The sequence below is a fragment of the Oryx dammah genome, unplaced genomic scaffold, assembly GCF_014754425.2.
Source record: "Oryx dammah isolate SB20612 unplaced genomic scaffold, SCBI_Odam_1.1 HiC_scaffold_25, whole genome shotgun sequence".
In the NCBI taxonomy this organism is placed as follows: domain Eukaryota; kingdom Metazoa; phylum Chordata; class Mammalia; order Artiodactyla; family Bovidae; genus Oryx; species Oryx dammah.
In genome coordinates this window covers 15,799,037-15,921,145 of record NW_024070209.1, presented here as the reverse complement: position 1 = coordinate 15,921,145, position 122,109 = coordinate 15,799,037, and the positions used below count along the sequence as shown (strand labels likewise).

Genomic DNA, 122,109 nt, shown 5'->3' with positions numbered 1-122,109 from the left:
AAGTTTTATTTTCCTTTTGTATCCCTGTAATAAAATAAATTCTTTCAAAAGGTCAACCTCTTAAGCACCTTTATACTTTGATCTTTTTCTCTAAGCTTATTTACATTTTACCCATTTGGTTTCATAATCTCATCTATCTATTTTCAAACAGAGTGAGAATAACCAATGTTAGAAAACAGAACAGAGCTGACTCTATACACATACAGTGCCAGGAATAAAAAATAAAACACTGAATATTTGTTTAATTCTTTGACACAAAATTTAGTTAAAAGTTGAATTTAGAGCCTCCAAAGAACAGAGTCATGTAAGTATGTGGTCTGAAGACAAGTTTAGAAAAGAACCCTATTTGACTATAAAATAATATTCTTATAAGGTCTTTACAAAGTACTTTTACATGTATTATTAGACTTGATCTTTAACACTCTGTAAGGTAGAAGGCTTTCCCCATGGCTTAGGGGTAAAGAATCCACCTGCAATGCAGGAAACAAGGGTTTGATCCCTGGGTCAGGAAGATCCCCTGGAGGAGGAAATGGCAACCCACTCCAGTATTCTTGCCTGGAAAATCCCATGGACAGAGGAGCCTGGTAGGCTACAGTCCATGGGGTCGCTAAGAGTCGGGCACAACTGAGCGACTTCACTTTCACTTTTCACTTTCATGCGTTGGAGAAGGAAATGGCAACCCACTCCAGTGTTCTTGCCTAGAGAATCCCAGGGACAGGGGAGCCTGGCGGGCTGCCCTCTATGGAGTCGCACAGAGTCGGAGACGACTGAAGTGACTTAGCAGCAGCAGCATACACACAAATATGCTTGTTTATTTTGTTTTTGGTTTGTTTTCACTCCAGTTTCATTTAGTATTTTTGTCACAGGAAGGCTGATCATATAAAACTTTCTGTATATTTGAAATCTCAAAAATAACCCAAACTAAATGGCAAGTGAAATAACTGCTTTGAGATGAAAAATAAATTTTAATATTCCTTAACAACAACACAAGACATACACACAGGAAAGTTTTCTTGTACTTAAATTGCCATTTTCTGTTATTAATTTTGATAACATGTATTTCATTGCATTTATGAATAGGAATAGAGAGTGCATATACATAGAACCAATGCTGAGAATGGCTGAATGCTTTCTGAGGTGCTTGCAAATGGTGAGTTCTTCTATTTTCTAGCTTAATCACAACCCCTCACCTAATAACTTTATTTAATTTGCATTATTTTTGCGAATTGACCTCTGGATCTGTTTGGCCTAATTAAGTCAGTTCTAGCGAATTTGAAACAATATTTCAGAGCGTCAACTTGCCTTAACATGCACAGACCCTCATCTCCAAGGGGAGAGATGAAGGGGTGCTCCTCTTTGTGCATCTAACACAGGACGTGCCCAGAGCAGGTACTCAACAAGTGTTTGCTGAACAGGACTGTCCTCATTTACCAATGGAAAGTGAGAAGAAAGGCATTTCTTTATTGAAGCGACTGCCCCCAGAGAAACTCAGTCTCACATGGCCTGCTCCCAGATGCCGACCTGTGTGCCTCTGTGGACCCAGGTTCTGACTGGTCACTCTGTAGCAGGTCACCCTCCTCACCCCTAGGCTCAAACCCATCTCTCTTTTTCAATATCTTGAACCAAGGGCTTTCTCCTAATTCATCATGTAAGAAATAGACCCGTGTCTAGCAATGCTGAGTCAAAGGAAGATATTCAAAATACTGATACTTTAAAAGCTTAAATGAAATGTTAATCAGAGCCAGTTTGTGGTGATTTGCTTTCTATGTCTCTCTCTTTTTTTTTAACCATGGATGGCAATTTCTTAGGAAGAACATGCCAGCTCTCTTTCACAACCAAATTTTTTTTTCTTTATCAACAAACAAAATTCTTAAAACTATTCTGAGGTTTTAAAAATTGCTGGTTGAGTTTTAAAAATATTTCAGTACGTGGTTGGAGGGATGGTTTGTTTTCCTCCTTAATTTTATTCCTGAAAACTTGAATTGATTTTTTAAATTGCTATTGACACTTATTAATAGCAGTCTTAGGAAAGATGACTAAACCTAGTCAGATGGGACAAGTATTTAGTGAATTTTTCCCCATGGCAATTATAAATATTAGGAGAGTTTTCATGGATGTATCATGGCTACCTAGTGATGCTGAATTGGTAAGACATATGATTATAAAAATGTGGTTTGTTGCACATTGTATGGTAAGAACAATGTAAACAGCTTCTCCTTGCAACAGATCATTATTAGAAGAACCACTGCATTCCAAGCCTGGAAGAGCTTCCTTGTCTCTCAAGAAAATGTTAAGTCCTGGTCCTGTCCAAAAAGCACCCAAAAAGACCATTAAATCGACTCCTCATTAAACACCCACCTCAGAAGTTTATAAAAACATTGAAGTAACATTCTCACAGAAAAGTAGTCTGAGTTTAGAAAATGAATATCAAGTACATGCCCCAAAGCTTCCATTTCACCCGTATACAAATGGCTCTAGAGAAAGGAGAGGAAATCACCAATGATATAATACATCTCTCTGTGGCACCTCACTAGGAGCAGGGGAGGAGGAAATAAATAGTTCATAGGGTAAATCCTCTGGCCCATAGTTCAGTCATAGATCCCACAGAGTCACAAGCCAGTGAATGTCCAGGTATCTTTTCAGATAACTTCCTGAGCGTTGGAGTGTTCTTCAGAGTTTCTTGTCTTGCTCCTTCCAAATGCCAACACAATGCCTTCAGTGTCCTCAGCTGAAGTCAGCCATCCTGCAATATGAATCAGAACCTGTTGTACCATGGGATCTCTCTTGGTAAAATAAAACTATCCCCAGAAAGCAATTTATCAGATAATTTTGAGGGAACATCCCAAGTGACCAGTATTTTGTGCTCTCAAGATTTAGAGAGAATTAAAAGATCATGTAGTCCACCCAGCACATGGTGTAAATGTTCTTAAATTAGATTGTAGTGGTGGTTGTGCAACTCTGTGAATATACGAAAACCCACTGAATTGTATACTTTAGATGGGGAAATGTTATAGTATATAAATTATATCTCAATAAAGCCGTTTTAAAAGTTATTGTTATAAGAGGGAAACAATGGCTCAGCAGGAACTTACAATAAACTTCATATGACTGACGATCATGGGTGGCAAGCTTACTGTCTTCAGTGAGGAAGGAATTTTGGATAAAGGTCATTGACATTTTTCTCATCATAGATAACTATGGAGATGGTGCTGAGATCTGATGACAAGTGGAATGTGGAGGTCCAGTCATAAGAATAAAGAGCATCGGCTTGATCCAGTAGGATCTCTGCCTAACCTAATATTCTGTTTATGAATCAGTAGGGAGGCAATGGCTGCCTTCCATGACATTGCTTTAAAGGTTAGGAATATGACACCAATTTCCTCAAATCCTTTTCTTAATATACTAAAGACTGTTGACTAATAAATTTATCTAAGTCCATCTTGAATCAAATTATATTTTCAGCTTGTTGTAACACATTCCATATGCTTCCCAATTTGCTTTGGATGATTTGAGCATCATTTTTGTGTGGAGGCAAAGACTCATAGACTCCTGAAGCCCTCACACCTCTGATATTCACCACCCTCTCCCCCATGATGCTGTCAAAAGCCTTTTTATTTTTTTTTTAAAGTAGGGGCAAGAGTTTCCAATTCTCCTCTGTATACAAACTTTTTTGCTTCCACTGCCTTCTCTGAGTTTGTGCCCTGATTCTAGTTGGAAAACTAAGCTGGTAGGTATAGTATACTGATATACTGGATACACACAAGGGTCCCTGGACATCAAATCAGTACACAGACAAGAAAGTCTTCACTGAGTTTTAGAACCCATTCAGTTCAGGTGTGTTTTTTGTTTTTTGTTTTTTTGATGCAGACCATTTTCAAAGCCTATGTTGAATTTGTTACAATATTGTTTCCATTTTATGTTTTTCTTTTTTTGGCCAAGAGGCATGTGGGATCTTACCTCCCCCACCAGGAATCAAACCCACATTCCCTGCATTGGAAGGTGAAATTCTAACCACTGGACCACCAGGAAGTCCCTTGGTTCAGTTTTATACATGATGAAACTGAGGTCCAAGGAGAAGAGACCATTTGTCCAGAGTCACATAATTAGCCAACAGCAAGACTAAAAGTGATATGTCTTTAAAAAAACAAAAGTGATATATCTTCATTCCCAACCACTCTGCTTTCAAAACTACCAGGGTGCCTTGTGGATTTGCTATAATGCTCATCTCAGTCCCTTTCTGCTTCCCTCTTCTGATTTTCTTTGTGGTTTGACCAGCACTGACCTCACCATCCTGTTTGGTCTCATCCATGTCTGCTTCATCCTGGTCAGGTTCAAACGTGGTGCCTCGGTCAACAACATCCACACCAGCCTGCACCCTGGGCTTCTCATTTTCCCACTTGGCAAAGCCTTTGTCCTTTGCAGCTTTGTCGTGGAACTTGGACTTCATTTTCGGGAAGGTGTGGGACCCTGAGTCCCCCCAGCCAGCCTCTGACCACACAGGCTCGGTCTGGGTGGCCTGGCTGGTGGTGGCCCGCTGCAGCCGCACAGAGATCTTGCCGGAGGAGCCTGTGACCAGTGTGATGGCTCTGCTGTCCAGGTCTCGGTGTCCAGCAGTGACACCGGGGAACTCGAACACCTCATCCTGCACTGGAAGGGAAAAGCTTACTGTGATTATTGTGATTATTTGACATCCAACTGCTTCATAGCAAACGGTCAAAGTGGTTGCAGACAACAGGAGTCCGAAGGGCAAGGTCCTAGAGGAACAGATCAGAGGCAGAGTGAAACTGGCCTCAGGTTATTGAGACCTGAAAGCAGAGAGAGCGTGCAGGATTCAAGGGTTTTTAGCCACTGCTGCTCATCCTGAAGAAGACCTTTGTGTTTATAATAATGGCTCTGACCAGTTTCAGATCTAAAACCCAACCAAGGTGCAGGATTGGAAGGTGAGCAGAGAGAAAGCACAGTAGGAAAGAAAGTAGAGGACATTACCTGGGGGCAACGAGGGACTTCCAGGCAGTGACCCATGACTACTGCCCAAGGAGGGTGCCCGGGCAAACCTCCTGCAGGCCAGAACCAGGAGGTCTTTGCACTGTTTATGACAGTTGGCTCCACAATCTGAAACAACCCAAAGCATCACAGGTGATTAGTGTGAACCTTATGTGTTGGGTGCTGACCCGGTTTCCAGGGTGGTCTTTGGGCTGTCAGGACTCCCCTCCCCCACCCTTGTTTCTGTGTTTAATCTCAGATCCACAGGGTGTGTCTAGGGGCAGTAAAAGGGCCAACAGGACTCTCTTCCCTTCCTGGGGTTCCTAAAGTTCTCTCTTTTATTTTTTCTGTTGTTTCTTCTACACAGTTCATTAAGTGCTAGGGAGCAACAAGCAGGGGCAGCCTGAGGGGAGGAGTTGCCTTTGTCCTCAAACTAGTTGTAAATTACATGGGACTGGGGTTCTTCTCCAGACCAAGATCCGTCCACTCCCTGAGCCAGAACGAGGGTGAGAGGCCTCAGCGTCTACTCTCTCCCAGGACCTACTGCTGCCTCTCATTAATAGCAAGGCATCCCTCCATTCAGGATTTGTCTGCATTTTCTATTCTTCTTCATGTCCCCAAACCTTTTTCAGAGCAGGTGATTTCATCTTTCACTGCCTTTCTTGGCACAGAAACAGAAGACAAGGTGAGCTTATGCTCAATAAACATGTTTCATTGGCTGCGGCTTGGAAATGGCATGCAGCAGACCCTGTGACTGTCTCATGAGATGCTTTAGTTAAGAAAGTAGATGTTAATTGCTACTTGGGGTAGAAAATTTTGGCCACTTTGGAAGATAACAGCACAATTATTTCCTAGGATGAGAGTTCTACATTCCTCTTAGAATCACTGGACAGATACGATCATTTTAAAGGGTATATTTCTCTCTCACCACCAAAAAGGAACTTTCTCATTATTTTCAAAACCGTTTCCCTCTAAATCAGTGGTCCCCAAACTTTTCGGCACCAGGGACCAATTTCTTCATGGAAGACAATGTTTCCACAGGCCAGGGGTAAGAAAGATGGTCTGAGGATGATTCAAGCACATTACATTTACCGTGCATTTTATTTCTAACCTGATGCTGCCACTGATCTGACAGCAGGTAGTGGTCTGCAGCCTGGAGACTGGGGACTCCAGTCCTAAGTGGTCTAGTTTCAAATGGTTTTGTAATGATATCATGGAAAGACCAAATTGTAATGATGTTTGGTCTGTTTTAATTAGACTTTTCACTCTACGTATCTTTAAGAGAAAATACCATATGAACAGATATCTTAGGGTTTAATTGGCTTTCATCTTCATAAAATTCTATGTGTGTGTATGTGTGTGTGTGTCTGTCTGTCTAGGGCATAAGGGGGAGAAACCAGTATCTTTGCTGCTTGAAATCAAAGAACAATTCAAGTTAGACTAAGACAACTGATTCAGAAAACTAAAGGGATTTTTTTTTTTTCCTTGAGCACTAAAGGGTGACTCCCATAGAGGTTTAAGGAAGCCCAAAGAGGTTTACTCTTTGTAAAATGAGAGCCAAATACTGAAAGACAGCTAGAGAAAAAAAGGCATCACAGGGAACATTATTAATCTGAAGGCATTCTGTGATTACAATATTTCCTTTTGTGGTTTTACTATATTTTTCAAGAGCATTATCAGATTCTTAAAAGAACTAGTATGAACAGTCTGCATAATACATATTACATAATATTATGTAATCTTTTATCTACAAGCAGCAACAAAAGTATCTATAATTTGCATTTATTAAATATATATTTATGCAATTGCTATAACTTTCAATTAAATGGGGGGAGTATATGAACAAATTCATTGAAAAGGGCAAAAGTGTCTCCTCTTCTCTCATCGTCATCTGTGATTTAGTAGACTAGCTATGTGAGAGCCGAAAGAGATGTATATGTATTACAGAAATGAGCATGGGTTCTTTTTTTTTTTCCCCTTGAAGGACAAAGTTCTTATATACAGTATTTCCACTGGGCTTGCTCTCCTCGGAATTCCCACCTTGAATGTGTGCTAATGATGAGCAGGACATCTTAGAGATAGGGGTTAGATGTGTGTGGGATGATAAGTGTAGTTTGCTTGGGATAAAATTCCAGCCTGGGCTCTCGGAAATGAAATGTCAGGGAGTCCTTTTACTGGGCACATTAACTCTTCAGTTGCCAGTAGCCCCAGAGCCCCTGGTTCTCCAAGATGCTGAAAGCTTTAAAGTTTCCATCAGACAATTATGACTTCTGCCCCAAATGTCACATTTAAAAATTTTAACAAAATAATGTTTACGTACCTTTGCACTTGTATCCTTGCTTGATTATGCCCCAGAGCTATAACAAAAAGACAAAGGAATGTCAGGGGACCTGACAAGGCCACAGAGAAGGAAGTCCTGGGAAGCGTGGTGACTGGTGGAGCACAAACAGGATGTAGCTGCTCCTGACACCCTTCCTGTCAGATAGAAGGACCCTCTCCCAGCCCACTGCAGCTGGAGCAATAACAGGAGTTTGGCTTCCGGTTTTTTTTTTTTTTTCCTGGGAGCCAAACGGGAGCTGGGGTGGGAAGCTGATACTGGTGAATTTATTGGACTCTTTTGTAATGTGCTCTCAGCAAAATTCACAGAAAGATTTTGTCCCTCTGCCTTTGGAAGCCCTAGATCCCTCTGCTCTCCTTTCCTTTTCTTTTTAATTAGGGTATCATTACTTTACAACTATAGTTATGCTTGTTTCTGCTTTACAGCAAAGTGAATCAGCTATATATATACATATATCCCCTCCCTGTTGAGCCTTCCTCCTATCCCCACTCTCATGCCATCCAGCTAGGTCACCACAAAGCACCGAACTGAGGTCCCTGCGCTGTACAGTAGGTTCCCACTAGCTGAATGTCTCACAGATGGCAGTGCACACACATCTAGTCCCAAGTTTCCAATTCACACTGCTTTGGCGCCCCCTACAGGAAATTAGGGCTTCCCTGGTGGCTCAGACGGTAAAGCGCCTGCCTGCAATGCGGGAGACCCGGGTTCGATTCCTGGGTCGGGAAGATCCCCTGGAGAAGGAAATGGCAATCCACTTTAGCACTTTTGCCTGGAAAATCCCGTGGATGGAGGAGCCTGATAGGCTACAGTCCATGGGGTCGCAAGAGTCGGACACGACTGAGCGACTTCATTTTCACAGGAAATTAAGGGCTTCCGGGGTAACTCCGCTGGTAAAAAAATCCATTTGCAATTCGGGAGACCCCAGTTCAATTCCTGGGTGGGGAAGCTCCCCCGACAAAGGGATAGGCTACCCACTTCAGTATTCTTGGGATTCCCAGGTGGCTCAGGCGGTAAAGAATCCACCTGCAATGGGGAGGCCTGGGTTAATCCTTGGGATGGGAAGATCCCCCAGGGGAGAGCATGACAGCCCACTCTAGTATTGTTGCCTGGAGAATCCCCATAGACAGAGGAGCCTGGTGGGCTACATCCACAGGGTTACAAAGAGTGGGATGCGACTGAACGACTAGGCACAGCAAAGCACACAGCACAGGAAATTAAGCAACCCAAGCAAACCATCCTACTAAAGCATTTGAATTTTGCTTGGTTATTTTCTGGGAAGCATTTCTGCCTTGATGGAACACAAAAGAGGACAAGATCTTGCATCTGTTCATGTCATTATTCTCTCCATGTGCCCAGTGTTTGGTCTGTGCCAGGGCTGTGCCAGCCCAGGTAGAAGTAGGGTGTAGGAAGTGACAAGGGAGTGTCTGCCCAGGCAGTTGAGGATTATCATCGTGGTGACAGTGTCCTCACAAGCCTCTGCCTCGCTGTAACCTCCGTGAAGAAGGGCACTTCCCACATTCTCAGGCCTCCTGCAGCACTTGCATATGGGAACCAGCGACTTCAGGAGCAGGGAACATGGATGAATTAAATGGGCTTAGCCCTAAAGTTGGAGAAGCTCCATTCCTAACTTCGTGGTTAGGCTGAGTGACTGATATCTACCTAATAAAATCATTTTGATAGAAACAGGGCTGGTAGGGGCTATTGACACTGATGGGGGTGTCGTGCACAATGTGTTATAGAACAATGCCCTGAGTGTGGGTATCATGGCCCTAGGAGAAGAGTAAGTAGCTGCTGATTCAAGGTGGTAGGAAGGTTGTTCCTTACTCTCTTTCTGACAAGGAAATCCCACCAGTGGAGAGTGATTCCTTTGAGCCTTAAAAGTAATTTGTTCCTTCAGAAAACATCACAAATGTCTATTGGGACAAGGTAACATTTTGCCTCGGAGACAGGAAGGATTATTAAGACAACTAACTGGAAGCAAGGCCTCAGGTGTCTCGGATGACTGGAAGAGGGATGGGGAGGTGTCACTGCAGAAAAGGAAGTGAGTAGGTAGGCCAATCACATCTGTCAGAGCTGTAAGGATCTTTATGATAATCAAGGTTTCTTCCCTTTTATAAAAGGTGAGTGTCATGATGCAGGAAGTCAAATAATTTGCAAGGACCCACATCTGGGAAACTTTGTGGGTATGAGAAAATGTTTCCTCACAGAGCCCTTGGTCTTTGTAATAACAAAAATAACAGTGATAGCATTGAATGAACTCTTGCTATGTAAAAGGCAGTTTCACAAAGTGAGTGAGTAATGAGTAAGCTATGTGTAGCAATTCATTTTATGCTCACAATATCCCTGTGCTTAGTTGCTCGTCATGTCTGACTCTGCGACCCCATGGACTGTAGCCCGCCAGGCTCCTCTGTCCATGGGGATTCTCCAGGCAAGAATGGAGGAGTGGGTTGCCATGCCCTCCTCCAGATCCTTATGAGATAGGTAATGATAATTTTCTCATTTTTATAGACAAGGAGACTGAACTACAGAGAGGTGAAGTCACTTGACAAGATCTCATAGCTAATCAGTAGGGAAAGAAGGTGAAGAATGTGTCACTTGAGGAAAGACAGGATGCCATGGATCCTGGGTGTTTTGCATGAGATCAGAGCAAAAGCCACTGATCTAGAACAAGAGAGGATAAGGTTTAAGAAGCATTTGAGTATCTGGCTATAGCATGTTATTAGCACAGCTGCAGAAACTGCTAAACTGCTGAAACAGATAAAGTCAAGCATGAGACCCATGAGGAGGGTAAGTCAGAGCATTGCTTGCTAATGCTTACTTAAGAACCAGGAGACAACACGAGGCAGAAAGAGGCTCTGGGTCAGCATACAAGCCAAGGACAGGAGAGGATACTTCCCATAGCCCTTTGACTGTGAGATCTCAGGCTCCTGTAGGAGTGACTGTTTGTGGTGGAAGGAGCACTGGACTGAGCATCAGGAGACCTGAATATGAGTCATGATTCTGCTGCTCATGATCCATGTGACCTTAGGGAAGTCACTTAACTTCTCCAGAGTTCAAAGTAAGGGAATTAGCAAAACTCTTTCAGCTTTGGAATTCTAATTTTAAAATCAATGTATTTCAAGCAGTGTCTGTTTGCCTTCCTTACCCTCAAAATGGAATTTATTTCAAAAGTATGTGGTACAGGCACTAAAAAATATTTCCTTCTATTCCCCCATAATTCCCTTCAAAGCTCATCTAGAACATATTTTATAAATCCCTTTGAAAACCAATGAGGTTTTTTTCTTTGTTTGTTTGTTTGTTTAATATGCCTGTGTAAAGATCAACTCATTGTAGCAATGAAATTAACTGTATTTTGGAAAGTAAAAAGGGCTATTAAAACTATAAATGAGTTCATTTCAATTAAACTCCAAAAGTATCAAGGCACACTAAAAATCAAAGAGAGAAGGGTTCACTTTGAGCTCTGTGGCATGCAACGTCTGATATCATTTAATCATCACAGCAACATGACAGGTAAGTCTTAACCCTCTCTTACAAATAGGAAAATAGAGACTCCGAGATGATCAATAATTTGGTCAAGGACATAGAGTTGAGGGCAGAATTGAGATTCAGAGTTCTGGACTCCAAGTCCAGAGCATTCTACCTGATCACAGCTGCATCTAAAACCTAGTGCAGCAAATGCACTGGGATGAGTTGAGGAGGGGAATGTGGAAGCTCCAAGAATCCTACCTTGTTGCTTCTACAGAACCTGAGCCTCCATGGAAGGGAGAGACATCCAGAAGCACTTGGGAGCAGAGATAAGACCTTGAGATCTGATAAGGACCTACCAACTCTCACACCATGCCAGGGTCAGAAGCCTCAACTTGACTTTTGGCTCGGCCAGGCCCTGGCCAAAGAAATTCCCTGGGCCTCCCTCTGCAGTAGAGAGTTGCACACAGCTCCATCCCGCTTGAGCATTTTTCAGGTCTAGACACAGGCAAAAGTCCCCCTCAGAAGAGAGAAACATGAAAAAGGAGACGTATTTGTTTGATGATCAAGTGGTCAGGTGACACAATCCCAGTGGCGTAGCTGGTAGGAGAATCTCTCTTTCCCTGGGGTGGGCGGAGAGAGCTGTTAGGCTGGCCTTGCCCCTTGACCACAGCAGCTGCTATGATCACATGGGACCATCTTTGATGTAACCACTGCCTCTAATTTATCCATTCTCAGAGGGATGCTTGAATAGAAACTCCTGCCCTTCGGCTCCTCAAAGCCAGTTATTCAAGAATGAAAGGGAGGGACTCCCCTGGTGATCCAGTGCTAAAGACTCTGCCTTGCAATGCAGTGGATGAGGTTTCAATCCCTGATTAAGGAACTAAGATCCCACATGACTCAGGGCAACTTAGCCTGCTCACTGCAACTACTGAGCCCATGCGAACAACTAGAGAGAACTCCACGTGTGGCATGAAGTACTTGCCTGCTTCAACCAAGATCTGACACAGACAAAAAGCAAATAAATAAATATTAAACTATTTTTTAAAAAAAGAATGAAAGGGAAAAGTATAATTTAGAGGGAGCTTATATGATATCAGCTATGAATTTCATATGGGTCTACAGCGGGACATGACTGCTGAATGAAGCTAACAAAACTGAGTTGGCACCTGAACAAATGCCACTCACCTGGCTGCTGGGCTACCCTCATGTAGGTACCACATTTTCCATCTTTTATTACTATGATATCAACTAGAAGACGTTCAGAGCTCAAGGGTCTTTGTTTAATACCAAGGCCAAACCTGATCTTAATTGCCAAAGAATCATCAAATGTGGGAAATGATGTATACAACCTTCCTTCGTTGCAGTGGTGTAGGTAAGCCAGAATACCTGCATTTGAGTCCCAGATCTAGTCATTATTGGCTGTGAAATCTGGGGAGAATTGGGTTATCCACTATGGACCTCCCTCCCTTCACATACAAGTGGGGAGAGTAAAATGCCCACCTCGTGGGCTAGTTATGAGGATCAATTACACTAATGTCTCTAAATAGTTCATTCCTGTCAAAAGCCAAGTAAATATTATTTATTATTATAAACACCTTATCTTTGAAAAGATTTTTTTCCTTTCTGAGCTATGAATTATTGAGCCATGTCATGATAGATTTCTAGTGATTGACACCATATAAAACAAGAACTGGGAGGAGCTGGCTATGAGAAATACCCCACTTAGTTGTACCCACTTAGTGATGAATGCCAGGGCTCACTGGGCAGAATCTTTCCCTGGCAGGTAAGAACAGTCAAACTGCTCTCTTGAGTTAATAGGCCTCACCAACCTTCCCTGTCTTTGCCAGCCCTTCATTCCTAGAAAGAGTGTAGCTAAACCTGCAGATCTTACTTTTAATCAAATGTTTCATTTCAGGGAGCCATCGTGGTTTACATGCTTTAAGACAGACCATGGACTCTGTTAGTGGACCATTTTCCCACATTCTCAGAATACTGCACAAATCACTACATCCAAGTGAAAACACTGAAAACCAGACTTACAAATCCTGCGCAGTGTTCACAGAAGGTTGGCTTGAGATAGGTCATCTCCTGAAAATTATGGACAAATCCTGGTCCCATTTTACAGTGTAGTTGGGACTTAGCTCTCAGGAAGTAAGCCATCATTTCATCCTTACTGATTAGGCCATCCCTGTGAAGAGAACCAAGAACAGCATGTTTAAACACATGCTGCTAAGCAGTCACCACACTTAAATCACTCGCTTCCTAAACCTTTGTACCAAAGCAGGTGGGAATGTTCACTATCCTGTTCACATGTTCATATCGGAAAGGAAAGGACCTCAAAGGACAACTTTCAGTGCCAAAGGCTTTCTTAGTAAGCAGAACATGTGTGTGTGTGGGGGGGGGGGTGCGGGGCGGGGTGACGTGCGCTGTAGCACAGAAAGTCTTCTTCATTACCAATAGTAGCTTCCAGAAGGACATCTCCTTTCTAGCCTTTGTCTCATAATAGGGTTTGCAAGAATCGTGTTGCTGGAGAAAGGCAGAAAACCATGATAACTGAACCCACCATTCTCAGATTTTTCCACCTGATGTTGTCTAGATCACTACCATTGGTAACCTTTTCATTCATGTCTTACTGGCACACAGACCATTCACTAGAGTGATTCTCCCAGATCCTCTGGTTCCACCTACCACTGCACACCCTGACTCTTTGTTTACCAAAAGACCCCATCAAATTCATTGACATAGGTGAACGTCATGTTGCCTTCTCACTACATCAGCGTGTGTTGAAGATCACACCTTTCTGTGCCAATTCAGAATTCCTTTATCTCTCATCTGTCCTTTCTTGCGGTCATTCTCCCACCTCCATCTCCTTGCCGACCCCCACTCTCCAGGACACTACTCCTTTTAAGTTCTGCTCCTTCTTGTCAGCCACTCATTCTTCTGTTTACAAATACGCTCAGGACGTCTCCTCCTTAAAAAGGTCTTTCCTTACTCCTGCCTCCATTCCAACACTTGTCTTCTCTCTTACTCCTGAAGTTGTCTTCTCACTCCTGAAGTTTTTTGGAGGAGTATTCAGTAGATATTTTTTCCATTTCCTTCAATTACTCTTTTCCTCCAAATAATCAGGTTTCTAATTCACCATTCTACTGAAGCTGTCACAGTAACATCCTCAGTGGCCTTTTCTCATTCCTTGAACTTGCTGACCTCCTGGCAGCACATGTCATGGGGACAGGATTCCCCGTTTTTGACATCCCTTCTCCATGCTCTCCGGCTATTCCAGGTAGCCATGGCTCCCTTCTGCCTCTTCCGCTCCTCCTTCTCAGCTCTTCTGAAGGATCCATGTCTTTCAGCTTCTGCACATAGGGAGAGGAGTCCCTGAAGCCACATTCCCAGGCCCCATGCTCATGTTCCTCTAAGTTTTCCTATCAGAGGGACTTCCCTGATGGTCCAGTGGTTAAGACTTTGTGCTGGCTCTGCAGGGTGTGTGGATTCAATCTTTGGTCTGAGAACGAGATCCCACATGCTGTGCAGTGAGGCCAAAAGATAAGAATTTTTTTTTCATTAAAATAATAAACTTTCCCATCAGAATGTGCCCACACTCCTGGGACTCCAGCTTACACCACTGGACTGAAGACCTGACAATCTATGTCTCCTGCCCTGACTGTTCTCTTGAATCTTGGTGCCATATCTTCAACAACCTGCTAGAATCTTCTCCTGGATGGTCCACTTTCCTCTCAAAATCAACATATCTAAGCATGTCTGGCAAGAAATCATGTAGGGATACTTTAAACCTTCATTTTTAGGGAAGATTATTATATTTTTAGGAAAAACTATATGTATTTACTGGGACAGACTCAGTTCCATTTAAAGAATGGCAGAGCAAGAAAATGAAGACTGGAAAGTGATTTTAAGTTCATATTCTACATACATGTTACTGACAGAAACAGAGAGGAAGTAGGTAGTTAGCAGATAATTTAAATTTGATTTCATAAGAGAAGTTTATGTTTCTAATAATTTATTTTAAAAGTATATAAGTATTTTTAAAGTATTTTTCTGATTTAGTTATACAGTGAAGACAGATTAAGGTTTTAAGATGTTTATGATAAATTACCAAGGCTTTCCTTGTGCTGAATTATTTACAGTTTAACTTTTTAAAAATTTCTCACATCAACACAAATATTAGAGGATTTTAATATGATATAATTTGGATATTTAGACAATATAAAATCCAATATTTCATTACAGATGATTTTTAAACTAGGAACTAATCTCACATAATAGTTTCTTGCCATTTTTTTTTAAATTAATGATCCAGGTTTTAGCCGCTAAAGTTACTTAATCTCTCACAAATCATTTGAAGCTAAAGAGAAACATATTTTTCCTTTGTTTCTCAAGACAGCATTTGAGCTAGCAAAGAAATAAACAAAGCATGGACACTTTCTGACTATCTGTACCTGTCACCTGCAGCTGAACACCAGAAGTAACCTAAAAAAAAAATCTTACTTACTTGATGATTTTTAAGATTACTCCCTGGTCCAGTGATGATGAAGATTCTACTATCCTAGACCTAACTATAATTAGCCTCTATTCTTTTTTTGATGGAGGTTTTGGGGTTGATGATAGTTCATCTGCTAAGTAGTAGCAGTAATATGTGAAATGGAGAGCTCGGCTAATTTACAAGTGAACTTCTACTTAATACTAACTTGTGATTCCATCCAACCAGTCATGTTCATAGACACCAAGAAAAAATCAGCAAAAAGTTAGACACATCTCATCAAATCACTAGGATCAATGCTTTCAGGATATAAATTAGAAATAGAGTTCTCTGCTCTTCTTTGATAGTAATTTTCTGCTTCAGGACAGCTGCATTATAATATAACAAAATTAAACTTACTGGTCTTTGTCCAGCACACAAAAGGAATCCAAGAAGGGAAAATTGGCAGCTATACTTTCAAAGTCTTCTTGGGAGATATACCCATCATGGTCATGGTCGTAGTTCCTAAACACAGACTGCAAAGGAAAGACAAATGTTTATTGAATTACTACTTATGAGGCAGCCTCTGAACTTGTTATTGGGAAAGCATAATTAGCATATTACTTTTTCTATCAGTGAGCTTGAAATCTAGTGGGAGATAACAAATTTGAGAAGCCTTTATGGTATAATGAGATAAGTGCAGTGCTGAAGATAAAGGCAGAATGCTATGAAGGGAGGTGGGGAGGGAATTTTTAAAATATTTCCTGAAGAAAGCAAGGTCTAAACCGAGACCTCTGGGTTGAGTAAGAGTGAGGCTGGTGAATTTACAAATACCAACATCATGACAATAGAAAGTGAAACTTTAAATGTTAAATTATCTCAAAAATCAAAGTATACATGTAATGCAATTCCAATAAACATCTAAGTGGGAATTTGTTTTAAATGAACAAGTTAATTATAAAGATCTGATAGAAGTAACATGTTGAAAATAGCCTAAAATTGTTAAAGATGAGGAGTAATGACCTCAGGCAAGGGAAACAAAAGCAAAAACAAACAACTGGGACTATATCACACTAAAAAGCTTTTCACAGGGAAGAAAATGTCAACCAAATGAAAAGGCCACCTACTGACTAGGAGAAGGTATTTGCAAATGATACATCTTACAAGGGGATAATATTCAAAACATACAAAGAACTGACCAAAAAAAAATTTTTTTTAAGGCAGAGGACCTGAATAGACATTTTTCTAAAGAAGATTTACAGATGGTCAACAGACATATGAAAAAATGCTCAATATCACTCATGGCTCATCTCAGGGAAATGCAAATAAAAACCACAATGAGATACCACCTCACACCTGTCAGAATGGCTATTATCAAAAAGGCAACAAACAACAACTGTTGTTGAGGATGTGGAGAAAAGGGAACCCTCATGTGCTGTTTTGGTGGGATTATAAAATGGTGTAGCCACTATGAAAACAGTAAGGAGGTTCCTCAAAAAATTAAAAATAGAACTATCATACAATCCATCAATTCCTTTTTGTGTATTTTTTCCAAAGGAAACAAAAATATTTGTTTTTGAAAAGATGTATACATCCCTGTGTCCATTCCAGCATTATTTACAATAACCAATATATGGAAGCAATCTAAGTGTCTCTTGAGAGACGAATGAATAAGGAAGATGTGACATAAGAATAAACTGGAATAGATTCAGCCATAAAAAATGGATGCAACCTTGCCATTATTTGACAACATGGAAAGACGTTAGAATATTATGCTAAGTGGAATAAGTCAGGCAGAGAAAGTCAAATATCATATGATTCACTTATATGTAGGATTCAAAAAACAAATGAACAAAATAAAACAGAAACAGACTCATAGATACAGAGAATAAACAGGTGGTTGCCAGAGGTGAGGGGAGTGGGAGGATGAAAGAATAGGCAAGAGAAATTAAGAGGTGAAAACTTCCAGTTGCAAGTAACATGGGATGGAAAGCACAGCTTGGGGAGTACAGTCAATAATATTTTAATATCATTGTATTGTGACAGTTGGTAACCAGACTTATTATGGTGATCATTTTATATTGTGTAGAAATATCAAATACCTAGAACACCTAGAAGGTCAATTATACTTCAAATTAAAAAAAGGGGAGTAATGAAAGACAGTGTACCTTATCAGAAATCAAAGCTACATTAGCCAAAAAAAACATGGTATTATAACTTAGTAGAGACAATACAGTCTAGAAACAGATTTATATATATATATATATACGTAAGAATTCAGAATTCTGAAACAAGGTTGCTCAAAGCTATGTATATATGAGCGCATGTGTGTATGTATGGAGGGAGTGGAATAAAGTCATACAAGATCACCTACAAGTTATCAGTGATTATCCCTAGGCAGAAGAAATACCAAGACCTGAAAGTAAAACTTTCTACTTTCTGTGTTTTATGTAATGCATTAATATTCACAATGTTTCTGCCTTTTTTTTTTGGCCTCACCGCGTGGCTTATGAAATTTTAATTCCCCAACCAGGCACTGAAACTGGGGCCAGTGAGAGTGCTGAGTCCTAACCACTGGACTTCCAATGGAATTCCCCTGGCTTTCCTTATAACCAGAGAAAAATAAAAAAGAATTTTCTATTGCCCTCTTAAGATTTAAAAAAAATTTGTGAGTTCTCCCTGCAAACACATGTATGCACATACTTGACTTGGAGTTTAGCTGTAATGAATCTCTCTCTCTTTCCCCTGTGGTGTCTATTATATTTTATCTGTATTGCCTTAGGTTGCAGGCTGCTTCAGGAGTATTTTGGGAAGTAGGCAATGTATAAATGAACAAATTACTTCATTAAAATATGACAGTCATTATAAGTTTATCCATAGATAACTGAACTATTTTTGTAAGTTTTACTTTCAATACTTATCCAAATCAAAACTGCTTAAAATTTAACTATTATGGAGGACAGACAATTTATCATTTAATACCCATATTTATACTGAGAGTATACAATTTTTTGTGGAATAAAACTCATTATGGAAATTCAAGGAAAACCTAATCATTTATTTGATTAAATTAGTGGTACTTAACCTATCAAAACTGGGTCAACCTTCCCCCATGAAATTGGAATTAGAGAAAAGAGATAAAGTACTGAGGGGCAAAATAGACTCCTGCAGCAAAGAAGGCCTGTCTGCAGAGAATGCAGTGAACATTTAAGAGTAGGAGAGAGAATACCTCTTTTATCTCCTGATTCTAGACTTTCCTGAGCCACAGTTCCGTGTCCCTGGATCCTCTGCCGACTGTCCCTGGCTCCAAGTGGGGTCTGTCACTACCACATCATCATATGGTCCTCACTGGACCTTCTGGCTTTCCCATCATCTTCCCTCACCCTTTCCTCCCTTTCTGCCGCGCATGCTCCATGAAGCTTTTCTATCAGCACTTCACGGTTTTGTGGATGAGCCAAGATGTAGAACATTCTTTTTTTGTAAACATTCTTTCCCAGCAAAGAGTACATTATATACCAAAGACTTGTTTCTACTGCACCTGAGGAGATACTGATCCTCAAAGGTAAACGTGTAATCAATAATCACAGTTTCTAGCGCCTGGGAAAGGTGCTTGCCATCTTTCCCACAATGGTGCATCTACTCTTTTTTTACATGGAAAACTCTGACATCATCTTGCCCTTCATTAAGTGATGTTTCTGACCTAAAGTATTGTGCTGCTGTGTCACAGACCTCCAAACATACAATGCTGAAGAGACTATTTAACTTGCAGGATTTTCCTCCTAGCCTCAGGTAACCAATTTATCAAGCATTTTATTATGATCCACGTGGGTTGTTTCTTGTTTGTTTTTTGACTGCATTGGGTCTTCATTGTGGCACATGGACTTAGAAGTTACAGATCACATGGGCTTAACTGCCCTGCGGCCTGTGGGATATTAGTGCCCCCACCAGGGATCGAACCTGCATCCCCTGCATTGGAAGTGGATTCTTAACTGCTGGACCACCAGGAAAGTCCCCTCATGTGGATTCTTAATGAGTAGATTCTAACCTTAAAACAGTCCTTTGGGTTGCAGGGGCAATGACAAATGAATCAAATGCCTGGGGAAGACAGGAGCTCTAAGTAGCTGTGAGCATTTGGACGAGTGAGAACCCACGGAAAGAAAGGGGAAAGGGGTCCTTCCTGAGAGATTCTTCCCCCAGAAGCCATGGCCAGGCAGAGCTAAGTGTCTGTTGAATTTCTCCTACCTGCCAGAGGGCTGTCTTAATGGACTCCAGCTGATACCTAGGCTGGTACCAAAGAACATTCTGGAAAGAGAAAGGCGCCTCCTAGTGCTCACTTACCTCAACTAATTTCCTTATGTGCTTGTTGATGACTGTAGGATCTGGCTTTGGCATCACTCCTGAGGCCCACTCCAGGGGCACCACAGGCTTCGTGGGTGTCGTAGGGGAGGTAGGCTGCTGACAGAAGACGTACACATTAAAAAAAAATTTTTTTTGATTTATTTTTTAAATTGGAGTATGACTGCTTTACAGTGTTGTGTTAGCTTCTGCTGTACAACAACGTGAATCAGCTATATGTGTACATATATCCCCTCCTTCTTGTGGCTCCCTCCCACCTTCCACCTTCCACCTTCAGCCTACCCCTCTAGGTCATCACAGAGGATCAGGCTAAACTTCCTGTGCTAGACAGCAGCTTCCCACTAGCTATCTATTTTACACATGAAAACACACACATTTTTCAACTTTATCTGGGACTTTGAGCAATTTGGACCAGGGACACTGAGAAAGACATGTAAGTTTTGCATGCTCACATCAGTAGAAAGTTATATTTGTGTAGCACTTAAATGTTTTTAAAACAAACATCAATGAAAATGTTAATGGAATATTTTGTCGGTAGAATCTAATCTGTAACCAAATACATATTTGGATAGTGCGTTTTGTTTAGCAGGAGCCTAGACTGCATTATTTTAGGTTGGAAAAAACATTACTCATCCAGCTCATCCAAAAATCCTACCCAAGTTCCCTAAATAATACTAAAACACTGGTAAACATCTCTATAACACTCCATACAGTTTTTTTTTTTTTTGTATAATAGAAAGCCTATGAAACACCAGTTATCTAATTCTTTAATACTCAGTGCTAGTGATAAATTAGGTGTGTGCAGCAAGCAGGCAGCGGTGCACAGCCAAGTTTATGTCATCTTGCCAGCATCTCTCTCAATATGCTTAATCACTTCTTGATGGTTTGAATAATCGCTAGCTCCCTTGAGCCCTCTTCAGTGCAACTTGTTTTCTCCACAGGTGTTACTATGTTCTTGCGGGATATTTTCACTTAAGAATGTGAGAAGATGGTGGCGATGATGCATAACACGTCCATACAACACAAGGGCAAAACAGTCCTATCAGGAGAGCAGCCAAGAGTGCTGGGCACGTTGTATCCTCTCCCCTGGACTCTCACACAGTGAAATATTTTTTCTGGTGTCTACATACACATATGTATTAGCAGATTTTTTTTTTAATTGGACACTGAGTTCGGAATAAACATTCTTGCAAGGGGAGCTGAGGTGTAACTATATGGATTTACGCCTCTACTAATGTTGTGAGGTGGGTGTTTCTGATAACCCGTGGGCTACAAATAAAACAAAAAATATCTGCCATCTGAATATAGTCACCCTTTCACAGTCTCTCTCTCTGACACACATACACACACACACACACACACTCTCTCTCTCTCCCATCTCGGCTCTTTTGGTCAAGTCTTTCATCTTGTTGATATGACAAAGGTCTAAACCCTTGGTTCCCTCCGTACTTAGTAAAGCACCCCCATCTCCTCAAAGCACTATCACAAACTCAGAGGGATACCAAAAGATATTTCAAACTTCCAAGGGAAATATAGCTATACTCAATATTTGTCGGACTCCACACAAACTACAAAGTTCACCCATTAAATCATTCTATGTTTCTACCAATGATATCATATGTTTGTGAAGCAAAAAATCAATCTGGAACAAGTAATAAAGGTGACAGTATTCATATGATTCCAAGATTTAAGAAATTGTACAATGCCTAACACACATTAGTATTTGTGGTTATTTAAGAATGAAATAAAAATAATATCTTTTTCAGTGTGTATTTCTCAAGCGGGTACTAAGTCATTAGAATATCAATATTTATACATACTTAGTTGCTTGGACCTAACTATTCTATAAGTAGAAATGTTAGGTATTTCTTTTGAGCTAGAGGTAGCATGAAAAAACTGAGGCACGAAGTAAAACACAAAAAATAGGGAGGCATGAAGGATGTCACTGTGAACAGAAAAAGGTCGAGAAGCTCTGAGACTAAGTAGGCGAGGTCGGCCGGCTCTAGCTGCAAGCACGCTAAAGCCACAGGCTCTCAGTAATAATCCTGACTGGAAATTGTTCTCTAGTTCCCAACAGGCGTCAAACACTAAATACAAATAGGGTGACATTCCACTTAGAGAAGAGACAGAAAGGGATTGGGAAATGCGTTTATTCATAGAGTTTTCATTTTAGCGGGCTTCCCTGGTGGCTCAGTGGTAAAGAATACGCCTGCCAATGCAGGAGACACGGGTCCGATCCCTGGGTCGGGGAGATTCCCCTGGAGAAGGAAATGGCAACCCGCTCCAGTATACTTGCCTGGAGAATCCTAAGGACAGAAGAGCCTGGCGGGCTACAGCCCATGGGGTCACAAAAGAGTTGGACACGACTGAGCGACTAAACAACAGGGTTTTAGCACTTGGAAAAGTTTTCAAAAGCTTCTGCTCTGATAAGAGATAAAAAGACTCTTTCGGGACTTCCCTGGTGGTCCCGTGGCTAAGACTCCATGCTTTCAATGTGGGGGCCCAGGTTCGATTCCTGGTCAGGGAACTATATCACATGTGCTGCAACTAAAGATCCCATCTGCCACAACTAGGACCTGTTGCAATCAAATAAATAAATACTTTTTAAAGATTTTTTAAATATTGTATGGAAATATCTCCTAAAATTGGCAAAACTTGAGACTGAAAATAAAGTAAATCTAAAGGGCACAAATCAGGCATGTATGCCAACATGGTCATTCCTACCCTGTTTCTGAACAAGAGATGGTGCGGAAATGATGGGAAGCATCATAGGAAAAAGCACAGGTGATGAAGCCAGACAGTCCCGAGAGGAATCCAAATTCTCCCGCTTACTGGCTGTGTCAAAGATACCTATGCTCACTAGACTCTTTGCTTAACAGAGTCAATGAGATAACATGCATATTATGACCTGCCAGGCATTCAACAACCAACAGGCAGCAATTAAGATGCCTGGTTACAGCTAAAGGAAGGTGTCAGGAGGCAGCAATGCTGTGTGCCTGTACAGGACAGCTTCATCACACCAGAGCTATGGAATGAAAGAGAAGCGTACGAATTCCCTTTTCTCAATAACATTACTTTTCTTTCCTGCTTGTATTTGCACTCAGTTGCATCTGACTCTTTGTGACCCCATGGACTATAGCCTGCCAGTCTCCTCTGTCCATGGGATTTCCCAGGCAAGAACACTGGAGTGGGTTGTCATTTCTTATTCTAGGGGCTCTTCCCCACGTAGGGATCAAACCCTCGTCTTCTGCATTGGCAGGCAGATTCTTTACCACTGCACCACCTGGGAAGTTCACCTTTCTTTTGAGCTCTCTTTATCATGCTAATTTTGAAGTCTGGCCTTAACCCCTCCCTTTGTCTGTGCTGTATCTTCCCATAAGGCTGCATTCTGCAGTGTCCCCAGAAGATGAGCCTCTTGGGACTGGCAGGGAGGGGAACATAGTGATGGAAACACCACTCATTATTTTAAGAACAGATGCTACCAGGTCAACTGACTCAGACTCAAGTTTATGCTCTCCCACCTGGCCTTCACTGTGAACAGCATTCACAGTCATTCTGCCTCTTTCAATTCAATGGTTCAGAATTGTAGTGGGTATTAATAGATGGACAGACTTAGAGCCTAGAGTTGCTGGCAACACACCACAGAACTCAACTGGAGTGGAGGTAATAAATGAGACATTTGTAAGAAAACTGATCTCAGGATACATATATAAGAAACAGACAAATTTTTTCTTCATCATGCAAACCTCATCCTTATTGTAAATTTCATATTAATCCTGATATTTTTCTTCCTGCTGTAAAACATAGCTGAGCTACAGTCTTCTTGCTAAAAGTAATGAGCAGTGTACACTCAGTAATGCAATTTCTTCAACTCTTTGTATAATGTTTCTTTACTAAGAGTCAACTATCAATTAAGTGAGGTGTTATCCAAATAAGATATTGAAACTCTGAGTTGGGTCAATCATTAGTAGAGAAATTTGTGAATTATGATTAGGGTATTTAAAATTTATTAAATCTAATTTTATGTTGAATAGGCTTTTTAAAAAGCCTGGAAGGGTCAGAATGATCTTTAACATTAAGACGAGTTATTGTTACCATTTCTTTTTTTTCAGCCCTATATGTAGGTAATTCTCAGAGGGAACATGGAAGATCAAGAATAAAACAGAGTAATTGGAAATGATGTTCTTCTTTATTAGCCTGTGAAGTGAAGAGATAATTATCTGTCAGGGCTAAGCTGTTCCACTGGTAAAATGAGAATATAGATTTTTTAAATTCCTCAATCTTCAGACCACATAGAACATAGTAATGGGCAATTATTGTAAATGACAAATAATGGTGTTTGTCACTAATCCTCAGAGAGAAAGCAATACCTACCGATTTAGAATTTCTAGGCTCCAGAACCAGTGATAGTTTGTAAATATCATCTTCTGTGTGATAGAGGTCCAGAGAAAGCTACAACAAATTAAAAGGGATAAATCAGAATGCTGAGTTATTTATTTACTTATTTACATTGCTGAAATCTCTTCAAACCAAATGCTTGGGGTCCATGTAGAGAGCTGAATGTAGAACATTAAAAAGATAGCATGGCAGAGGTGGAAAATGAAATTTCAAAAAGAAAAAAGTTAAACCTAGTGTGGTCATCAGCATATAAGAACCATTGACTCAATTTCTCAATAATTATTGAGCAGCTCCTAAGACCCAAGCTCCTAAGAGCCAGAGATCAGGAATCCTTGATATCACAGAACAGGACAAGTACATAAAATAAGACTTGGAAATGGAGTCAGCGCTGTCTTACAGGTTTGATTAGAGAACTGTAGAAATAAAGGAGCAATTAAAAGTTTTCTATTATTTCCGAGCATTCTATTATTTCTATTATTTCCGAGCATTGTATCTACTTAGGTGATACAAAATGGTATAAAGTCATTTATGCCCTCAAGAGCCTGACACTTTATTTGAATAAATAGGACCTGAACACAAAAAGATATATTCATATCAACAAAAGGCAACACAAGCTAAATGCAAGGAAGCTGTCCCACACCAAGTGCTGTAGGAAGTTGTCATGGAGCAGTGTGTATAAGCCTGTCTCTGGTTAACTCTGTGACCTTGAGCCAGTTATTTTCTCTCTGACATTCATTTTCCACTTCTGTAAAATGGGAAAGATCACAAAAATCCCTTATCTAATTGGATTTTTATCAGGATCAAATGAAATACTGCATGTAAAGGCCTTCACACAGGGCCTGGTACGCAGTGAAATCTCAGGAAATGTAATCTGATGTTGTCCCTATCATTGTTATTGTTACAGCTACTAAAACTACTCTTATTACTGTGTGGAGGGACCACTGAAGGCTGAAAAGATCAGAATGGATTCACAGAGGAATTTGTAAACTAGGACTTTCCAGGGAAGACTTAGAAAAATACAGAGAGAAAAAACAGGGTAGGCAAGGATGACAACATACACCAAGACTGAAGAATATGGATAAAAATCTACAAAACCTTAAAATGCATGGCCTCATTCACCTAAAACAGAATTCATAAGACTTAAATACACCTGGATAATTCCCATACATGCCCTTCACTGGGAAGATGAATCCTACCATGGCATCATCAGGGAACAGAACATGTGCCCTGTCCTTTCTCTGACCATTTAAGCATGAAATTTTCCTTTAATATGTTTCATCTAAAAATAAAAGCTTAGGGACGTCCCTGGTAGTCCAGTGGTTAAGAATCCACATTCCAACGTAGGGGATGCAGGTTCGACCTTTGGTTGGGGAACTAAGCCCACAGGCCGCAACTAAAGCGTCCACCCGGGCTGAGAAGACGCACAACGCAAAGAAAGACCCCGCAGGTGCCACAACTAAGACCCGACGCAGCCAAAACAGTTAAATAGTTTTCTACTTAGGAAAAAATTCAAATGTTAAAAACTCAATTAAAAAAAAGGCTTAGATAAATTAGATAAAGGCTTAATGTGTATGGGTATGGAATGAGAGGGAAGAGAAAGAAGAAAGAAGCAAGAGAAAACTCAGAGGCAAAGGATATCTTTGAAGAATTTATCTTTCTGTTTTATCTCATTTAAAAAAAAGAAGAAGCTGGCATTATAAAACGGCATTCTTGCATCATTCATTGAGCAAATATTTATCGGCTGCCTAATATATGGTGAGGACCATTCTAGTCACTATTCTACCCACTAAACATGACGTTTAAGTTAAGAATTTCACACATCTGATCATGTATTGCTTTACCTAAACTTTGTCATCTAAAAGTTTTTTCCAAGCATAATAAAACTGACAATTGACTTTACTACAAAATTACCCTGGTATCATTTCAGATCCGGAAAATCCTGCTCACAAAGAATGCACACTGTATTCACCTTCCCCTGAAGAGCGGTCACTTCTGCCTTTAGGGGCCCTGACTTTTTGCTGGAGAGGAACTAGCCCCATGTTGCAAACAAATGCTATTAGGAGCCAGACTACTATATAACTGGGTGAAAGAAGATGTGCGAAAGGGAGATTGTGGTAGAGACACTGGTACAATGGAGTATTTGGCAACAGAGTTTTGCAATGTGATTAACTTGGGGATCTTTCCTCTTAGCCCAACAATAAGAAAAATTTGTGCTGATAAGTGGAATTTGACACTGGATCTCTGGGTTAGGGAAGCAAGGGGGCGGGTATGAACTCTGATGAATGGGAGAGAGCCACTATGCAGCTAAGGCAAATTGTCATCAGTCTGACAACAATTGCCACAGCTTCCAATTTATCAAAAGAAGTCACAAATCTGGACCATTATATGAAATACTCCCATTTTAAGCACTGGCATCTAATAACAAATTTTTATGATTCTTGTGGGTCAAATAAAGCACATCTGCCATGAAAAGTCACTGACCATTTTGTAAATTCCACAATAGAAGACTCTCCTGATTTCCAAGCCTCATGAAAGCAAAGAGCATACCTGTCTTTTCTACCCCCATAATCCCTGCCCTAGTGTGCTACCTTGCACTGTGAATGCTACCTAGAAAACTGAGTGACTTCTTCCTTCTGAATTACTGGACATCAGGAGTTAACCCAGGCTTTAATGAGTGTGTTCCTGTCTTCCTGACTCCTCCTCTAACGATGGCACTGGTATCTGCTGGAGAAGAGAAGACGGCAGTGCAAGAACATCCAACCAAAAACCTAAATACGCCACACACCAAGTAGGGGAGATGCTCTTTCAAAAGATACAGAACACTTTGGGGGATTTTTTTGTGTCAATGAACAGATACCTGACTCCATGATGGAAATGTTTTGGTCTTCTTCCAAGGTTTGCTTTCCATTTATTAGTGGCAGTATGAACCGAAGCGAGTCAATACCTTTTTTTTAGTTTTTTTTTTTTTTTTTTTTTACTGGAGTATAGTTGATTAACAATGTTGTGTTAGTTTTAGCCTTTAGAGTCTGTCTCAATCTGTAAAATGGGAATCAATAATAGTTCCCTCCCAGGTTTGCTGGGAAGATTAAACAAGATAGCATGTGTCCACTGCGGTTTGTTTTAGAGGGTCACACAGAAGGGAACTGCAGGGTTTGGCTTCCAATCAATATAGCAGCCAAATGCCACAGTGTTCAACCATGAATATAGAGCTGCCATCTGGGTCAGCCTTGCCATCTCTCTGCTTTCCCAGTCACAATCTTACTTGCTTTCTTGGATCTCCTCTGGGTGTTATGGCCCTGTTCTACTTTCTACACACCTTTTTAATAATAGAGGCAGCTTGTCAATGGGATTTCAAAAATCTTTATTTGCATCTAACATTTTAAGTTTGGTTGTTTCTGAAAAATGTTTTGAGTCACTGTTTCAGGTTGTTGCTTTTACATCCAAGCCTATCAGCAGAGATAGCTGTGGATTTAGTCTGCATCTTAGGACTGACGTTGCCTTGACTGGAGAATTGTAAAACAACACACACTTGATCATCAAATTATCTCCATTCACAATTTTTACAATTCTGCCTCTTCCTCTCCCTCCTCCTCCTCCTCTTCTTCTCTTCTTCTTCTTCGATTGTAAAAATACAGGGGCTTTCCAGTTATTTGCATATACTCAGAATGGTAAATGTAACTGATAGATCTAAAAATACTATGAAAAAAAAAATCAGACTATTTCATGTACCGTGAAACAAGAAGCCTCAGTCTGAAAGCTCCTGGTTACCTGAATTAGGATCACAATGGAAAGGGTCTTCTCCAGATCTTCCCTCAAACAGGGAACAAGCCAAATCACAGCAGTTTGGTGGTATGGTCGCCTTTCCTTCATGTGCCCAGTGCTGTTTGGGGGGCTAAAGTTACGATTAAAAAAATGGCAGAGTCCCTGCTCACATAGATTTTGTTTTGTGATTAACTTGTTCTTTATACACTTCCCCCATATCTCAGTTGGTAAAGAATCCACCTGCAATGCAGGAAACCCCGGTTCAATTCCTGAGTCAGGAAGATCCCCTGGAGAAGGGATAGGCTACCCACCCCAGTATTCTTGGGGTTCTGTTGTGGCTCAGCTGATAAAGAATCTGTCTACATTGGGAGAATGGCATTGAAACATGTATAATATCATATGTGAAATGAATCGCCAGTCCAGGTTCGATGCATGATACAGGATGCTCGGGGCTGGTGCACTGGGATGACCCAGAGGGACGGTGTGGGGAGGGAGGTGGGAGGGGGGTTCAGGATGGGGAACATGTGTACACTTGTGGCAGATTCATGTTGATGTATGGCAAAACCAATACAATATTGTAAAGTAATTAGCCTCCAATTAAAATAAATAAATTTATATTAAAAAAAGAAAAGAATCTGTCTGCAATGTGGGAGACCCAGGTTTGATCCCTGGGTTGGGAAGAACCCCTGGAGAAGGGAAAGGCTACCCACTCCAGTATTCTGGCCTGGAGAATTCCATGGACTGTATAGTCCATGGGGTCACAAAGAGTTGGATACGACTGAAGCCTATGAAAAGAGAGATTATTTAATTTTCAAAGATGCAAAATAAAATAAATATCAGCAATATTCCCACATTACTGAGTAAATGTCTATCAGAGTGTGAGACAGAGAAACATCCAAACTGGGGATTCAGAAGTTGGTTATTTGCAAGCTTTTTTGTCCTTTATGACTCTCAGCTTCTTCATTTCTAAAACAGGAAGGAGCAGGGGTGATGGTATGCCCTCTGACCTGCCCAGGCTACATCACAGGGTGTGTGTGAAAATCTATTGAGGCAATATATGTGAAAAGTGCTGCGAAAACTGGAATCCATTACTACAGAAAGTTCAAGCATTGCTGTACATAGAGCGGGCAGATACATAGGAATTGCTGACGAACTTTAAAGTTCTACTTTTCCTTTTTCTGGAGCTCTCCGTTGATATCAGCTTCCTCACCAGGGGCCATATTTAGAAGCAGTCACTTCAGGCAGAAACTTGAGCTAGGGTCTTGGAGCAGAAAGAATCACTCCTTCAATGCTGTGCCTATGAATGACCTCACATGCATTTGAGCAGCTGCCAGTCAGTCATACGATCAATCATATGGTTCACATCCCAACATGTATGTGGTTCATGAAATGTTCACTGGGCTCCAGTGAACACCTCCTGGGAGCCTCCTCCACCCTGATTCTGAGGAGGTTAATCTGCCTATGGCCAGGAAGAATGAACGCACTGAACTTTCTCCTCAGTTGTGGGGAGAGAGTAAGGCTCTTGGCTGTAAGTAGGAACTGACTTGATGATTGTGCTCATCTCTGGAAATCTTCTATACTGATGCATGCTGGGCTGGAACCATGGGATCAGGCTGACACTTGGTTCCTTAGTCCCAAGGCTCCACCATTCCTTACATCTAGAACCACAGAAGTTTAGAACTGGGTGAGACCTCACAAATGAGCACAAAATTCTTTAGGAAAAAAATCCAAAGTCAGTTAGGAGACAAAGCTAAAAAAACTGCAGAGGCAAGGTCAACAGCTGTTATCTCCCATCAGAGATTCTGGCCCGGATACTACACTCTACTACCACTGCTCTGACTAAATATGATGCCTGGTGGCTTCTAAATTTTCCTTCAATTTCTGAGAGAGAGAGCGCTAACTAGAGATTGAGGTTTTTTCTTTTTTCTTTCCTTCTCAGCAAAAATCCAATTATTTCTTAGCTTTTACTTCTGGAATTCAGATTTTCCATCAGCATCCCAAAATTTCATTCAAAATCCTTTAAGATTTCTCTGTCATGATGTTGCTTGCTGTATTTACAATTAAAAATTATTTCCCCTACTCTATCATTATCTTTTTTTCCAGATGAGAATCTGCCCAGGTATAGGCACCTGCTATGTGAAGCTGTCCTCCACCTCAGGGAGACAGTCTGAACACAGACACTTGAAACCTTGGCTACACCCTGAGACTGGTCTGCAGACATCACCTGTGTATGGGGGTTTACACAGCCTGATTGGGGCTGCAACTCTGGTCACTTATTCATAGAAACAGATTTACATGGCAAATGATTAATAAATGCAGGTGCCTGGATGATTGTGAGGTTCCCCCCACACCCAGTGAGAATGTCTGTGTGTTTATTATTTGTCACACAATCTGAACCCCAAGAGATTTGTGTTTCTATGTGTTGACCACTTCTGCTTTATACAAAGAAGGCAGCTGCCATTGTTGCCTACACCTAGGGGGTCAACTCTTTGGTAGACAATTATGTGTTCTAGGAACAGTGGGTGAGAAGGTCTAGGAACCATACTCTTATTCCAGTACAGCAGCCCTAGAGGATTTAGCCCTTCAGAGCTTCAGAGGGATTGTTGTTTTCATCTCCTATGGCCATTGGAAGGAAGTAGTTAATTCAATATTGCAGCCAAGTTTCAAATGTTACAGTGTCATAAACCCAAACAAGGAAGTTACTCCTCCACTTGTTTCAGCTAAGCTGAGAGAATTTGCTTATGCCTCTTTCCCCCCTGACAAAGAAGCAGCCAATGGGAAATATTCTCTTCTACACACCTGTGTATCTAAAAGTGCTAGGACCTAGAGACCAGCTAACTGTGTGTGCCACGAATGCCCAAAATGATGAGAAGTGGGTTAATTTCTTCCAACCGACATCATTCCTAATTATAGCATTCAGTTCATCTGTTGAGCCCCTACATATGCCCGGTACTATGAAAGGTGCTGGGGACAAGAGATGCATAAGGCAAGTAGACAGAAAAAAAAAAAAAATCTAATGTCAAGTGGTACCTCCTATAGATAAGAAAGTACAAAGTGCAAGGGCAACACAGGTGACAGGGGCATTACTGCTTTGGAGGGAAACAGAATGCTCCCTGAGAGCATCTAAAGAGAGAGGCATTTAACTTTAAGCTAGTCATGGGGTGCGGGGTAGGGGGTGGGATGGAGGGGTAAGGAAAGAATTTTCCAAGAAAATGCAATGGCCAGAAAGTAGAAGGCAGCAATTACTGGTGGAAAGTGTAAGCCCCGTACTCCTCAAAGGCAGGTGTGATGCAGGATCAGGTGATCAGAAACAGGAGAGACTAAGAGTCAGAAAGAAAGTCCGGAAGGGCCTCCAGGGCCAGACTGGGAAACGCCTCTGGTGGTTTGGGGAGGCTGGTGGGAGTGAGGGCAGGGAGATCTTGGAGGAGGTTCCTGCTTTACTCCAGGCTTCAGCTACAGCAATGCGGTGAGGACCCAGAGAAGCCAGTGAGCTGAGGGCATAGGGAAGGGGGTGATGAATTAGATTAGTGTGATGCAAGATTGTGAGGCCCTGAGGTCAGAGCTGGAGGGACTCTCTAAGAACTCCAGAAACCAGAGCTGTGGGGGCAGAGACTGGGACCTCCAAAGCAAACAGAATTTTGTGTGCTTGGAAATCATATTTAACAGTCTGAATTTACGCAGGTTACAGGTGTGGCTTTCCCACCCTTCCTCCTTTGAGATTTCTTCCCAACCCCTGACCCCGCATCCAACCCCTCCCCTGCCCTCATTGTGAACTGCTGGCGCGATCTTCCTGCATCCCCTGGGAGGTGAGGTTCAAGCTCCGGTCTATTGGAGCACAAGCTCCAGCCCGTTGAACTCACCGTGAGCAAGTTGATCAAATCCAGGTTGGGTTCCAAGTGGTGGGAGGCATTCTGCAGGGAGACCAGTTCACTCAGGGTAACAGAGAGCTGGTGCATTTTCACAATGTTCACTTTGTTCTCCTCTGTCCAGTCCGGGAAAATGACGTGGACTGCTATCAAGTCTTTCAAGTGGACGCCAAGGATTGGGATTTTGAAGCCGTCACAGTCGGCAAAAGCCTTGCGGTAATTACAGTAATTGCCGTTGGAGGAGACAAGCTCCGTCATTTCATTCCAGTTCTGGGGAACAGATGGAAAAATAGATTTTTCAAACGGCCTTCCCTTCTGCCCACCACCAGGCCCAACAGTGTGTGGCTAGGAAATTCCTCTGCTACCAAGAGAAGTATTGATTGCACCAACATTGATGCAGGGAGATACTAACCAGGAAAAAGAAAGTTAGAAAACCTGACTATGAATTGGACAGCCTGTTCCATTCTGCTACAAAACAGAAATAGCCCACACCTCTGCCTACCTTCTAGGGATGTTGAGATGTTAAATGGCATCATTATATAAGTATTTAATAATTCATGGCAATATTACAATCCAAAAAATAAGCATACATTATATTAACATATGCAGTATATTAAAATTTCCTAGTTCCAAGAAAGTTGCATTTGAGATATAACTTGAAGGGGACAGGACAGGGACAGGGGCAGGAACAGTCATATTGATGTGTGAGATAGCTGTGGTTTTAGACTCTGCCACTAAGTAAGAAGGTGACCTTAAGCAAGTCACTTCACTTTTAGGGACATTAGCTTTCTTTTTCTGCAAGAAAGAGGAGTTTGAATAAAAAAATTTTTCAATATACACTGGTGGTTCCAAGCCTCTATGAGCCTCCATTGAATTATCTTTTTTTTTTCAAATTTTTTTCCGTTGAGTTCTTATTTTCACATTTAAAACATGTTTTGCTCTCTATTGGAAATTCAGTACTAATCTAAAGGAAAATAAAACACATAATGAGCCCCATTATACTTGAAATGAGTACAGTGTTTGAGGTCAGTCAGCAGCGCTTCTGTGTCTTAAATTCTCCTGTTCATATGAACAAGCTATTGTTGGTTGTCTAACAGCAACCAGACCTTCCTAACAGACCCTAAGGTGACTAGTACACTCTTTCCCATGTGTCTCAGATGGAGCTGTTTCCATGCCCGAGTCCAAGCATAGGTTCTGATCTACCATCATCATAATTTCATGCCCCTGGTTTATGATTGGTTCAGGAATAAGAGTTAAGCCAATCAACATGTTGCATTCCTCCGGATACTGTTATTGGCCCGGGGTGGGCATGTGATTTGAGATGGTCCAATCTGCCTAAAAAAAGAAGGTCTTTATTCCATGGGGACAAAGCTAAAGAGGGGTTTTCCCTACCTCCAACTTTCATAAACAAAAGAGCAAAATGTTTCCATTGTTGCAAACAACCCAGTCAGGAGGGAAATCAGTCTGATAAAAACAAAAACAAAAACCTCACACTAAGTGGAATTCAGAGCAATTGAGCCAGAGTTCTGATCAGCCCATGCATGGACTTGGCCTTGCCTCTGGACTTTCCAGGTATGTGACACAATCCATTTCCTTATTATTTAGGCAATTCCAAGATTTTTTTTTAACTTATAGCTGAAAGGGTCCTTAATGATACAGCAAAGTACACTTTTACAGAGAAATCTTTTCATAAGGATGAAACGTTCTTTTTTGCTCAATAAGGAAATATTTCATTGTGGTCTGGAAAAAGTTCAGTTTGGGAAACAATCATTGCTTTAAATTATTTTTGTTCCTGGAAACTCAGCTATAAATCTGAAGGCTTTCTATACAAAAGATTTCTTTCTGTCCCCTCCCTCTTCTTTTGTATCTTCCTCCATGTTGAATCCAGTGCTAGGAAGAGAGCAAGTGTTCAATGACTTCATTTGAGGAGTGGATAATAGGAATGATATCTGTCTTATTTGCCTTGTAACCTTCATGTATTTCATAATACCGACCACATAGTAAGCACCAAATACATATTTTTTGAATATTTACAACTACAATATGTTAATGGGGTTTAAAAGCATTTGTATTGAACACTTGCTATCACTTCTATTCTGTTTTTCCAGGAGGTATGGCTATAACCTCCTATTGTCTAAGAAAAGAACTTTCCCCCTCTGAGTGACATTTGTTAGGATCATCCTACCTCTAAACAATTTCCAAGCAAATTTTTCACTTGGGATTATGATCTGGTTCACTGTACCTTTGTAACTTCTGAAGAAAGATGAGAATGGGTCTCTTTGAGCCGGGAAATGGAACTATGACTAAGGCCTCCCACCACTGCCATCAGGGTGTTAAAATTTTTGAGCTGAAGGAGCTTCTGCAATTAAAAAATGTTAATTTCAATACTGTGTAACAATTTTTGAATTATTCTCACCTTTTGGCAGTACAGATGAAGTCATGTACAATTTTAATAACAAGGATGTAGGAAAAACAATATCAATTCAAAATGAAATACAAACAAAACTCACTAGAAAAATATACCAATCCTTTCACAGAAAATAGCTACATTAAATACTTCCAAGTGTTACCCATTAAAAGCAATCCTCTTGCATGAGAGTATATTTGTTCATTAGACATTTATGGGTAGTTTAATTGCCTTCTACATTGTGAATTCCAAATTTCTTCAATGACTTTTCTCAACCAAGTGAATGAATATCTAGAATGCTTTAAGAATCCCAGTCTAATTAACAGACATACATACCTTGGCAACATTGATAAACTTGGTGATAACTTCTGCTCTTTGCTGAGGAGTTGGTTTGCTAAGAACCATCAACTGGACCCACTTAGAGATTCCATTAAATAAAGCAATAGATCTCTCCAAGGTTGGGTTATTCTCCAGGCAGCCATGGATGACATAACTTTGGTAATCAGTGAACTAGTAAAGGAAGATTTAGAGACTCTGAGTTATGATGGAGTCTTTGAAAAATCATAAATTAGAATGTTGCATGGAACATAGGTGAGACAATGTTTCACAACAACATCACTATTTCTTTCATTTCACACTTACAATGGCATCTTACACATATGAATATACTATGAATAATGACTATATCTGTACCTTTAACATGCTATTTCACTGCATTTCACTCTCCCATACACAGACACACAATTATTACACACCATAGTGTCGGTGGGGAGAGCAAGGGACAAGACTCAAAGTCACATTCCAGTGAGTCCAGAATTTGCTGGATCTTAAGATCCACATGGGGCATTTGCTAAAACACTGGTTTCAGGAAACTTGTTAGACCTAAAGGATCACTGTTCCAGAGGAATAATCTAAGAATCTCCATTTTTCACCACTACTGGTAATTTCAGTGGTTGGGCAAGTTCGAGATACAATGGCATGCATTAAAGAAGAGGAAATGAACATAACGATCATAATTTCAAGTCAGAATAAGCTTGCAAAATTGTTTTCAAGAAAAGAAGAGAAAAAAATAGTAATTGAAGTAAGGCCACTCTTTTGCAAAACAGACACATTTTCTCGAAGTCAGCATTGGAGTCATCAGATATTAATACACAAGAGCCTCCTATCATATAAACAGAGCACAAGGTTTCCGCTCAGGGCCTGCCTGTGGGGACCCAGAACGTCCTCTCCAAGCAGGATTACTCAGTGAAAAGAATCAGTCTTTCAGAAATCCATACTTCTGACCTCATGTTCTTCTTTGCAAGCAATAATGTAATTCATTCTTTGGCATCTTGGAAAAGGAGTGACATGCCCAAAGCTTGGTGAGACAAAGACAAAGGCTATTTGTGACTAATTATGGAAATAGTATAACAAATGGAAAGTGAGTAAGTGATTAGGTGGCTTGGAAGAGACCACAGTCGAAAGGAAGGGGTCGTAGAGAAGGAACTCTATCAAGACAAAGTAAGAAAGAAATATTTAATCCAGGATCTCCATCCCTGAGAAAGAAACAGCCTAATGTTAAGATTCTTCAGAAAGCTTATAGTTCCTAATTTCAACCTATACCCATAATTAGGCATTTATGCAAATCCCAACCTAAATAAATATTTCTTCCCCCCCAAATGAAGGGCCCAGCCAAATGCATTCACTTGGGAGACATCAATGGAGCTAAATAAACCTTGAATGGTTAAATCTCCATCAAATATTTAGAAAATCATGCTTTAATCCTATGAAAGGAGACATTGAAAATAGCGACAGAAATATAGCTCCTGAGCCATAAAAGAAAGACAGGATAATATTTATCTTTGGTTAAAAGGGATTGTTCCTGTGAATTAAGGGCACTTTTCCAGAGGAGCACAGTGACAGAGGCTGCCAACACTTCAGAGTATGAAAATGCAGCTCTTGGGAAAGTTGGCATGGAGGTTGTTATCCTTGGAAGAATAAATGTCCAGTTTCTTACTGAGATCCTTCTAAAAGATTTATGCTCCAGAAAAGTGAGGTGCTCCGCCAATTCAATGGGCTCCAGATGGTCGAACAGCAGACAGGCTTTTCCCTTCTTGGATACTTTTTTTCTCTGTGTGACTCTCCTCATCCAGTCATAGGAAGGACTATGAAAGAAAAGCAAGTCTGGTCAATGTGCTGAAAGCCCATTTCGCTCAATGGAAGTTATTAACCTACTAACTCTCTAACTCTTTGCCTGCTTCCAGGGGCTTATGCAAAATACATGCCCTATCCTTCGTGTTTGAAGAGAAACCCACTGACCCATTGCCAGTAGAACATAATCTTCAAGTTGTTTCTCCAGACAGGGTTGGTTTGCATGGATTCATCCAGAATCTCTTACTTGGTCTTTCTTGTGAGCAGTAAGGTCTGAATCATGAGAGATTTTGTCAATATATAGTTGGGATGGAAACCACCAAAATCCATATGGTCCCCAACACATGGATTATCTGAAAAGCTTATTATAAAAACAGAGGGCTGGAACCAGACATTCTGATTTACTAGGAATGAATAATCTGAATAATCTATTTTTTAACATCAATATTTACCAAACACTTGATGTTCCAGGCACCACTATGATCACAGGTATTAATTCATTAAATCTTCACAACTCTATCAGGTATTACTATTATTACTCCCATTTTATAGATGAGAAAATATAGGCACAAAGAAGTTAAAAATTTATCCAAGCTTACATAGCTGGTAAGTAGAGGAGTTGAGCTGAACAATCTATATTTTTAACAACACCCCTAATAATTCCAGGACCATTCACCATGGATCACTCTTGAAGAAGCATTTTAGGAAAAGAGACTAGAGTATGAATGCCTAGGACACAAAAGTATATATATATTTTCAATATGGATAATAATACTTACAACCCTAAAATAGCTTTATCTGTAGAATTAGCTAGTAATATGAAATGCTAGCCTAATTAGCACCAAGTTCCTAATTATTGAGCTAATCAGCTCATGGCACAGCTATGGTCCACATTTTCACAGCCTCAGGCTGACATGAGAAGCACTATGGTACAGAGCATCTCGAATTTGAATGAGCATATGAACTTGAGAATCTTACTAAAATGGAGCTTCCAATTCTGCAGCTTTAGGGTGGGGCATGAGATTCTATGTTTCTATGGAGCCCCCGCCCCCTGGTAATGCAGAGCTGCTGATCCACAGAAGACAGTGGCAAGGGCACAGGAGACGAGATTCAGTAACCAAGTACTGAGCATCTATTAGGTGTCAAATACTTTCTCATATTATCTCATGTACTTCTTGGATGCTCATTATAACCCCATGCAGCTGCTGCTGCTAAGTCACTTCAGTCGTGGCCGACAGTGCGACCCCATAGACGGCAGCCCACCAGGCTCCCCCGTCCCTGGGATTCTCCAGGCAAGAACACTGGAGTGGGTTATAACCCCATGAGAAAGGTACAATTTCTACTTCACAATCACAGAAATTGAAGCTTGGAGAGATAAACTATGTCCAGCGGGACTGTGCTCTTTGCAGCAAAGCTTTCCTCAAAGAAGCACACCTTGATTCCGAACAGGTATCGATGGAGGTCAAGCGGGATCATCACTGCTCCCTCCCCCCAAAAGCAGACTCATCATATTTGAAAGAAGCTTGCACCATTCTTACATGCTGGATATGTCGATGAGGCTGGTGTGTTTCTCGTATCCCAGTTGACTAGCTACTTCCCGGAATTCCTCAGTCATACGGATCAAACCAAGGTCCAAATTAAACTCTGCAGGAAATTTCACAATCCAGTACCTGAAAGACATCAAGTATTTTTGACAACCAGAAGATTTCAAGCTAGATCTCTGTGGAAACTATGGTGTCATTTTACAGATTACATTTAACAATGCTTCAAGACCATACCTCAAATTAGCAATCTCTTATCCCCCATCTATCCCGTTGAGTCTTGCTCTTCCCTGCTTCAATCAAGGACCCAAGTCCACCACTCCTACTTTGAGAGTCTTTTTCTTTCTAGAACCACAGTTGAGAAGAAACCCTTCTCCCAACTCATAGCAAGTATGTGGGAATGTGTACAGTGAGGGAGTAGAAAAAAATGAATGCACTCTTTCTCAGAGCTGCTTTCATCCCCTAAACACACTGACCACTGCTTGATAGTCCAAAAGAAAGATAAATTCTATGCCCCCAGCAACAGAAAGTGAAAGTGAAATCGTGTCCGACTCTTTGCAACCCCATGGACTGTAGCCTACCAGGCTTTTCCATCCATTGGATTTTCTAGGCAAGGGTACTGGAGTGGGTTGCCATTTCCTTCTCCAGGAGATCTTCCCGACCCAGGGATTGAACCCAGGTCTCCCGCATTGTAGGCAGACACTTTACTGTCTGAGCCATCAGGGAAGCCGCCAGCAACAGAGGAGAGCCATTTTTAATAAAATCAACAAAAGGGGGATTTGAGTCCATTTTCCTGTCAGATTAGGTCTGTAGTTCAGGGAAAAGAAAACTGTCAATAATTCCGGAACCAGAAACAAGACAATTAAATTTGTAAGTACCTCATAAAGTAGCAGATCTTTAATCGAAATTCATCACAGCTTTCTCCACTGGCATTTCGATAGGTACACTAGTTAAGGAAAAAAATCCTTGCACGTTGTTTCCTTTGCACAGATCTGTGGCTGTTTAATCAATTTAGATGAATTCTTAAGAAGAGTACTATACTATTAGGGTGACACGGATGTTCACGTGGGGAGAAAAGTGGGTTCTGATGACATCAGTGCTAAATAACTAGCACCACGTATTATTACTCTGAGATGTATTTTTTTGGTCTGGAAGAGAAGCCACTTATAAAGTGCTTCCTGAGCACTTGCCAAATGATGACTGTCAACTGTAATGACAAATATACTATTAACTATAGATAATTTAAAATGAATAGTACATAGAAACACCATTTTAGCCAAAAAGATTTTATACCTAGGATTAATGGCGTATGTAAGTACTCTAATTTCTTTAGTATTTGAAAATGTCATTTTGGGGTATATTAATATACACATCTTGCAGTTATTTAGTCTCAAGTCTATTTAGTCATACTTTTTAGCTAATATTTATTGAGTTCATGCCATATGCCAAGTACCATGGATATGCAGTGAGCAGGGAATCCAAAGAGAGGAAAATCTAGAGAAATGTAAATTCACAGGTGGTTTCAACTTTCATACAATCTGTGCTTTCATATATTAAGCTTTACTGTATCTAAATACCCCTTTCTATTTGTGTTTCATATAGCAGTGGACATATTGATGATGAGAATACTATCTGTGGGCACATTTTGTGGACAGTGTTTGGACCCTAAGGAGGGAATGGGGCAAGACTAGAATAGTTCCCTCCATCCTTCTCTACATACCACCTTTCAATAGCAGGACCCGTGGAATCCTTGGACCACAAGGTACTAAGATATTGCTCATTTCCAGGGACCTCTGTTCAGGGTGAATGTTCCCTTCTCGTCTCTAACACCTAGTCCCTGTCTGAGGTTGGGGGCATGGTTGATGATGGAGTGAAGAAGTAGAAAGTGGAGGAAACTTTAAGGAAGCAGATGGAAGCCCCGCTAGCCCTAGTAACACTCAGTGGCCCCACTCCCTCTCAGGCTCTCCCTGCCCTGCAAGGCTTCTCACTCATCTGCAGGACCTCTGGGCTTGCAGCAGGCAGAGACTATAGGAACCCATAATAAACATTAGATCTCAGGGACTAAAACCTCCTTATAAGTATGTGACTATACTGTAGCCATTTTTCAGTCATTTGGCTTTTAGCCACCTTTTAGGATTGTACCATGCACAAAAGTGGTGGATTGCTAAAAGTCCTTATTATAGAATGGGGTTTCTAACTATGGTTTTTTCCTTTGCCTTTGTATCAGAAGAAAATCTAAAATTAATGTCAATTAACAGATTATAATAAACCTGCTAGAATGTTCCTTGTGTCTCACCAGCAAGGGACGATGTGAAAATTTAGGTGGTGTTTATGCCTGAGCCAGATCATATTATTCTGGTTGGCATTTCCATATGTCTAAACTGTGTCATCTAGGTCTACCATTCTGCCTTCCTAAAAGGAATAAAGTAACTCTTGAATCAGTGTTAAATATTCTTTCATTACACTAACAGCAGAAATGTTTAAGACAAGTTAGAAACATTCAGGCTACAGCTCCTGTTTCATTTCATATCAAGTGGTTATTTTCCAGTAGAGCCAAAACATTCAGATGGATAATCAACTATTTGGTCAATCATCCAAATGTTTTGTCTAGACATCTATATATATTCACAAAACAGCTGGATAACTGACTGAAGACTGTTTATTCATCTTAATTTACTGGCTTTGGTTAGACACTTCATCTAAGTACAGAACTTGATTTATGATTGTAAAAATTACACAGTAGTTAAAAAGATATATGCAGAGAAGTTTTTCTGCCAATTCAGTGGAAGACAAATACCATCGGTGCATGAGTAGAACTATTCTTGGCAAATAACTATTATTCAGCTCTCCATTGTCATCTGTTAAAAAATAAAAGAAGATTAAGAGGTGAGGAGACAATAGCACATACTACTTTTCTCTTTTTCTAATATCAGTAGAGAAACATTAGTGTCAAAAAGTTCTTATAGACCCAATTATCATTTTCCTCCTACTTCTGGTATTTCCTTGCAAATTAAGTGGGTAGGTCTCATCCTTCCTCTGGTGTACAGTTGCCAAGTTTCACATATAAAAATATAGGAGATTTAGTTAAATTTGAATTAAGGCAAACCACAAAGAATTTTTTAGTACAAGTATGTCCCATGCCCTATTTACGACATAGTTATACCAAAAATGTGTCTCATCTGCAATTCAGATTTAACTGATCATCCTGTATTTTATCTGGCAACCCTACTCTGTCTGGTTTAACTCTTCCTAAAACAATCTATTCAACAAAAAACTTCTTTGTGATTCTATTTGTACAAGGAATAATCCAAAATGCTAAGGTAGTTAGACAACATGAAAAGCATATAGCTGTAAAGTCTACAACTATGGAGGAGATATAAGACTTATAGACAAACATAGAATGTCGGAGATTGTGCTATTCACACTGTCTAAGCCAAAGGACCAAGAAAGGATCACAGCTGCATATACCACGTCCATGAAAAAATCGCAAAGGGCTATGGTGAGTGGAGGAAGCAGTCAGCATTCCTGACTGGGGAGTACAGGAATGATACTATGAAGATTTGAGATGACACCTTAAATGAGGCCTGAAGCAGACTTTCAATGAAGGAGTATGATACAGGCATAAAGGCAGAAAGATGCAGGGAATGTTCCAGAAACATTAAGTGAACAGTATGTCTGGGTATTAGCTGTGGACAGTAAAAGGAAGAAAATGCATGGGGCAATGATACTGGGGAGACAGACTGGGGTTAATAAAAAGGCCTTAAATAACAAGGTGCGTGAGTGCGTGCTAAGTCGCTTCTGTCGTGTCCAACTCTGTGCGACCTCACAGACTGTAGCCTGCCAGGCTCCTCTGTCCATGGGATTCTCCAAGCAAGAATACTGGAGTGGGTTGCCATGCCCTCCTCCAGGGGATCTTCCCAACCCAGGGATCGAACCTGCGACTCTTACGTCTCTGCACTGGCAGGCGGGTTCTTTACAGTTAGCACCACCTGGGAAGTCCCAAATACCAATGTATGGAAATTGACTTCTGTTCCATAGCAACACTTGCAACTGAACTGGGGGAGGTAGAGTAGGAAGATGTACAGAAGGGAGAAAGGCTCGTACCAAACATCTCAATGCAAGTGCTCAGCAGCTCATCTAATGTTGCTGCTTTCCCAAGTCCACTTGACCCCATGGTTATGTGCCGCCGTCAAAAAACTAGGGGCATTTTCAACGCCATGCAGATCATCTCCATAATTATGCAAGCGGGTGATGTTTGTGCTTAGTGGTGGTCTCCGTCCTAAAGTCTCAGGGCTCTAAAAAACAAGAAGAAAAAATATCAGACTAGAGTTCTGCCAGACTAGTTAACATATCTTTAACTAGAGTTAAAGCGTAGCTTTCCTACTTGAAAAGATAATGACTTCCATTTACTCTGTATTTCTGCAAGAAAATTATCAAAGTGATGAGATTATGTGAATCACCATGATGGCAAAATGCCTGCTAAACTATTCCTTAGCATGTATGATGCTCTGAGACCATGGAAATATACGTGTGTGTTAGTCAATCAGTCGTGTCTGACTCTTTGCTACCCCATGGGCTGTAGCCTGCCAGGCTCCCTTGTCCATGAAATTCTCCAGGCAAGAATACTGGAGTGGGTTGCCATTTCCTTCTCCAGACCATGGGAATGTTCCCTATCAAATAACATCTTATTTTTCAGTTGAAAAGAATTTACAGTATTTTACAATTTCTTTATTTTCTTAAGTGATAAAGACATTCAGGGGCATATTATCATAAACATTCAGTTCAGTTCAATCACTCAGTCGTGTCCGACTCTTTGCAACCCCATGAACTGCAGCACGCCAGGCCTCCCTGTCCATCACCAACTGCTGGAGTCTACCTAAACCCATGTCCATTGAGTCCATGATGCCATCCAACCATCTCATCCTTATCCTCTTCCTTCTCCTCCTGCCTTCAATCTTTCCCAGCATCAGGGTCTTTTCAAATGAGTCAGCTCTTCACATCAGGTGGCCAAAGTATTGGAATTTCAGCTTCAATATCAGTCCTGTCAGTGAACACCCAGGACTGATGTCCTTTAGGATGGATTGGTTGGATCTCCTTGCAGTCCAAATGATTCTCAAGAGTCTTCTCCAACAACATAGTTCAAAAGCATCAATTCTTTGGCGTGCAGTCCAGGGGATGCTCAAGAGTCTTCTCCAAAACCACAGTTCCAAAGCATCAATTCTTTGGCGTGCAGTCCAGGGGACTCTCAAGAGTCTTCTCCAACACCACAGTTCAAAAGCATCAATTCTTTGGCACTCACCCTTCTTCACAGTCCAACTCTCACATCCATACATGACCACTGGAAAAACCATAGCCTTGACTAGATGGACCTTTGTTGACAAAGTAATGTCTCTGCTTTTGAATATGCTATCTAGGTTGGTCATAACTTTCCTTCCAAGGAGTAAGCGTCTTTTAATTTCATGGCTGTAGTCACCATCTGCAGTGATTTTGGAGCCCAGAAAAATAAAGTCTGACACTGTTTCCACTGTTTCCCCATCTATTTGCCATGAAGTGATGGGACCAGATAACATGATCTTTGTTTTCTGAATGTTGAACTTTAAGCCAACTTTTTCACTCTCCCCTTTCACTTTAGTTCTTCCTCACTTTCTGCCATAAGAGTGGTGTCATCTGCATTTCTGAGGTTATTGATATTTCTCCCGGCAATCTTGATTCCAGCTTGTGCTTCTTCCAGCCCAGCGTTTCTCATGATGTACTCTGCATAGAAGTTAAATAAGTAGGGTGACAGTATGCAGCCTTGATGTACTCCTTTTCCTATTTGGAACCAGTCTGTTGTTCCATGTCCAGTTCTAACTGTTGCGTCCTGACCTGCATACAAGTTTCTCAAGAAGCAGGTCAGGTGGTCTGGTATTCCCATCTCCTTCAGAATTTTCCACAGTTTATTGTGATCCACACAGTCAAAGGCTTTGGTATAGTCAATAAAGCAGAAATCAATGTTTTTCTGGAACTCTCTTGCTTCTTCGATGATCCAGTAGATGTTGGCAATTTGATCTCTGGTTTCTCTGCCTTTTCTAAAACCAGCTTGAACATCTGGAATTTCATGGTTCACATATTGCTGATTACTTGGATTAATTTTATTACAAGTATATGAAAGTGAAAGTGGCTCAGTCATGTCCAACTCTTTGCGACCCTATGGACTATAAAGTCCATGGAATTACCTAGGCCAGAATACTGGAGTGGGTTGTCTTTCCCTTCTCCAGGGAATCTTTCCAACACAGGGATCGAACCCAGGTCTCCTGCATTGCAGGTGGATTCTTTACCAGCTGAGCCACAAGGGAAGCCCAAGATTACTGGACTGGGTAGCCTATCCCTTCTCCAGAGGATATTCCCAACCCAGGAATCAAACCGGGATCTCCTGCATTGCAGGTGGATTCTTTACCAACTGAACTATCAGGGAAGCCCCTACAAGTATATATAGAGAGATAAACTTTAAAGCACAAATATATTAATGAGGATTATATAAATGTGATCATGTAAATGTTGAACAACTGGTAAAAAAATATTATTTGCATAACTTTTCTAATAGTGTTATTAAAAGTATTAAAAATACTGTAACAATAATAAAAAGATTAACAATAATCTCTTAAACATCTACATTATGGACCAGGTTTTATATCAGATGTTTTGCATATATTATCCAACTTGACCTTCACAGCAATACTATACGGTAGTAATTATGATTTCCAGTATAGACACAAGGTCATGGGATTCACAGAAATTTGGCAGCTGGTCTAGAGCCATACAATTATTAAAGCCTTGAATCAGAACTCCATTATAAAATAGTTTTTGGTTTCCCTTTTTCCCTTTTATTGCTCTCCCAAGTGCGAACATCACGAGCTGTCATAATTTTGCCCCCCCATCTAGTGTGAAAAATAGCACTCCACACCATCTCAAAAAGAGGATATAAACCAGGCTATCTGTCACACAGGTAGAAGGAAAACGTGGTCCTGAGAACTGTCCATTTTATAGCAACGGCATGGGGAAAGTGGGATTAGAAACAACCTCTCAGAGATGCTTATACCAAAAGTGTCCCTGTAGGAAACACACCATCATTTTATTTTACAGAGCAAGTCCTTGATGCCAGCTCCATACAAGGCTTAGAGAAATGGAGACGTCATCATGATGTAAGACAGTTATCCACTTTGGACAGTTTAGCAGGTAAATGTGGCCATTTGGGCCTCATCTCTTGAACTGTTTAAAGTCAATGTCTCTTTTACTCTCAAAGTTTATTTATTCTTTGGTAGTCATGGAGCACCTAACAATTGCTAGGCACTTGGCAAGGCATTGCGGCTGCCAAGATGAACTCATCATCACCTCATCCCTGCCTTTGGTGGGCCCACAGTCAACTTCAGAAGGCAAAGACATGAATGAAAAGAAAAGAAAAAAACAAGCCTAAGGTCCACATGTGCGGCTGCATTAGTTCAACGATGCCACTGAAGACTGGCATCTGAATGAGACTATTCACCAGCTAAATAAATCCAATGGAAACACAGTCTTGTGCTAAAGGTACCACTCTTAGAGCATCAAAAGAATCATTTCACATGTCATAAAAATAACCAAAACAGTGGTTCAATGCTGAGCCACTTTGATACTCAAAGGGTTTGTGAAATGGGATTGTTAAAGTAGTGCAGAACCAACTCTTATATCTCTTAACAAATTAACCTTTTCATTAACACCCTTCCCGAACACCATAATTTAACACAACACTCTCTCTCCATGCCCACCTCCCAACTGGCATGCCCTATCTCCCACTCCAGTGTTCTTGCCTGGAGAATCCCAGGGACAGAGGAGCCTGGTGGGCTTCTGTCTGTGGGGTCGCACAGAGTCGGACACGACTGACGCGACTTAGCAGCAGCAGCGGCAGCAGCATCTCTCTTCCTGGATTTATTTTTCCTCATAACATGTAACCCCATTTGAGATACTATACATTTGTTCATCTGCATTTAAATCTTTCTAGCACTATATACATAAGCTCCATGAGTACAGGAATTTTTGTCTTAGTTCTCTGGTGTTTTCCCTGATTCCTAAGATTTTTGCCTCTCAAAAAAAGAATTTGCTGAATTAATGAATGAGTGAATGGATGGATAAAGAAAGAGTAAAATAAAAATGATAAAAAGCTGGTCCTTGAATACGTACATATTTGGAAGAGTGGATACCACAAAATTTTAAGAGGTTGTTTTTTAGTTTGTTTTAGTACTAAAAGCTACTAAACTGTAGCTAGTTTAGTAGCAGCTTTTAGTAAACATTACTGTAACAGAAGTTTTCTAGATTTTCTGCAGCTTTCTAGACATGATAGTATCTGCATATACTCCATTGATAATAAGAACTTGGTACCTCTTCCAGGACATTTTGCAGCAGAATTTTTCAGATTTTCTTAATGCAAGTTCTGTCAAACCCACAAAAAGTCAACACGGACAACTGAAAAGTTTGATTACCTTCCTGTATCAGTTCAGTTCAGTCGCTCAGTTGTGTCTGACTCTTTGAGACCCCATGAACTGCAGCACGCCAGGCCTCCCTGTCCATCACCAACTGCTGGAGTCTACCCAAACCCATGTCCATTGAGTAGGTGATGCCATCCAACCATCTCATCCTCTGTCGTCCCCTTCTCCTCCTGCCCTCAATAAACAGGCTTTTTTTCTTTTATCTTGTTAATGCTTGCTAATGAAGAGCAAATATTTTACTTAGAACCAAGCAACCTAGATTAATTAAACTAATTCTGAGGTCAAAACCAAAATTATTCAGCTACTCTGTCTGGGGAAGGTATTGACTTTCCCCAGAGGGTTAGAAGTAATCTGGCACCAAAAAAACCTGTCACCATATTTGGAGTTATATTTGTGATCTGCAAAGAATCAGTACATGAGAGCCAGATGGACGAGGCTCTCCAGTTACAATGTGTTTCTGCAATCAGTAGATGTATCTGTGTCCCTGTTTAGAATTCTATCACCTGCATATGTACCTGAGATCTCATTTCATTTGTGCGGATATTATTGTGTCTACAACTGTTTTTTCAAAAGTAAAGTTTCTTTATTACAAAGGCAATATACATTCATCATTTAAAATAGGACAGTAATGAAAAAGCAAAAAAAAAAAAATCACTCTCCACAATTTCATCATCCAAAGAACTGTTTCTTTCAGCTTTTCCTCTCATAATTATTTTGGCAAGTTTCTTACATAATCTACAATAGCTTAAAGAAATACTTACCTATTGGTCTTACACAGATAGATATCCAGACCTGAAAGAATATTAAGGGCAGTTTTCATCACTGGCAAATGCATTGAGGATGCAGTCTGCTGAACTGGTTTATCCAACACAAATAATAAGTACTTTGGAGAACCTGATAAAAGAACAGAAATAAATCCTCAGAGTTAAATAATAGGAGCCCCAAATAATCCATTGCATTAAAGCATTTCCAAAACCCTTCAGTTATAAGTGGGTTTGAGATTTTTGTCTAAACATCACCCACAAAATTAATTAAAAAGACAATACATTTGAAGTAGTTATTTGGTGCCATGATATTTTTAAGATCAAATTGTTTTTTAAAAATAAAATAAATTCCAGCCAATTAAAAGCTACAAGTATGGAGAACTTCCCTGGTGGTCCAATGGTTAAGAATCCACCTTCCAAGCACGGGATGTGGGTTCAACCCCTGGTCAAGGAACTAAGATTTCTCATGCCATGAGACAACTAAGCCCCTGAGGGAACTGGAAAGAAGCCCTCGCAGCAATGAAGATCCAGCGTGCTGCAACAACTAAGTCCTTATGCAGCCCAAAACACCTACAAGCGTGACAAAACCAAAATTTATACCCAACATAAAATATTATTTTATTTCAAGTATACATCTATGGGTAGATTACTCATTAAGAATTTCCAAACATTGACTTTTGAATGTTAGTAAATCTCTAAAACAATTTGTTATGGTGATCAGGAAATTGATTCTAAATCACTCTTGACAGTCTCAGTGAGAATGTCAATGTTATTTTATTCCATGTTGTTTAGTCTTCTGATGGCTTTGGACTTGCTTTCGTGTTGATAGGTACTCTCTGGCTTCAGTGAAAATTATTGCTCCCCAGCATAAACATTTTTCACAAGTTTGAAAAGGATACAAAAAGTCAAAATTTCCTCAGAGCTTGAATTCTTTCTAAGAGAGAAAGTCTCACTTCAAAAGAACAATAGACATCTGTTGGGTGTGATTTCCAAAGGCCATGATGTCTTCACGCAGCAAAAGATTTTCATTAATGTGACTTGTGAAGACCCAAAAAATCCTTGTGAGGTGGCTTAGGACAATAAGAATGATGTGCTCAATGTCAGGGACTGTGCAAAGGAGCCAACTCCATGCAGCTATACATGGACAGACCTTAAGAGTCCCAGACTCTTGACTCAGAGCATTTAGTTTTCCAAAATCGTGTTTCAATATCAGATAGATAAATGGGGAGAGTTCTACTACTTTGAGTAAAACGTCATTACCATTCTTAGTGAAATGCCATTAATGCTAATTACTAGACTGTTTGAGTTAGAAGGTAACATAAAAGGCACGCACCGTCAATCTTACAAAAAACTGGGTGCTTGGGAAGGTATCTCCCTTTGTACACAGTTCCTCTTCCCTTCCCATATTTAAAAGCATTTAAGTTGAGGACTTAACGTGAAGCATTATAGAAGATCAATGTTTAGAAGTATAGGAAGAAAGATGTTAACTTAGAGAAAGGAAAGGGAAATAGGAGAAAAAACATACTGTGACACTAGGGCATCCAGGGGCAGGTGGCCTCATCAGCAATCGAATTCCATTCCTGAAAGTGCTGAAGCTAAAGTAAGGTAATGACTGTCAAAGATGCTGTAGACTAAACTCCCAGACAGTGTCTAGGAAACATGCCAGAATAACAGCAAAGGTTGGTTGCCGGCAGCTCTAGGATTGCAGAATTCATAAGGTGAAATATTACATCTAGTAAGTATTCAAGGAATAGTGTTGAAATTATATTGGCCATATTAGAACTTCCTAAGATAGTTTTGTCTATAGCACTATCTGTTGCAAGAAAAGACAAATGAAATGTCTTGAAGATTCTTCCCTCCTAATGGCAGATATGGTCTTAATATATAAGTAACCATAAGTATGTTCCCACACTCATATGACCTTCATATGGAGACGAGGTTGCTCCAAAAGCCTAAATCCTTTGCTAAAATGAACAGTAGTTATTACAAACTTTTACACTTTAAGTTTTAACAACTAAGGTGTCACGGCATTTGTAATTCTGGCAACACTCAAGCTTAATCTTCCTTTCTCTACAGAGACATGAAATTTTTTAAGTACTGTAATTATATTCACTGAGACTCCACAGTAGAATCAAGATTATTGAGTTCAATAAGAGAAATGACAAAACTATGAAAGATAGTTAATTTATTTGACAAATATTGTAAAGGTTAAGTGTGAAAGTGTTAGTTGCTCAGTTGTGTCCAACTCTTTGCGACCCCATGGACTGTAAGCCCATCAGGTTTCTCTGTCCATGGAATTCTCCAGGCAAGAATACTGGAGTGGATGGGGATTCTCCCGGGGATCTTCCTGACCCAGGGATTGAACCTGGGGCTCTTGCATTACAGGCAGATTCTTTACCATCTGAGCCACCAGGGAAGTCATGACAAATATTGCATTGGCTCAAAAGTTCATTTAGGTTTTTTTGTAGGATTGTACAGAAAAACCCAAATGAATATTGTGGCTAACCCTATACTTATTGAGTATCTACTAGACACCAGATACCAAGCAAGGTACACTTGAGTGGCTGGTAGAAAAAGCTGGAGACAAGCAGAAAGAATGATAAATTGATGAACAAGACAAAAATAATTCTTGCTCTTCAGTTCAGTTGCTCAGTCATGTCCGACTCTTTGTGACCCTGTGAACCACAGCACGCCAGGCCTCCCTGTCCATCACCAGCTCCCAGAGTTCACCCAAACCCATGTCCTTTGAATCGGTGATGCCACCCAACCATCTCATCCTCTGTCGTCTCCTTCTCCTCCTGCCCTCAATCTTTCCCAGCATCAGGGTCTTTTCAAATTCTTGCTCTTATACTCCAGCAAAGAATTAAATAAGAAATTAAAGTATCCTGTGAAGGGCTGGAGCACTAAGACAGTCTAAGAGTCAGAGGAGTTTTAGCCAGGCCAAGTGTGGGTAGGATAACAATTAAGAAAAGTTAAAAGATAATTTAAATGACTGATGTATTGAAGATGGGGCAAGAGATGAGCCTAAAAAGGTCAGTAGGAATAACTCATGAACAGTATTGTTAGCTATATTAAGGAGTTTGGGCTTTATCTGAAAGGTAATGAGAATCCATCATTTTAAAAGTGAGTAGGAAAATGGTATGATCAAATTTGGATTTTTAAAAAGATTCTTCCAGCTGAAATATGGAGGAGAAATTAGTAAAGACCTACACTAATGACCAGTTCATAGTCAGTTATAACTATCCATGCAAGAGATAGAGGTTATCTAAACCAATGTGTGGCAGTGAAAATGGAGAGACGTGATTGGTCACAGAGCATATTTTGAAGATAGATCCAACAAGATTGGCTGATCTGTTGGCTATGGGGAATGAGTAGAAAGGAGGAATCAGGGATAATTTCCAGATTTCCAGCTGGACATCTGGTTGGGTTACAGGTCATTTCCCTGAGACTGAGAAACTAAGGAATGGGGGAGGGAGTAAGAAGTTCATGGAGAGGGCAGCAATCAATGAGTGCATTTTTGAATGTGTTGAGTTAGAGATGTCTGAGACATCCTAAGGGGAATGTTGAGTTAGCTTCTGGATATCTGTTACATGTTTAAGTGCTAAGCTTCAGTGGAAAGGGAAATTTAAGGGGCAGGAGAAAAAGAACTTATATAACACAGTCTCTGGGAAGACAACAGTGATGGACTGTGCCCAGGTGGAGGGATTTACCTTGGATAAAACAGAAGGTTGCCTCTTTCAATGTAAAGGCATGGAAGAGGAAAAAACATGCATAGATACAGGTATATTTGTCCTTTTGATAGCAGGAAGTCAAGTAAGTTTCTGTCTAGTGACTTCTATTTACTTTAAAAGAAGGAGAAAAGTCATCCACTGGAAGGTCTGATGGAAGCAAATTTGAGGTTTACCCAGAGGAGAAAATAAGCAAAAGATAACTGTATAAGATCAGAAGAAAGAAACCAGAAGTATTGGGATTATTTTCATCAAGAATAAAAGGCTGATTTTCTCTTCTGGAGTTTGTTTTGAGAGGAAGTTTAGTGTTCCTTGTTCCTTGGGTGACATTACTTACTCATGTCAATACAAGAAGATCAAGTATTGATCATCTTCTGTATGTAGCAGGCAATTCTGGGTTTCTACTGCTATCTAGTCACATAAGTTTCTGTAAGTAAGAACCTCAGAGACTTCCCTGGTGGTGCAGACAGTAAAGCATCTGTCTACAATGCGGGAGACCCGGGTTCCATCCCTGGGTTGGGAAGATCCCCTGGAGAAGGAAATGGCAATCCACTCCAGGACTATTGCCTGGAAAATCTCATGGACAGAGGAGCCTGGTAAGCTACAGTCCACGGGGTCGCAAAGAGTCGGACACGACTGAGCGACTTCACTATATTCACTATATATATACTATATATGAACCTCAGAGCTAAAGCATGGTTGGCATTTTCTGGATGGTTTCCATATGAGGACATGGGGCTCTCATCTCACCTAGCTTTGCTTACAACAGGGAAGATGGAGACAGATACTATTGGAAAGGAAACTATAATAAAGAAATAATTTACCTACCACACTTTGACTTGCTCCAGGAAATTTCATTCTGGCAACTTCAACCTCAGCCACTCATTCCCATGTTCTCTACCTTTCTAGTCAAGATTTGTGTGTCTCAGACCCACCATGCACAATCTCCAGTGGTTTCATTATCTGTTATTTTTAAAAGGTAATATTGTCACAAGACACATTACTGTTGCTCACTATTCAGATTTAGCATTCTTTGGTTATTTCTGTGTTGGTCTTGTTTTAATTTTCTTTTTCATTTCTTTCAACGTCAACTCTGAGTTCTTAGAACTTTTCTTTCTACTTTATTTCCTCCAATCAGTTACTTTTCCTCGAGTGCTTTGTTAAAGTCTCATTGTCAGCACGGTCAGGGTTGATTCTATCATAAAGTATGATAGTATGAACTTAGAAAATGAGCCTAGTGCTAATAGCAAAGTTTAAGCATTTCAAATGGGCTGTAATGATGACCCATAGAAGAAAGTATCCCACATTTACAGACAGTGGATCAATATTCCCTTAAATTCTATTTAAGACTGACCAGAAGCAATAGTCATGGATAATATTGAATCTCTCAGATATAAAAGTGATTTTTTTCATTTTTGACTTAGATAGGTTTACTTAATGTCACAATGATATTTTCCTGGGTTTTAAATTTTTATTTGTTTTGCTTGTTTATTTTTTTCCTACAAAGAGCTTTTAGTAAATTAATGGAGCATTAATAATCAGTGTTGTCCTGGATTTTAGAAAGCAAAATAATATTAACTTATACAAATACTACTTGTTGGAGCGTATAATGTGATAGACATAATGATGGGGAAATCACCTATATTAGGTTTAAATCTTATAACACCCTGAAAGCCAGGTATTATTATAATCATTTCATGGAGGAGGAAATTGAGGCCTGGAGAGGTGAAATTATTTGTCCATATCATATTACTAGTTAAGTTGCAGAGCTAAGTCCATCTGACTCCAAAAATTTATATTCTTTTCACTATCCAGACAAATGTTAGCTGTTGCTAATGCTTGCCTATTAGATCCATTTTTAGGCACTATCTAGAACAAACGTTTATTTTTCTCTTTGTTTAGCTTCTAAGCATTCTGTCGCTAGCGCTATTGTCTGAAAATGAATAACAATCATTATTACAGCAAGCTCGGCAATTTAGGGACTCACTGGTACCAGACACTGAACAGAAGTCAGTGACCATCTCAGAGCTCATCTCACAAGACCTCATAGCATTTTTTCTGTGACAATTAAGTATTGGCAAAAAGGTTAAACTGTATTTTATTTATTTTTTCTTGGTTAACAGTATTTAGTACTGACAACCAAACTAACGTATCTGCAGTCACCTGACATGAGTTGAATGAGAAATTAAAGTCTTGAAGAAGTTCTAGCAATAAATGCAATGGAAGAGAACTCAAACCAGGGCTCTGGGACAGCCTAGAGGGGTGGGATAGGGTGGTAAGTGGGAGGGGATATATGTATACCTGTGGCTAATTCATGTTGATGTCTGTCAGAAATCAGCATAATATTGTAAAGCAATTATCCTTCAATTAAAAAAATAAAAATTTTAAAAATGCAGTAAACTCTAAAGTCCAAACCAAGGGGGTATTTTCCTTGCATTTGGCTGTAGACGAACACGGAAGAGTATTAATATATATACATATTAGGCATTTTCAGTCAGATAGTTTCTAGATGGAGATGTTCACCCTCACAGAAGGGTTATGGCAACTCTAGTATTCAGATTGTAAATATCCCCAAATAAGACCCAGAAATAGGAGATGGTTAGCTCAGAAGTTAACACTTTAAACTTTGGGAAAATAGGGTTTTTTCTTTAAAGATCAATACTTTCTTCTCCTAAAGATGCCAATAATTCATACCAACCCTGTCTGTGGCACTAGTACTTTGGAAAGACCTGGTTCCAAATGCCTTGAAATAAAGTCATATTCCCTTACCCTTTAATTGCTTATTTGCCTTAGAGTGAGTGTATGATGATAATGATGGAGGAGGAGGAGGAAGAGGAAGTCTTCTTTTGGGGTACTACAATCCAGTCACTGTGCTGAGCCTTACCCAATGAATTCTCGAAGGCCAGGCCCCACCACAGAAATCCAGCAATAAATAAAATGCAGCCAAAAAAAAAAAAAGTTGACTCTGAGAAAACACCCTGATGCTGGGAAAGATTGAAGGCAAAAGGAGAAGGGGGCAAGAGGATGAGATGGCTAGATGGCATCACTGACTCAGTGGACATGAATTTGATTGAGCACACTCCAGGAGATAGTGGAGGACAGAGGAGCCTGGCGTGCTGCAGTCCATGGGGTGGCAAAGAGTCGGACATGACTTACTGGCTGAACAACAACAACAAAACTTTGTTATTTGTTACCAAAAGAAAATGCAAGGAGGCCTTGTGGGGTGAGCTCTGAGCTAGTTATTAACTTCCGTTTAGTACTCGGTGCCAACACTAACATCCTCATACCTGTGAACCCACCAGGAGCAGGAGGACATTCTCAGTAACTGGCATGGGTTAAGGAAAACTCAGGTATCTTCCCACTGGGACTCAAGTGAAAATCTCAGGGAACAGAATCTATACAAAAGAGGCTCCAAAGGAATGAAGACATCGCACAGACCACCACTGAGAAGCAAGAGAATGTGAACAGAAGACACGGCCTGGAGGACAAAATCTCTCTCTTACCTCTAAGGTGGGAGTGGAAGCTGCCTGTCTCTGAAGGGACTGGGAGAGGATTTCAAAACCTGAGTCCTAAGTTGTTACGAAGGAATGCAGCAAGAAGATAACACAATGAAATATTGCCTTCAAATTGTCTCCATGCTTTCACAGAAAGGCATGTGTTTGATTGAGCAAAAAGGCCAGTGATTACTGCTACTGCTGCTCAGTCGCTTCAGTCGTGTCCAACTCTGTGAGACCCCATAGACGGCAGCCCATCAGGCTCCGCCATCCCTGGGATTCTCCAGGCAAGAACACTGGAGTGGGTTGCCACTTCCTTCTCCAATGCATGAAAGTGAAAAGTGAAAGTGAAGTCGCTCAGTCACGTCCGACTCTTAGCGACCCCACAGACTGCAGCCTACCCGGCTCCTCCATCCATGGGATTTTCCAGGCAAGAGCACTGGAGTGGGGTTACCTATTAAATGTTCAGCACTGTGCTATGGGCTGAAGGTATAAAGAGCTGTTCATAAAGACCCACATCCCTGTAAGGGAGACCCATTATAAACTGGTTATTATAAAACAGTGTTAAGCCCAGTATCAGAAACATATGCCCAAGACATTATAGGAGCCTAGGAATTGGGCCAAATTTAACCAAAGAGATTCAGGAAGGCTTCCTCAAAGAGGGGACACCAGAGAGTACTAAGTTTATGGATCACAAAAGGAAAACAGAAAACACCAGCAAAATTCACTGGTGTCAGATAGCAAAGTGGCTAGGATTACGAGCATGATTTTAGAACTGGGCAGGAGATGGATATTACCAATCTGCTATCAAAACTTAGCATCATGTGAAAAAAGAATAAGAACACACAGAAGACAGTATTTGGAATAAGAGCTGTTAAGAGTAAAATGATTGGGGCTGGGCAGGTATGAGTTGAATTTTGAAGATTTAAAAAACATATAAGTAATGACTATACCACAAAAAGAGAGGGACTGTACAACATTTGATCATTATCATTATTATTTATTTAATTTTATTACTTACACTGATAAGCTTTAAAAACTAGATTTCTTATACCATTTTGATGCTAATTTTGTTTACAGAGATACAGACCTACTTGAAGATGGAGTGTTAATTTCTCCTTTTCAAGTGAACTGTACAATGTTCTCATACAAGTGAAATTTTCTTCTAAAACATTGGTGGTGGTGGTTTAGTCGCTAAGTCGTGTCCGACTCTTGCAACCCCATGGACTGTAGCCTGCCAGGCTCCTCTGTCCATGGCATTCTACAGGCAAGAATACTGGAGTCGGTTGCCATTTAGTTTATATTTATTTTTTAATTAATTTTTATCAGAGTATGGTTGCTCTACAATGTTGTGTTAGTTTCCACTGTACAGCAAAGTGAATCAGCTATACGTATATAAGTGAAAACATTTTGCACTTGCTCAGAAACTCATATGCTTATAGCATTCTTTTTTTTAGTGTTATGAAAACTTTACTTCTATTTTTTATTTTTTTAGTTATCAAAGATTATAATTGTACAATATTAAGAAGTATAGAACAAAATACAATTATTAGAGGACAATTGTTTTAGTGTTGGCCTCTGCTGCACATCAAGATGAATCAGCCTCAGGTATACACATACCCCCTCCTTCCTGAACCCCTCTCCCATCTCCTTCCCATCCCATCCCTCTAGGTTGTCACTGGGTTGAGCTCCTTGTTTTACACAGCAAATTCTCACTTGCTATCTATTTTATGTATGGTAATGTATATGTTTCTATGCTCTTCTCTTAATTTGTCCCACTCTCTCCAAGTCTCAGTTTGAAATTATTCCTGAGTCAAGGATTTGGAGGTACACTTTTTATTGGAACTAATTAAAAGTAAACTATTGTAACCTCCCCAAAATGCTTTTAAAAAAATTATTTCTGTATTCTCAATCAAATATACACAGCTTGAAGCCCATAATTAGAAGGCACCACTTAATGATTCTGTTTCAGATTTTTCTCCTACAGCAAATGTTTCTTTCTTTCTGTCAAAGAAAAACAAATCTCAAGAGGTGGTGATATCTCTTCCTCCCATCTAAGACATTAACTAATTTCAGTACATACCAACAAAGGAGAAAACATAAGTGAATAGTAAATTTCAGTCCTATCTTCGGCCCCACTTAATTTCTCTAAGGTTCACTTTCATCATCCCTAACATAAGAGAAATAACATTACTCTGCCTTCCCCATCAGACCAAAAATTACCTTCATTTGAAAAGATTTTAAGGGCATTAAACACAACAGGAAAAATAAGAAGTCCTAAAATTATGAAATGTTCTAAGCTATATTTGAAAAGTTGTTATTCAGAATTTAGAATATATTTCCACATTAGAACAATACTATAAATGGATTACTAGTAGATTTACACATGGGGGACAAGGAGATTGGTGGGGATCTGTCAAAAATACTAAAAAGCTCTTTTGGAATTCTCAAGAAGTTTAGAGGTCGACAGCACTGGTTCCCTATTGTAATTGAACCCGGGTCTCTTGCATTGCAGGCAGGTTCTTTACTGACTGAGCTACAAGAGGAGCTCCATATGCCAAATCAACCTTCAGTAATTGTGTAACTTCTGTAAACATGAAAATGATAAATATATTTAGTTAGACAAAGGAGGGGAAAGAAAGAGAGAGGGAGAGGAAGATAGCTTTTTACAAAGTCACTGTTAAAGAGTTAGAAGAGGCAAAGAAATGGGAGTAAGGATTTTGTTGGCACAGTTATAAAACAAGGGAGGAACTGATGAACTGGAACTAAATCGTTAGCAGTTTAAGTAAACATGAAATGTCTTTCCCAGCCTCAAACAAAGAACACAAGCTTTCCACTGGCCATCTCTCCTCTTTCCCCATCCTCCACGGCAAAGTAGAATTTGCTGGCTTGATTTTATCCCCTCTTCAGCCAGTCAAAATCAATTCTCTCTCCACTCTCCACCCCCACACCTCTCCAAAAACACTCTGGTAGAGAAGTCAGTGCGTTCTGTGTCAGTGCATCCTGTCACAAGTTATAGCAAGGCTCAGCTACCATGTGTTACCTCTTTTTTTTTTAATTTTTTATGCCTTATTTTTTTAATTTTATTATTATTATTTTTACTTTACAATATTGTATTGGTTTTGCCATATGTCAACATGAATCTGCCACGAGTGTACACGTGTTCCTAATCCTGCACCCCCCTCTCACCTCCCTCCCCATACCATCCCTCTGGGTCACCCCAGTGCACCAGCCCCAAGCATCCTGTATCCTGCATCAAACCTAGACTGGCGATCCGTTTCTTACATGATAGTATACATGTTTCAATGCCATTCTCCCAAATCATCCCATCCTCTCCCTCTCCCGCAGAGTCCAAAAGACTATTCTATACATCTGTGTCTCTTTTGCTGTCTTACCTCTTGACCATGCTCACCCTGAAATTCTCCCCTTGGATGATTTTCCTGCCATCTCCTCTTCCCTGATTTGCCTCCTATGCCTCTGGTCACACCTCCCCAGTCTGATGTGCACGATCTTCTACTGCTGGGGGTTTGCAGTCTCCATGACTTTCCATTTTGCCTGAAACTCTCCATGTAAACTCATCCACAGCCACAAGGCTCAGCCAGCACCTCTGCGTCAGTGACTCCAGCTATGTGGTGTACTGTACAGCAGCAGTCCCCATCTTTTTCGCAGCAGGGACCAGATTCATGGAAGACAATTTTTCCACAGATGGGGTGGTGGGAGGGGTGGTTTGGGGATTATTCAAGCACATTACATGTATTGTGCACATTACTTCTATTATTATTACATCCACTCCACCTCGGGCCAAGAGGTATCGGGTCCCAGAGGTTGGGGACACCTCCTATAGAGGACAGAGTGGACTCTGGAGAGAGGCACTCTTGAGATAACATCTAGGCTTTGCTCCTTATTAATGAGTGACTCCGGGAGAGTTCTACTTAACTTCAGGGTAAGTTTGCATTTCTTGCCATCATACGTTGCTAGTGGAAATGTAAAATGAAGCAGCCACTTTGGAAAACAGTTTTGCAGTTCCACAAAAACGTAAACATAGAGTTACCACATGGTCGAGAAAATTCACTCCTAGCTATATACCCAAGAGAATTGAAAATGTATGTCTACAAAGAACTTGTATACAAATATTCATAGAAGTAATAATCACAATAGCCCCAAAGTAAAAACAACCCAAATGTCCATGAACTGACGAATGGAAAAACAAAAGGAGGTATATCTATACAATGGAACATTATTTAGCCATAGCAAGAAATGAAGTACCGATACAAGTTATAAGGATAAACCACCTAAATAAAATGCTAAGTAAAAGAAGCCAGACACTAAAGGCCATATATTGTAAATTCCACTTGTATGAAATGTCCAGAATAGGCAAATCTAGCAGGTAGAGACAGAAAGTAAACCATTAATAGCAGTTGCCAGGGGCTGGGAAAGGAAGGAGGAGGGAGTGACAGAGAAGACTTCAGGGTTCCATTTTAGGGGTGATGAAAATGTTCTAGAATATTCTAAATTCCTTGCAAATATACTAAAAATGCACTTTAAAAAGGTAGATTCTAGAAAATAGATTCAGCTAGTGGGAAGCTGCTGTCTAGTACAGGTAGCTCAGCTCGGTGCTCTATGATGACCTAGAGAGGTGGGGTCGGGGGCTGGCAGAGAGTCTCAAGAGGGAGGGGATGTATATATACACATAGCTGATTTACTTCCTTATACACCAGAAACAAACACAACATCATAAAACAATTATACTTCAATAAAAAAACAAAAGGTAGATTCTAATGGTATGTGAAATATACCAATTTTTAATTACTTAAAAATATGTCCTCTTCACTTTCCTAAACTGCTATATTTCCTGTATTTCCTTCCTTGATTTATAGCTCAACCTGCTTCCAGTATTCCATGCCAGAAACTTGGGATTCACCCTAGATTGCCTAGTGCCGTCTTTCATCATCCCTCCATATCCAAGACTGATCATGTACCTCCAGACACTTTCTCATATACCTCCACTTGTTTTCCTCTCCACTGCCACTCCTGGGTTCAAGCTGTCATTACCTTTCCCTTGGTCCACGGAATGCTTACTCATTAGGCTTCTAGATCAATTCTTATCTCCTGTTCCTCTCTTCTTTCTACTGGTGCCAAATCAATCTTTCCGAATTATCAGATTGATGACATAACTCTCCTATTCAAAATTCTTCCACCATTCCCTATCTGCTCAATAAAAAGTCTTTGCCTGGTATAGTGAATAGTGAAGTTGCTCAGTCGCGTCCAACTCTTTGTGACCCCGTGGACTGTATGTAGCCTACCAGGTTTCTCCGTCCATGGAGAAGCCAGGGGTTCTCCAGGAAAGAATACTGGAGTGGGTTACCATTTCCTTCTCCAGGGGATCTTCCCGACCCAGGGATCAAACCCAGGTCTCCCGCATTGGAGGCAGACGGTTTAACCTCTGAGCCACCAGGAAAGCCCTGGTATACAAAGCCTTTAATGAATGGCCCTCACTCTTCTTTCCTCACCTCCACTTTACCTTTTGTTGTAAAATGAACTTCTTTTTCCTAATGCCCATGTGATAGGGACTGAATGTTTGAATCCCCCAGCAAATTCATATATTGAAACCCTAATCCTCAAAGTGATGGTATTTGGAGATGGGGTTGTTGGGAGGTAATTAACTCATGAGTGTGGTTTGTTATTTAAGCCTCACAGTCCAAGATACGGTTTAACAGCAGCTTGAACTAAAACATCATGCTTTGCACATACTGTTTTTTCTTAGAATGGCTCTCCTCCTCCAAGTATATCTGCATGGCAATCACAAACTCACTTTTCAAATGCCTATTTGAATTCTCCTCCTCCCTCCCAACTCTTCCAAGCAGACTATGGCATCCAACATACTGACTTCCTTTAGGCTTTGTATGATTTATGCTACTCAGTAGTTCTGTCTCCCCAGTAATTTCTTAAGAAGTAGGCCCTGTCTTCTTGTCTTTCTAGCCCCCAACACAGAAGTATGTCTGATAACATATACGGTTATCTTTCTCTGCTATCATAGTCTTCCAACATGGTCTCTAAACTTCAAATTTGTTTCTTCTCCAGTTTTCTTCTCTAATCTTACTTTTGTCTCAAGCTTTTTCTTTGGACTATTGAATGAATTTACTTCTTTTATATTAGCATGCCCATAATGAAATTTCAAGACATGCTTCCAGATTTGTAGTAGCACAGATTTATGTTAGAGAGAATAAAAATACACCAAATATTTCTTCCAGTCACTTTCTCATCTATTTCATAAATACTTACTTCTGTGCCAGACAGTGTGATTAACACCATGGCAGAGGTACAAGTATATATCAGGTACAGAGACCATAGGGTTTGAAGAGGGGATACACATGAACAGAAATTATGACACAGGGCACTGTGAAAGAATCATGAGAGAAGTAAAAACAAGTTCTGACTCACAGAATTAAATTGTGCCTTAAAGCATAAGTGAGGTTTCACTGATCAGAGAAAACAGCACTATTTGCAAAGAAAAGGACATTGAAAAAAGCAGATAGGCATGGAAAGAGCAGGAATGCCAACAGAATGGTGAGGTCTTAAAAGTGGAGTTAAAGTCCCTATGTGTTTATTTACTCACTCAACAAACATGGAGAGAGGGAGAGAGAATACCATGTTCTCAGGATCAGAACTAAAAGCCTCTGTGATGGTCCACGTGAAATAATCTAATGTAGCCTTTTTCTGTATGTCTGTGTAGGCTTCACATGTGTCCACGCATGCTCAGTCATGTCTGACTCTTTGTGACATCATGGACCGTAGCCCGCCAGGCTCCTCTGTCCAAGGGGATTCTCCAGACAAAAATATTGGAGTGGATTGCCATACCCTCCTCCAGGGGATCTTCCCAACCCAGGGATCAAATCCATGACTCCTACATCTCCTGAATCGGTTGGTGGGTTTTTCACCACTATCACCACCTGGGAATCCCCACAAAGACATATACATGCCCCCAGAGAGTCCAGGAGAGTTTAGTAGACACACATAGAAATGCCAGCAATATCTTGCGTGTACCAAAGAGTCATGAATGGGACCCAGGTCTTCACATTGCATTCATTCTTCTGCAGAATGGAAATAAATGTTGGATTACTAATGTCCTTAAAAACAATTCTTGAGAGTGGCTATTACACAAAAACATTTCCACCCAAAGTTTTGCTGATGGATCTACTTATCACAAGAAGGGTGTTGAAGAGCTGAAATAGTAAGTGAAACCAAGCAGGGAGCTAAAATTAGAATGAGAACCTCATCGGCTTCTGCGGTAATTTGTGGGGATTTCACAAGTCTGCGTGTTCACATAGTTTTATGCACTTGTTAATCTTTATCTCACCACAATATCTCATACTCAGTGACTTTTTTCAACACTTGCTTCTTATTACTAGTCCAGGAAACTGGACATGTATTTATTTATTTATCTTAGACACTCTTTAACTATTAATCACATAAAACCTGAAGGTATTTACCAAGAACTTAGGCAAAAAGATACTTTCTCCCTACTAAATCCAACATAAATTATTTATGGAATTTTTAAAACAGAAAAATACAGAAGAAAATGGTTAAATCTCTCATTAACTTACTACTTCATGATAATGTAGTAACGCTTAGTTTGGGAAATAAAGGCAAAAACCCATCATTGACTGGGGGACAGTACTGGAATGTCTGAAGCAGTATCTCACTGAAAAATCAAAGAATGCTCAAGACCCAAAATGTATTACTTTCATGCATCTAAAACAATGTGGAGGAAGCCCAGATTTTATAAAAAGTGTCTTTGTTTTTAGGTATTACAGTTTCTTTCCAAATATCTAATTTTGATTTTGGATAAGAACAAGAATTTTTAAAATCAATAATGTGTTGTCTACAGAGTGCCAAACATCTACTATTCCTTTTGTCATCTATATGTATCTAAATCTCCATGTTTTGTGGAAGAAACTGAGTCTTTCCAATAAGTTTTTTAGTTTAGTTTTTTTTTTTTTAACTGAGAATCATACTAGCATCAAAGTGACTGATCAAGTGCCATGTGTGACATCAGCAATATCTCGTATAGATGTGCCTGCAGGTCCTAACAGAAAATGATCCTTTCTGTAATAACTCTGGTTTTGATGCTACGACAATTAAATATGATAGTATAGTGGCCATATACACATTACAAATATTGTTCTCAAATGCCCCCCCCTTTTTTTTTACATTTACTTATTTGGCTGCACCAGATCTTAGTTTAGCACATGGGATCTTCCATCTTCATTGTGGCCTGTGGGATCTAATTCCCTGACCAGGGATCAAACCAGGCCCCCTGCATTGGGAGTGTAGAGTCTTAGCCACTGGACCAGCAGAGAAGTCCCTCAAATGCCCTTCTCTTTTGCATTCTTCTCATTACCTGTAAAAAACCTACTTAAAGACATGTAAATAATAAACCACAGTGTTAGGCTTTCTTCCTCCAAAGTGAAGATGGCGTGCATTAACAAGTTCTTAATCACTCAGCATCAGCAGGTTGTAAAACAGTGACCTCCTACAGAGATCTACTTGAAGGTGTAGTTTTGTTAGGCTTCCGCACACAGGATTGGCTCTCACAAAGTTGTAAATATGTTGAATTAGTTGCAAAAATGTACAAGTCCAGACTTTCACTTTAAAAAATCCAGTTTTCTCAATTCTTATGGAAAAATCAGATCTGTTGGTTTTAGGGCTGCATTCCCACCAGGCAACATGTAGCTGGAGCTGAGGAGTAAAGTTCCCTAAAGATCCCACTACCCTCTACCATCTCCCCAAACTGAGGCCAAGGGTCACGGCCATTTATCTTCCCACTATATTAAGACATTTAAGAGGAAAGTGAAATACCATTTGTCTTAGACAGAAATAATTCTTTTTATCCCTCATCCACTTCACTCATTCTGGTCCCTTCTTGGCCCTGCACACTTTTGCCTTTGCAAGTCCCCATCTCAGGCTCACCAGGCTACTCACTGACATCACAGATGCTAAGAAGGACTCTTTAGAATGTTCCTATTCGTGGACTGGACAAGGAAGAATCACAAGACACCTCCTATGCCTTCTGGCCTATTTCCATTCGAAAAGTAAGTTCAGATTGCAACAATCCTTGCCCAAACAAAAGTTTAGGGATTTCTACAGCATTTGTCAAGGGTGGTCAGGCTAATAAAATCTTCTTTATTTTCACTTATAATGTGCTTAAAATATCTAGATTACCTCCAACTTTTGCAATTTCCTCAGATTTCTGTGTTTTTCTTTCTTTCGTTTATGGCCATGCCAAGAGGCATGCGGGATCTTTGCTCTCTGACCAGGGACCAAACTCATGTCCCCTGCATTGGAAACGTAGGGTCTTCACCACTGGAATGCCAGGGAAGTCCTGTCAGACTTCTGTGATTTTCTTTTACCAAAAAGTTCTCATAATCAACAAAATAGATGTACACTATTGATTCCCAAAGAGCATGGGAACTTGGTGCCAAGGCCTGTCAACACTTTACTTTGTAGATTCTGGAACGATTACAGGAAAATAGAATGTATACAGGGCTATCTATACAAAAATTATGTATCTACTCATGCTTAGAGGCAAATGCATTTTCAGATTCCATACACTATAGCAAGTATCCAGTTTCACTCTTTCCCACTTCCTCTCTCTGTTCCTTTGGATTTGTTGACTACAACCAGTAACAGCTTATTCCTCCCTGTCAGATCTGAGTAACTCACAGGTCACTGTAGACTTTTCAGATAATTTCCTGTGGATAATTTCCAAGATCATTTGCAGTCCTTAGATAATGAATCACCTGGATAACTAGTGATGATACAAGCTGAGCTGGTATTCTTCCTTTGTTGTTGTTTATGATTCTAAACAGAGAAACCAGCAACCAGGCGAGGGTTGTTTACTAGTCAGTGCAGCTGCAAGGATTGACCTCTAAACACCTGATTTCCTCATCTTGCTCATTCAAGTCTTCTGAGAGAGTTTTTTTTTGTCTATTCAGAGAAACTCTCTAGTTCTAATAGAGAAATAGACTGTGGTGCAGGAAAGACAGAGGCATGTTTTTCCACTTTTCAAGGGAACCTCTTATTTATCAGGTTAATGACCGTGCTTTATAAAGGAGAAGCCCAGGGTCAAAAAGATAGCATAATTCACCCAAGTTTTAACAGTGAGATAATGAGAGAAAGGAAAAGACACCATCATAGCAGAGCTTCCATAGAATCCAGATTCATAGTGAGTCGGGTTCTCTGGGACATAAAAAGTACATGCGTCAGAGGCTGTTTTAAACTAATGTATCTGCTTAAGAAAGTGTGAGTTTTCTGATAAGAAGCAGCTCTTTGCCACGTCGATATGAAGAAATGAATCAGCATGGATGTTGCTGTGAGTTGTGGAATTTCTGCTCACCATTCTGATTTCACAGTAATTTGACACTCGAACTTTGCAAAAAACTATTCCAATGTAATCATCTCCCTTTGTGAAATTAGTTTTTGTATTCAGGGATCTAAAATGATGTGGGGGTTTTGGTAGAAAGCTAAAATCCCCAGTTGGTGGCTACTGGACATCAGAAGCAGTTCTGGGTACCTTTGAGATCAGGTGTAAAGATGTGTAATGAAAGTGAAATTGAGAAGGTGGAGTCTTGGAACTCAAAATTCATCTAGGTACAAACAGCTGGCTCTCTGGCTCTGATGCCTTGATCCTGAACACTGTCCAGCCATTTACTCTTATCACATGGAACCCCACGTATTTTCTTGGTTACCTTTGGTCACTCAAACTTTGGCTTCTCTCTCATTTTAATTGTTATTTATCTATTTTAGTTTTGCTGGGTCTTCGTTGCTGTATGCAGGCTTTCTCTAGTTGCAGAGAGCGGGGATTACTCTTCACTGCCATGCGGGGGCTTCTTACTTCATTGGCTTCAGTAGTAGCAGCTTGTAACTCTAGAGAGCAGGCTCAGTAGTTGTGGCACACAGGCTTAGCCGCTCGGCAGCATGTGGGATCTTCCCAGACCAGGTAACTGAACCCATGTCCCCTGCTTTAGCAGGTGGATTCTGAACCACGGGACTACCACGGAAGTCCCTGGCTTTTCAAGTTCTTCCAGAAAAGATCTCTGCATGCTCTCCTCCTCTAGTCTAAACTCACTCCTTCAACGCCACAACAGGCGTTGAGACTCTGTCTCTGCTCTCCCAGGTTTGGGACCAAACAGTCTACAAGATGCGGCTCTCATTGTCCTTGTCCTCTAATTCCACTCACAGCAGACAGCAGCAGATTTTTTTGAGAGGGATGATGACAAGGCAAGTGGATTTTAAAGAAGCAAATGCTTCCCACACTCCCATCAGTTTGTTCCTGGCTCAGGAGATCCCAAATTTAACTCTGGGGAAAAAGATTTCTCTACTTTACAAAATGGGATTGTTGTATTCAGGAGGATACCTGCCTCATGAAATGTTTGAAAGAAATCCAAGGAGACTGCTGGGCTAAGATGGACAACATGCCCAGTGAAATGAAGGAGCGCCTACAGAAAAGGCCCACGCCCAGCATGAACTTGTCATTTTTCTGCATGGCCTTCGGACTTTGTTCTGTAGTGTGGACTCATGAAGCCCAGAGCACAAAGAGAGCCAGGCATGGTGTTGCCAGCTGATCTTGTCCCTGTGCATCCAGGCTTCTTCCATACACCCCAAAGTGTGGTTCTTCCACACACAGAAAGTGAGCTCCCTAGGGAGTCCCCCTCCCCCAGCCCACTCCTTCATGGACCAGTGACTATAGACATTTTGAGGGGAAAACCAGTTTTTACCACAGAGATTTGTCTTAGTTTGTTTGTACTGCTATGACAGATATCACAGACTAGGTGGCTTAAACAGAAAGGTCTCATAGTTCTAGGAATTCCCTGGTAGTTCAGTGGTTAAGACTCCATGCTTCCTCTGCCAGAGGCACCGGTTCAATCTCTGGCTGGGGAAATAAGATTCTACAAGCTGTGTGGTATGACCAAAGGTGGGGGGGGGAGGAAATTTCTCATGGTTCTAGAAGCTAGGAAATCCAAGATCAAGATGCTACCAGTCCAATTCCTGGTGAGACTCCCTTTCTGACTTGCAATCTTCTGCTATGTCCTCACATGGTAGACAGAGGACCTTTTTCTTATAAGGGTAGAGCCCTATTGATTAGGCCCCCATGCTTATTACCTCATTCAACCTTAATTACCTTCTTCTAGGCTCTAGCACCAAATATACTTACAATGAGAGTTAGAGCTTTAACATATGAATTTGAGGTAGACACACATCCAGTCCATTCTTGGCTCTTAACCAAGAATCAGAGATCTATAAAAACTTCTGGCATTATATGTAGAATTTTGTGTTTGTGTCCATGAGCTTTTAAAGGGGCTTTTGATCAATAAAAGTTTAAGAACCACTGCTCAAACACACAGAGACTGATTGCCCAGAGGATTTCAGAAGACACAGGAAAATCAATATTCCCTGAGGATCCACCATCTGATGCTATTTTTTATATCTTAAAGCAGATTAAGTTGTCCAATGCAAAAGAAGAGAAAACACAAAATCATTCCCTGATTCTCACCACCAGCTTTTTAGAGTCACAAAACTTTGAGGTATATTAGTAGAAATTTTCACATTCTCCTAAGAGTCCACGAGCAACCTTAGGCTTAGAATCCAGTTTGAAAACATACAGTTTCCTTTCTGCAGAGGCGTCTATGCCCCATCAAGGTTTAGAAGTACTACCTCTACTCCTCTCTGTGAAGCTGCTTCCTTCACCACTTCGTTCACTTCTGTTACCCTTCAGTACCTTGGTCAGACGCCATCAGCCAGGGCAGTGGGGGTGGGCTCTGTGCTGGGGGTCCACCTGCTTCACAGGAAACTCCCCACAGGGCAGGGCAGCAGAGAAGAGGGCTCTAAGGCTGCATACACTATGATATAATTCCAGCCACTTCACAAAAACACTGTCAAATGGTGTCCTTTCAAATGGGGCATATAACAATTTAGACCAATGACATTTTGTTGGCTCACAAACCACAAGAGTTCAGACATTAGTGGAGTGCAGTTCTTAGGCTAAATAAATTGATAGTACATGTAACCTGTGCACCATCTTAAATGGGGCTTTGTACATATTTAATGTCTTTCTTCAAAGGAGATTAAAAGGCAATAATCTAACTTTGCCTTATAAAATAATTCTGTAAAAATAGAGTTAATAGTGCTATTTCTGTATAACTAAATAAATTAGAATACAAATAAGTAAATGTTCATCTATCCATTAATCAACACACATTTATTAAATATCATCAGGGTTTTTTTCTCCTCGCCTTCCCCCACTGATGTTTAAATGTTGTCTTTTAATCTAATTAAAAGTATGGTTCTAATTGCATAAGGACCTGATGCTTGTCAGGAAAAAAGAATGTTTGTTTAGGTTCAATATCCAAATTCTGAGTTATTTATTGCCTCAACAAATATCAACTGAATACACACCTCTACCTTCCAGACATTGTGCCAGGGTCTGGGTATCCAGCGATGAATGAAATGGACCAGATCTTTGACCAGTGGAGTGCACTGTTTACGGAGGGAAACCAACCACAAGTAGACAGACAAGTTGATACATCACTAATTGTCAGCTTGTGTTGTGAACCACTCAGTTTAGCTTTTCCTGAATCTTATTCTGAAGGGCTAGTCATTTTGTATCTCATTTTTGCCCTGGTGTTAATACAGTGGTATTTCATTAAGAGTATTCAGTTCAGTTCAGTTCAGTCGCTCAGTCGTGTCCAACTCTCTGCGACCCCATGAATCGCAGCACACCAGGCCTCCCTGTCCATCACCAACTCCCGGAGGTCACTCAGACTCATGTCCATCGAGTCTGTGATGCCATCCAGCCATCTCATCCTCTGTCGTCCCCTTCTCCTCCTGCCCTCAATCCCTCCCAGCATCAGAGTCTTTTCCAATGAGTCAGCTCTTAGCGTGAGGTGGCCAAAGTACTGGAGTTTCAGCTTCAGCATCATTCCCTCCAAAGAAATCCCAGGGCTGATCTCCTTCAGAATGGACTGGTTGGATCTCCTTGCAGTCCAAGGGACTCTCAAGAGTCTTCTCCAACACCACAGTTCAAAAGCATCAATTCTTCAGTGCTCAGCCTTCTTCACAGTCCGACTCTCACATCCATACATGACCACTGGAAAAACCATAGCCTTGACTAGATGGACCTTAGTTGGCAAAGTAATGTCTCTACTTTTCAATATGCTGTCTAGGCTGGTTTAGACTGGCATTATTTTGGCATTTGTTTTATTCCTATGTTAATCGTTTTCAGTTTCATTTTATTTTTGCTGCTTATCATAAGCTGTTTTAATTCTTTTTGGAGGATATCAGAGGATAAACATTTATGAACAAAGGCATTTTTTTCAATACGTGAATAAAGAATTCTATTTTATGAGATCAGTTGGCTTCCTTTCCCATTGTCCCAGTACTGATTCCCCTTGAATAATCTCAGAATGACTACATAGAATGCATTGCTTGTATTACAGTTTTTACTTATAAATCATCTACTCTGTTGCCTTGTTACTCTGCAGAGTTGTTTCAGGCAGAGAGAGAGTGATGCTCAATGCGAAACTATTAGAAGTGATTTTTTTTTTCTCCTACCAGCTCTGTCAGTAGTAGTATTTACAGGAAAATAGCTTATGCTTCTGGGGGTCATTTTTTTTTCATTCAAATCCAATTAACATTTACTAAGAGGCAGGTGTTCTTGCCAAGTCAATACTTGACTGCCTCAAAGGCTGTTTTGTGGGAGGGTGTGTCTGATCCATATGGCAACAACTTTTGAGGATCAAGAGGTTCTCAAAGAGTTTTCATTTTTATAAATAACCCAAGAACAACCAGCCATGAATTGTGTTAATCCTTCTTGAATCACAGCCTTTCCTTCTGGCAAAACAAGTGTATAAGCTTAATATCTCTTGTGTAAAATACAATTCTGCATATACAAACACTGAACTCCAGTTAGTGATATGTATGATAAAGCGTTGAGGAGTGGAGCGAACTGCTGCCTACAATTATACTGGAAAGGAAAGATGGACCAATGGATGAACAGAGGAATGAATATTTGGGTAGATATGTGAAAAAGCAAACCTAGGAAATTATTAATGGTAAAACTGAATTGGCAGGGGAAGATCCCCTGGAGAAGGGAATGGCAACCCACTCAAGTATTCTTGCCTTGAGAATTCCATGGACAGAGGAGCCTGGCGGGCTGTAGTTCATGGGGTTGCAAAGAGTTGGACATGACTGAGCGACTAACACACTCACACAGGTGTTCACTATACCATTCTTTCAACTTTTTTTGTTTGAACATTGTCATCATAAAGTGTGAAAAATTCTCTCCATTATTTTATACTTTATTTTGTGTCTTTTACAGTCAACTAATTTTTTAATTGAAGTAAAAAAGGGATACTATTATATTGATATATATTATATTAATGTATAATATTATGTTACAAGTGTACAATGTAGTAATTCATAATTTTAAAGGGTATACTCCACTGAGAGTTATTAAAAATATTGGCTATATTCCCCATGTTGTACAGTATATCCCTATAGCTTATTTTATACATGATTGTTTGTACTTCTTAATCCTGTATCCCTGTATTGTCCCTCCCCTCTTCCCTCTTCCCATTGGTAATGACTGGTTTGTTTTCTATATCTCTGAGTCTGCTCCTTTTTTTTTTTAATATTCATTAGTTCGTTGTATTTTTTAGATTCCACATATAAGTGGTATCACATAGTATTTGTCTTTATCTGTCTGACTTATTTCACTTAGCATAAGGCCCTCCAAGTCCATCTGTGTTGCTGCAAAAAGTTTTCCTCCTTAAGACTGAGTAATAGTCCATTTATATATATGCCTGGAGAATCCCATGGGCAGAGGAGCCTGGCAGGCTACCGTCCACGGGGTCACAGGAGTCGGACATGACTTAGTGACTAAACCACCACCACCATGTATAGATACGTGTACACACACACACACATACACCACATTTTCTCTACCCTTCATCTGTTGATGGACACTTAGGTTGCTTCCAAAGCTTCTTGGCAATTGTAAATAATGCTGCTATGAACATTAAGGTGCATTTATCTTTTTGACTTAGTGTCTTTGCTTTCTTTGGATGTATACCCAGGAGGAGAATTACTGGATCATATGGTAGTTCTATTTTTAATTTGTTAAGAAACACTTGCATACTGCTTTACACAGTGGCTGTACCAATTTACATTTCCACTAATCGTTTTTTGTGTTTCCATACAAATTTTTATTATTTGTTCTAGTTCTGTAAAAAATGCCATTGGTATTTTGATAGGGATTGAACTGAATCTGTATATTGCCATGAATGATATGGTCATTTTAACAATATTCATGATTCTAATCCAGGAACACTGTATATCTTCCCATCTGTTTGTGTCATCTTCAATATCCTTCATCAGAGTCTTAGAGTTTTCCAAACACAGGGCTTTTACCTCCTTAGGTAGGTTTATTCCTAGGTTTTTTTTTTTTTTTTTTGATGTGATGGTAAATGGAATTGTTTCTTTAATTTCACTTTCTTATTATATAGAAATGCAACAGATTTCTGTATATTAATTTTGTATTCTGCAACTTTACCAAATTCATTGATGAGCTCTAGTAGCTTTCTGGTGCCATCTTTAAATTTTCTATATATGATATCATGTCATCTGCAAACAGTGAAAGTTTTACTTCTTCCTTTCCAATTTGGATTCCTTTTATTTCTTTTTCTTGTCTGAATGCTATGGATGTCTAAGATTTCCAACACTATGTTGAATAAAAGTGGCTAGAGTGGACATCCTTGTCTTGTTCCTGACCTTAGAGGAGATGCTTTTAGCTTTTCAATGTTGAGTATGATGTTAGCTGTGGGTGTGTTACATATGTTTGTTTAGATGGCCCTCCTTGAGGTGTGTTTCTTCTATGTCCACTTTCCAGAGAGTTTCTATCACAAATGAATGTTGACTTTTGCCAAAAGCATTTTCTGCACCTTTTGAGATGATCATATGCTTTAAATTCTTCAGTTTGTTAATATGGTATATCATATTGATTGCCTTGCAGATACTGAAAAACCTTTGCATCCCTGTGATAATCCCACTTGTTTGTTGAATATTTTGTTAAGGATTTTTGCACCTGTGATCATCAGTTACATTGGCCTCTAATTTTCTCTTTTTGTGATAGTGTTGTCCGGTTTTTGTATCACAGTGATGTTGGCCTCATAGAATGAGTTTGAAACTCATAGAAATGAGTTGGAATGGTTTGAGAGGGATAGATGTTAACTCCTCTCTAAATGTTTGGGAGAACTCACCTGTGAAGTTGTCTGGTCCTAAACTTTTGTTTTTTAGGTACTTCCATTATTTTAAATTGACACCTTTCAAACTTTTAGTGTTTGGGGATTTGGTGAATAAGACACATACATTAGTCTTTATGATATTATAACTATTAATCATAGACAAACTGAAGAGGTGTCAGTATCAGTCTATCTAAGTGACTCCTTTCTCCCCTGGAGCATTATAGATGCTATTCTCTTGTTTCCTAATTTTTGCTAATGACTCTCTTAAGGTGAAGCAATCAAAATTATTCCAAATATTCCAAGTCTCAAAGCTTTGTTTCAGAGTAATAGGAAAACATTTTTGTATTTGTTTCCAATAGTCTCCGGTGAATGAAGAATCAGTCTAAATGGCTTTTCATGGAATGCCTAAACTGTATCAGTTATTGGCATATTCATATGCTGATCATTGTTATTTAGTCATTAAGTCATGTCCTACGCTTTGCAACCCCATGAACTGTAGCATGCCAGGTTTCTCTGTCCTCCACTATCTCCTGGAGTTTACTCAGACTCATGTCCATTGAGCTGGTGATGCAATCAAACCATCTCATCCTCTGCCACCCCCTTCTTTTGCTTTTAATCTATCCCAGCATCAAGGGCTTTTCCAAAGAGTTGGCTCTTTGCATCAGGTGGCTAAAGTATTGGAGCTTTAGCAACAGTCCTTCCAATGAACATTCAGGGTTGATTTCCTTTAGGAAATATATCTAGCACTACAATTTGAAGTTGTCAATTCCTTGGCACTCAGCCTTTTCTGTGGACCAACTCTCACATCTCTCATACACCGATTGTGTGTGTGTGTGTGCTCAGTCGTGTCTGACTCTTTGCAACCCCATGGACTGTAGCCTGCCATGGGATTTTCTCAGCAAGAGTACTGGAGTGGATTGCCATTTCTTCCTCCAGGGGATCTTCCTGACCTAGGGATCAATCCATTGTCTCCAGTGTCTCCTGCACTAAGTTTAAAATCTCCAGGTTCACACAAGAGTAACACAAGTTTAAATTTTCTCGGGGATTTTCCTGGCAGTCAGGTGGTTAAGATATGATTCCTACTCTGGGAACTAATATCCCAGATGCCATGTGGCCAAAAAAAATTTTTTTTCTCAATTCCCTCCCCTCCTTCACCCCCATATCCAATTGCTCTCAGGAACTATCAACTTTACTTTTTAAACATTTTTAAAATTCTTCCATCCTCACCATTAGTTTAATTCACACTTATCTCTGGAGCCTGTTATTGGTCTTTGGCATTTATTGACAAGCTTCAATTTTGTCAATTAGTTTAGATGTATTGATGATACTGTGGATTTTTCAAAAGAGAACTTATCTGTTATAAATATAAACTAAAATATTTACAGGTAGAATGATGAGATGTCTGGTATTTGCTTCAAAACTAAGAAGGAATGAACATGAGTAGGGATATATATCAAACAAGATTGGCCATTGAAAATTGTTAACGTGAAATAATGAACACATGGAGGTTCATCATATAATTTTGCCTACTTTTGTGTAATGTTGGAGATTTTCTATAATAAAAATACTTTTTAACTTTAAATTCTCCTCAAAACTATCTGAATGCTTCAGAAAGGCAAATATTACCCTTGACCATCTGGAACTAACTTATCTCTGAGCCTTGAATCCTGTTCCTCCTCCAACACATACCTTATGATTCAGCTCTACCAAGTTACATGTTATTCCTGGAAATATTGGAAATAGAACTAAAAATTGGAAATATAACTGAAAAATTGGAAATATAACTCCTGAAAGGAGTCTTTCAAAATATAGGTTTTTTTCTTTTTCCTTTTTGAACAATGACTACTTATCCTTTTATATCCTCTTCAAAAGTCACCAACCCTAAGGAACCTTCCCTGGCTTAATCTGATACAATCATCTCCTTTTCCCAGATTTCTATGGAACTCTATGAAAACCTCTTTTCTAGAACAAATATTTCTGTGTTGTAAGATGTTTGGTGTAATAATTTTTTTAAAATATCAGTCTGCTTTACTAGGTGGTAATATCCTGTAGGGTAAAGTCTATGCTGTTATTTATGTTTGTACAATATGCAGTGCAAAGCATATGTGTAAAAATAGTTGCCAAATGAATCACAGGAAAACATACTTTGATTTTTCTTTTACTTTTGTTATCCGAATGTGGATTCTGACTTTCACATAAGAGGTCCCATAAACTAGAATGTACTTAGTCATGTTTTGATAACTTCTAGTTGAGTGAAATTTCCAAATGTGAGGATTACAACTCTACACAATCTTTCAAATGTCTTAGCCTCTCTTCCACAAGCTTGATGTGCAAGAATATTCCAAATAGTTGCAGGATTTTATGTATGACACATTTCTTGGTCATCCTTGTAGCTAGAAAGATAGTGACTCAATTCTTACACAATAACTCCACCAGTGGCTTACGTCCATCAAAGTTCTTTCAGCCTCCAAAGAGAATTTGAAGGTTGTATTTCTGCTAAAGCTTAGAGAATTACAATAGAGTGAGATATTATGTGTTCCACAGGTCCTGCTTCAAGTTCTGCTTGGCCCTTCTCTCTATTTGTAATCACGGCCCCAAGAAACAATTTATAGAGTGAATATGAATGCCCCTCTTGGTGCCAATATTATGTCATTTCTTGTAAAAACCAAATACCATGTAAAGCAGACTGTCACTGCTGGTTAATTAGCTAGATCCTGTGGTCATGATCTATTTTATACCTGTCATCATCTGAGATTATACAATGATTTCTGAGTGTTACCAGAGGCTTAGCTCTGCAGGGGCACCCTGCCCAAGGTACAGAGCACCACAGCTGAGGGAACACCTCAACAACGGAAACAGGGTGAGACTGCAGAACGCAAGCTTGAATCCAGATTACTAGGATGTTTCTTTGTCCTGCAGCATGCTTCTAACGGAAATAGTTATGCACTGGGTACAACCAAAACTGCACAACCTGGAGCCTCCAGAATGGATGCCTTTTCCATAGTGAGCATCAGTTTTTAACATAAACATAGAGATATAGACAGTACGATAGATTAGAAAAAGGCATGCACTTTGCTTCTAGGAAGACTGGGGCCTCCAGCTTTACTGCTCACCGCCTTGTGACCTTGCACAAGGTCCTCGGCCTCCCTGAAATTTAGTTTTCTCTTCTGTAAGTCTCAGCAGTACTATCTACCTCTGGGTGTTGTGAAAATAAACACCAGGTTCTTTCTTCTGGCAGTAGCAGATTCAGTTTAAATACCTACTGCTGAGGAAAATAGGAAGGGACAGATTCATCTTGGAATCGGAGTGACATGATTGGAAAGAGACTACAGAGAAATGTCGAACAGCACCATTCAGATTGAGCCCTATCCTTGCCATAAGAAAATAATGATCTCTAAAATATTCTGTCAGCTCACAGGATTTTGAATGGCAGTGGTTCCATGCATAAATGAAATTCTTTCTACTTCTAAAAAGCAGAACTGTAAGTGGAGCAGAATCCAAAGTTTAGTCAAATTGAACTCATGGTATGAGTTTTCCAGAACCAAATAAGGAAATTATACTTAGTTCTTCTATTTTAAAGCTGCTTTAAACTGCTGTGTAGCCTGTGAGCTTCAGAAATCTACAGTAACTCGAGATTTGAGAACATTCATTCTTCCAAGTCACAGGCAAGTTTTTAGAATGTAGCTGGAAAATAACATTCATTTTTCCTAGCTCCTTGATCCTAGGTCTGCTGCTGCTTCTGCTGCTAAGTCATTTCAGTCGTGTCCAACTCTGCGTGACCCCGTAGACGGCAGCCCACCAGGCTCCCTGGTCCCTGGGATTCTCCAGGCAAGAACACTGGAGTGGGTTGCCATTTCCTTCTCCAATGCATGAAAGTGAAAAGTGAAAGTGAAGTCGCTCAGTCGTGTCCGACTCTTCACGACCCCATGGACTGCAGCCTACCAGGCTCCTCCGTCCATGGGATTTTCCAGGCAAGAGCACTGGAGTGGGGTGCCATCGCCTTCTCCAGATCCTAGGTCTAAAGAGTTCTAAAAAACCAGGACATCAGTTTCTGAAAAGGAATCCTTTAAGTGGAATCTTCCGAAAGTGAAGTTAAGCAAAAGACTCCACAGAAACTTGGTTCAGCCCATTTGTATTGCTGGATGAAAGTAAGAATATTACTTTCTCAAAACAAATCAGAGGTATAACTAAACAGTCCCTTATTCTTTTTTATTTAAAAAAATATGGAGTCTGATCCCATGGCTGATTGATGGACCCTTTGCCTGAGTTCTTCTTCCTTTTAGCCTGCTCATCAACCGCTAAAGTCTACCACAAATACCTCAAGAGGGGTAAAGAGAACCAATTAAAATCACTTAGACACATTCAAATGCAGTTATTTGTCTGCCACTTTGGCAGCAATTAAGCATCAGTGAAGTGGTGATTAAAATGAAATTCTGTAATTAACTGTGAACTTAGTTTTCTCCCTTACTAGTTCTCGATCAAAGATTGTACCTACAAAATCATACAAAATTCTGTAAAGCAATTATCCTTCAACTAAAAAAAAAGATTATACCTGGAACACATTCAAAGACAAAACTCTGAGTATACTTGATACTAAAGAAAACCAATGGACTAATGATCTATGCAAGGGTCTTGGAACATTTTGTGAGGTAGGGACAGGTTCACCCAAACCAACACTAAGTGAGGCAAAGACAGGGCAGCAGTTGGCACATAGAGAAGTCTTCAGAAAATAAAATGACTAATTTGACAACGTAGAAACATAAAATATGTTGGGAATAACTGCAACTACATACGTCATTTATATATTGAGTTGAATATTTTAAGTTCACCACTTATAATAGGAGCATTAAGGTTTACTAATATAAATAACGTTTATTAATATGAATATATTACTTCAGGGTCCATAGACTGTAACCCAAGAATGTAAGCCTTTAAATCAACTTTTTCATCTTTTTCTTTTCTTGAAAACAAAATTTCCCCTTTCCTCCTCTTGAAAGGTGCAGAAAATTCTGAGTATTACACCATAGTTACCAAAGAAAAATATCCTTGAATCAGTTTATAAATTAAATGTTTTTCAGGACGTTTTAATTTGAGGAAGGCTATTTTTCACACCCATAATTTTAAAAAGCTACTATGGAAAGAAACGACATAATAGCTGTTATTGTCGAAAAGCTGTTCACTTGTTTTCCCCATTCTCTGCCTCTAAGCTCAAGTCATCCAAATGCAGAGCTGTGCTGTAAAGTCATCACACACCATACACTGTCATTTTTAGGACCTTGAAAACATATGATTATACAGTGAACTGGATTGCTATCACAGAAAATTAACTAGTAGTGAGGATTCTCAATGAGTCTAACAAGCTAAGACTCTCTCAGTTGTGGGCAGAAGGAAATGATCACAGGGACACTGTGCCTGGTGGTCAGAGTACATCTTTTTCTCATGAGAATAAAGGTACAATATAACCAGGTAGAACTTCCAAGAAAGCTAATGTTTTGTTGGGTAAGGGGAGTGCCTAGCGGACATCAGACTATACTTTTTAATCTAAAAAACAACAAGAGCCCTTCTAAAAGCTGAATATTACATCATGCCATAGTTGATACTGCTACTGCTGCTGCTAAGTCGCTTCAGTCGTGCCCGACTCTGTGAGACCCCAGAGACGGCAGCCCACAGGCTCCCCCATCCCTGGGATTCTCCAGGCAAGAACACTGGAGTGGGTTGCCATTTCCTTCTCCAATGCATGAAAGTGAAGTCGCTCAGTCGTGTCCAGCTGTTCACGACCCCATGGACTGCAGCCTACCAGGCTCCCCCGTCCATGGGATTTTCCAGGCAAGAGTACTGGAGTGGGGTACCACTGCCTTCTCCTATAGTTGATACGACTCTACCTTAACCACATTGGGTCTGCAGGGTAGGAAAATGACCACCAAGTTCCTTTAAAAAATATGACCAAAACAAACACTATTGTGTCTGTAACTAAGCTGACCCCGTTGCCGAAGCCAAATATCGAAAGGCTTTGGAAACATCATCATTGACATATATTAAATGGCACATCGGGAATCAGTCATCCATTTACCTTCCACCCATGAGAATACAGCACAAGCTATATTCCTATGATTATAAAGAACAATGGATATTATCCAGAGTCAGAAGATGGGGGACTTAGTTGAGCTCGGTCACTTACTGGTACTGAGACCATGGACAAGTCACTCATTCTCTCTCATTCTCGGTCTCCTCACTGTAATCAGCGGTGATGGTGCCCACCCCCGCTTTCATAGGATTGTGGCAAAGTGCAAGAAAAGTGTCTAGTGCTGGAAGATTTCCATAAAAATGCAGGAGTTTGCCTTCTCCATACAGCAGAGCCTCTCAAAGAAGATGCAAACACAGGGAATCCGCATAATACCAGACTCCAGAGGTACATACACTACAGTGATCGGTTAAAGCAGCAAAAATCCCAGACTTTCCAATCCATAAAAACAAAGTGAATGTGACAGACAAACACCTAAACAACTCCAGGGAGGGCAAATGAGCAACCAGTACAAACAGAAATGGCATCCAAAGGCATTAACTCTTTGGGAAGAACTTCTTTGGAACCCAAGCTGGCAAAAAAAGAGAGAGACAGAAAGAGAAAGACGAAACAAGCACTGCATCACCAAACTGGTTTCTGTGTAAAAGATCCCAGGAAAATAATCACTTTATTTTGCTGCAAAGCAGGTTTCTGAAGTGTGACTTGCAGATTCTGCTGCACCTCTAAGTTCATCTCAGGAGTCCCCATGTGGCACCCACCAGACCACACCGATTGCTAAGAACTGGAGGTGATTTCCAGTGGCTCTGGGTTAGCAGATTGTATTGCTGACTGCTCTTGAATTGGCCTTAGGTTTAGAAGGATCAGGCAGGTGAGAAGTAGGTGAAAAATTCCCTCTTCTTGTTACAAATAGCTTGGTCTTCAAAAGATATAATCTTGTTATAACCACCTTGAAAAAACATTGACGACTCTCTCAAAGACATGCCTGAGTGATCTGCTTACTTCACTTTCCTCCTGCTTAACCAAAAGACCCTTCTGCTCCTCACTCCGTGCTCTTTCTCATCACCAGCCCTCATTTTGACATTGAACCACATGGAAGGATATGGAGAGTTAAATTTTCAGAAGCCTTTGAGAAGTAGGTTTTTCTCAGGGCTCTGTCTCTGGTTGATGACCCAGGAAAAACCACAGGTTCATGGGCCACAAGTGAGAAGGTCAGTCTTTAGAAATGGGGCAGGTGGGGGGAGGAGTGTGCACTCGGGCAAACGGAGCCAGGGAGCATTCCAATCAGCAGAGACAAGCACCTCTCTCCTCTCCCCCACCCTCCAAATGGAGCAAAGAGAGGGAAGAACTGCTTTGCTTCTAGTCCTGAACAGCCTTCTAGTCCTGAACTCTCTGAACAACCTGCCTTCCAGGTTGAGCCACACAATGAACAAGACAGACACTAGCGTTATGACCACTAAGCTGGCTGTTTGGGGTGGGGCAGGGGTGGAGTGGCTGTCCCCCAAAGGAAAGGAGTGACAGGAAAAACGGAGGAAAAGGCCAGCAAGGGCAGCGGGAGCAGTACATTCCTGGGTATTAATAAAGCTCTCAGTGGCTGTTCTGACCAATGCACGGGCCATCAGGGAACCACTCTCATGGAGAAAAACACGCTACCAGTCAGAGCTGCTACACGGCCTGTGCTTGGATTGTCACAAAGGGAAGCCTCACCCTTCCTGCCATGGAGAGTTCGAAAAGGCCATAACGCACATTGTGTGTCTAATCGTGTTTTGCTGAAATAGTCTCATTTGCATTTCAGGAGGTTTAAGCTTCAGTGTGTGAGATTAGCAGATGAACTGCCCTATTTTTTTGGTTGTTTAACATGTGCAGGTTCTGGAGTCAGAGCTTGTTATCACTTCTGCCTGCATCATGTATCTCCAAGTGACTACAGTCTCTGAACTTCAGTTTCTCTGCCTATAAAACTGGAATAATTACATAAAGCATGTAGACTTACTGTGAGAATTATATGAACATAAACACAGTTGCTCACCACAATATTTGGCACAGCAAGTGCACAATAAATTTATGTTATAATTTTTGTACTGTGTGTGCTAAGTAGCTCAGTTGGGTTCGCCTCTTTGCGACCCCATGTACCGTAGCCCACCAGGCTCCTCTGTGCATGGGATTCTCCAGGCAAGAATACTGGAGTGGGTTGCCATGCCTTCCTCCAGGAGATCTTCCCCACCTAGGAATCTAACCCACATCTCTTACATCTCCTGCACTGGTAGGCGGGATCTTTACCACTAGTACCGCCTGAGAAGCCCTATACTTATTAGTGCTAATATTACGATGGTAGTGATAGCAGAAGCCTTGACATCTTTTCAAGCTCTGCCCCTGACTAGTTCTGGAACCTAGATAAATGTGCTACAATTTCCTCATCTTTGAAATGAAGGCATTAAATTGCACATTCTATCATTCCTATCCTAGAATTAAAAGCTTTGGTTCTGAGAGAGCAGTATGGACATATATTCACTATCATTTATAAAATAGCTAGCTAGTGGGAACTGCTGTCTAGTGTAAAGAACTCAGCTTGGCGCTCTGTGATGACCTAGAGCGGTGGGATGGGGAGGTGGGAGGGGAAATATGTATACATATAACTGATTCACATTGTTGTAGCAGAAACTATCACAACACTGTAAAGGAATTATGCTCTGATTAAAAACTAAGTAAATAAATACACACACAGAGACACACACAACTTTGGTTCTATGGACATACTGTCTTCATGCAAAATAATTATTTCTATTTTTCTGATATTACTATTTTGAAAGTCAAGATATCGTTGGTTTATACAATAATTTGTAGGCTTTCAAAAATTCAGCACTCATAATTCAAAGAATAATCAGACTGCCATTTAGATACCCCTCACTTTTAAGGTCAGAGAAAGCAATGGCGACCCACTCCAGTACTCTTGCCTGGAAAATCCCACGGACGGAGGAGCCTGGTAGGCTGCAGTCTATGGGATCGCTGAGTCCAGACGTGACTGAGAGACTTCCCTTTCACTTTTCACTTTCATGCATTGGAGCAGGAAATGGCAACCCACTCCAATGTTCTTGCCTGAGAATCCCAGGGACGGGGGAGCCTGGTGGGCTGCCGTCTACGGGGTCGCACAGAGTCGGACACGATTGAAGCGACTCAGCAGCAGCAGCAGCAGCACTTTTACGGTGAGTGGCTCTATAACTCTGACTTCACCTGAGTATTGCTTTCTACTGTCAGTCTTCAGAAAAAGGGAACTACACCAGAAACAAACTCCCTAGAGAATGGCTCCTTGGGCAGCCTGTGCCCCAGAGTCAGACAGAACTCGCTGGGCCATGTGGCCACATGCCGACCCAAGAACCTTGCGTAACTGGCATACAGAGCAACAAAGGAGTTGGAAGCATTGTTTCCTTACTGGACACTCTAGGTTTTGTGAACCCTTCCATATTTTGAAAGACAGAAAGGGGGAAATCTCCCAATGCCAGACTAGCCAGGCGACTGAATCTGCTTCCACCCCAGTCTTCGGCTGATGTGGCAACTCAAGGCCAAACGCACTGAGGAAAGCTTGGGCAGAATCAGCGTGTCCTTTTCAATCCATTCTCCATGTATGAGGGTGGGGGTGGTTGAGGGAGAACTTGAGCCTATATGACAACCTGCCAGGCATTTAGGGAAAGAGACACACTTCAGGGTGGCCTGGGTTTCTCACAAGCAAAACCGACTATTTGGTCAGAATTCAAATCAAAACACCACTCTGTGCACCCCCGCCCCCACCCCCGTTAATGTCCAGGCAATCCAGAAAAAGGAACTTCTTTGGTTACCTGCCCCCATGGGTCTGATTCAGAGACCTGGCACTTCCAGAGGTTTTGCCTTCTCCTGTTCTCCTTTCCCTTTCTTAATTGCTGTCTGGGGACAACAATGCAAGGACAAGTCCCCGAAACAGAAGCTTTGTTTTAGGACTGCGCCTGCTCTGCTGCCCTCCCGAAACCAAGCCCCATTACTGCCAAATGAACCAAAGAAAGAACAAGTTCTCTCAGTGTTGGATGCCAGACCCCCTAGAGTTGATAATTAGCTTCAGAAAACACTTTTGTAATCTGGGTCGTAAACAAGGAAGAACAGCTGTTTACATCAAAAACACAGGAATTTTCCCTTATCTAAAATAAGGAAGACTAGGGACGACTAAAAATTTTAGCTGTAAAGTGATAGAAGTGAGTTAGAAAAGCTGTTAAGTAATGAAGATGAAAAGAATTATAAAATTTATCTTTCCATGAATTAGAAAGCATGTCTGAAATCTAAATATGATTTCTAATCTAAGTCTTATTTTGTATTGAAGATTTTTATACAGTTACATGAGAAAGTCTTCAAATTTGACTAAGAACCGTCCAGTTGCACATATAATTGATTCACAAGCTATTTCTCAAACAATATTTTCAATGATAAGACTCAAGCTTCAGTGGTAAAAACTGATGAAAATCCAATCTAGTCATCAACTCACGTCAATAGTGTCTACTTCAGAAACTGAATCTTGGCTTTGAAACTAAATGTCATGTACCATTAAAATTCCAAATTCCAGGAAATAAACTTGCTATTTCCTAGATAGGAATCAAGCCATAGGGATAGGAATCAAGCCATATGCCTCACTAATCCTTAAAGTTAGAAAACAACGCTGCTGAAAAAAAAAAAGACTAGTAAAAACACAAACGGCTATTAGCAACAGGTAGAAATAAAATATCTCCTTTAGTACCAGAGGGAAACCAAAATTAAAAATTGTCAGTGGCTTGTAAAACATGTGTGCACCTGAACACACACACACGCGCACACACACACGCACACACACACACAGAAGAAAGTTCTCCAGTTACTTACCAGGGTGGTTGGTCGCATATACTTCACATCAGCACCCTGCCTGCTCAGCTGCCAAGTGCCAGAGCACTCGGCGAGCAGCTGTTTCCTTCAAGCTGCGGCTGTGTCTTAACCAGTCACATGTACCTCCTGATAAATACCGCTACGTGCCAGGAGATCAGAAACTGAAGATCATTATTCTCCTAATTCGCAAACCGTCTCATAACCCGTGCGCGGGCTCAGCCAGCGCATTAGCATGTAGAGCTGCACATTCCATCATTTGTTTTCCTTTGTGACAAAACACGAACAGCTGATAACTCACCCTGGAGAGCAGGTCACTGCAAGTGGAAAGTTGATGTGTTTGTGTTGGGAAAGAGGTGGCAGGGGGTAGGCTGACAGTCTCTCTGCTCTCTTACCTCCCTCAGGTTTTCAATGGGACACTTGAACAGCAAGAGGAAGGGACCCCAGCAGTATAGCTGGTGGCGGCCGCTCTTCTCTCCACGTGTCCCTAGTCTACATCCATCTGCTGCTCCATCTTGGTTTTATTTTCTCAGCATCCCAGGCTCCAGTTTGTTGAAAGAGCCACAAACCGAGTGGACTCTTCTGAGGAGGGCAGACTAGCAGTCTAAAAAAGCATAGGCTTAATTTCAAAGGACAGGGCTGCTATGCCCCGTGATGCTGAGGGGCAGATGTGTGGAGGCTTAATGAGGAATAGCAAATGCAGCTTTATCTAAAGAGCGAATGGAAATGATTTCAGGCACTTGAGACCAAACTTCCACATAGTTATCTATTGGATTGTGTCAACATTTGGTGGCACTGTTGAGATTATCAGCAAGGGAATGAGAGTGGAAACAGAAATAACAGAAATTCACAAAGCACTTTGCAGATGTGCTGCCCCCTTTGCTATGCCAGGAAATGGGACCAGCCTGCTGTTTCCTATGTTGCTCACAAAAGTGGCAAACCATCCTGAGTGCTCTGTTGAATTCATATTTCTCACCTGGGCTGATTTTCCCACCACCACACCCCCCTTCTTCTTTGCCCCTCTCTGCAAAGAAAGCCTTTAGGCTATCTGACTTTGGACAGATTCTGATCTTGGGCATCTGACCCAAGCTGTGGTAAGAGTGACACTTACCCAAATCTGTGCCCAAGCAGAGTAGAGGGGAGATATGACAGAGATTCAGCCCTTTTGGCAAAGTGAACATCCAAAAAAGATTTTTAAAAGGTTAAAATGCCCCAGGGGATTTCTGAACCATAATGAGTATGTTAAACTGTCAACCTTGATTTTTAATAAAAAAAGATCTTACTCAATAGAAGAGCCTGTGTGGGCCATTTTTCAAATCTGGATTTTGTCTCATAATTATTTACAATCTTAATCAAACCAGAATTTTCCCTCTGTACAGAAGATAAAATGTTTTTCCAGAAAATCAGAAAAGGATGAAAAAAAACATCAGTTTTGCCATTCTTTCAGAGGATTCATTTGTTAGCAACATGTGAGAGCCCAAAGTACAAATGAAATTTTTTTAAAACTTTAAAATGTATATTTTTTTAAGGGTTCAAAGTTAGTAACAAAAATAAGACATCAGAATACAATGTGCTGAAATACATGTTAGCTTCATAAGCAATTTTTCTTCATGTGTTCATACGACCATTATTAACCCAAAACAGAAAAGGAGGCCTATTGAACATGTGAAATATTACTTTGATTTATTTTTACTTTATCATTATAGAAACTTTTGTGACCCAATGGCATCCACCAGTTACTTTACTTGTAACTGACTTGTTAATCGTTCTGGTGATCTATTGCATATCACATGGTCAATGAAAGAGAGAAACCCTTCAATAACCAATAGAAAAACAGTCTCAGGAAAGGAAAACACAAACAACACTGTAAAGCAGCTATACTCCAGAAAAACGAAAGAAGGACATACTTTTCTCCTTCTGTTGGCAGAGAAGAACAAAAGGGATGGACCCCGAGTCACAGCCTTGAAGCAAACTGTCGATGCAGACCATGACCGGGAACACGCCTTCCCAGGGGTCCGGGAGTGTGATGGAAGGTTCTCCAATGACACCTTTCAGCCTCGCAAAGAAATGGGGAGATCCCACCTCCATGCCCATACTGCCTACAGGTACCAATCATTTCCTTCAACTCAAAGAGAGATGCCCTCCTCCTATCAGAGGCCATCTACCTACTGGATTTGGGTCTCACTGGGCAACTCCCACCTGTTCAGGATGCTTTCACCAACAACTTTACCTTCTCACCCTCCTCATTATCTAAATATGCTCATGGTTTTCTGTGTCCTAAAAACAATCCTTTTTGATCCTTTGTTTCTTTAACTCCTGCCCTAACCCATTCATCCCCTTCATGACTAAACTTCTGGAGAAATACTTATATGGTCTTGCATCCCATTTTAAGTCTCAACCTGCTTACAGTCTGGCTTCTTCCATCAGTTTCACTGAAATGATTTTTTTTTTTTTTTTTTTTTTTAGGGAAAGCAGGCTCAGTTCAGCTCAGTCGCTCAGTCGTGTCCAACTCTTTGTGATCCCATGAATCACAGCACGCCAGGCCTCCCTGTCCATCACCAACTCCCGGAGTTCACTCAGTCTCATGTCCATTGAGTCGGTGATGCCATCCAGCCATCTCATCCTCTGTCATCCCCTTCTCCCCCTGCTCCCAATCCCTCCCAGCATCAGGGTCTTTTCCAATGAGTCAACTCTTTGCATGAGGTGTCCAAAGTATTGGAGTTTCAGCTTCAGCATCAGTCCTTCCAATGAACACCCAGGACTGATCTCCTTTAGGATGGACTGGTTGGATCTCCTTTATTTTGGGGGGCTCCAAAATCACTGCAGATGGTGATTGCAGCCATGAAATTAAAAGACGCTTACTCCTTGGAAGGAAAGTTATGACCAACCTAGATAGCATATTGAAAAGCCGAGATATTACTTTGCCAACAAAGTCCATCTTGTCAAGGCTATGGTTTTTCCAGTGGTCATGTATGGATGTAAGAGTTGGACTGTGAAGAAAGCTGAGCCCTGAAGAATTGATGCTTTTGAACTGTGGTGTTGGAGAAGACTCTTGAGAGTCCCTTGGAAAGCAGGCTAGATTTATTCAAAAACTATAAAAGCTTATAATATAAATCAAACAAAATTAGTTGTTAAAAATGACTAATATGTATCAAAATTCTGACCAAATCAAGACAATCCAAAGCACAGAAAGATTATATAGCTCAAGAAGAAAAAAGCTATAAATAGGAATGTCGATAGAGAAACTACATAAATATACAAATCTACAGTTTTACTATAACAACAAATCATTAAGTACACATGTCAGCTATCTTTCTCCAACATTAAAATAGCATATGTTTCACTTTTAGTAAAAACATACATAACACATAAAATCTTCCCCCAAGTCACCAAAGACCAAAGTTATTGGTTTCACTTGTATTTTACTCAACTTCTCAGCTGTATTTGACCCAACTCACCAAACACTCCTTAAAATTTTCTCCTGTGACTTCTATATAATTTTACTCCTGCTTCCTTCAGCCTCCTGTGTGGACTTTTCTTCTACTTGCCCCTTAAATGTGAAAATCCCCTCTTTTCTTCCTGTTTTCTAACATCTTGCATGTGTCTTCACTGATTACCAGTTTCCTAATTAGTTGCATTGCCTTCAAAAACCCGTCTCTACCTTCAGTCTATTTATTGTTTTTATACTAAAAGCTTCTCAGGGGCCATGGCGGTGGCTTTGGTACCTTTATATTACCAGAACCTGTGACTGGGCTTGAATTTTTCTCTTGCATTTCCCACTGCTGTTTCATTTCTTACTCTGTGTTATAGTTAGGTCTTCACATGTCTATGTTGCATCCAAACTTCAACTACCTTAGAGAAAGCGTATAACTTACTCATTTTATATCCTGCAATGCCTAGTACAATGTCTGATATATAGAAGATATGTTGCTGTAACCATGCTGAATAAATGAATGACTGAAGAGAAAGGTCATCTGCCTATTCCTTTAAGAGAAGATAATTTTTCAAATTTGCAAAAATAGATTTTATATTAGTTCATCAAACCATCCTAAGCAATTCCCTCCCAAAAGAAATTATTTTCTCCACATTCTTTGACAACACTGTAGTAAAACTGTAAAATAATTACAAAAGCCAGAAAAGAGCCAAGCTCTTGGAAAGATTTATAGTTTGTCTTAAAAAAAAATCATTGATTGGAAAAGAAGAAAAAACAATTATAGAATGCTTAGAAATTTTAGTAATGAGAACACCACATATCAAACAGTATGCACAAAGCGAAAGAGTTAATCAGAGACAAGTTGACTTAAGAAGAAGTTAAAAAACAATAGATCAATAATCATGGGAAAATGCAAAAAGTATTAAGAAATTGTTCCAAGAAAACTTTTTGGTCCAAATTACTCATACAATCAAGTTCTCTTGTGGCTTGAAGCCACAGATAATTCCCAGGCTTTACAAAATGTTCAAGTGGACAAAAATAACAGAAAGCTAACATAATACCCTTGATTTAAAAACAAACAAACAAACTGATAGAACATAATAAAGGAAACCACAGACTAAATTCCTGTGTAAACATAGTTAACCCTTGAGATGAAAAAAATATCTCAAAATTAAGGAATGCATTAGCACAGTAACATAAATAAGTCAACAGAAAAAAACTTTTGATTTAGCACAATAGATAATCTTAACAAGTCTTTTGATAAAACTAAATAACAATTTTTTTAAATTAATAGAATAGGAGAATTTTTCTTAGCACAATAAAGATTGTGTATCCCAAACCAAACACAGGCATCATACTTCAAAGTGTAATACTAGGAGTATAAACATTAAAACCAGGAACAAACAAGAAAAGAATGCTCATTATCACTACCATCATTTATTTTAGCATACTATTCTGGACCAGACAAGAAAAAGAAACTAAAAAAAGAATCATGAAAGAGCAGGAGACAGAATTATCTAAACTGTACTTATTATCATCATTTACTCAAAAGAGTCAGCTTTTTAAAAAGTTTTTAAATAACTGGAAATGTCAGTGAGGTGAACAGTTAAAAAACAAATTCACAAAATAAAAGAATTTCCCATAAAACAGACAAAAACTATTGGAAACATAATGGAGGAAAAAAGCTTAATAGCAACAAAGTTTCTAGAAATGACCAAAAAAGTGAATAACTTATATTTTAAAATTTATAAAAGTATATTGAGAAAATATTTCATTAAGTAAAATTATATTATTTTCTTGGAACAGAAGATTCAACATTGTCAAAATGTCCATTTTTCCCTATTTAATTCATAAATATAATTAATTTTTGGTTAAAATCTCAAAAGAGATTTTTCAAACAGCTTAAAAAAGAACTCCTGAGTTTATTTGAAAGAATGAAATACAGAATGGTAAAGAAATTTTTAGAAAACAATGCAGGGGTATGTCCTAGATATTAAATAGGCTAACAAGAAAAAAAAATCAGGAATTTAACAGTTTGATACTGATGCCAAGGGAGGCAGAGCAATGGAACAGAGCAGAAAGCCCAGAACTATAAATACAAGCACTATAATAAAATGTCTATCTGTTAAATATGGTGTTTAAACTCAGTGGGGAGAAATTATTCTGATTGAATTAACTGGTTGAATAGTTAATTATTAGGAAAAATAAAGATGTAATTATTACCTCACATCATACACAAAGTAAATGCCTAGTGGACCAAAGAGTGAAACGTGAGAATAAAACCACACACTTGGAGAAATTGATGTAATTGTTTTTATAATCTTAAAGATCATGTAAATCATGGTTAAATATGTTTATTGAGAAAATTATTCTATGATCAGAAAAGCAGAAATCATAAAGAAAAAAATTTTACTATTTAAATGAATAAAATTTGTATATGTCAGAAATAACCCCACCATAACCAAAATTAAATCAGAAATGTCAAAATGAGATTAAAAAATGAAACCTGTAAGTTAAAGGGTTAAGAGCCTTAACGTATGAATAGCACTTATAGTTAACAAGGCAAAGGATATTATAAATGGTCCACAAGGGAAGAAATATAAATGACCAATACACATCTGAAAAATATTGTTTCCTAAAAATGAATATAAGCTAAACAATAATAGGATACCATTTATTTTCTAAAAACTTGACAAAGATGGATTATTGACACTTTCCAATGTTGGCAGGAGGTTTGGAAAATGGCACCTTCATACTCTACTGGCAAGAATATAAATTGCTACAACATTTGAGGAAGATAATTTTGTGATATGTAGCAAAAGCTTTTTAAAATATGTATACTTTAAAATTCTTCAGTTTGTGTTTAGAGATATAGCCCCCAAATATAGATATTCATATATAAGGGTGTTTTTCACAACATTGTTTCTACTAGTGAAAAATTTGAAACAATCTACGAGCCAAAAGTAGTAGAATAAATTATAACACATTCATAACATGCAGCACTATGGTTAATGTGGAAAACTATTTGGTATAGATTAAGTGAAAAACACAAATCACAAAACAATTTATTCAGTGTGATTTCATTTTTCTAAGAAAATATGTGAGCATGTAGAAAACTGAAACTTTTGACACCAAATTTTTAACAGCAGTTATCTTTGGGAGTTGAGGTCACATTCAGTTTCCCCCCCTTCTTCATGCTTATCAGCTCTTTTCTAGTGTTTCCATGATAAATATGTAGCAGTTGTTCATTTTCAAATAAGATCTTTTTTATATACAAAAAAGTATACTAGGCTTATAAACATGCTGAAGTATTTTAATCATCTACATGAACAAGAGAAAGCCTTTGATGAGAAACATGATTAAGAAGAAAGGACCCAGAGCAGGAAAGCCTCCCCATCCATTAACAAAGCCAGCCACTTCCTCCCAACTAGGTCTTGATTCTCTAAACTGGTGCTCCTGGATGTAGTAACTGACAGCAAGTCACTGGAACTACGAGGTTCAAAGGATGAAGGAAGAGGAGGGAAACATGGCCTGGCTTGAGCACCTTGGATTCAGTTTCTCAGAGACATCCTGATGGGCCTTTGTGCCTATTAGAGGCATTCCCACAAGCAAAAATTCCCAGATGGTATCCACCCCATGCCCACATGTTCAGAGAGCATGAACCATTACCACTGCCCCTTACTCCCCTCAGCCCTGCCAGCTGCCCCCCATCCATCTGCTAGGTGCCAGGCTCCATACAAGCTGCTCCAAGCTGGTGACACACCACCTGCTGGTCAACTTGAGGTCCCACCGCCATGCTGCATCCTCGCCCCACCTTATTTTCAGGGAACCTCATATGCAATGTTACTCTTGTATTTCTTGGGTTCAGTAAATTCTACCTGGTCATTGCTTCCTCAGATACATATACTTTGGGGGCCCTTTCTCTCCTTTTTTTCCCTTCCACCATTTGTCTAAGAATTATAGGGGATCTTCTTTCACCTTGTTCTTCCCTTTTTTTTTCCCCTTTTTTTCACCATGTGTGAGTCAAAATAAATACATAATCACAATCAGCTGTAAGAACCACGCAAGCTACATGCCAGTTACAGAGAGAACTTGTGAAAAATCAGAGTAGAAAGAAATTGTGAAGAATCAGAGTAGAGTTTTTAACTGCCAAAGCCCTTGAACTAAGTAAACCATTGTCAATAAGTGAGAAAATAAAATGTCTTGTGTTCAATGTGCATTGCATTTAGGGATTCATCAAAGTGTGCGACAAAAATCTCTTACCTTCAAGGTTTATAATACCTCCAGGAGAAAAGTGGAACATGTAGAAAGCCATATGTAAGGAATAACGACAAATATTTATCACAACAATCAGCATCTCTTAATATTATAATGTACTATATTAATATATTGTTAATAGTTTATAACAAATTATCACCTGCTTAAAATGCTCCTTTAATGCTCACAGCAATGCTCTATGGAGATACTATTATCCCCAGAGGATGTTTAACAAGATTAACTAGCCTGCCCACAGCTGCTGCTGCTGCTGCTAAGTCGCGTCAGTCGTGTCTGACTCTGTGCAACCCCATAGATGGAAGCCCACCAGGCTCCTCTGTCCCTGGGATTCTCCAGGCAAGAACACTGGAGTGGGTTGCCATTGCCTTCTCCAATGCATCAAAGTGAAAAGTGAAAGTGAAGTCGCTTAGTCATGTCCAACTTTTAGCAACCCCATGGACTGTAGCCTACAAGGCTCCTCTGTCCATGGGATTTCCCAGGCAAGAGTACTGGAGTGGGGTGCCACTGCCTTCTCCGGAAGCAGCAAAGAAAGAGACATTTTGAATGCAACCATCTGACTCCAAACTCTGCACATTTACCCCACAAAATGATTTGGCAGTCAGAGAACTTTTCAGAGACTTGCTTGTCCTTTTCTAGCTTACCCTGCTTATCCTGAAGCATAACAGCCAAGTAAACTGCATGGCACTTTAAGATCTAATCATTGGCATCACAACAGTAGCCTGCTACCCTTGTCCATTGCAAACGTGTGCTATTTCAGCCAGTGATAGTGGTTCAGTGGTCGTGAGGTGGTCTGCTAGACTGAGTGGCATTTATAACATTGCTTCTAGGACTTCCCAGTGGCTAAGATTCCATGCTGCCAGCACAGGGGGCCCGAGTTCAACCTCTGGTCAGGGAACTAGATCCCACATGCAGCAGTGAAGACCCCAAAGTGCCACAGCTAAGACCTGGCACAGCCAAATAAGTAAAAGAAATATTTTTTAAAACCATTGTTTCTGTACATAATACTTCTCTGGGTTAAAAATACCTTGAGTTCCCAATAACTGATTTACAAGTGAGCCTTTGGAACCCAGCCATTCATAAATTGGAGATAGGGCTGTAGAAAAACAAAGAGGAGAATGAATAAGGACAGTCTCTAGCAGAGGAGGCCTCAGCAGAAGGTGCCCTCAAACCCCACCCCCTGTGCCCCCATTTTACGCACCATCCCAGGAGGAATTTCTGTACAAATCAATCCTGATTAAAAATAGCCTTCCCCTTTCAGTATCTCTTTTTCCTGCCCATCTGTTCTCTCTTTTCCCTCTTTTTTATAAAATTTCATTTACTTTTTAAAAACATATTACATATTGGTAGAGTTGCATTTACTCAATCTGTTTAAATTTATCTTAATGGCAACATTTTCCCCTCCATCTAAGCTTCTCAGATCTCTTAGTGTAGCTTCTTAGACCATGCTAGCAAAAGCTATATTCAGTTAAAAAAAAAAAAAAAAAACAGGAAGGAAAATTAAGTATTCGTGACACAAAACACCTTACTTAGCATAACTGCTTATACAATAACTTCCCCCACTAAGAGTGTTTTTTCAAAACCCTGACTTGACAGCAAATTTCATCAGTCTTTGAAGATCTCATCACTATATACCACAGATTAATGATAATATTAACTTTAAATCTTCTAAAAGGCTACTGCAGTTTCCAGAATTCTTTTAGTTCTTGAAAAAAGTTGTTTAGAGTAAAAACTAAGTAGATAAATAAATATAAATAGATAAAATCCCCAAGGCTGTCGCTATGCATTTTCCTGAGAACCATTTGGTATGTAGAAAATAATAAAAGGGCAGTTTTCTCATTTATGGTTTCCTTTCTATTTGTGTCAGCATCATTGTTATATCAAAGGATAAAACACAAAGCTGATTCAGGGATAAATGAGGCAAAGAAAATATTCAAATTTATTTGTTTTCTTGTTATGTGATAGCCAAATGCATGAAGTGGGGCACAATTTGATCTTCCTAGGAATCACAGGAAAAGCATAGTTAGAAACTCCAAATCCTCTTATTCTTACATGCAAACTATAGGACCCCTAGGACCCACTTCTCTCTATTCTCTCATTGTTGTTTTGCTCTTGCTGGACTCCTGTAAGTCTGCTAAGCTGTCCTGAGTTCACATCACAGCCCACTGGCCTGGGCTGGAAGATGATGGTCAGTGGACACTTTCGGAATGAATGAATGAATTTATTTTTACACCATGGTTATACTATACATTAGCCATACTATTTTGATACCAAATCCATTTGCTCAAAATTATACATAATTCTAACCAGTGTCAATGTTTTCCTTAAATCATTTCTGCTCTTTACTTTACCATATTACCCAAACCCAGCTGGCTGACTACAAGTCCTATTTTCCAGTCTTTAGTGCCAAATTACTTGCTCAAGCTTTAATCCAACCACCACCAGGTTCTAAACCTGTGAGGCCTGAGCTTCTAACCTCATTTCCATTTATCACAGACGCTTGATCAAATATTGCCATGATTTACTTGCACTCTCTTTGCTGAAACTTTCGACTGCATCTCAGGCTTACTTATACCCTTTGTGTGTAGAATGCCTTTGGATAAGATATTCCTTTCTATGACTTCCTGGAAAAACAAAAAGGCAACCACAAGAGTGGGAAACTGCTGAGAAATGAGGATCTAACATTCTTGCTATAGGATTTTCTTATTTGCAGATCACAGGGGGTCAACTAAGAAAGCCCTTTTAGAAGCACATTAAAAAGTGGTAGGAACGTTCCAGTTTTCCTTCATATTTTAATTAAATAAGGAGTGTTTGTTCTCAGGGCTTTTCTTGGTGATTGCCATTCTTATTAGTGAAAGGCAATAGATCCATGTATGTTGTGGTAAACTCTCAAACTGAGAGGCAAGTACAGGGGAAGGGTCAGAGCTGAGAGGCGGGTGCTGTTTCCTTAATAGAACCATAGGAAGTAAGAAAGTCAGCCACAGCGTCTTGGCTTGTGGAAATAAACACATGGTAGTGAGCAATCAATGCAGGAGAGCATAGGTTAATATAGCTGAAAATAGCAACCTAAGTGGTGAGGCTTCAATAGGGATTTGCATGCTTATGAACCCTTTTTAAAAAATATATATTCTAATGGTCAGGAAAACTACCTTATCACTTGGAAGAATGCTCTTGTTTCCTTTTACACTATAAGAGAAACAGATGCCTGTGTGAATTTTTTAACTTACAAAATATTTAAACTTAAAAAAGCAATAATGCCCATCATAGATAAATACAGATATATGTAAGGGAAATACTACAAAAAAATAAATAAAATATGTTATTGTGGAACTCCTCTCTCTCACTGAGATGACACACACCTATGAGAAATGCATCTCATGCATACATACACACATAGGGCTCTATTTGTCCATTAAAAAATAATCTGTAATTTGATTTCCCCCATCACAGTGTATCATGGTTACACATACTGGCTTCACTATCAGTAACATAGATTTATTTTCTTAACAGTTTTGTACTCCTTCATACTGTAGTTATGTAGTTTATTCACCTGATTGCTATTGCTTAGTCACTTCAGTTGTGTCCGACTCTGCGCGACTCCATAGACGGCAGCCCACCAGGCTCCTCCATCCCTGGGATTCTCCAGGCAAGAACACTGGAGTGGGTTGCCATTTCCTTCTCCAATGCATGAAAGCGAAAGGTGAAAGTGAAGTCGCTCAGTCATGTCCGACTTAGCGACCCCATGGACTGCAGCCTACCAGGCTCCTCCGTCCATGGGATTTTCCAGGCAAGAGTACTGGAGTGGGGTGCCATTACCTTCTCCGATTCACCTCATTGCTGAACACTAAAGATGCTCCTAGTATTTTGTCTCTATCAACAGTGCTGCACTAAATATTCTAGCATATACATCTTAGTTTCTGGTGCTCTTATTTCCAAAGTATAGATCTCCAGAACTGGAATTATTGGGATTTCAAAGTTATTCATTTTACTCTGAACTCTCATTTATTTTCCCAAGACTAAACTGAAAGCAATGCAAGGGTCAAGGCCTTTAAAAGACTGATAATTGTAAACTTGGAGGATCAAGATTATTCATTTGCAGAATCCTGTCCTACCAGGCGTATTAACTAAATCATTTGTGTTGAATATTTTGCTTGATTTTCATGTAGAATAACAACTTTTTAAAAAAAAAACCAAAGCATATTAAGCCAAATCACTAAAACTGGCCAAAGTTAAGAGTTAGAATCTATTTCTCTCACTTTCCTGGATAGCTTAGCTGGTAAAGAATCCACCTGCAATGCAGTTGAGTTCAGTTCAGTCATTCAGTCTTGTTCAACTCTTTGAGACCCCATGGACTGCAGCACGCCACGCTTCCCTGTCTATCACCAACTCTCGGAGCTTGCTCAAACTCATGTCCATTGTGTAGGTGATGCCATCCAACCATCTCATCCTCTGTTGTCCCCTTCTCCTCCCGCCTTCAATCTTTCCCAGCATCAGGATCTTTTCCAATGAGTCAGTTCTTTGCATCAGGTAGTCAAAGTATTGGAGTGCAACGTAGAAGACCCCAGTTTGATCCCTGGGTTGGAAGGATCCCTTGGAGAAGGAAAAGGTTACCCATTCCTGTATTCTTGGGCTTCCCTGGTGGCTCAGTTGGTAAAGAATCTGCCTACAATGTGGGAGACCTGGTTCAATCCCTGGGTTGGGAAGATCCCCTAGAGAAGGGAATGGCTACCCACGCCAGTGTTCTTGCCTGGAGAATTCCATGGACAGAGGAGCCTGGCAGGCTACAATCCAAGGGGTCACAGAGTCAGACACGACTGAATGACTTTCACTTCACTTCAACCCTTATTATCTGCATACACCAAAAATTCCATGAACTCTAGAGCCCATTCCAGTTGCAGAATCTCTTGCTGATTGATTTTTTAATACATGAGCAAAAATGAACTGATATGTTAGGAAGAACAGAAATCTTAATGCTGGACTAGAAATTAGTGCTGGGTGGAAAAGGGTCAGGAGCGCCCTCACTTATTTCTATCTTGTTTTCTGGACTGTGGCCTTAGTAAGTGAAGGGCCAGCTCTTCCACATGCCATCTCAGAGAAGGAGGGATGGGGCCCGCCATCCAAATAGAACAATAGAAGCACCCCAGGTCTATAGCTACACTCTTTCTGGCTTTAGATGTTTACCACAAACCACCTCTTCTAAATTATATGGTTTCACCATGCCATTTGGTTTGGGATTTTGGAGTGAAAGTTTGGACTATGTTAGTCTGTATTTTAACAGCATATATATTCCACATGACCATTAACTAATATGGCTGTACCAGCCAACACAATTTAACATACCAGCAACTGAGCATAGAGTTCCTTGCCCAAAGGAAAGAAAAAAAAAAAAGTTCTATTCAACATGAATTAAAGGAAAATTGTTCACATTACCAAAGCATTCTTTGTTTTAGAAAGCCACTCATTGCAGGATTACAAGAAATGTGTGTGCCCTGGTTCATTAAAAATGGCATTCGACCAACCAAAATTCAACTCATATTATTCAAGAACACATTTGTTAAGTAAAATAAACATGAGTCCAATTTTTGACCCAACTTACTGGCCTAGATGGTCTGTGTCCTTTTCTTGAGAACAAAAAAGTAGACAAGCAGTTCCTAGCTGCCTGTGAAAGACAGGTTATTTTACAACCCCTCCAGGGGTGCTTAAAAGTAACCTGCTAAAAATAGCCCCACAACTCTGACATTAGTGTCCTCAGCAGAGGAGCCAAGTGAAACTCTAAGTTGCCTGAAATATGTCCCCGGCAATCTAATTCCATAGGACTACTATTAGCTGAAAATCCCCAGTTTTCCTCCTGACAATTCCAACATTAATAAGTTTTTTTCTTTTTTAGCCATTTTCCAAACTAGGAGGAGAGGCAGTATAGTGAGTGGTGAGGATTTTGGCACACTGGAGAACTGGAAAATCAGGATTCTCATTCCCTAATCAGTCACTCACTAGCTGAATAAGTCACTTAACCCTTCAAGTACAGGCGCCCCCTGATTTATGATGGCTTGACTTGCAAATTTTTGACTTTATGGTGTTGTGAAAGCTATATACATTCAGTAGAAATCATACTTTGAATTCTGAGTTTTGATCTTATGGCAGAAAGTAAAGAGGAACTAAAGAGCCTTGATGAAGGTGAAAAAGGAGAGTGAAAAAGCTGGCTTAAAACTCAATATTCAAAAAAACTAAGATCATGGCATCCGGTTCCATCACTTCTTGGCAAGTAGATGGGGAAAAAGTGGAAACTGTCAGATTTCATTTTCTTGAGCTCCAAAATTACTGCGGATGGTGACTGCAGCCATGAAATTAAAAGATGCTTCCTCCTTGGAAGAAAAGCTATGACCAACCTAGACAGCATATTAAAAAGCAGAGACATTACTTTGCTGACAAAGGTCTACATAGTCAAAGCTATGGTTTTTCCAGTAGTCATGTATGGATGTGAGAGTTGGACCATAAATAAAGCTGAGTGCTGAAGAATTAATGCTTTGGAACTGTGGTATTGGAGAAGACTCTTGAGAGTTTCTTGGACAGCAAGGAGATCAAACCACTCAGTCCTAAAGGAAAGCAACCCTGAATATTCACTGGAAGGAGTGATGCTGAAGCTAAAGCTCCAATCCTTTGGCCACCTGATGCAAAGAGCTGACTCACTGGAAAAGACCCTGATGCTGGGAAAGACTGAGGGCAGGAGAGGGGGTGACAAAGGATGAGATGGTTGGATGGCATCATCGACTCAATGGACATGAGTTTGAGCCAACTCTGGGAGATAATGAAGGGCAGGGAAGCCTGGTGTGTTGCAGTTCATGGGGTCGCAAAGAGTTGGATACGACTTAGTGACTGAACAACAATAGGCTAGCAGTATGCACTCTGATACTCTCTAGTGATGCTGAGCTGCTGTGGCGAGCTGCAATTCCCATCAGCTGAGTGATCAGGAGGAAATAACCCATACACTTAACACCATTCTGAACTACAACCATTCATTTTTCTCTTTCCATACACTATTCAATCAACTACATGAAACACTCAACACCTGGGTATAAAATAGGCTGTGTGTTAAATGATTGTGCCTGACTGTAGGTTAATGTAAGTGGTCTCAGCATGTTTAAGTTAGGCTAAGCTAACCTATGATGTTCAGGAGGTGCAGTGTATTGAATCCATTTTCCACTTGTGATACTCTCAGTTTATATTGAGCTAATTGGGACATACCCCCATTGTAAGCAGAGGAAGACCTGTGTAAGATTCCTCAGTTGTAAAAAGGAAATGATAAAACCCAGCTCAAAGGGTGGCTATGAGGGTTGGAATAATGCATTGCACTTCAGAGTTTTATCCTATAAAAATATTCAATAAATGCACAAGGATAGACATACTGTGTTAGTCGCTCTGTCATGTCCGACTCTTTGCCACCCCACGGACTCTAGCCTGCCAGGCTTCTCTGTCCATAGAATTCTCCAGGCAAGAATCCTGGAGTGGATTGCCATTCCCTCCTCCAGAGGCGCTTCCCAACCCAGGGATCGAACCCTAGTCTCCTGCCTCGCAGGCAGATTCTTTACTGTTTGAGCTACAGGGAAGTCTCCTGTTGCCTCTAGACATAAGACAAGTTCAATACAACACCTGTAATAACAACAATAAAAGGGAAACAACCAAAAACAAGGGGTTATTGCTGTTTAGTCACTCCGTCTGACTCTTTGTGACCCCATGGACAGTAGCACACCAGGCTTTCCTGTCCTTCACCATCTCCTGGAGCTTGCTCAAACTCATGTCCATTGAGTCGGTGATGACTGATCAAAATAATCACAATACATTAATTCAACACTGAATAAATCATGCAGCCATGAGAAGGATGGATGGAAAGATGGCTTCGATGTAACGAATGACAAAAGCAAGCTGTATAAAAACAGCATGCATAAATTATTGTTTTAAGCCAAAAAAATCTCCATAATGTATTTGTGTTTTCAACTGCATAGAAAATATCTACAGTAACAACCAGCAATAAACATGTAACTACTCTGAACAAAAAAAGAGGATTGCAAGTCTTCCCTCTTTTATACTATTCATTTGATATTGAGTACATTCACTTATACTAAACCTGCATTTTTTATAATTAAAAAGTAATGACAATAAAGAAATGATATAGTGGAACTATATGTAACTTCATTCCATATATTCCAAGTCTTCTGTAAATGTGTTATAATATTTCATAATTTTAAGAAGTTTTTTTGATGAAAAAGAAAGAAAAAAATGAGAAATAACTGATGTAAAGAATTTAGCAGAATGCCTAGTGGGCTTGGATGAATAGTGATTATCTTAGTTCCTTCTGTTCAGAAGTGACAGAACTCCTTAAGTAAAACAAATTTACATGCAACCAGGTAAGTTCGTGTGTGAACTCGATCAGTGTTTTATTTTCAAGTGAATGACTACTATCTTTATTGTGGTGATATATATCATGGATATATACATGTCAAGACATCATTGTATATTTTTATTATGTGCCATTTATTATATATCCATTATAGCTCAACAAAATTGTTTTTTATATTGGGCTAAAATGTTCAACTATAATAACATGAGAAATGGGAGCATGAGAGCATAATTACAGGCTTCTAAGACTTTTATGCTATTCAGAAGATATCTTTATGTTATTTAGAAGATGTTAGGATGTTAATATGAAGATATTAACATTAGGCTTTGCTCAATCAAATATATGTTTTAAAATTTTAAGTATAACTACTAAAAGAAAAGAAATAGACAACATAATGCTCAAAACACTAGAGGGGAGAAACTGGAATACAGAAAACTTGAAAAATCCAAAGGAAAGCAGGAAAGGAAAAGAATGGTAAATTGAAAATGAAAAATACCTAAAGAACCACAGTGTTAATTGTCTGAATTCACCATGAAAATGCAAAGACCATCATTAAATAACAAACAAGAGATGGATCCATTTTTAATCCATTCAGTTCCCCAGGTGTCGGATATGTGTGTGTAACAGTGTGTGTGTGTGTTTCAATTCAGTTCAGTTCAGTCACTCAGTCATTTGCGTCCAACTCTTTGCGACCCTATGGACTGCAGCACGCCAGGCCTCCCTGTCCATCACCAACTCCAGGAGCTTGCTCAAACTCATGTCCATCAAGTCAGTGATGCCATCCAACCATCTCATCCTCTGTCGTCCCCTTCTCCTCCTGCCTTCAATCTTTCCCAGCATCACGGTCTTTTCCAATGTCAATTCTTTGCATCAGGGGGCCAAAGTATTGAAGTTTCTGCTTCAGCATCAGTGCTTCCAATGAATATTCAGGACTGAGTTTACACACACAGATAAGAGGATCAGACAATGCTCCCCAACTCAACTTCTTTTAACTATTTTTCTGAAGCCTTAAAAGTGATTGGATGAAAGTTCTTTATACTAAAAATAACAAAGGGAACTGAAAAAACTAGATCAGGAGGAAAGAGCATGAGTGAAGTGGGAGGGAGACAAGAACTGGCAAAGAGAAATACACTTCCCTGCTCTTACCCCATCAAAATGGTAAATGAAGTGCATGTGAGGTTGTTACCCAGCTGGTCTGCAGCAAAAGTGCCACTCTTTCTACTTAAAGCAAGTGCTCAGTGCAGGGTAGGGCTCACATCTGGGGCCTCCACTCCTTTGCTCCTTAGAAGGTCTGGAGGTAAAGAAGTGGCCTTCCTCGTGTGGTGGAGCTGGAACTCTGCAGAGGAGTGTGAACCAAACTTAACCAGGCCAGAAGGAACAGCTCATCCATCCTTTCATGGAATCTTTGAAACTAGGTTTTAATCAATCTTATCTGGAAAACAGATGGAAAATTCTCCCCAGAAGTTAATTCTTTAGTCTTGTTCCAAAAGGAGGTCATGTGGCTCCTTCAAGCTGTGTGCATTTGGCTGTACTCTCCCAACCTCTGTTGATTTTACACTTGTTGGGGTTGATGTGCAGGGGAATTGTGGGTCAGATGATAGGAGACTGTGGACAGTCTTGCAGTTTATTGCCTGTACATAGCATCTCCAAATGTCTTTCCCTGCTCAGTCATCTAGGAGTTTGTGATGTTGGGCTGATCGCTGCGATGCTAAAAAATAAATTGCTCAAGACTAAGAATCAAAAGACAGAATTTCTCATATCAGCTCTGCCTTCATATAGTTAAGGTATAGTGAGTGAGTCCACCACATTTACCATGATGAGTCCCCCTTAATTATCAAGAAAGTGGGAATAGCAATATCTGTCTCACAGATTTTTCTGGAAAGCAAAGAAAACAAAGGAAATAAATAAAGAGAAAAAGTACTTTGAAAACCCACAATGTATTGTAGAAATGTAAAGTGTACTCATTTCTCACTACTTAAGAATTTTAAGCTGTGGTCCTTTCCTTACATGACATCACCTCCTACAGAGGAGGCTGAGAAGTTTTAGTTGTCATCTAGGACACTGTCTCTCTAATATGCCCATTCTCTATCACCCTCTTCAACAACAAGCCCATCTGGCCCTACGACCTTTGGAACTTCCTTGATCTTTTGAGCAAGGTTCACCGGTCCAGGGATGGTCATGTGATCCTAACTGGGCTAGTCATGGTACCTCTCTCACTTTGGCCAAATTGGAGTGTTTCAGGGGTAAGCACCTGATTCAGGCAGATGATTCCCTAACCTAATGGATCTCTTCCCCATATTTTTCAGACATGGAGCCAGAACATTCTTTTTCTTTCGCCAAGTCTTAAGATATAAAACCCAGAACCTATTAGCAATATTTTCTGCTTTGCCTACTGTGTTCTGGGAGTCAAATGGGAGAAGAGAGCTGGTTTCAACTTTTAAATAATTCTCTGGTTTTATCTAGAATGTGTCTACCTGCAGCTGGCCCTCATCCCAAGACCAGGGTCCCACAGTATAAACACCTATGCTTTATCCTCTTGAGAGAGTAAACCTCCAGTATCATGGTACTGTGTAAAGCAGGGGAGAGGACCTGGGAATCTGTTTTCTAGGAAGATTTTCAACCAGTCTCCCTCCCTTTAGTCTCACCTTCACCTACAATTTTAACAGTACTTGGTGCCACTAATTCTCAAGTCTTCAAAGAGTTCTCCAGTACAAATTCCTTGGAGAAGGAAATGGCAACCCACCCCAGTATTCTTGCCTGGGAAATCCCATAGACAGAGGAGCCTGGTGGGTTACAGTCCACAGGGTTGCAAGAGTTGGACATAACTTAGCAACTAAAACCACCACCACAACCAGGGCAAATTGGGTTGATTTTCTGGTTTCCACTATTGAATTAGTCACCATCTACTTTCCAGCTTCCAAAATATTGTCATAGTGTATTTGTGACTTTAAGAAACCCAAATCCTTTGATCTTGCCTTAACAGGCTCTCAGAAGGACGCAGAGGTAAGTAAAAGTGTATGCTAAACCCACCTTTACCTGAAAGCTCAAGGTCTTTTCAACGCACTTGTCCCTCTTTATAATATTCTTAACCCTCTTTGATGTCTCTCTGGCTCTGGGGCCCCTGTACTACCATGCTTACCCCAGGCTCTCTGCTTTGGCCACATCTTCCCAGTCGTGTGCCCTATATTTCAAAACTACTCTTTTGATATAGATTTTCCTTTCCTTAATTACAGGATTACATCAGAGAAAGAAAAGCATAGATAACCCAACTTTATACCAAGGTATCAGGGATGAGCTTGTCTTTACTGGAATAGTTATGGTTTTGAAAAAATAACTTGCATTGATTTGGATGTGTGTGATTCCAAAACTTGTGTATCTTCACCATAAAAATTTTTTTAAAGTAAAGCTCCCCCCCCCAAAATAAGATCAATTCTAACCACTCTTAAAACTTTTATTTCAGTGTGTATTTGCAGTCACCTGCCAATGGTCCCTAGTGATCCCCTCATGCCCTCTGTAGTCCTTGTGGACACTGTCTCAGGACTGGCCCTGCATAACTACTAGAATACAAGAGCCATAGTGGAGTGTTATCCCCAAGGCAAGGTCATAAAAAGCATTTCAGCTTTCATCTTAGTCAAGGATTTCTCACTCAGAAGTCAGATGCCAGGTCATGAAGATATTCAAGCAGTCCACAGAGAAATCCCACAGGAGAGGATCTGGGGGTCCCAGCCAACAGTAAATACCAACTTTTCAGCCATGGGCATGACCAGCTTCAAAAGTAGGTCTTCAAGTTCCCATCAAGTCTTTGGATGACTGGAGCCTCACCTGACGCCTGATTGCAACCCACCCTTTAGGCACTTGGTTAGGGAGTGACTTGTTACAGAGAGATGGGCAAATAATAAATATCTTTCCTGTGTTTTATAAAATTTATAACAGGCAGAGTAATGCTCAAAATTCTTCAAGCCAAGCTTCAACAGTACATGAACCGTGAACTTCCAGATGTTCAAGCTGAATTTAGAAAATGTAGAGGAACCAGAGATCAAATCACCAACATCCGCTGGATCATGCAAAAAGCAAGAGAGTTCCAGAAAAATATCTACTTCTGCTTTATTGACTATGCCAAAGCCTTTGACTGTGTGGATCACAACAAACTGTGGAAAGTTCTTCAAGAGATGGGAATACCAGACCACCTGACCTGCCTCCTGAGAAATCTGTACGTAGCTCAGGAAGCAACAGTTAGAACTGGACATGGAACAACAGACTGGTTCCAAATCGGGAAAGGAGTACGTCAAGGCTGTATATTGTCACCCTGCTTATTTAACTTATATGCAGAGTAGTACATCATGAGAAATGGAGGGCTGGATGAAGCACAAGCTGGAATCAAGATTGCTGGGAGAAATATCAATAAACTCAGATATGCAAATGACACCACATTTATGGCAGAAAGCGAAGAAGAACCAAAGAACCTCTTGATGAAAGTGAAAGAGTGAAAAAGCTGGGTTAAAACTCAACATTCAGAAAACTAAGATCATGGCATCTGATCCCATCACTTCATGGCAAATAGATGAGGAAACAGTGGAAACAGTGAGACTTTATTTTGGGGGGTTTCAAAGTCACTGCAGATGGTGACTGCAGCCATGAAATTAAAAGATGCTTGCTCCTTGGAAGAAAAGTTATGACCAACCTAGACAGCATATTAAAAAGCAGAGACATCATTTGCCAACAAAAGTCCATCTAGTCAAAGCTATGGTTTTTCCAGTAGTCATGTATGGATGTGAGAGTTGGACCATAAAGAAAGCTGAGCACTGAAGAATTGAAGCTTTTGAACTGTGGTGTTGGAGCAATTCTCTTGAGAGTCCCTTGGACAGCAAGGAGATCCAACCAGTCCATCCTAAAGGAAATCAGTCCTGGATATTCATTGGAAGGACTGATGCTGAAGATGAAACTCCAATACTCTGGCCACCTTATGCAAAGAACTGACCCATTTGAAAAGACCCTGAAGATGGGAAAGATTGAAGGCGGGAGGAGAAGGGGACGATAGAGGATGAGATGATTGGATGGCATCACTGACTCAATGGACATGAGTTTGAGTAAGTTCCGAGAGTTGGTGATGGACAGGGAAGTCTGGCGTGCTGCAGTGCCTGGGGTCGTAAAGAGTCAGACACAACTAAGTGATTGAACTGAACTGATATATTTTAGTCTGCCTCTTTAAGTATTATAAATATTTTCAACATCGTTCAATATTCTTAAAGATTCCCATGTCATCAAATATTCCTCTAAAACATGACTTTTCCCATGGCTGCACAATGTTCCATCTTACCAACAATATGTCTTTTTTTCTTTTTGAGACTGAAACCACACAAGCTTTATTAAATGACCAGAGAATGGAGAAGCAGGAACCTAGTTCACAAATCAACTTCTTCTATAATATATTATGTCATAAAAGCAGATATTTGGAAAACAATGTCTCAGCCCTAAAGAATGAATCCCTAGAGATGGTAAAATATATATATTTGGTTGGTGGCAGAAAAATATATATGTATGAGTGGAAATTCTATTACTATATACTTTGTTAATATTTTTATTCTTTCACCAAACATAAAATTCATATATTGGTGTGTAATTCCTTATAGCAGGTACTCCACAAAAGGTAAAAATGATTGAAAGAATTTAGGATCTCAAATCAGACCTGGACAGCACTTGACATGTGTCTCAACACCTACCTTAGCACCAAGTGCAGAGCAATCATGTTATATCTGGTGTATATATAACTGAGGAAATACACCTGCCCTCCATCACATGTAAATTTGTGTCTTAATGAATCTCACATTGCAAATAATAATGTTATGTTAACTCACAACAAATGATACAAGTATTACTTAAGCACTCACTTATTATACATAGTATCTGGTTTCCAGAAGTTATTATTAAAAAATAGCTTTACTGAGACATAATTTACATAGCATACAACTCATTGACTTCAGTATATTGCATTGTTATTATTTTTAAATAGTGGTAAGATATATGGAACAAAAAATGGCTACTCTGACCCTAACCATTTTTAAGTTTACAGTTCAGTAGGGTTTGTCACACTCACAATGTTGTGCAACCACCACCATTATTTCCACAAACATTTTACCACCCTTACTAGAAACTCTATAACCATTAAGGAATAATTCTCCACTCATTCCTGTCCCCAGCCTCCAACAACTTCTTTCTGTCTCTATGATTTGCCTATTCAAGATATTTAACCTAAGTGAAATTATATGATATTTCTCCTTTTGTGTCTGGATTATTTCACTTAGCATATTTTTTTCAACATACACCCATGTTGTAGTATATACCAGAACTTGATTCCTTCTTATGGCTGAAGAATATTCCATCAAACATTTATACCATTATATGTTTATCCATTCATCTATTGGTGGACGCTTGAGTTGTTTCCACTCTTTGGCTATTGTGAATTATGCTTCTCTGAACACTGATCTACTCCAGAGGGAGTTTTAGAAAAGCAAAAACAAAACATGGCTCATACCTAAAGGAATTCATAATTAGGTTGAAGAGAGAAGAAATTCCTGGAAAGTTAACTATAAAGTCAAATAATAGCTGAGTAAGTGAAAGAAATACCAGTAAACATCATGTGATTAAATATATTAGACAATAGACTGTGTTACAGTATTTTGAAAGTGGGCGAGGTCACACAAGACTGGTAATAGTTTTATCAAAGAGAGCGATTCTGTGCAGCGTCTGGAAACAGAGGCTTAGGATTGAGAGAAAGGACAGGGGTGGCATAACCCTCACTGGCCAGGTCAGCACAGGAAAAGTCTACAGAGGGGAAATACATGGCAATTTCATGGAAAATTAGGAGACACATTGGTTAGGGCCTGAGAGAGAGAGAGAGGTCAGAAAACAATCAAGAGCCCTGTTACACCTCAAAGCCAGGTGTGTAACAGCTTTGGGGCATCCCAGCTCAAGCCCCTTTTTGCTGAAAACTGCCCCCATCCACAGGATTAGTCTAGAGACCTCCACTCCCAAAGCCATAAATGACTAGACAAGATATTGACACCTGAGGCAAGTATAGGCCAGTCAGATAATCAGATTTTTTTTTTTATAAGTGCGTCTGGAATTTAGAACGACCAGCGCTTGAACATTCAAAGGACATTCCCACAGATGGACATCCTCTTCCTCCCTGTGCTTGGAGAGACAGGGAAAGCTGGAAAGAGAGAGAGAGGGAGTCAGAGAGAGAGAGACAGAGGGAGAGAGAAGCAGAACCTCCCAGGAGGACTGGAGGTTCGGAGCCGTCAAGCTCTCCTGTTGGGTCCCAGGCTCCCGGTCAGCTGGTTTCTGGGTGGAGGCCCCGGCAGCCTCAGCTTCATTTCCTGTGCTTCTGTGAGGTACACTTTTTTCTTATAACCAATATAGCTAATTTTGAATGTATTTCTATTCATCGTAACTTGGCTAAGATCCCAGGCAGTGTGTTGGTCTCTGGCAAGTGTTCACCTAAGCTACTCCATGGTATTGCTGTCTTGGCATCCATTTTGCTTGGCTAAAGAGGCCCGCAGGGTGCCTTAAATTCACACTGGCCCCCCCATGCAAGGGTGTGCCCTAGAAAACAGCCAAAAGAGCCACAGGCAAATGTAACTTCCTGGTAAGTGTGAAAGTCACTCAGTCGTGTCCGACTCTTTTTGACCCCATAGGGTATATAGTCCATGGAATTCTCCAGGCCAGAGTACTGGACTGGGTAGCCTTATCCCTTCTCCGGGGGATCTTCCCAATCCAAGGATCGAACCCAGGTCTCCTGCATTGCAGGTGGATTCTTTACCAGCTGAGCCACAAGGGAAGCCCAAGAATACTGGAGTGGATTGCCTATCCCTTCTCCAGCGGATTTCCCAACCCAGGAATTGAATCAGGGTCTCCTGCACTGCAGGCAGATTCTTTACCTACTGAGCTATCAAGGGAGCCCATATGACCTCCCCAATAACCCCTGTGATCAGCAGTCTCCCCAACCTCCAAGAGCCTTCCCCCGTGTCACTAAGTTAAGACACCCTGTGGAACTTACCAAAATCCTGCCTTTGCGGTTTGGATTGAGCTTAGCTCAGGAACCTCAAAGCAGTGCACCCACAGACTCCACCCTAATAGAAGCTTGTGGCCCAGGTCACGAGCCTGCCCCCTTCCTTGACCTCTCCCTTCAGGCCTGCCGCGTACATCTTCACGATAAACCTATTTCAGTTTCTCTTATGGTCTTGTGTTTTGCTTACCATCCTACACCTGGGGTTCTACTTAACAAATGTTAATTCAATAAAGTCACAACAACCCCCAAGACAGGTTCTAGTCGGTCAGTTATGCTGTATCTGTGGGTTCAAAAAAACTTTTTCAGAAGGTTCCAAAACGCAAAACTTGAATTTGCCACAAACCAACAACTACTTCCACAGCGCTTCCACTGTATTAGGTATTACAAGATCTAGAGGTGTTGATTTAAAGTAGAGGATGTTTACATTAAATGCAAACTCTATGCCATCTTACATAAAGGACCTGAGGTACCTCAGAGGGGTCTTGCAACCAATCCCCTGTGGATAGGAGACTCTGAGAAAAGGAAATCAGCTCAAGTGAGTCCCCCCACCTTCTTTTAAATACTTTTTTTTTTTAATGTGGACCATTTTTTAAGTCTTTATTGAATTATAATATTGCTCTGTTGCTTATGTTTCGGTTTCTTGGCCCCTAGGCATATGAAATCTTAGCTCCCCAACTAGGGATCAAGCCTGCACCCAGAAGGCGAAGTCTTAACCACTGGACTGCCAGGGAAGTCCCCTGGAGTGAGTCCTTGAACAAGGAAAAAAGGAGCAAACACAGAAGCGGTGGTGATGGGAAGGGAGGAACGGGGTAATCTCAACTCACCTGTACTTCCCTGAATTCTCTTGCTGGTTTGTGAGCTCAATCAGTGGCCCCACTCGTCCCAGACTTCTTGACTTCACCTAAAGGCCAGTTAACCCCTGACCTTGCACCTGCTTCTCATTTGCTAGTGATGACCAAAAGCAATGGCAGTACTCAGAATCCAGCAGTTTATGGCGCTCACCAACATACAAAACCCTGACTTGGAAAGTACACTCTACACGCAAAGGTCAGTTGCACAGGCCTCCACCCCTGCTTTTCCCCTTCTGGAAGCTGCAGAGGAAAATACACAGAATGATCCAAATCCTGGTTCCCCTGTGCCTTCCCCCCGCCCCCACCCCGCAAGGAGAACCGAGCCAGTTTGGCGAACGCTCTTCCTCATGTGGCCCCGTGCTCTCTTTTACCACAACCTTTCTCTCACCTTCATCTCTTCTACCTCTCTGCCAAATGTGACTTAGGAAAATCACGCCCTATATGGGAACCAAAAAAGCTCCTAATTGTGGCTACACCCTGAAGAGAGGTACGTGGTCCTGAGGATGGAAAAAAAAAAAAGGCAAATCCAAAGTTAAGAAGTTAAAATTAGACACAGAAATGAAATGGTCTTCTCCACGTAGGACTAACGCAGATAACAAGGCTGGCTCCGTAGGAAAGAATTCCATCTATTTCCTCATTCTTCTCTAGTGAAGCTGCTGTCCTACTGACAATGACAAATAAAATAAATACAGTTTCTCTTTTATGCTTGTCCTGGTACCTGATAGAGCGCCCGACACTTCCGAGATTCTCCGTCAGTGCTTTTGCTTTGGGTAGATGGAGACTGTAAATTGATTCGATATACTATTTTTCTGTTTGCATGCTAAGCTGCTTTAGTCATGCCCGACTCTTTGCAACCCCACTGACTGTAGCCCACCAGGTTCCTCCGTCCATGGGATTCTCCAGGCAAGAACACTGGAGTGGGCTGCCATGTCCTTCTCTAGGGGCCTTCCTGACCCAGGGATCGAACCTCCATCTCTTATGTCTCCTGCATTGACAGGCGGGATCTTTACCACTAGTGCCACCTGGAAAGCCCTGTTTGGGTTAATTATTAATATATTATTACTGTATTAAGATAATTATCAACACAGTGCTGTATGGTATAATGTATTAATGTAGAAACAAAATGTTAATAATTATATTTCATTGTAAATGCATTGGAGTAATAAAGCACAGTAATTTAATGTAGTACATTCTAAATACACTGTAATGATTTCACAGTAACCATATGATATTTTAGGTACACATACCAATCACTCTTTATAACTTTGTTTCTTTGGGAAAAATGGAAAGTCAATTCAGGGAACCGAGAACATTCTTAACACGCTTTTGAAACACTTCTAATTTATATATCATGCAATGGATGGTTACTATTTATATTTTAAATGTCGTTAACTTTTATTGTGATTTTAGAATTTTCTGATTGTTTTAAATCTAGCTCCATAACCAAACCTTCATGGGATAAGCAATGAACCTAAAATATGATGGTTTCAGTTGACTGTGACTCTTTGCCAGGACTTCAGAAGGCCTTGCTTCCAAGTCTCTGCCGTTGGCGAGGCCTTAAGAAACTACAATGTCTTTTAGTTTTATCCACTTCCATCAGTTCTATTTTTGCATCTCCATACTTAGCACACAGAGCTATCTTTATCACTCCAGCTGACTGGCATGAGAGTCCCCAGGGCATAGTAGCTATACAAGATTATTTAAGCATACTTCCTCCCCTTCAAATAAGACAATGCAGAATGCAGAAAAGACATCAGAAATGGCCACAATGGTAGAAGTCTGTGCATGTGTGCGTATGAGAACTGCTAAGGATTTCTTTCTTTGTACTGCTGTACACATTATGAAGAGAATATAATGCTTTCTAGAAGTTTATTTTAAGCTGTGTAATGTCATCTGTCCACATGCCTAAATTCACTTGGAAACATCATGATAAAATAAAGTTTCTTATAATCACATAATACAGATTTCAAAGTCTGAGAGTTTTTTAAAACGTCTCACCCTTATTCTCAATTGAGGAATCTATGGTTAGGCAGCATTCCAGCTGATGCAACAAGCAGTTCGATTGTTTAAAAAGGACAAAAGTCAGAAAGTGTCAATCCTTTGCTTGCTTTTCAGTTATTCAGTTTCAGCTGATACACGTAAGATTGGCCTAATTGCATCAGAATGGAGAAGACTATGAGTCCTGAACAGATAGCGGAATCTCACAGTCCAAAATTCACATGCCATTTATGAAGCCATGGAAGCTCTGCTGTTGAGATTCGCACTGCCCACTACATACAGTAGCCACAAGGGCACCTAAAGCCACTGAACACATGAAATAAGACCCATCTGAACTGAGAGTTGTAGCAAGCATAAAATACCCCCTGGATTTCAAAGACTTGGTACCAAAGAAGAAGAAGGTAAGATGTCTCCTCACTAATCTTTTATATTGATTGCAAGTCAAAATGATAATGTTTTGGATATAATGGGTTCAACAAACGAGATTCTTAAAATTAATTTTTACCTATTTAAATTCTTAATGTGTCCACTAGAAAATATAAACTGACACATGCGGCCCACACTTGTGGCTCACTTTACATTTCTAGTGGACACTGTCTGGTCTAGAGGCTGCCTCATTAAGTCACGTGACCAATAATTGGTCTTTCAGACTGGAAGTCAGAGCTGCTGCAGAATTTTACTCCAAATCAGACTAATCAGAGGAGAATAGTAAAGGAGTAAAGGTTAAAGCAGCTCCTTCATGTTTAGTTTTTTCATCCAAACATTTAATAATACCCAACAGGACAGTTAAGTCACGTCTAGCTGCACAAGCCACTAGTTGAGATAAACGTCACTGCAGTGTATGTAATACCTGCCTTACTGAAGCCCTTTCCCAGTTGATAACACATCCATTTTCATCTCAGTCGCTGTTAATCGTACTCATTTCACAGCACGGAAACAAGACAGTGAATCAAGAATTCATTTGTTTTGACTTTTTGTTGTTTCCCTCACCATTGCTGCTAAAACAAAGACAAGCGATCTTTTCACAGAAAATAGAAACATGAATTTGATTTTTTAAAATTTACTGGAAAATGAAGCTTTTCAGATCCTGTGTATGGGCAACAGGGGGCTAGTTATTATTATAGGAGTACTGACACATGGTGCACATTAAGAAGTTCACACTGATCCTGAATATTAACATAGATAAAAAATTCAGTCTCAAATCCCTGACGTGCGATTACCAGTTTACTGAATTTAAAACACATTGGGGGTCATTGCTGCCAGCAAAGAGTTGTGTAACTGCTACTAAAAACAATAGTGATTTCAGAAGTAGGTTGAAAACAAAACAATAATATCTTTGTAATGTTCTGAAATTGTTGCACAAATAGAACCAAGACAGGCCTCGTTGCATTTCCCAGTCTGATTTGCTGACCGTCTTGTCTGCCCATAATTGTTTTCTGCCATTCATTTCCTCCAATTGTCAATTATTGCTAAAACAATTATGAAAAAAAACAAGTGTCTGTCTTTGTTTCCGTTGCCAGTGAATACAGTGAAGTCATAGACCAGACTAGTGCATCATAATCTTTTCCATTACAATGAATTATGCTGTCACAAACAGGATACAGCTCCTTGCTGGGCAGAGAAGCCTAAATGGGGCTGAATTAGCACAAACCTGGTTGTCAGTCATGAAAGCAAGAAATTAGAGCATCAGGACTTAGTTCTCCACTGTTTCAAAACATATTGGTTTTCATACCTGATTATAAAAGTAGTACATGCTTATCCCAGAGAGAAAGCAGAAAATAAAAATCACCATTACCCCCACTGACCAGAGATTCTTACTGCTAACATTTTAGTATACAGATTTTTAGTTCTTAATTCTTTTTCATACATACATTTATAATTTGTAAGAAAATGGGATCATGCCACGAATATAACATTTTTGTCTTTCCTTTTTCATATATACATTTACTACAAACAGTTACAGTTGCCATTAAATATTTTAATGTGATTTAATGGCTATTTGTAATTCCATATTATGGACTATTATTTGTCAATTCCCCAACTTTGTATATTTTCCAAAACTTTTCTGTTTCAAGTAGACAAACTTTCTTTTACATACATTTTTGTCTCAATATGTGAATATTTCCTTAGGATACATTCCTAAAAGATAGAGTATATTTTAATAGAAAACATATGGTGTATTTTTAAATAAACATTTAGAATAAAAGGTCTAGGAAATGTTCTTAACAATCAAGGCACAATTGTGTATTAAAATTTTCATAACCAAACTTGATGGTGGCTCAGATGGTAAAGAATCTGCCTGCAGTGCAGGAGACCCTGGTTGGATCCCTGGGTTGGGAAGATCCTCTGGAAAAGGGGATGGCAACCCACTCCAGTATTCTGGCCTGGAGAATGCCATGGACAGAGGAGCCTCGCAGGCTACAGTCAATGGAGTCTCAAAGAGTCAGTCACGGCTGAGAGACTTTCAGCTTTTACTTTCCTAACAGGATAAACAAGTGACATACCTTTAATGATTACCAAGTTTAATAAATCCAGAACGGGATACCCTTCAAGCCAGCCATCTGGAAGGGTGTAAGTAACTCTATGAAGTCCATTTCCAGAATCTCTTAGCACAACTAGCCTCCAAACCTTTCAGGAGCCCACAGATGTTTCTGTTAACTCTGACTTGGTTTCTTAAGAGCTAAGGTTCCCAGACCTGAGCTAAGCGTTGTTACCTGGTTCTGCCACTAGAGGGCAGCCAGAGACAGGGAGAGGAGTTTAACACCCTTGGTCCTGTTTTCCCTTCATGGTAATTTTTATTTCACCAAATAACCGAGGAAACATCTAAAAACAAGGCACTGAAGGGAAAAACAATCTGGGTAATAAATATACAAATAAATAAATGAGAAATTTTCTGGGTTTCAGCTATTCCCTTTTCCTCAGAGAGATTAACCAAAAGGTGCAGAATTCTGAGGGCTACCGCAGTGAGCTACAAAGACCAGGCATCTGGTTGACGCGTGTTGATGTGCGGCAGGCACCACCACAGTGTTGTGAAGTGACTGCCCTCCAATTAAAATAAATAAATAAATTTTTAAAAAAGAAGAAGATTTGGGTTACAGCATGAACAATTGTGCCTTTAGATCTTTGTAGATGGAGGAAGTGAATCCACAGAAGATACTCAACATTCTCCATGGGAATGAGTGGGAACATGGCTTTGAGCATACGGACACCTGGGTTCCATTTTCTGTCTCTAACCAGGCAATCGTGGACAAGTCACTTAACCTCTCTGAGCCTCAGTGTTCTCATCTGTACAATGTGGCTGGCAATGGAATCTGCTCATAGGTAGTTGTGAGCATTAAATAGAGAATGGATATTTAAAAAAAAAAAAAAAAGGCTTGGCATAAAGAAAATCTCCCATCAGTGTTGGTGTTGTCATTCTTTCCAGCCTTTACCTTTCTCCTAAGCTATTTCCCATTTCCAGTATCCACTTACTGATTATCTCATCATTGCCTCAAATTTAATATGTCTGAGACCAAAATCCTTGCCTCCCTCACCAATTCCCTGACCTGCTGCTGTCTCTGACTGTCTCTCTGAATGGACTCTAAATTAAACATAATATCCTTTCTAACACTTCCTCTCCTCCCAGATCCACGCCCAATTAGTTTACAAGACATGTGGATTTGTTCTCTAACGTGTCTTCATCTGACTGGTTTCTTTCTCTTTCTTGTCACCAGCACCCAGACCTCAGTGAGCTGCTCTCTTTGCCCCAGCAGGTCCTGCCTTGGATGACCAGATCTTATTGATGTCATTTCCCATTTCAAAACCCTCAATGTCTCCTCAGTGTCCTCAAATTAGATTCTAAATTCCTTAGTCTAGCGTTATTGTCCCACCACAGTCTGACCTCAGTCTCCTCCAGACACTTTTCACTTTTTCCATATGTGCATTGCTTTTGCTCCTATCAAGCTGGTTGACACAGAGTTCCCTGGTAGGGTGACCAGATTTAGGAAATAAAACACACAGGACTCCCAATTAAATGCGAACCAGACCTACAACAAATATACTTTGTATATCTCATGCAACAGACCTCAGGTACATATTCTTACTAGGAAAAGTATATGTTGTTTATCTGAAATTCACATTTCAGTGGGAATCCTATATTTCATTTGGCAACCCAAGTACTCTCCTATCTCTTCCCATGCACAAGGTTCCATTCTTATCTTGAAGGCTTTTATCTCTAGCCATACCCATCAGATCTGCCCTGCAAGTCTCAGCTCAACCTCTTCCCTCCAAGAAGCCTGCCAGGATCAGAACTTCCTTACCTGTAATCATTATCCACATCATTCATTTGATTCCATATATAGGATGCCTTGTGTTCTGTATAATTCCAACTCTCCAAGTTAATGTCGAGTTTATCAAAGGTAGAGATTATAAGTAGAAGAACTTAATAAATATGCTTTGGTGGTGCTACTGCTGATCTGTAATATAGGATGTGAAGGGATAAGAGTACAGGAGAAAAAGAACCTCCAGAGGTCACTAATCTGGATTTAAGGTGCTCACAGACCACCTTATGATGCTCCCACAGCATCAGGCCAGGTGGGTATGGCTGCCTGGCCGTGGGACGCCTCTCCCCACATCCTCCTTCAACACATCCTACAAGTTGTAGATTACAAGTTGTGGATTTTGCAAAATCTACCTTTCTTAAAACTCCACTCTATCTCTTCAGCGATCTGATCTCATTTATATTTCAATGAGTGTCAAGTGGTGGCTATACTATGTAACCTGTAAACACACAGTGGTTGTAGGAGTTATGCTGGAAGCCAAGAAATAAATGGCTGTTAATTAATAGAGAAGCTAAAAGAGTTGGCTTTTGTTTGTTTGTTTGTTTGTTTGTTTTCAAAATTAGCTAACTCTAGTAATGTACTATGGGCTTCCCTGGTGGCTCAGCAGGGGAGAATCTGCCTGCAGTGCAGGAGATGCGAGTTCAATCCCTGGGTAGGGAAGATCCCCTGGAGAAGGAAATGGCAACCCACTCCAGTATTCTTGTCCGGGAAATCCCAGGAATAGAGTTTTGTAGGCTACAGTCCATGTGGTCCCAGTGGGACATGACTTAGTGAGTAAACAACAATAATATACTATAATCTCAGGAACTTGAGAATACATCAAGAAAACTGTGAAACTATTAAGCAATTCTCAAGATAACTATTTTAAATAGCTGGCATTTCATGGATATATTTATAAGCATCTATGGGCATCCAGAAACTAATGACCAAAAACAGAACTTTTAAAATTGGAAAAGATACATATTCTTAGAATAAAATACATAGCTCATAGTTTTATTATTTAAGTCTTCAACAGTGTTTATAACAATTTTATTCTCATAATGTAAACATACGAATATGTCAAATGAGAATGTTGTTTTGAAATTGCAAGAAGAAAAAGTTCAACATACACAGAGAAATCAGAATCACTGTAAGCAGTGTTTCTATCACTAGACCCACATGGAATGGCAATTAATTAGGTTACCTTAGACTTTATGTTGCGGAAATAATAAAATCGATTCAGCACTGAATTCAGGACTTTGCAGAATTAGAGTGTCCTGGAAACAAGGGCTAAGAGTTTGTTCTGTTTCTTCAGACTCATCATATTTGTCCAGATTAATTTTATTTCCTTCTATTCTTTACTACCTAGCCTTAACTAAGAAATATTGTTTTTTCTACTCAAGGATATTATACTTTGCTATTTCCATGGAATGAATTATAATTTTCTAATCAGAAGAAAATAACCCTTAAATTCTTCCAGGAAGGAGAATAGGCAATAAAATCCACATCGAGACAGAACTCAGCCTTGGCCTCCTGCGTTAGTCTCAATCTGGCTGGCTCAGCTTTTCTGGCTTCCAGTTTTGCTATCTTCTTAGGACAGATTCTAAACATACCAATCTCAAACGGGGATAAACCAAAATAACAGCAACACATTTCCTTCTGCTTTTCCTTTTCAATAAACCACCAGAAACTTATTCCTTTGTTTGACATCATAGAAACATTAATCAAGTTTTTCCAGGACACAAATGTGAATATAATCTGTGGGGGATGCAAATACGGTAGATCATCTAAATAAACGTACTTGTGTGATGGCAAAAAAAATGTTAAAAGAGTTGGAATGTCCCTAGGAGCTTTCCAAGTTTTTGTGGGCAGCATCAGCTGCTCTTGGATATAATCCATTCCCTTTTGACCTTTCCACTTCCAAACCCAGGAACAATTTTTCAGGTCACTCAGAAAATATATGTTGAATGAATATTTTGAAATAATAATTTAAATGGAAGTAATTATTGTGAACACTTTCTATCACTGGAGCTATTAAGTGCTGGGGTTTTTTTATTTTAATGCTACTAGAGGGTTTTCCTTAGTCTGAAAATGCATGTTTAGGAAAACCTTTGCATTAAAAAATTCAATTTTCACTGAATATTATACAAAATTTAAATTTTAGTTAAAATAACTTTTCTAAAATAGACCACTTTTGATTGAGGGCCTCTCTGTTCAATGTATTCTAAAACCAGTATTGATTAAAAAATTGGTATGTGGAATATTAATCGGTACTTTGAAAAGGATAGAAAAACAGACAAATATCAAGAAATGATTTTTCAAAAATGACCTGCAATGAAATTATTTATACTATTTAATCCTCTGGTGACAAAGAAACCAAAGAAAACTTAGTGGAGACAAAACTATTTTAAAGAAACAACTACTTAAAAATATTATTGTTAAAAACCAAAGATGTCACAACTAAGGCTGAAAGAAATTTCCCCATTTCTTCAGCGATAAAAGCAAAGCTCATGAGCTCTTCAAGAGACTCTGCCCTCAAATTATACACACCATCCGCGGCTAATCTCCATAGCACCTGATACGCGCGTAGACGCAACAGCAGACTGTCTTGAAAAGAACACTTACCTTAACTCGCAGGCATGGAATCATTTCCAGCTCATCCTCTCCTGTCTGCTTCACCAACCCCTCACCAGTTCCTCTTTCACGTGTCTAAACACCTAGAGATTTCTGTTCTCTCTTCTAAAATGCTGCCTTCATCTCCATGGCCCAAATCCAATTCAAACGTGGGGAGAGAAAAAAATTCTAATTTGCGAGCTGTTTACGCCTCAGGACAACAGCGAAGCCGCTAAGCTTTGAGCTCAATGAATTAAAGGTTGTTTGGCTAAATGGCAGGCACACTTCCTCCTATTCTTTCTGGACTTAGTTTTCCTGCCTCCAGCGGTGCTTTTTCCTTTCCTGGGCTATATATAGGCTGGTGGTAAGAGTCCAGAGGAAAGAAGAAGGCAGGAAATACATTTGATTTCAAAAAGCAGTCTTAGGGGTGTGTGTGCGTGTGTTTCTTTCAAGTGAGCACCAATAAACAATTTAAGAAAAATTCAGCTTTGGTACATTGCACCATAGTGAACATTTTCTTTGATTTCCTATAACCTCCGTTTAGCTGTCAGCTGTCATTTTCCATAAGCAGGGCTTGGGTTTGGAGATGTATTATTTTCTATACAGACCATAAAAAAATCTACATCTAAGCCTTCGTTTTTCAAAAGATTGTCCGAAAAAAAAAAAATCAAATTTCCTGGGGGAAAGGAGGAAAAGGGCAGACAAGGAGGGTTACCATAGTTGTTCTTTATGTTCAAAAGGAGGTGAAGCAGCACTTTTTGAAGCAAGGTTCAACCAAAGGTGAACAAGAAAAGCAGATACTTTTGCTTGGATGAAAGCATGAAGTTGAATTTAAAAACCAATCAGCTTTTGCACAAAATTAATAGGTTACCCACAGTCTTGCTACTCAAAGTTGTTTAACTTCTGCCATAATTTAATGCAACACAAAGTAAAATAAAGATTAGATGTCATTTTTTACATGTCACATTGGCAGATCAAAATTTTGGATATTGTTCGATACTATTGAAGTGTGGAGAAATAAGCATCCATATAATAGTAGATGGAAGTATAAACTGGCATAAACTATTTGATAGAGGGCAGTTTCCAGCTTCTTGCAAAATGTTAAGTGCACATACTCTAACAAGATATTAAACATGCTTGATTCTTCAAAGTGGGTGTGGAGATCTGGAAAGAAGGAACAGTTTAATTTCTGATATACATATTTTGTGCTTTTTTTCTTAACGTTTATACTGTGTATGCCATGCTTTAAAAACTTAAGGGATAGAGTTTTTAAAACTGCTATTATTTAAATAATAAGTAGTAACATAGGATTCATAGGATTCGATTATCTATCATCTGTTAATGATTATACACTTAACACCTCAACAAGCTTCTCTTTACATTGGTTTCCACTGGTAACACTTCGAGAAGCAGTGACACTTTGTGATCAAAGTCTCCTTGCTGGGCCCAGCAATCTGTGTTTTAACTCCAGATAATTCTCATGCTCACTAAAGGATAAGAAGCATCAGTCTACAGAATTATTTTGTTTATTAATATCCCACCCTCTAAAAAGAATTTGAGATTACAGCTTCATGACTAGAGTTAATAATGTGCTGTGCTTAGTCACTCAGTCATGTCTGACTCTTTGTGACCTCATGGACTATAGCCCACCAGGCTCCTCTGTTCATGGAGATTCTCAGGCAAGAATACTGGAGTGGGTTGCCATGCCCTCCGCCAGGGGATCTTCCCAACCCAAGGATAGAATCCAGGTCTTCCACATTGCAGGCAGATTCTTTACCTTCTGAGCCACCAAGGAAGCCCAAGAATACTGGAGTGGGTAGCCTATTCCTTCTCCAGGGGAACTTCTCATCCCAGGAATCGAACTGGGGTCTCCTGCATTGCAAGCAGATTCTTTAGCTACGAGGGAAGCTCAGAGTTAATACCATATTGCATATTTGAAAGTTGCCAAGAGAGTGGATCTTTAAAGTCCTCATCACAAGAAGGAAAATTTTCTGAAACTATGAATGTTGGCAGATTGTTAACTAGACTGATTGTGGTGATTATTTCCCAATACACACAAATATCAAACCAGTATGTTCAGTTCAGTCGCTCAGTCGTGTCCGACTCTTTGCGACCCCGTGAATCGCAGCACGCCAGGCCTCCCTGTCCATCACCAACTCCTGGAGGTCACTCAGACTCACGTCCATCGAGTCAGTGATACCATCCAGCCATCTCATCCTCTGTCGTCCCCTTCTCCTCCTGCCCCCAATCCCTCCCAGCATCAGAGTCTTTTCCAATGAGTCAACTCTTCGTATGAGGTGGCCAAAGTACTGGAGTTTCAGCTTCAGCCTCATTCCTTCCAAAGAAATCCCAGGGCTGATCTTCAGAATGGACTAGTTGGATCTCCTTGCAGTCCAAGGGACTCTCAAGAGTCTTCTCCAACACCACAATTCAAAAGCATCAATTCTTCTTCACAGCCTTCTTCACAGTTCAACTCTCACATCCATACATGACTACTGAAAAAACTGTAGCCTTGACTAGATGGACCTTTGTTGGCAAAGTAATGTCTCTGCTTTTGAATATGCTATCTAGGTTGGTCATAACTTTTCTTCCAAGGAGCAAGTGTCTTTTAATTTCATGGCTGCAGTCACCATCTGCAGTGATTTTGGAGCCCAAAAAAATTAAGCCTGACACTGTTTCCACTGTTTCCCCATCTATCTCCCATGAAGTGATGGGACCAGATGCCATGATCTTCGTTTTCTGAATGTGGAGCTTTAAGCCAACTTTTTCAGTCTCCTCTTTCACTTTCATTAAGAGGCCTTTTAGTTCCTCTTCACTTTCTGCCATAAGGGTGGTGTCATCTGCATATCTGAGGTTATTGATATTTCTCCCGGCAATCTTGATTCCAGCTTTTGCTTCTTCCAGCCCAGAGTTTCTCATGATGTACTCTGCATATAAGTTAAATAAGCAGGGTGACAATATACAGCCTTGACGTACTCCTTTTCCTATTTGGAACCATGTAGTATACCTGAAACTAATATAATGTTAAATATCAATTATAACTCAATTAAAATAAGACATGAATACAAATAAAAAGATTTGAGGCAAATGATTTTGTTTTATGGAAAAATAAGGGTAACTTTAAATATCATACCAGTGACTCCGATTAATAATACCACAAGAGTTTTTACACATAAAGGTTAAAAAGTTGAATCGATTTCCCAGTTAATTTTGAGGAGCTACTTGAAGCAGGGCAAAAGCAGTGGAAAGAGCAAACTGATGGTATTTAAGGGAGAGACAAAATCTCTGTCTCATTGTGGGCAGCCATAGTTAAAATGGACGAATTCAAAGCAGACTTTACTAATATGAATGTTTGAAAATATGGATGTTAACAAAATAAAGAAAATATGACAAAAGTAAATGAAAAGCCTCTAAATGCAAACAAAACATTCCACTCCCTGTTTTTGTTTAGTGATTTGATTATGGTTTTCTAATGCAAAGCCCTATCCATGAGAAACAATAGATTGAACAATGAGCTCAGCCAGAAGTGATGAGGGAAAAGCAAGAGTGTCTGCATCCCAGGCACAGATGGAGAGGAAAAGGTTTCTTTTAAAAAGAGAGAGAGAAAGGAGTGAATGACCTCGTTGAGGTAGCAGAAAGGAAGAAGGAAGTCCATGGTGGTCAGGATATAACAGCTGCAGTGTATTGAAGTGGCTGAAAGGTGCACGCGTTGACATTGGCAGGAAAAGGACTGGCAAGCGGGGAATAAGTTTCTGGGAGCAAACCATTATCCATGTGAGAATGAACTCTTCTAAGGAGCTCCAAGTACACTCACCAGGCTTTCATTGTTCACTGGAAACCTCCCTTCTCTTTTTGTGGGGAAATATTTTACTTCTCAAGAAGAACAGCTTCACAGAGCTCCCCAAATAGCCTGTCTATGGGAATGAAGCATTAAAACATTTATGGAAACAGAAAAGCTCTGTACTTTTAATCTAAAATTAGCAGTAGACTCTCTTAACAGGCATTAGGGGAGAAAGTCAAAGACCTCATGAGGAAAAGTAATGTGCCAATTTCTTCTGGTTTTGCAAGTGGAGGAAAATACATTTTTTTATTGCAGTCATCTACAAAGAATTTCAATGTATACCATGTAAAGGAAACCCAAACAAAAGTCCTCAGGGAAGATGTGAAAAAAGCCTGCATATTATTTCTCAAATGACCCAATGCATTGCATGGATCTGCGTCTCGATGCCTTGTAGGTATTTTTTAAAGTATTCTATCTTTGTTCACAAAGTGAAGTTCTAGGTGCTATCAAATTGCGGAGAACTGTGTTCCTTTGTCTTGAATTGTTGTATTAACCTAATAAAAAATATATCAGAGCTGCTGGAATGAATAGTCCAAAGAACATAAGTAAAGGATGGGTTTATACATTTTAGCAGAAACATTGAAAAGATGGTGGAAAGTCAGAAAGGAGTTCTACATTATAAAAATAAAATATAAAAGTTAACAACTCTTTGAAGGAATTATAAGATTTAGGGGGATAAACGTGAACCTTTTCCATTAACCTCTGTAAATTCTGCTCGTCAGCTGTTTATTTTTACTTAATCTAACAATGTTACATTTATCTTGAAAAACTACAGTAATAATGGCACAAATCAAACCATTCACAATATTTCCAAGCAGAAGTGCAGCTTTGGTTAAAAATTCAGTGGGGAAATCTTAAACCAGACTTCCTTCACTGAATTTGACTTTGGACTTGATTGCTCTTCTGTCAGCTCACCATGCACGTAAGATGAAGCAACACTCGTTTCCACAGAAAGACGATTTAAAATAAAGGATCTTGAACCTTTCCAGTAATGAATGCCTGGAGTTTACAGTTTTGTCAAAGCTAAGATCTGATATCATAATAGCTAAAGGAAATTCTCATTGGTGTTGTGGTAAGTTTTTTCTGTTGGCTTAAAAATATGGACACTTTCATTTTATTGTTTCTGTCAGTTGTGTGTGTGTGAAGCTAATCACTGATGGAATCAGGATGAACAAAACCATCACGGGGAGGAACGTATGCAGACAAGAATACAGATCAGTGTAGGCACGGTGCACAGCACACTTCTGAAGACAGAAGGAGGTTATCATGGGACCCAAGAGATTTGGTACCCAAATACCACATTTTTGTGCAGCATTTGGAAAGAAGAAGGGAAGGAAGTAGGAGATAGAACATGGCAGTGAAATTGATTTACCCCTCCAAGGTAAAATTTATTGCTTTGGCAGACACTCTGGTCTAAGGAAGGTCAAGTGGTAGGTTGGTGGCTGATTTAATAGTTTATACAGATTCCTTGCTTATACAATAGGTTAGTTTGAATTCATAAAAGTGTCACTGTACTCCATAATCCCTTGAACCGTATGATTATGCAATTAATGGAAAAACTGTATTTATATTGATATTGTCAAGGTAAACACAGTCACAAGTTTTAGAATCCTAACATAAATTGCAGGTGCAAATTCACCCCAATTAGATGAAGCAAGTTAAAATAACTGAGTCTTCTGGTTGTATACAGTATGACCCAGAGACTCTCCCTCGCTGGCTCTGAAGAAGCAAGCTGCCATGTTGTGAGTGCCTCTAGAGGGCACTACATGGCAAGGTAGTCTCCCGCCAACAACCAGCTACAGAGGCCTTCAGTCCAAGAGCATGCAAAGGACTGGAGGCTGCCAACAACCAGAGCAGCTGTGAACAGCCCCTTCCCCCAGAATCAAGCCTCAGATGAGACCAAAGCTTCCGCTGATGATTTGATTGGATCCTTGTAAGACTC

At 40.0% G+C, this 122,109-nt stretch overlaps 1 protein-coding gene and 1 non-coding gene across 7 annotated transcripts; one reads left to right on the top strand and one right to left on the bottom strand.

Moving 5' to 3' along the window:
• Positions 1-819: 819 nt before the first annotated feature.
• Positions 820-116,599, bottom strand: RASGRP3 (RAS guanyl releasing protein 3). Of its 6 annotated transcripts, XM_040224621.1 has the most exons (19): positions 116,339-116,599; positions 46,983-47,115; positions 42,108-42,142; positions 41,828-42,018; positions 40,479-40,581; positions 38,602-38,664; positions 37,721-37,852; positions 36,049-36,196; positions 34,389-34,562; positions 33,888-34,004; positions 31,640-31,915; positions 23,994-24,071; positions 19,602-19,718; positions 15,684-15,799; positions 12,830-12,977; positions 7,304-7,340; positions 4,987-5,112; positions 4,283-4,647; positions 820-2,743 (listed from the first exon to the last, which is right to left on the bottom strand). In XM_040224621.1, exons 4-19 carry the CDS (start codon positions 41,895-41,897, stop codon positions 2,735-2,737), a joined length of 2,079 nt encoding a protein of 692 aa, XP_040080555.1. In that variant the 5' UTR covers positions 41,898-42,018; positions 42,108-42,142; positions 46,983-47,115; positions 116,339-116,599; the 3' UTR covers positions 820-2,734. The 6 variants fall into 6 exon arrangements, with proteins under 6 accessions (XP_040080555.1, XP_040080551.1, XP_040080556.1 ...); XM_040224617.1 differs by lacking the exon at positions 42,108-42,142; XM_040224622.1 differs by lacking the exon at positions 42,108-42,142 and having other exon boundaries at positions 19,602-19,715.
• On the top strand, positions 22,075-22,146 carry TRNAE-UUC. Its single transcript has one exon. It is a non-coding gene; the product is annotated as a tRNA-Glu (tRNA).
• Positions 116,600-122,109: the final 5,510 nt, after the last annotated feature.

What these genes read in the sequence shown, in the direction of transcription:
- RASGRP3 (XM_040224621.1), bottom strand. Translation starts at nt 41,897, where the DNA reads ATGGGGTCAAGTGGACTTGGGAAAGCAGCAACATTAGATGAGCTGCTG. An exon ending in GCAGAAAAACTTCTCTGCAT is followed by an intron (nt 38,665 to 40,478) that starts ATATCTTTTTAA and finishes TAACTAGTGTAC; the next exon opens with CTATCGAAATGCCAGTGGAG. An exon ending in TTTCTTCAGAAGTTACAAAG is followed by an intron (nt 31,916 to 33,887) that starts GTACAGTGAACC and finishes TCTGTTCCCCAG; the next exon opens with AACTGGAATGAAATGACGGA.